Source organism: Sorghum bicolor, chromosome 2 (assembly GCF_000003195.3).
Source record: "Sorghum bicolor cultivar BTx623 chromosome 2, Sorghum_bicolor_NCBIv3, whole genome shotgun sequence".
In the NCBI taxonomy this organism is placed as follows: Eukaryota; Viridiplantae; Streptophyta; class Magnoliopsida; order Poales; family Poaceae; genus Sorghum; species Sorghum bicolor.
The window spans coordinates 62,247,115-62,375,368 of NC_012871.2; the positions used below are offsets into that span (position 1 = coordinate 62,247,115).

Sequence of the window (128,254 nt, forward strand, 5' to 3'; positions counted from 1 at the left end):
AACAGTTGCAACGGTATTTTAACCAACTCAAAAGACAGTTGATCAACATTGACATCGAAGAAGTAGGTTGTTCGAAGAATGCATGGTGCTCTCAATCAAAAAAGATTTCTTTCCTAGTGAAGTGTGCCCACTTTACTTTTCTGAAAAGTACATACTTTCAAAAAGCAAGCATGTTCACCGCAAGGTGAAGTGTGCCCACTTAGTCCCCGAGCCTGGTAGTAGGTGACGTAGGCACGTGGTGCCAGGGTCAAAAAAGTCTTCATAGAAATTCCAAAACTGAGATGCATCGCCACATGCATCGTACCGATGTAGTCCCCGAGATTGCTGGAAGGCGAAGTATGAGCCTTGTAGCAAGGTCTAAAAAATAAAATTACCCCTCAGTTGTATATGAGTCCAATTCATATGTAACTGAGAACAACAGTCCCCAAGCCGTGGTTGGAGAGTGATCGAAGTAAACCCCGAGCACAGTGAAGGGAGTGATTGACGAGTCCCCGAGCACGGTTGAGAATGTAGACATGCTCGGTGGTCGGTATAGTTCCCGAGCACGGCGTAGGGACCAGTGGACAAATCCCCGAGCGTGGTTGGGAACGTAAACGTGCTCGGTGGTCGGCACAGTCTTCGAGCATAGCATGGAGAGTAATCGACAAGTCCCCGAGCGTGGTTGGGAACGTAAACGTGCTCGGTGGTCGGAGCAGTCCCCGAACACAGCGTAGGGAATAGTCGACGAGTCCCCGAGGGTAGCTTGTCGACTGGGCCAAACTCCTGAAAAATAAATATAGAGAATAGGTCGTACATGATGTATAAATAAACTCTAGATAAAAAATCAGCACTGAGATAAGTTTTAGATTTTTTGTTATAAAATTTGCACGAGTAGTTAATTCATCCTAGAGCTTGTACCAGCTCTGGTCTAGCCAACAATCAACATGAGGTGCGGAACCTAAGCACGCGTAGGATTGTCAGCCACGTCAGAGAGCTACTGCCGACCACCCGGAACGCAGAGGGCGGATCTCGTGCACGTGTAGGGAGGAGTCGGAGATAGTACCGGCTCTAGAAAGCTCGTGTAGGAGAAAAAACTAGTCGGCTAAAAAAAGTTGTTTGGAAAGATAATAATATTAAAAATATTATGCCATAAATAAAAAAAATTATTAGAAGTATACTTATCTTTGGACAAAAGTCTAGTCGGTGACGACAAAATTGTCTAGACCTCGAGCTTTTGACTTGTTGTCATGACGGTGGTCGCGGTTGTCGTAGCGCCGTTCTTCGCGGCGATTATTATTGCGACAGGTGGTCAGAGCAAGTAGGCCAAAAAACATGGTCGATAGCCCGAGCAGGTCGTCGGTGTCGTCGATCTGCCTTCCTTTGTAGCAGGGAAGCAGATGACGCGTTGTCGGTGTGGTCGGAGACGTTGTTGGAGTAGTCGGAGTCGTAGCCAGGATGGTTGAAGCCGCGGCCGACGTCGATGAAGAAGTGATTGGCGCAGATCGGATCTACGCCTCCTTCGTGGTCGTGGCGGTGAAGCTGTTGAAGCTGACGGTGAACGTGAAGCTGCCCGCCATGGCCGTGAAGTCGGGGATGATGGCCATCTTGTTTGTCTAGGAGAGCTGTACGCACACCCCATACCTGGCGCGCCACTGTCGACGAAAGCTGGTCGCCAGTGTCGACTATGATATGTGTCCTCTAGGGGACCCCTACCCCTCCTTATATATCGCGAAGGGACAGAGTTATAAGTAAACTATCCTATTTGGTACAATATCTTGTAGCATTGCGGTGCACGTCGACCAGTCGTGCGCCGCACGTCTTCATCTTGTGGGCCGAGCCACCTCTGATGGTGCGGCCCATATTGGCCCATGAGGGTATAGGGGTTTATCCCCCCCACAGCCCTGCTGGAGTAATGTTTAGCTATTGAGGCTTGAGTAGGGGCCCTGCTGGAGTTGCTTGAGAGACCAACCATGCTGAGTATGGGGGCCTATAATTGCAAGGTGAAAGGGGGAGAAGAAAGAGAGAAAAAAGACAAGCAAGCTCTCCAACACTCACAAGTACAAGGTGAACAAGAAGGCTACCACACTATATACTTGAAGAAGGAGGAGGAGGAGGAGGAGAAGAAGAAGATGAAGATGAAGATGAAGATGATGAAGAAGAAGAATGACAAGGTGGTGGCATCAAGGTGAACAAGCAGGCCAATACAAGAGGGGTCAAACAAGTTTAGGTACCAAAAGAGACCATTGCAACTATGGAACTCCAAGAAGGTTTGGGGTAAAGTTTTCTTTGCCCTTGAGGGCATGTGCCCTCACTCTCCTACCCATTGGATTCGCTTTGAGAAGTGTGCAAACACACATCTCAATGTGAATCTGCTTTGAGACGTGTATTTGCACACTTCTCAATGCGAATCCAATGGATGAGAGAGTGAGGGCATATGCCCTTAAGGGAAAAAAAACCGCGTTCGAAGGTTTGGGTCCTGAAGGGGAGTGAGAAGTCAAGTTTTGTGATCAATTCCGATCCATTCCACATGTAAAATGTTGGTGGAGCAGTATTTTTTTGGTTTGGACTCCACGAGCAACTTCATTGATGAAGCCGAGCTGTTTTGATTTTTTATTTGATAAAACAGATTATCATAATAGATCTCGGAGAGGAAGCGAGGAGAAACTTTTGGCTCCATTCGGTTTCCACGCTGTGACATCATGTTCAAAGTAACCCGCTTGGTAGAAAAACAATTTCAAATAATCTGTAAAGCTCTCACCTATTAGATTCGTTTTGAGAAGTGTGTAAATATACATCTCGAAGCAGTTTTGTATTAAGGCCTTGTTCAGTTCGCAAAATTTTGAGTTTTTGGGCACTGTAGCACTTTCGTTTTTATTTGACAAATATTATTCAATCATAGACTAACTAACTTCAAAAGATTCATCTCATGATTTACAGGCAAACTGTGCAATTAGTTTTTATTTTTATCTATATTTAATGCTCCATGCATGTGCCGCAAGATTCGATGTGACGGAAAATCTTGAAATTTTTTGCAAAGTAAACAAGGCCTAAGATGTGTGTTTGTACATTTTTCAAAGCGAATCTAATAGGTAAAAGAGTGAGAGCACATATCCTTTAAGGGTAAAAAAAAACTTTACCCTATTACTAAAGGCTAGTCTGTTTGCAACTGGCCTTCAAGCTCCGTGCTAGCTCCCACTCTTTGCGAAGCGTGTGCGGGAGTGCTGTAGCGCCGATCCGCCATGCATGGCCACGCACGTACGTGCGTACTTTCTGCTGGCCACTCCTCAAGGTCCCATCCCAACAGTGTCTTGTATCCTCTTCGGCCTTGTCTAGTTCCAAAATATTTTGCAAAATCGACACTATAGCTTTTTCGTTTGTATTTGACAAATATTGTCCAATCATGTACTAACTAGGCTCAAAAGATTCGTCTCGTCAATTTCGACCAAACTGTGTAATTAGTTTTTATTTTTATCTATATTTAATACTTCATGCATGTATCTAAAGATTCGATGTGATGGGAAATCTGAAAAATTTTGCAAAATTTTCTGGGAACTAAACAAGGCCTTCCTCTCTCTCTGGTGCGCGCACAGGCGCTGGGATGCCCCGTCCGGACGTGTGCTGCGCAGTCCTTGAAACGAGCACGTAGGCGGTGGTGGTCATACTAATGTCACAGCAACACGGACTGTCGGGTCGGACCGTCGGACGACCGGGCCCGCCGGCAGCTGGCCGATCGATCTGGGCGTGTTCGTGCATGCATGCATATATGTAAGGATGCTCCCACGCACAATCCGGTCTGCTACTACACGTACTATGGAACAGTACTGTGGACACCTCGATCGCCTTGTGAAGAACACACACGTACATGTACGTCCGTGTTAAGGTTATTGTTCGTTCGAGATTTCGATGCTACTAACAGTGGCCCGAGTACCACGTACTCGACGTACACAGCCAGACCTGCTTGCATGTGATAAGAGTGGCCCATTCGCCTAGACATAATTCTAGTCATGTCAGGTACGTTTTGCTACGAACCTTTCGCTCTATGACATCAAATATTTAAACACATATATAAAACATTACATATAAATTAAAAAACTATTTATACAATTTATATGTATATTGCGAGACGAATTTTTTAAATCCAATTAGTCTATATATATTATTATAGTTACAAACGTTGCTATAGTACTCCAAAACTTTTTTTTTCCTGCGAATTAACAAGGTCTGACACATGAAACATCAACTACCATTCTAGATGAGGTAGCGAATTATGAGTTCGGTCCTCAAATTTGGCAAAATGACACAATTTCTTATACTCCTACTAATTATTAGCTTATAAAGATTTAATACCGTGGTAATGGATCAACCTTATTCCACTCCTCACGATAAGACAATAGACTAGAGTAACTCCAAGATATCTTTATATATCTTTTCCAATTGATAGGAACAAAGATTTGAATAAAAAATATCTTTCAACAACTTCTTTAATTATCTTTTAAAAATAGCAATCTTTTATTTTGGATTTCTAGCTAGCCAAAGATAAAGAACTTGTTTAATCTACATTTGTTCTATGAATTATGACGGGGAAGAACCAATGCAACACCATCACGCTTACAAGCTGAGGCCTTGTTTCTTTTTTTTTTTGCGAACGGAGCTGAGGCCTTGTTTAGTTGACCCTGAAAACCAAAAGCTTTTTAAAATTCTCCGTCACATCAAATCTTAAAGCATATGCATGAAGCATTAGATATAGACAAAAATAAAAACTAATTACACAGTTTGCCTGTAAATCACGAGATGAATCTTTTGAGTCTAGTTAGTCTATGATTTAATAATAATTGTCAAATAAAAACGAAAATGCTACAGTACCGAAATCCAAAAAAATTTCGGAACTAAACAAGGCCTGAGTGTTTGCCATGAGGAAAAATGTGGTGCTAATAATATATATATATATATATATATATATATATATATATATATATATATATATATGGGGGTATTGTGTTTATACCCTTCCTGAGATAGCTAATTGTAATTCTACCCTCGTTTTTCACGATCTTGTGTTTTTACCCTCGCTCTGTTACATCAAAGCCTCAGTTTACCCCTGCTTTCCATTCCGTTAGTTACTTTGATTTAAAATAAATGAGAAAATGAGGCTGCCACTATTGAAAAAGCCGAATGGACGGAAATGCCCTTGGCCCCTTGGACACACCAGAAATAATCCCGTCACGCGGTTTCAGTACGCTCAGTCCGTCACGCGGACGCGCTGAGTCCCGCACGGCGCCGCCGTAACCCTAGGCACCGTCGAGCGGCGAGAGGGAAGAGCAGGGCGCTAGCGGCGGTCAGCCGGCGGCGGGCGGACTCCCGACGCGAGCGGCGGACTCCCGGCGGGCGCGAGCGGCGGTCAGCCGGCGGCCGTGCGCGGGCGCAGCAGCAGGCGCGCGGCTCCAGGCGGGGTCGCGGCAGGGTCGGGGCAGGCGCGCGGCTCCTGGCGCGCGAGCAGGCAATCCAGCAGGCAGCGGCCTCCCCGCGGACGCGGCACCCCCACACGTGAAGCAGGCGGTGGCCATGGAGCCTCCTCCCGACGGTGGTTCAGGTGCCATGGAGCCTCCTACCGACGGTGGTTCAGCCAAGGCAAGCAGGTAGCCTCTTTGGACTTCTGAATCCGACGAATTGATGTTGGGCTTCAGGCAATGGCACTAATTTTGGTTTCAATTACTCTAATTCGTAGGCAAAGTCAGATGAATTTGGATCTGGTTGTTAGGGTTATGTCTTTTTTGAGTTTGCCTGATGAGGGACCAAAATCACACCAAATGGGCAGAACCTTGCCTACTGTATCTGTTGACATGCATAGCTTCAACCTTTTGCAACTAATTGATTTCATAGCTAAGCACTATCTGTGGGGTACAAGACAGCACATAACTTTGTGGCGTGCAATGGAGGATATTTTTAGTGCAGATTGTACTGAGATTAGAACTGATGAGCAGGTGCTTGAGTGGTTTATTTTCAGTGGAGGTTCTATCGAGATTAAAAGTGATGAGCAGTTGCTTGAGTGGTTTGAACTGAATAAAGAGAAGGGAAAGGTGTACATTACTGCCCAGATTAATGATTTTGAGGGTCCTTTGCAGTTTTCTCCTACAAAACGTAGATGCCATCCTTCTGTGAGGAATAGAGTGCCCACCTATGAGACACAAACTGCTAAACGACCCACATCCACCAAAAAGGGAGCCACCAAAAACAAGAAATCCACAAGTGTAGGAGTTGAGGAGGGTGTAGGAGTTGAGGAGGGAGTAGGAGTTGAGGAGGACATACATTCTGACACTGATTCACTTGTGGCAGCAAGTGATAGTAGCTATGACAGTGACTTGGCTGCATCCTCTGATTCTGATGATGATTGCTCTGACCCTGAGTTTAACCCCAAAGGTGAAGTTGTTGATGATGAAGATGAATATGACCCTCCACCACTTGGTTATGATGTTGATAACCCGAACATTGATGTAAATGTGGTGTTTCCAGACACGGATCAGTGCAAGGCTGCAGTTACACAATGGTGTGTTTTGAATGATCATGCTTTCAAGCTTAAGCAAAAGGACACGACCAGATTTAGAGCCATATGCAAGAGGGCAAAGCAGGGTTGTTTGTGGCAGTTTTTTGCATCTATAAGTAAAAAATACATTGGCTGCAAGGTAATTTCCTTGCTGTTTTTTCCTAATAATATGGTTTTTTCCTTGCTGTTTTGTGTAGCAATGTACTAATTAATACGATGGTTTATACCCTTCCAGGTTAAGACTAGTGGTCCAGCACATACTTGTGGTTCATTCAACAATTGTGGTCAAACTATGGCCTCCAATAAATGGGTGGCTGAAAGAATTGTTGATTTGTTACGGGAAGACCCTGACATAAAACCAAAGGAGTTGGAAAAGAGGCTCAATAAGAGGTACTCGATACAAATTCCATATGATAGAGTTTTCAGAGGAAAGGAAAGGGCAATGGACATCATATATGGGAAGTGGGATGATAGTTATAACTTGCTGCCAACTTACAAAGCTGAGCTTCTAAGAGTAGTACCTGACAGCATAGTTGACATTGACACTGAAAAAGATGAGAAAGACGATGTGTGTTTTAGGAGGTTCTTTGTTGCTCTTAAACCATGCATCGATGGGTTTTTGCTAGGATGTAGGCCTTACATTGCCATGGATGCCACACACTTGACTGGAAGGGCGAGGGGTCAGCTAGCAGCAGCTTTTGCAGTGGATGGTCAGAACAACCTATTTCCAGTGGCTTATGGTGTGATTGAGACTGAGTCTGTTGAAAGCTGGACTTGGTTTGTGAAAAAATTGAAGAAGGCTATTGGTACTCCTACAGGCTTGGTCATTAGTACCGATGCAGGCAAAGGAATTGAGACGGCTGTAGATGATGTGTATCCAGGAGTAGAACATAGAGAATGTATGAGGCACTTGTGGAAGAACATGAAAAAGAATGGGTATGGTGATGAGCTCTATGGTAAGAATATGTGGGCAGCAGCCAAGACCTTCATGGAAGACAAATTCAAGTACTTCATGAAGAACATAGAGGAGAAGGATCCTAGTGCAACATCCTGGTTGGATGAGCACCACCCATATATATGGAGTAGAAGCCTGTTTGGAGAAGAATGCAAGGTAGATTACATCAACAATAACCTCTCTGAAAGCTTTAATAGTTGGGTGTCCCACACCAAGGATTTTCAGATTGTGGATATGCATGACAAAATAAGACAAATGATCATTGAGAAATTTGTTTTGAGAGCCAAGATTGCTGCAAAAATGTCAGGCACAATCATTCCAAGTGTGATCCATGCTCTAAATGCTAAATCCAAGAGTATCAAGGGCCATGATGTATTGATATGTGGGGCTGGAAAAGCTGAAGTTACTGTGAACAGATTCAGGTACGCAGTCAACTTAGGCCAAAAAACATGTTCTTGTAAGGCTTGGCAAGTAAGTGGACAGCCATGCACCCATGCTTTAGCTTACATTTCTAAGATTAGTAGAGAGGTACGAATGGAGGACTTTGTGCATGAATACTTCTCTGTTGATCGGTTTAAAAAGGCATATGAATGTTCTTTCAATCCAATGACATCCAAAGACAATTGGCCACATGTTAATTTGCCTTATAAAATCAATAAGCCAAAACTAAGAAGGAAGCCAGGAAGACCAAGAACCTCTAGAGTCAAGTCCTTTGATGAGGCTGCCACTAGTAAGAAAAGGAAACCATGTCCTGAATGTGGAGAACTAGGCCATATAGCCAAGTACTGCCAAGGAGGCCTAACTGCTAGTCAAAAGAGGAACCGTGCATCTTCTCAGAATGAATCATCTTCACAAGCATCAATGTGAGTCATGCTGATTTCTGTTTCTTTTCTATTCATTATTCTTGTTTACTGAAGCTTTTTTCTCCATTCATGTGAAGTGCAAGGGGAAGGGGAAGGGGAAGGGGAAGGGGAAGGGGAAGAGGAAGAAGTGCAAGTGCAGCACCTGAGAGTGAGAGTGAAATAGAAGGGGCTGCAACAAGAGGAAGAGGAAGAGGAAGAAGTGCAAGTGCAGCACCTGAGAGTGAGAGTGGAATAGAAGGGGCTGCAACAAGAGGAAGAGGAAGAGGAAGAGGAAGAGGAAGAGGAAGAAGTGCAAGTGGACGACCTAGAAGTGGAGTACAAGGGGCTGGAACACGAGGAAGAGGAGGGAGGCTGGCTGCATTGTTAGGAATAGTGTGACAATTAACTTGTAATATCTCACTATTAGTGCTTTTGTTGGACTTATGATGATAGAAGCCTTTTGTTGGACTTATGTTGGATGATGGGTAGCTTTTGTTGGATTTATATTGGATGGTAGATGACTGTGTTATATGGATATATTTGGTACTCATATCTATCTATATTTGCTTGTTGTGTGGAATTATATATAACAAGTTGTGTAATGTTGCTGCCAAATTTTTTTTTTTAAAAAAAACAGGGGTAAAATCACAATGCATACAAGAAAAGTAGGGGTATTTTTGCAAGGGCAAAGTTGTCCTAAAAAGGCAAAGTTAACACCGTTACTGCCTGATAACAGAGTAGGGGTAAACTGGAGCTTCGTTTTTACAAAACAAGGGTAAAAACACAAGATCGCGAAAAACGAGGGTAGAATCACAATTAGCTATCTCAGGAAGGGTATAAACACAATAGCCCCTATATATATATATATAATCCTTCTGTCAAATAGAAAGCCTCGATAAGTCGCTATAGAATTCGTGCTAGTCTAGCAATATTTGTATCTCCAACTAATTTATTATGAAAATAAGTTCAACTATTTATATAAAGATACAACTTATTTAACATGAATACAGAATACTAATATTTTCTTATATATCCCGTCAAAGTTAAAATAATTAACCTCACTGGAGGTGAGAATGCTACTTGTCTAAGATAGAGAGTACTCCCTTCGTCCTTAAAGAAATAGAAGTTTTATTTTATTGGACTTTAAATAATTCTAAATTTATTATAAAAATATGTTCCATATTAATCTAGTGACATTTATTATGTACATAAAAATATTAATATTTTTTTTTGTAAATATTTGGTAAAACTAAGGATTGTACTGTATTCAATCCATCTCAAACTATAAGACGTTAACATTAAGTTTGACCAGTTATAGTTTGTGCAAAATATCACTTCTTTTATTTTGGCTTGGTTTATTAATAGAAGTTTATAAAAATGATTTAAAATTAATTATGTTCCGTATAAATATTTTTGGTAAGACAAGTGATGAAACTGAGGGGCAAAAAACTTGGGAGTATTTATTTACTATTTTATTTATTTAACTAATTGCACGGAGGGAGTATTAATCACACAGAACCCTCCGTCTACTTGCCTGCACAGATGCACAGACGTGTTGCAAACAACAGGATGAAGGATCGGTAAAATATCAGGTGACACAGACACAGTGGGCCCGTCCTTACCAACAAATACGGCCAAGACGGCATGGCGCGGCCTGGCCTCTTGTTCCTCCTCCTGGCAGTGGCAGGTGCATCATGTGACGAGCTGACGGCCGCCTGCTCTGCTCTGCGCTGCGCCCCCAGTGCACGCCCAGAGCCTGACAGAGGGCAGAGGCCAGAGCCGTGAATCTGCAGAAGCAGAACAGGGCACGGCACCACGCACGCACCGGCCGTTCGCCCGGCCCGGCACCCGTCCAAACCGCCAGCTTTTAATTTCCTTGCGTTCGTTCGTTCGTCCCCTGCTCGGCTGTTCCCCTGTTCGCTTCGCTCAGCAGCTCCGGCCTCCGGGTCCGGCGGCCGGGCCACCCCGCCCCGCCCCGGCCGATGGAGCTTTCCATGCATGAAGGCATGCCGGCGCAGGCGGCAGGCGAGGCGGCAGCGGCGAGCGAGCACACCGTCTGCGCGCAGTTCGAATATTACGAGAGTCCGCGCCAATGGTATGTGCCGCGCTTTTGTTCCCTTCCGCGCTTGTCCCCCCCTGCCCACCTGGGAGACTGACGCATGCATGCAATGCAATGCAAACGCATGGAAATGGCCGGGGCTCTGCATGCTCTGGTCTGCTGCGCGCTGCATGCTTGCCTCCGTCCGTCCGTCTCTCCATGCATGCATGCACCATTCCGTCCCTTGTCGCATGGCATGCAATGCAGAACGTGACCCGTCTTTTCAAGGCTCTGCATGGCCAGCGGTGCGGCTGCATGCACAAGCAGCTGGCCATGCATGCGTGGAGGAGTGTGCGTTTGTGATCCTGTTCGCGGCCGGCCCGGCCAGCCGTGCGTGGGAGGGGAGAGATAGTTCCTGTGGTCCTGAGTCCTGACCGGTCGATCTAGATTTCGTTTTGCGTACTACACAAGTGCTGTAGATATCGATGGATCATGGAGATCATGGCACACCAAATAAGGGGCCAAGGGGGCCGAGCTAGCAAAAACAATACGCGTACGTGACGACGGACGACATGCTGCTACACAGTACACACGCCGGCTGCAGGCCACCGCTACATACACACAGGCCCACGTACGTACGTATCGGACGGGATCCGATCCCCGGCGGTGCCGGATCCCGAACTCCCACGGAAAGCAACCGGCGGCTCCACGCCACGCACCACACCACCGCTCTCGGTCGATGGAGATTGGAGAGCTAGTGACCGACGGCAGCCGGATCGACCGGGCCGGGGAAGGATTAGCAGCCTGTGGCGCTTAAGCTCTGACCCGCTCCCTACTTATCACACCCAGATAAGGCCCCCCCTACGCCAATACAAGGCCGTAAGTAATTCCGCTCCGCCCGCGATCGCCCAGATGCCCATCGTCGCCTTTCTCCATCCATTCCCCCCCCCCCCCCCCCCTTTCGCCGGAATTAACGCGTTGTGCTGGACGTATCGTCTTTGATGCTTGCTGCCGTTTCCAGAAACGGTCGCACAGTGACGTTCGCCGGTTCATAAGTGGCGAGAGATGCCGCGCATGCAGGGCCCGAGCGCGCAGGCCTAAACACGTGTGTTCCGGCCGTGAACCACCTGGCCAAGGCCGCCGCTGGCCGCGAGACGGAGCCACCGAGGGCCCCCATAGCTAGGTAGCTATCCTTGGAGGTCGCCGAGCGTGACATGCGCCACCCAGGAGGCATGGGACAAACGGCCGGGCCGCTGGATTGTTAGACGACGACGGCCAGGCGATTAGCTAGGGCGGCGCGCGACGACGACGCAGCGGGGATTGTAGACCGTCCGTCCGATCCTCTGGCCTGGTTTCGCTTCGCCACGCCAACATGCATGGATGGTCCACCACGTAGTGTACATGTCACAAGACTTGGCTAGGCGGCTACGCAAGACGTTGTTCAGACGGGAACGGGAGCGGGACCGCATTGATGGCGTGCGTGGTAGCGGTTGTGATCCGAGAGGGTTTGCGTCACCCGGGCCGCCCCCGCCGCACGGGGGACCAGATGGATGGATCCGCGAATATGCACTGCACGTACTACTAGTAGTAGGGTGGTCGTGTGTGTAGCTGCTAGAGAGGAGTACTAGTAGCCCATCTGTTGCCATTTCCGATGCCCTCCGACGATCCCCTTGGCGCGACGGGGACCGTGAAAAAAAAAAACAATCTGAAAGAGGTTGCACGGTCGCGTGGTCGGTTTTATTTCTTCGTCATTTCCAGTCATTCCCCTTGCTGGAGAGTTGACCCTGACGTGGATCTTTTTGTTTCATTCATGTTACACCTAGGCCTTGTTTAGTTCAAACCAAAATTGAAAAAGTTTTAAAGATTCTCTGTCACATCAAATTTTACGGCGAATGCATAAAACACTAAATATAGACGAAAAAAAACTAATTATACAGTTTGTATATAAATCACGAGACGAATCTTTTGACCTTAGTTAAATATATGATTAAATAATATTTGTCACAAATAAACGAAAATACTATAATAGATCTATAATTTACGTCTAAACAAGGCCCTAATGAAAAACATGCATGACAGGCAGGTACCTCCGACTACTACTTCGTACTGTACTCCACGATCTAGTAGCTGGTAGAGCTTTAGCAAGTTCTGTCTTGCTCAGCTCCCTCCATCCTAAATAGATAATCATACAGTACTTTCTTACTTCAATATAACATTTGGAAGTAGGATTCAAAGCTTATATCCAAAAATATTTGACTTTCTCAATTACGAATTATAGCTTTTTACCGATATACTTTTCCCTTCTTTATCTCTATACCTTGAGGGGTATTTTAGTCTTTTGCCTTTTGCCTCCTACATTGGAGGTTTTGAAACATGATTAAATAATGGGACAGAGGAAATACACTGTAACTCTATTATATCAAAAATATTTTTTTATCTATTTTACCAAAAATAAACTAAAATTGACTAATGTGGCCAGTATTTTTAGCACCATCAACTATGGCTTCTTGTATTATATATAGCAAGAGAGTCGTAGCTGGACCCCAAGTCATAACAAAAAAAAGGCCCTCTAAATTAGCACGATATAGGGTGTAGGGTAAATGAAAAAGAGTATATATTTTTGCTAAGCTATAAAGACTTCTGTTGGCGACTATTCCATTTTAGTATCTGAAACTACTCGTTCAGTCCTAAAATTAATAAACATCTAGTATTTAAAAATTGTCCCATAATAGGTTCACTTTTAGACAAGCTAGTTTTAGTAGACTTTATCACTTTTTTATTTCCAAAGTGCAATCATTATATGCTTTAACACCTTTTCATATGGGGTATAGTATATATATAATTTATTTAGTAGCATTGACATTTCCACACAAGTCTAAAAGTGCATTTGTTTTTGCAAGAATGTGTGTCCAGCATATACATGCTAAACATGTACTCCGTACTATCTATACCGTTCAAATGTGCTTTGACATTCATGCTATTGCACACTTCCTAATGCTTCACCCTCTCTTCTCACTTTTTTTACTACTGATTTGGAATCGTATGTGTTGTTGAATGGTTTGGATAATGCCTGCCGAACATGTGCACACAATTTTTTTTATGGACCAGAGTAGGTTTGACTACTGTTTTTATACATGAATTTGATATTTATTTTCAAACTGAAGAAGTACCTTTGACTGTCGTTTTTTATGCATGAATTTTAATACTCGTACTAAACAAAAAACTTCTGACATGGTGTCACATGTCCCACAGTGCGATGCTGTGGAAAAGACTAAGGCATGCTGTTTACATCACTTCAACTGGCGATCAACGACCTGATGCTGTGTCTACAAGCAGCTAGATTTGATTTGATTTTATCATAGAGAGCACCAGCGCAATCATCATATCGCATGAATCGTAGATAATGAAAAGCGCTTAGCTATCTAGTTGGGAATCGATACCCACTTACCAAACGGAAAAGGCACTCCCAAATTTGTACTGTGATGACGCAATCTGAAAACAGCTCCGGTTTAACGTTGCCACACCTAGTACGTACATATATAGACGATTAATAGACAACAGCGTTCCATATGTAGTTTGCAGGTCAAGTATGTACATGATCAAGAGTTGAAGACACCGTACTAGAGCATGTGAATTTGACCACCGCAAATGTCTTTGTTAAGACAAAGAAGTTGCCACACACATATAGATTCGATCAAAAAAGGTGCGAGAAAAGAAAGACCGGGTGTCACGATCACATTATTCTAAACCGCAATTTAAAAGGCGTTGGAGGCTTGGAGCCAAAACCACTTGAAAAGAGCAGCCCGGAGAGCGACAGGCATAGCGCCCAAAGACATGAGCGTGAGCGCGACCGGCCGGCGGCGACGCGGAAGAACGAACGGGGATCCAAGCGGTGATCGAACGCCGGGGCCGCCCGGGTGAGAGAAACCCAGCAGTTACTGTTGTTAGCTACACTACACCGTCGCCAACGCCAAGGCGGCGGCAGCAGCAGCAGCAGCAGCAGCACTAGCAGCTACGGGCCGCAGCGGCTTTGCAGTTGCAGCCTTGCTGCTTGCGGCACAGCGGCGCGTCAAAACTGGCAGCCAGACGGTGTCCACACTCTCTCTTATCTCTTCATCCCGCTCTTAACCTTGCTAAGCCCCCTCTTAGCTTTGCCCTGCCATCCATAACTCCGAGAAGAGAATCACACTACACACAGGCCAGGCCGCCAGGCGAAAGATACACCTGCCGCCGCCCGGCCGGCTCGTGGTCGTGCGGCAAGCTGATCGACGGCGGCCGCATGGACTTCGACGACCACGACGATGGCGACGAGGAGATGGCGCCGATGCCGGTGAGCTCCAGCTACGAGGCCCCGCCTCTGGCAGTGGCAGCTGGCGGGTTTGCTGGCGGCGTGGCGGCGGCGCCCAAGCCGCCCGTCGGTGAGCCCGGCGGCGGCCGCGCCAGCAAGGCCCCGAGCGGCCTCGGCCTTGGCGGCCTCCACGGCGCCGGCGGCGGGAGGTACCGCGAGTGCCTCAAGAACCACGCGGTCGGCATCGGGGGCCACGCCGTGGACGGGTGCGGCGAGTTCATGCCCGCGGGCGAGGAAGGCACGCTGGACGCGCTCCGCTGCGCCGCGTGCAACTGCCACCGCAACTTCCACCGCAAGGAGTCCCCCGCCGCCGCCGAGGGCTCGCCCATCTCCTCCGCCGCGCTGGTCGCCTACGGCGGCACGCCGCACCAGCACCACCACTTCTCCCCGTACTACCGCACCCCGGCCGGCGCCGGATACTTCCACCACCACCACCACCAGCAGCCGCCGCCGCTCCATCACATGGCGCACACGCCACGGCCGCTGGCGCTGCCGTCCACGTCCCCACACAGCGGGCGCGACGACGGCGACGACCTGTCCGGGATGCCCATGTCGGCGATGGGGCCGCTGACGCTGAGCGGCATGTCCCTCGGCGGCAGCGGCGGCGCCGGGCCCTCCGGCGGCTCGGGCGGGTCCGGGTCTGGCAAGAAGCGGTTCCGCACCAAGTTCACCCAGGAGCAGAAGGACAAGATGCTGGCGTTCGCGGAGCGCGTCGGGTGGCGCATCCAGAAGCACGACGAGGCCGCCGTGCAGCAGTTCTGCGACGAGGTCGGCGTCAAGCGCCACGTGCTCAAGGTGTGGATGCACAACAACAAGCACACCCTCGGCAAGAAGCCGTAGCCCGTAGCTAGCAGCATCCACCGTCGAACGCATGTAGTACTACGTACCAGGACGGAAGAAAAGCCACACGATCGAGCGCGCGGTGGATCGATCGCAGATCGATCGACGGTGGCCGTGGCCATCCTCTCCGTCTCCGGTAGGTAGTAGTACCTGCATCAACTTCTTTGTTAGCAATAGCCAAGCATTCGGCTCCGGCGCCTTCTTCGTGGCGGCGTAGGTTAGTTGCAGTAACTCGATCGTAGCGAGCTGCTGCTCCATGGATCATCTTCTTGGCTTTATTAGGCGGTTCTTTTATTTCTCATTTTATTTAACCGTACTTGCTGGTGTTGTTTATTAGTTCCTGCGGCATGGCCATTTGCCGGTTTGGTTGCTTCTTGGAGTAGAGTATTCTTCTTCAATCAACGGGAAGGAAATGTACTTTTGCGATGCGCAGCCGATCGATCCATGGATGTTCTGCCGGCGAACAAGTGTATCGAGATTTGGGGATTGGGGTTGCATGGATTCTGTTATTCTACAACTGTGTGTGTATGTCGTGCTCGTGCTCCTGCTACTCCTATATTTTTTGTGGTTGGGGCCTGCTCGCCCGGATCAGCTATTCAGCTGATGATAATTTCGCTCATGGTTCGGTTCCTAGTTTGATGCTGCATGCCGCGCCTAAAGAAGGTAGGAGTACATAGGTCACTGTTCCATTCTCTATACTCTTTCCTTGCTTTGTCTTCTCCTCGAGCTCGTTGGCACGTACTAGTCCTCCATTGCTTGTTCTTGCTCAAGCCATGGAGCCATGGGTGTGCGTGTGTGATCTGCTCGCAACTTGCTCTATATATCACACTATAGAGGTGGAAGTTACTTTTACCATGGGCTGCAGTGGAGCGTAAATTAGGCCCGGTTTAGTTCGTAAAAATTTTTAAGATTCTTCGTCACATTGAATCTTTGTTCGCATGTATGAAGCATTAAATATAGATAAAAATAAAAACTAATTGTACAGTTTTACCTGTAATTTATGAGATGAATCTTTTGAGCCTAGTTACTTTATGATTGAACAATGTTTGTTAAATAAAAACGAAAGTGCTACAGTAGCCAAAAACCAAAGTTTTTGCCAACTAAACAAGTTTGGTTTGTCTTGTTATAATTTATCATTCAAATGTCTAGACATGTGTATAAAGTATTAAATATAAGTTATTTATAAAACTAAAAATACAGCGAGAGAGTAATTGGTGAGGTGAATATTTTGAGCCACTCATGATATCGAATGTTTAAACACATACATGAAGTACTAAATATAAACTATGATCTTGTTTAGATATGAAAAAATTTTGAATTTCGCTATCCAATTATAGACTAACTAGGGTCAAAAGATTCGTCTCGCGATTTACGGTTAAACCGTGTGATTAGTTTTTGTTTTCGTTTATATTTAATGCTTCGTGCATGTGCCGCAAGATTCGATTTCACAGGAAATTTTGAAAACTTTTTAGATTTCGAGGTAAACTAAACAAGGCCTATTTATAAAATTAAATAAACACATACATGAAGTACTAAATATAAACTATTTATAAAATTAAAAATATGAATAGAGTAATTTGTGAGATGAATTTTTTAAATCTAACTAGTTTATATAACATTGAGTATAATTTTAGTTTTATAAATAGTCTATATTTAATATTCTGTATATAAATCTATATATTTAATGTGATGACAGTTAAAATTTAACTCCCTAAACCAACCAGAGCCTACTGCCCATGGTAAAGTCTCTCATTTTTACTTTGATCGATGCATCATGCATGTACAAGATGCACTGTGTACTGTACGCATGATGATGTGTTCTTCGCTTGTCTTTTTGGCCTCTTCATCAATGCACTTGCAACGGGTGCGCGCGCGCGAGAGATGTAGAGAGGTCCATCCGCATTAATAACTCATCACCCCCGTTTCGCGAGGCTTGTTAAGGTTGTCTGTCGTGACACGAAGGCCGAAGGTGACGACGGCATGGGAGCGCAGCGCAGCTGCCGCAGCTGCTAGCGCATGCATGTCATCCCGCCAGCGCCCAGGCCGTGGCACTGCCTGCGCCATCTCCGTTCGTGGCGCTTGGTGACAATTGCCGTAGCACTCCACGCGCGACCACGCCACGCCAGGCTTCCTGTGGCCTTTCCTCGCCCGGGCCTTCAATTCTCCTACACGTACGCATTCATGGCGGCTCGTCGTCGTGGACTTGCACGGCCCGGGCGACCTCTCCCAGCTCACCGCATTTATGGCAGCTTCGCCGGAGTAGTGGACTCTGTCTGTCGCGCACCGAGCTTTTGGTTTTGGACGCTGCAAGAAAGGAAGACGACGACGACCGCCGTACCGAGAGAGAGAGAGAGAGAGAGAGAGAGAGAGAGAGAGAGAGAGAGAGAGAGAGAGAGAGGGGCAGCCTTGCCAGTCGAAGAAGCCGGCCGGGACCGAAAGGAGTGCCCCAAGACGCCGCCAATAGTTCGCGACCTTTGCTTTGCTTTTGGTTTTGGACGCTGCGCTGCGCAGCGTGCCATTGCTCGCATGCCCGTGAGCGAGGAAAGAAGAGTCGGAAATGCAGCGGCCTTTCTTCCTTCCTCGGGCCGGCCACCCTTCCTCTCCTGGGTCGAGTACTCGATTCCCTCTTCGTCTACCTCGCTCCGCCTTTGCTACCGCGCTTTCGGCACCTGCATGCATCTGCGTTCCAGCTGTGGCCGGTGGAAGCCAACTCCGACGGCTCGTCGGCCGTACGGTACGAGCACAGGTGGTAGCTAGTAGTAGGCTCCTGGGTTAGGCTAGGCTAGGCTAGGCGTGGGCGGTGGCAGGGAGAATCTGACGACGGGGTCGCAGTGTTTTTTGTTCAATCCACCGCAGAGGCGCAGCAGAACTGACGCCCACTTGGCAGGGGCTGACAGGTGGGGACCCGGACACCGCGTGTCCACCTGGCGCCACGAAAGCGTGCGGTGGCGCATGCATGCAGGATGGCAGGTGCAACGCGCAGGCCGGCCGGCACCCGGCAGGGAGAATGCAACCCACAGCATGCATGCATGCTCTCGCTCGGACATCCCTGGTCAGTCTAGCTGGGCGGGCTGCCGAGCGTAAATGGTTCTCGACTCGACCATTGTTGGTCAGTGGTCACTGCCCGCTAGTAGATCTGGTCCAACCGTGTCCGAGTTTGCAGCTTGTGGCGTGCATGGCTGCTTCAGCGTATGCGGTACAGTGTACAGTACGAGACGTTCACTGGTACTAGTATTTTTTGTGAACCCAAATGATGTGGTCCTTGAAACACCTTTGGTTTATGAGACTGATATGGCATTGTTCAGGTTTTCAAAAACGCAACGCCGCCGCAGGCTGCCTCGCGTTTTCTGAATCTACGTACGTCGTATGCTCCATGCATGTCCTCAGAGCAGACGACAAGCGGAGTTTTGGACATACACGTCCCGGCTTTCAGTAAACAATCGCAAGAATTTGCATGGACGATTTAAACTAGTGGGCCAGGTGTACGTACACTGCTAACACTGTGCGATACAGTAGATCATGCAAACTGATGTGCAAATTTGTCATGCAAACTCTCTCATTGACATCGCGCTCCCGCCTCCCTTTCGGTCTGTCCCCACCTCCATCTGCATGCACCTCTTTTATCCAATCCCTGCTTTGCCCTAGCTGGAGTAAAATGCACGGGCAGTCTCCTTACTTTATTCTAAAATGTTATTTAGGGCCTTGTTTAGTTCACCCTAAAAACCAAAAACTTTTCAAGATTCCCCGTCACATCGAATCTTGTGCCACATGCATGAAATATTAAATATAGACGAAAACAAAAACAATTTACACAGTTTAGCTGTAAATCACGAGACGAATCTTTTGATCCTAGTTAGTCTATAATTAGATAATATTTGTCACAAACAAACGAAAGTGCTATAGTACCGAAAACTTTTCACTTTTCGGAACTAAACAAGGCCTAGGTCTCGAAACTCTCAAAATATATCTTCAACTATTTGAACAAGTCTTAAGCTCTCAAAACATCATTATTTTAGGTTCACGATTTTGTCATACGATATGTCATCCAAATCTAAACAAACCCTCACCCGCTCTGCGTGTTGTGTCACGCCCAAGCCCCAAGCTACCGTGGATTCTCCATCTCTTAGAGGGTGTTTGGTTAGGGTTGGTAAAGTTTAATAGGTACTGTAGTATTTTCAATTTATTTGACAATTAGTGTCCAATCATGAACTAATTAGGCTCAAAAGATTTGTCTCTCAAATTACTCTCTAACTGTGTTTTTAGTTTTATAAATAGTCTATATTTAGTACTCCATACATGTGTCTAAATATTCGATGTGACGAACAGTAAACTTTAACAAACGTAACCAGACAGGGCCTTAGGTATTGATCTCGATTAGTGGGTCCCTGATGAGCATAGATCCCATATGTTGTCCTATGGCGCTCTATCTCTATGCCCCCTTCCTAGTTCTTCTCGTCGCCCACTTCTATCCAATGTAGTTGCGGATCACTACTATAATGTTTAGTTCCTACCCTAGTCAAGGATTAAGGTATAGATCTCACAACTTCTTATTCTAGGGATCTTGCCTCTGAGTGGAGGAGTGGCTTGTACCACCACCAGATTTATGGGGTATCATAGAAATCAATTGTAACCATGTTCATGATCAATGAATGAAGCTCCAGCTATTCTCAAAAAAAGAAAAGAAGATCTTGACACTAAGGCCAGTCTCAGTGGGGGTTTCAACAGGATGTCATGCACATTTATTAGAGCACTACGTCAGCAAAACTGCACTTTTTGCATGAAACGAAGAAGAGAGAGAAGGAAGTAGTTTCACCATGGTGAAACCCCGCGGGCGTTGTTTCCCACGCGGTGAAACGGGATGAAATCCCCACTGAGGGCTAAATCGTTTCACCATCTTGCATGTAATCCAATCATTTTGCAGTAATTAAATGTTTTGCCCAGCCTAGGAAACGTCAAGGTGAAACTTATGCATTGTAGAGGTTGTTTCATTATTCGTTTCATTGATGCCCTGTCAGCGAATTTGTTTTGGAAACAGTGCATTGAAACGGGCCACTGAGACTGTCCTAACTCCTAAGTGTGTTGTGTTGACAATGTATCGCGATGAGTTGATGGGGTTGGTCGCATGCACTCTTCCCTAGTGACCTCCTACCATAGCTCAACTAGGGTATTCACATCGTCGACTTGAGAGAAAGCATTGAGATGGAGTGCCAAAGACTAACATGTAGGCACTATCCTCTCGTGAGACCAACTGGTTAAGGTTTGAGCCATGTGTCAAGGCCATTTAGACCTGGATGACACCATACTGCAAGTTTGGGGACCTTATAAAACTCAAACAAATACGATGACCTAGAAATGGCATTATAAGAGTTGTTTGGACCTAAATGACACCCCATGACAAGCTCAATGATCTAAAAGCGCATTTTAAAACATAGGATTCAGGTATTGATGCATATGTAAAACCGAGGATAAGAGACATAGAAATTTTATTGAAGATGCTATTTGGATGAATGATAGGAAAAATTAACATAGGAAATGAACCTCAAACCTAAACAAAGAGAGCAACTATGAGCCTAGAGTGGATTCTTTTTTTTTTGGGGGGGGTGGGGGGTGGGGGTGGGGGTACTTTCATCAGAAAAATGATAGCCAAGAATAGTTCCCTATGTTAATAACTAATTCTATAGGAATTAATGGAATCCCCTATGATTTTCTTTTTTTTTTGCCGTTTCTCATGCGATTCAGATTCAAAGGTGGCCTTGTGTTGCGATGGTGCACCCAGGCCTTAGGGTAAACCTTTTATGGACGGGTTAATGGATCAGTAGTGCGTCCACTTTCAATGTAAACTTTTTGCAGGAGCTCGCGGCAACCAACAGAGCAATGCAGCAGGGCCCCAGCAACATCTCACGCCTCAGACCTGATCAGAAAGTAGAAACTGCGTGCAGGTCATTTCTTCCCCCAAATTACTGGTAAACCCCATGCATTGATCCCACACCTACACGGCTACACACACCCCCGCCAGTCGGCGCAACAGACCTAATGCAAGCCTGTGATCAGATCTCAGGGCATGCCATGTCGTCTGATCTGCTTGCAGCACTGATAGGTGATAGCCATGGCAGTCTCCATCCATGGGCTCACCGCACGCAGCGGCCAGCTACGTACCTCGTCCCATGAGGCATGAGACACGTAGGACCGATCTGCATGGAGATGGCAGTGGCTCGACGAATTGCAGCCGAGGCCGCATTGCTCGCTCGCTGTTCCGCCCGCGTGGCAACAAGCGTGTGCATGTGCATGTGCATGTGCATGTGCGTGTGTGTGCCCTGCCCACAAGGCTAACAAGACCGTTCCTCGCAAACGATCTAAAAAAGGTTAGCAGAGGCAGCGACCGCGCGTGACGTGACGTGACCAAGGAAGGATTAGCTAATAGTAGCTGTAAATCGCCACTGTTACGCCGTCGCCTCCCTCCCTGTGCTTGACACTGACTCGACAGGATTAGCTTGGGGGTCTGCCGGTCTGGTCAAAGACGCTGTTTCCGGCAGGGCCCACCAGCAGGGTCACAGTGCGGGAACAAACAGTAGGTCAGGCACGCACGCACTCGCTCGGACGTTGGCACTTTTGTGCATGCAGGTCGCCAGGCACTGCAACACAGCATGGACGCATGCACACTCATTCGACCGTGCTGTGGCACGAAAGCTCGGTTCGGACGAACTGTGGAACCTTTTGATTCGACGGCCGATCCGGTGCCGACTCTTTGAATCTTTGACCGTGGCCGACCACGGCTGTGCTGCGATGTATAATGTGGTCAATGTGGAAGGAAGAGGTATAATCAAGTCAACCCTTTTGAGAAAGATGGTCAACTGATGATGGTGCGGTTGGCTGGTGTCATGCTACTCCTATATTGCTAGGCCTTGTTTAGTTCCCAAAAATTTTGCAAAAATTTTTAGATTTCCCGTCACATCGAATCTTTAAACTTATGTATGGAGTATTAAATATAGATGAAAATAAAAACTAATTACACAATTTGGTCGAAATTGACGAGCCGAATCTTTTGAGCCTAGTTAGTCTATAATTGGACAATATTTGTCAAATATAAATGAAAGTGCTACTATTCTTATTTTACAAAATTTTTTGAAAGTAAACAAGTCCCTAGGGCATACTATATGCTGATGCGCGTGCACCTCTTCCCCTGATGCTCTGAGTTTGAGGTGTCTCGTCATAGGCCCTACAAACCAGTAGCAGGCGTGTCGTCAGGTGTTATGACTGAACCATTCCCCAGAAAGATGGATCGGGTCATCTCTGATTGCTGTTGGTGCGCTTCTGTGATGCGAGGTGGATTAGTGGCAGTAACATCGAGATGGTTTGCACTCTAATTTACCCTGATACTGTATAAATCAAAATTGATTCTGAAGTGCGGCTAAACAAACTCTAAGTGATATTTAGATTTCATCGTCTAGACTTGTTTACGGATAGATTTATAGTGTCTCTATTGATTGCCGTGGATTTTATTGGAAGGTGTTAATGGTTAATTTAGTTCTTCCTTCTCTAATCCACCCGTTTTTTCTTTTAATTAATCTTATCATCCAAGACACCAAATTGTTAAGACCAGTCTTAGTGATGAGTTTTATAATGTTATTTTTAAAACTGCTATGTCATAAATAAATAAATAAATAAATAAATAAATAAATATGGATAAAAGATCCACTCTCAATAGGATGTTTCATTCTATGGTTTTATAGATATTTAATTTCATGGCTCATAGAGAGTCGATAATCGTGACAATATAAAACTTGTTTGTTCCCTCTCTTAAAAATATTGCCACGTCATCGAAAATGCTTACGTGACAATATCTCGTTTATCGAGAAGTTAATTATTTTTAAGTTTGATCAAATATTCACGATGTGTGTAATGCTCATCATTATATTGATCATGGAATGTATTTTCACCATAAATTTATTTAGAGATACAACTATTGATACAATTTTCTATGTAACTAGTAAAATTTAAAGGAGTCTGTGTGTTTTTATTTTGGAAACGAGGAGGGTGTAGTATGTCTTTTGGAGGCGACAAGCGCAGAGCTGAGAACTGAAACACTGCCGGTGCAAAAGAATGTACTACGCATGCATGCATGCATGGGCATGGCCTTTTGCCCTCGTTCCTTTTGTTCTTTTGGTGGAAAGAGTACGTGCAAAAGTGAGAGCAGATCAGACGATGGTGCCATTGGCATGGCAATGGCGCGTGCGCGCGTGCCTTGGATAATGAGCGTCTTCTCCGTCTCCGTGCAGCCTCCTACCTGATGCTGCTGCTGCTGCCCATCGATGCCTCGAGCGAAACTAGTGGCCAGTGGAAAGCAAGCGCGAGCGACGGAAAGTGAGAGCAAGCACTAGCTAGATCAGAGGTAAGCAAGCTAGCTAGACATTGGCCGTAAAAGCTTGTGTTACCCTGTCTGTCTTGTTTGCAAGCTTCTCTGATGAGTTCTGATGGGAGCACTAGGCGAGGCTCGCTCCAAAAAGCACGCATATGCATATGCAGCTTTAGCGCCCTAGGAGACAAGGAGAGGTGTCGCGTTGCGAGAGCGTGCGCTGCCGACGATCATGCTCTAATGGCGTACGGCTACGACTCCGGTCCTTCTGTCGACATATATATGCAAGGCAGGCATCGCATGAAAACCAACTGTGTGTGATACAACCCAAAAAAAAATCGACGCACAGCCAGGCACGTAACGTACTCGTCGGTCATACTATACCATGCGTCAACTGCCCAATCCTGAGCGCGCTTGACCGTAGTCGGTAAGATCTGTCGGTGGCAGGCCAGCGAATCCATCTTTTCCCGGCCACTCATGATTGCCATCCGTCGTCGATCGGCCACGGCGCACCACCCCCCACCGCGCAGGGGGTCGCGGCCCGGCCGGCCATCAGCAACACAACACATGCATGCGAGCACACGCACATCAGGCTGGACCGGGCCGGCGCACCCACACCACACCTTCCCACTCCCAAAGGGGAAAGCCCCCGGCCAGGAAGAGGGAGGGAGCTAGCCGTGCCGAGAGAGAGATCGAGAGAGAGAGAAGAGACAGCCCCCGTCGCGCGACGTACGGGGACCGGTAGGCCGCCCGTAGCCGGGCGGGTACGATCGGGATCCGCCGTGCGGGGTTGTGACTGGGACGTATCGGCGGGGCTCGGGGCCGGGGCGCGGAAAGGCGCGCGTGAAAGGGACAAAACGAGGCGTCGCCCCCTGGACCTGGAGCTGGAGGTTTCCGGCTGGATGCGGGGGTGCGATGGCGGGCGCGGCCGCGGCCGCGGCCTGGGCGGGGAGAGACTGCCTGCATGCAGTGCAGACAGGCGTCACATGCCGCCAGCAGCAGCGGCCTTGCGACCCGGCTTTGCTTTGCGTCGCGCCGCTTTGCCGCGCCCGGCGTCGGCTTGCCGGTTGTTGGTTGCTTGCCTTTGCTTGTGTGCCAGTGCCATCGCCGGCCCAGGATCTCAGACGTGCGAGCCGGCGTGGGGCTGCGGCCATGATTGCCGCGGATTCGTGGTCCGCCTGCTACTCCGCTACATACTACAGTAGGACACGTAGTGGACTAGTGGTCGGTGGTCGCCGCAGTGAGTGAAATTAAAGTAAGGCCACTATAGAGATTTTGGTAGCATGCATGAGCATGACCTCGCCTGAACCACAATTCCAATCAGATATAACGTGGCTACCTACAGATTCTAGCGGTTGTACTCAGATTTCCAGTGGCCTTGTTTACCCAAAACAACTAAAAACTTTTTAGGATTCTCCGTCACATCGAATTTTACGGCATATGTATGAAGCATTAAATATAATTAAAAATAAAAACTAATTACACAGTTTACCTGTAAATCGCGAGATGAATCTTTTGAGTGTAGTTACTCTATATTTGGACAATATTTATCACAAACAAACGAAAGTGCTACAATGACCGAAAACTTTTCATTTCGGGAACTAAACAAGGCCTTAGTTGCTTTAGACCATTGTACTCGTATTTTATACATATATTTTTTTCTCTAAACCATGCAACTATAAAGGTTTTTAATTGAGAAAATTCACTATGGATCTGATTGGTTGCTCGCACTAACTTACATAGCATGTAGACCCTATGCAGCATTACAATAAAACAAATTGAGATCACCGAAGTCGAGAACGATGAGAGAGGAGAGCTCAGCTTCTCCACTGAGCGAGACAAGAGCGAGAGGCCGAGATGAGGGACACGAGAGCTGCAGGAAGGGTGGAGGAAATGAATTAGGGTTTGGGATCCTACCTCCACGGATCAAAGACCACACGACGACAAGGACTGTGGTTGTAGTCCTCTGTTCTGTCTTCCACTAGCAACAATCATCTGACGGTTATACTTAGATTTTCAGTTAGTTGTTTTGGGCAGTTGTAGTCATATTTTATAGATATATTTTTCCATAAACCATGCGACTATAAAGGTTTATAATTGAGAAAATTCACTCTAAGTCTGATTGACTTGCATAGTATGTAGACCTTATACAGTTATGCGGTATTATTATCAATTTAATAGAATCCCTTCCTCGTATCTAAATCCCATCATCCAAATGACGCCAGAGTACGTTCGCGTCCAGTCCAAATGGACGCCAGATTTGTCACGGATGAATGTACGTCCTTGGACAAGCACAATACCCAAGCAGTAAAAGAAAATCAAGACGTAACAAAGCAGTGGCCGTCAAACTAGTTCTTCCTCAATTGTTCGGGTACTCTTTGGGCCTAATGGGCTTAGGTTGGCCGAGTTGGCAAGGTTGAGCGAAATCTACACCTGCCATTTTTAAGGCTGTGAGCTCCTAAAAAGTTTCTCTGTTATCAAAAACTAGAAAACCAATCAAACAGGTGAAATCTAAAACTGATTTTTAAAAACTAGATGCTTCTAAGTAGTTCAATTTTGAAAGCACCTTGGATGTTGTTTTTGGCTATTGGTTTTCTAATTTTCGAAATAGGTGAAACAGAGAGCTGCTTCATAGCTATTTCAGGGGAGATAGCAAGAGGAGTAGGTTTTATTCTTGTTTTAGCCAAACGACTTAAAGTTTTTCTATAGCACAAAGCTCACATCTGCTTTTTCACAGCTCATAGTTAAACCAAATAGACCCTATGGCTTGCTGTTTCGGACATGAAGATAATCTCATTCCTGCGCTTCCAGAGCTGCCAACAACAAAAGGGCTACGAAGGCACTGAGGTGTTTTTGAGGGAAGGAAGCTGGATACTTGGCACTGTGAAATTTTAAAGTCACCCACCACGCCAGAGCTGACAAATGGTAAAGTGAAACCAATTTTCGCCCAAAATTCTTTTGCAAACTGGCACCCCATGATCACATGCTCCGCTGTCTCCTTGTCTTGCTGACAGATTTCGCAAATAGCAGTGTCGACCACCTTTTTTCTCAACAATTGGACCGGGTCTGAATCCTTCCCTGTATGAGCAAACATGTACAAAATTGGACTCTTTTTGGAGCAAAGCTGTCCCAAACAAAGCTTGCGGCTGGGATGGGTTTGCCATCACACGATTTCAAGAGTCTGTGTACCGCTCCCCCTCTGCTGTCGACCGCATCGCTAAACTGTGTAGCAATCATCAGTTATCTTGCTTCATCCAATTCGGCTATTGCTTGTTGTGATAGTCTGCAAACTAAGAAGTAAGGGTCATCCACCCCAAACTACCTGCCATTGAGATGGTTTTCTTGACACAATAGCTATGGAGCACAGGTAATCGATCCACCAGTGCCTCCTCATCAGTGCAGGCATCATGCAAGAACAAGGTTCGGTCGCCATTGCTGATGGTGATCGTGGTAACTCCCTGATAGAGCACATTTTCAAGGCCTCTTATGCTTGGTCAATGTATAGGGATCAAGAAGTCACTGCATAATCGGTCAGAACACCCAAGCATCAAAAATTTTAGGGACTTTTTTTTTGGGGTGGGAGGGGGTATCCAGCCATCCATGGGCAAGCCTTGTGTGCAGTCTTCTTTTCAGTTACTATTATAACACATATTTTGAGACTACTTGTGAAATTGTTTAACCGTTTGAAATGCTTGGCTCTGCAGGAAATTGCTTCTGAATCTCTTCTCTAGGCCTCGGATGTCATCGTCACCACTAAACTAATGGCCCCGCCCTGAAACCATCGCCCCCCGCACGATGGGCCATGATCCCCTACGCCTCGCTCCAGCGCAAAACAAAGAAAAATCCTCTTGGCTCCAAATCCCGTAGAATCTCCCTAGCGCCCACCCTCACCAGCCGACCTCCTGGACACTTGCTTCTTAATCTTAGTTTACCAAACTCACTCCAAAAATATGCTAAGCTGACAATAAAACAATCATTATCATTACAGAGCCAGTACCCTCAAGGTAGTAGCTGACGAATTCTTACCATGGCTGTCCGAGGGAAACACTGACAAGGATGGCTGGTAAGCCATCGCTATATGCAGTGAAAACAACTATGTGAGCTGAATTAATAAATCATAGAGACCAAGCCCCCCTTCTCTTGCTGCACAATCTACTCATTCTATGTATATGTTACTGTGCTGGTTATCATTGATCCAAATTACCTTCCTAGGCTGTACCACAAACAAAAAGGAGTGATTAAATAGGCTTCACGAGGGGATTGGATGAGGAGAACACGGGCTAGCAACATTCAAAGTGAAGTAGATCAAGGCACACAGACCACAGCCACGTATCCAGTAAAGACATTCGGTGTGCACATGTATGCCTCACACTATCAGATTCAATGTATAAAAAGCAACCCAGGCAACACTATCACATTATTAATTTTGATACAACAAATGTCCCAACGATTTGTTTAAACTAAGCATATTTAATTCAGTTGTATGGAAACATATGTCCTCTGCAATGTCTGCCTTTTTATCAATGTGTGATATGCTTATGAAGTCTATCATTTAGTCCGAGTTCATCACTCATGAGACAAGACATGTTCAGAACCACCAGACATACCTTTGTTGTGATGCTGGTTATATGTTGCATAACTTCTTTATTTGCAACAGTAAGTACACTTTACCTTTATCTAAACCTATTGTTTTGTTGTTTGATATGTAGCTCTTGACTGAAATCGGACGAGATTACATATGCTAGCTTCTTTCCTTGCATGACAGCGACAGGCTGGAGTCGGCACCAGTGCTCATGGTGAGACCCGTCCAATGTAGAACTCATGGTACCCAGACACTAGGGCGCGACGACCTCAAGCTGCAGCAACAGCCCTAGGCCCTATGTCATGTGGCCTACATGAATAGCTGGTCACGTTGATAGACCTGCTAATTAGATGAGTTGTAACTCGTGCTGCAATGAACCTCGAAGAAGAGCAGCTCATTGCCTCAAGTGAGTTGAACCTTCAAGTCTCCCATTGTTTCTTTATCTCAGCCATTTGTTTCTCAAAATGTCATATATGTATTTTAGCTTGTGAACTCAAACAAAAATAAAAAAAGATCTACTTTTTGTTTGGACAGAAAATTGCTACTCTTGAGTATCATTGCTATGCTGTTGAGTATTCTACAGATAAATGCATAAAATCAATAGTTAAACATAATAGTTATTGATGAAGGCAGGACAAGAACCCAAGGCAATTCTTATCAGGAACTCACAACTGCCTGTGTTTTGACTATGAAGGATTCACTCCTTACATTTTGTTTAGGGACTATCAGTACCATAGCTCCTATCAATTTACTACTATCTTTTACCCTCACATAATTGTATCCCACCTTGTATATAGTTGTACTCCCTTTGTCCCTAAAAACTTCAATTTCTATAGTTATCTTAAGTAAAATTTTTAAACTCTGACGAATTTCTAGAAAAAATGCTAAGATTTATAGTACCAAGTTAGTATTATTAAAATTATTATGGAATATATTTTTATGAGATACTCATTTTATACAATAGATATTGATGCTTTTTTCTATAAAGTTGATCAAACATAAAAAAAATTGACTGGCATGCATTCTAGGAATTAAAGCTTTTAGAGACAAAGAGAGTAAATATTAAATATGCAATTTTATTGCTACTGCGACCTTGCTATTTTTTTTTTTTGGTTAGAGCCTGTTTGGTTGGCGTACATTTTCTACCAACTAGCAGTATTTTTTTATCACAATAAATCAGCGAACAGTACTTTCGGCCATGACTTTTCAAACAAGCAAACATACTCTAAAACTGTATAATAATTTATGGTTGGCTATTGTCACTATTATGAGCCAATCATAATACTATTTTTTTATTAGTCAAGGCCAAGATGACTAAGGTATTTGCTGCTACTTCACAATAGGTCGCATTGTCGTAGTATGCTTTATCTCAACTGAATTCGCTCCTATCTCATCATTCTTATGCAGGTTGCAGCAATCTGATCACTATGTAGCTCGTTGCAACAATTTGATCATTCTTGGACAACTTATAAGGATGGCCCATACTATGAATAAGGAAGAAAATCTGTGCTGACTTTGAATTTTGATAGGTCACCATGGATAACCTATGAATTACTTTAGGTTAACTATAACTGTATATTTGAACATATTTTCTTTCATATTTGGCTACTAAAATAAGATGCTCATGTATTAGTCAAACAAAGTAGACAATTTGCTCCTTAATCATGTGCTTTTGTATTATGAAAGAAAATTAGTCATTCTGGTATGTGTACCATGAATTCATGATTGGAGCAGTCAAAAAAAATGGGGGAAAGTTTTGTGCTCATAGTAACATGAGTTTGAACAAAAAAAATGTATATTATCATGCTTTATTGTATTACCTTGGCTTAATGTTGTGCTCCCGTTGCAACGCACAGGTGCTCAACTAGTCATACAAAATGACCCAACTAGTCATATAAAATGACCCACATCATAGGCAGCAGATTTGGAACATCAAGATTTTTTTTAAGATACAGCCCAATGTGTACGTCTAATTAATAAATATATCCTCTACTAGAGAAAACCATTTTGAATGAGCTGATGCTCTGACTATAGAATCCACCATTCTTAAGCTGCTTCCTACAAAACTCGAGATGCAATAATTGAAATCGTTGTGATCTTTGTAGAAAGGACGTGTTTTTGATAGCCTTCAGTCTTTCGGATGGAAATTCTCCAACCTTCAGGACCTTGGCAGAAACTATACCACCGCAGCCTAATGCATTTGTTATCTGAAGAAAACTGGAACGTGACCGACCATTCATTGCACGTCCTTTACTTTCATCAAAACTTTGCAGCTTGTTATCGTCTTCTGATATTTGCACGTTGCAATTGTCATCTGAATCATCCAATTTGTCAATTGCATAAGGACCATTCGGGGAACCATTTGAGTTGTTGATGTTCTCGATCAAACCAACAGCTTTCCATGCATCAGCAATGAGACGGTGGGTGCTTTCCTTCGGCTTGACACCAGTCTCCCGCATCATCTGAAGGACTTCCTCAGCTTTCCAAGGCTGCTTCTGTTCACTGTAGCCCCAGATCAGAGTTTCAAATGTCCTGAGATTGGGATAGACGCCTGACTTGCACATCTTCTCATAGACTCTCATGGCACTCTCCATGTCGGCCACGCTGCACCAACCGCTAATGACAGTGGTGAAGGTGACAACATTTGGGCAAACACCAAGATGGCTCATTTGCAACAGAAGATCTTCTGCTTTCTCGGGCTGCTTAGCACGGACAAATCCTTTGGCAAGAATGCTGTATACCTGAGGATCTGGCTCGATTCCTGCCTCGATCATTTTATCAAACACCTTCATGCATTTAGCCATGTGGCCTAACGAGCTGAATGTGTTCAACTGGTGACTGTAGGTGACAATGTCAGGCTTGATGCCAAACTGCTCCATCAGACCCAGGATCTGCAACACATGAACACAAAATTAAACAATCCATTCTCCTAGCATGTACATGAACAAAAGTGAAACGTTTCTCCTGAACTCACATTATTGACTGCAGCCATGTCATTTACATCAAGGAAGCCCTTCAGCAGTGTGTTGAAGATTACGACGTTAGGAACAATTCCTGCATCCTTCATTTGCTGGACGCATCGTAATGCTTCCTCCAACCTGCTCTCCCTGCAATAACCACCTATAATTATGCCCCATGTTCGCTCGCTGGTGCGTACTCTAGTCTGAATCTCCACAATGAGCTCTTCTGCTCTCCATGTCTCGTCATTATTGGCATATGCACTGGCTATGGTATTGTAAGTGACGATATCAGGCTCAACACCACCTGCTCGCATCTTGCCCACAACGCCCCAGGCCTCCTCAAGATTTCTCCGATCACACCATGCCTTCACAAGAATGTTGTATGTTGTGAGGTTAGGCTTGATTGATCCTTCAATGCCCATCATGTCGAAGACACGCTGTGATTCTTCGGGTTTGCCTACAATGCCATATCCTTTTATCAGTGTGTTGAAGGTGCTTGTAGTTGGGTGGCAGCCAGAATGCTTCATTTTCCAGAATGTGTTTATTGCTTCACCCATCCGCTTCGCCTCAACAAACGCATTTATCAAGGCATTGAAGAAGATAGAGTCTGGCCTAATTCCAGCTAGTTCAACTTGAGCAAGCAGTGATGGGATCGACTCAAACATCCTCTGGTTTGTCAGGGCGGTCAGTAGAATTGTATATGTGACCAATGAAGGTTTGTGTCCCTCTTCCATTAAGTGCTTGAATACAGAGTGTGCTTGGTAGGGCTTGTTTGAGTCGATTAGAGCTCGCATTTGTCTTGTCCGGTTAATGACCGATTGACAAGTATGCCCTTTTGCACATGTTGTGCACAGCTGCGGCTTCTGGCCTTTTGATGGTTGTAAAGTGCCATTATATTCATGCTTCTCCTGAAACATAAGGAAATTTTTTTCTTTGGAATTGAGGTGGGAGAGAACAGTCGTAAAGAATAAAAGGACACCTCAAGTGATTCAAATTTTATATGTTGATCCTTTTCCCATATTTATTTATGCCACTTGACCAAGCCAGGAACCGAATTTCTGATGCCCTGCAAACCTGTTTTTAGTATATTATAAGTACAAAATACATGTGACATATGGAGTCCAATCCTTGCTTTGGAAAATGGTTTCTTTTTGTATATTAGGGAGAAGAGAGCAATGCAATGTGAAGACACGCTAGTGATGACTGAAAAAAAAAACTTTGCTACCACTCTGTCTCTATCTATATGCTTTCCGATGCTTACCTTGGTAGTTTGTGATCCATTTCCATTATTCAGCCCGTCTGCACTGATCCTTGTCTTGCCTGTGCTCTTCAAAGTGGAGGTCAGTGTCAGCTGAACTCCGTTCTCTACCATTATGACCATGCTTGTAGAGGACCAATCCTCAACCTGGTTCATGATGGTCAGATTTCAGATTCAATAACTTAAACGAAACGCAACCAGGAAGGAACTGTGAGTCTGTAACAAGAATCTATCTGTCCAACATAGTGTTGCTATAAGTGCACTAAAATGGACCACAATTACTGAACGCCTTAGAAGCCTATGCTCGGAATCGAAACCTTGGCTTGGTATAATTTTGCAATCCCAAGAACATGCGACTTATGTATGTAGAGAAGCACTGCACACTGCTCAGATTCATAGCTGAAAAGCATCTGATATAACCAAATGACTTTATTTAGTCATCGATTTACGATTAACGTATAAAAGCCATTGATAACATGGACATGATAACGCACTGTCCATCTCAAATGTCCAAAGTTCAGATATATACGATGGTGATATACTGATATATCTTTTTGTAAAAGACATGGGGCTACACATGGAAAGCCTTTCTTTTTGTAAAAGTCGAAGTTAGTGGTGGACAACTAGGCATAATACAAATAGCAAAATACGGGAACTCAGTTGCGCACAGCAGGAAGGGAAGAGAAGGGAGCGAGCATACAGTTGGTGCTCGTCGCCGGCGAAGAGCCCGCGACGATGGCCTGGCGAAATGACCGACGGAGGCCTGGGCACCCGTCGTAGTGCGGCGGCGCTCGCCCAGTGGTCGCCACGAGAGAGAGAGCACGCGGGATGAGTGCGAAAAGATAAGGCAGGGGGTGACGCAGACTCGCAGGGGCCAGACCGCCACACAGCCTAATCTTTTGTATTTTTACAAACAAAAAAGTATTATTTTATTTTACAAATTATGAATCTATGCTTCCCACTTTGCAAGCAGGGCGAAATCCCCTGATACTGTTTCGTGCTCCGTAAACTCTACCGTGGAGCAGCTCAAAAAAAATGGAGTTTGTAAAGTCACAACTCCACCCTTTTTACTCGAACTGAGTACGTGGAGCTAAAACTATTTGGCTAAAAAACGTGGAGTGAAGTTAAAAAAACATAGAGCAGAGGAGTTTCAAACACCCCCTAAATTTGGTTTCCGGGACTCTTTCCGTTTCATAAACACAATCTATTTTATCAAGAAGCTAATTTCATACATATGAAAAAAGAAAATTACCCACTCTAAATTTGGTATATATATAAAAAAAACCCTTAAACTAACATTTTATTTTAGAATTATTACACAGTACACAGACGCTAACACGCACGTACACCTACTCCTAGCAACACATTGCAAATCCTACCTTGTAAGCATCTTCGAAGGACACTTCTATAAATACAAGTATACTCTTATGATAAACCTGTTTGGAGATACATATATTGATATTATTTTCTATATTTTTAATCAAACTTAAAAAAGTTTGATTTCTTGAAAAATAAGATGTGCATTTATTTTGGGACGAAGAGAATTTCACTACACGTCACTTCTAGCCCATACTTCCTTTATCTTTTTTTTATGTGTCGTTCTTATTTTCCTAGAAGTCAAACATATTAATTGTAAACAAATAAGAAGTTAAACATATTTAACTTTGACTAAATATATAAAATAAAAATATTTATATTTATAGTACATAGTTAGTATCACTAGATATATTGTTAAATTTATTTTCATAATAAATTTATTTAGAGATATAAATGTTGTTAATACTTTGCACAAATTTAACTAAATTTTAAAAAGTTTGATTGACATGATTTCCACGACACTACTTAAATAGGAATAGAGGGTTGTTGATGTTGATTTGTTCTGAGAGAAAAACATTGTTACGTGACTAAAAAAGAGATATCCTAAGGCTAAAAATCATTGTAGATCTCATTTAGATCTGACAAAAGAGAAGAAACATGCATTTAGCAGTGTTTTTCTCTCATAATAAATCAGCCAACAATACTTTCTGTCATAACTTATCAGCCAAACGAACAAGACGAGATAGGTGACTACCGCAAATTCATTTATAATAAATAAAAAAACAGAAGTGATGGGAAGAGATAGGTCGTAGATCTCATTTAAATCTGATAAAAGATTAGAAACAAGGTAGGTTGAGACAGAAATTGCCGCAAATTTATTTACTAAAGTTAATAAAACAAAAGAGATGGGAGGACGTTTGCGAAGCCTTGCTGAAGTCAAGCTTTGTGAAATGTGTTTCGTAAACTATGATTTCAGTTTACCTTCGAGCTTTTAGTCAGAAGAGCTATGTTTACATTTGAATTGGATTTAGATCCATACTATACAAATTCAATTACTACACTCATTCCAAATTGTACGTCAGTATGACTTTTGTAGATTTTTTTTTGAAACAAAGCAATCATTTTATTGCCTTCTCACGGGTTCATTTGAATCCCAAGTTACCCAGAAGATTACAAACTCTGGAAGGGGATCCGTCCAGACATAGGATTGATCCGGGTCCCAACTCAAGCCAACACGAGCAAGTTCATAAGCACAACTGTTACAAGATCGTGGCGCATGGACCACATCTACATGTACAAAATTCATAGAAATAAGAAATTTTGTCTCTCTAATGAGAACGCCAGCAGCCGAGAAGTCATAGTCATTAGACTGAAGCGCCCGTACAAGAACTGTTGAGTCCGATTCTAGGATAAAATGAGACATCCTTTGATCAAACGCTACGGAAAGAGCTGCAAGGCAACCATGGATCTCTGCGCTAAGGGCATCATGCAGAAAATTTATTCTCCCTGCACCGGCTAATATTGCTAAACCATCATGATCCCTCACAATGAAACCCCATCCACCTTTCCTCTCTTCCTGTGAAAAAGCCCCATCAAAATTGATCTTCAGGATGTCACTAGGTGGTGGAATCCAAGCTGATATCAATTTGATTTCCTTATCCTGCATCTTCTGTGCATACAAGTTTATATCAGATCTCAAGGCTTTGGCTTTATAAATTATCTCCTCAGTGGAAAGCATCTTGTCCCCTGCATTCGCCTTATTTCCCGCATCCCACCATGCCCATAGAAGACTAACCACTAGAGATTTCCTATCATCATCCAAAGAAAGAATTTTAGAGGCAACCTGTTTGGCTGAGTTCAGATCAGCTAGGCACAAGCGAATTTCCTCCAAATTAATTATCCTCCAACATTTCTTGACAAACTTGCACTTGAGAAAGCAATGTCCCCCATCCTCATTCAAACGCCAACATACTGGACACCTTGTAGATACATGTGGACTACATACTAGAAAAGCCTGAAAGACTTGCAATTTACAACAGTACAAAGCTTAGCACATACACATCGGGGCACCTTCATGATGCGTGTGCCAAATATCATTTTGGAAGACGATCATGGGCATGGCAAATAAAGACAGGTCTTACACGTTACGTTCATGAATTATGAACATTGCGTGAAACGGTTCTGATGTAATAAATTAACAACCCATGCACAGCTTGGGAAATGATCATGCTATTTACAGAATTTACAGAAGCTACAACTGTGGGGTTCATCGACACTGAAAGAAACACTACACACCAACGGCTTGTTGCTTTGCCGGAAAACCTGAGTTATTATCCTCGGCTCTACAACACCTAAATCAGAACAACCATCTCAGCCAGAAAAATGGACACCATTCTGATCACAGGTGCTATACATTGGGTCAGGTCAGAAAGCCGTGCAAAGATTATTCTTCAAGTTTGAAGAGCATTCCTGCTGAATGGTAATTGCAGGGCTACAGAGCCGACTTCTCTTCGGCTCTGATATTCTAACACGTGTTATTGCTGCTGTCAGCGCGTCAACTAAGCCACATTCATCCTGATCTTCTGACCTTCGGCTCGAATCTGACAATGAGTCACATTCTGGCTTGTGTCTGTCCCATGGAATTTTGGGTGCTATAATCTTGTTAGTGAGACACAAATTAGCTGCTACCACCTTCAGGGGGCATTCTGTGTAAAACACGACCCATGGGTGACCTGAAATAGGCATCAGTAAGTAAAGAAATTCTTAAAAGAAAGACAACAATACTAAATGAGAAACTCTTTGAAGCTTGAACCAACCAAGAACTTCATCAGCAGTCATTCTAGAAGAGACATCTCGATTCAACATTCGGCCAATAAGATCCCGCCCAAGAACTGATATTGATTTCCATGGGCTGCTGCTAAAATCAAGTTCAACAGTCTTTATGGACTCAAAAACGGCATCCAGAGAGCCCCCTTGAAATGGAAGAGAACCAAGTAGTAGTACATGAAGTAGCACACCGGCACCCCAAATATCAACTTTCTCAGAATAGCTTCCAGAAAGAACTTCAGGTGCCACATATGCTGGGCTTCCTGCTACACCAAACAATTTCTGACCTGCTCAATGCATACAACACATATTAGCTAGTACAAAACATGTACACACAGTCATGTCTAGTGCAGCAGATACAAGCCATATACAGCCACGACCACAAGAAACGTGCATGTAAAACAATCCATAAATGTGGCATTTATGCCAATCACAAGATGAAGCATAAAAATAGAGATGCTACTGTATAACAGGAAAATGCTCAAATGTTTCTCATTAGAAATTCTTTTACATTACAAATAGATGTAGGTTTGGGGGTATATGAAACACCAATACAGTATGGTAAGTTCTGGCTATAAGTTCCCATTGCAGATTTGCAAAAATCCATTGGTACCATACGAAATAAGAGCAACTACTTAAAAAAAATACTGCCCCAGTTCCATACGACCCCAAAATTATACTCCATTCCAAAATGTAACTCATTTTGGTTTTTCTAGGTACATAGATTTTGCTATGCACAAGATATACGCTATGTCCAGATTCATAGGTAACATAGTACAAACCATGTATCTAGAAAAGCCAGAACAACTAGAACAGAGCAAGTAGATTCTATAGTTCCATTCAAAAGTCGCAACATTTTCTAATGCATAAAACTGACTCAACAGCATTCAGAACATGAAACACGACAGCTTATGGCATGCCAGAAAGGCCATAACACGTTAAAATTACCAAGGTTCAAGAAAATGCTAGGCGCTAGGCAGGCGCTAAGACAACAACGCCTAGGACACGTAAACATAGATTAAACGCGATCAAACGTTTACACATCTGCTGCATATTAGGAGATTTACTAGTATAAATGTGAAAGAATAAATAGAAAAGGATGAGCAATGTCGTCACAGCCCACTCAGCCCACTAGCCCATATAAACACTCATGATACCCTACCACCACTGATTCCAGCAGCCAATCGCCCAATACTCTATCACGCAGCCCCGCGCCACCACTCCACCAGTTCGCTCGCATGTTCCTGTCCGTCGCACCCCCTCTCGATGGTGCGCCCCTCTGCTCCTACTGCACTCGCCCCAGCACACCTCTACATCGCCCGTGCGCACCTTGTCCTCTCCCTCCCCATGGCACCTCTGCTTTGGCTGCGCACATGGAGAAATCGAGCAGAAGGGGCTAGTCCAGCAAGGGGTGAGCGAAATCGAGCAAGTGGACACCACCAGGTAGGCATAGAAGGAATAATAATCCAACGAACCATTTTGCCATCCTAATCTCGTCTCTTCTCTTCCTTTCTTTGCCATCCATGGGTTCTGGTAGTTCATGGTGCGTTTAATTGAACGCCTATGGCCTAGGCAAGACGCTGGGTCTCCTCCTAGCGTTTAAGCACGCCTAAACATACATTTAATGGCATTTTTTCAAACCTTGGACATTACTTAAGGATAACCTTGTCAACTGGTGCAAGTTAACATCAAATCCAATTTTCCATGCCAACATCCAGAAGTAGCTCTAGCACACCAAAACAAAAATCATTGACAAATATCAACTCGCACCAGGCTTTAATTCTCTTGCCTCTTAGCATGCTTAGCAAGACGGAAGACACAATGATACCTGCTTGCTACCAGTTCATGACTCCAAAAACACAGCACAATTACACAAAACATCAGTACAAAGTAGTGCCTGAACTTAAGCAGGATAGCAAGGAACCTAAACATCAATACCTAGCAAACTAAGAAAGCATTAGACGAATGTTAGACGTGATATCTTTTAGTAAATCTGAGTTATTCTAGACCAATAGTAGCAAAGTCCAGATAAGCTCTTAGCACATTGGGGGCGTCGTAAATCATTGTCTTGTGCATCAATGTAAGTTCTTAACTTTGAAATTCAAAGGAAGAAAACGAAAGGTCAATATGAAGAATATCCTAGCACCAGGTCTCAAATATCTTATCATACCTAGCAAGAGGAGATGAAATGTGAATGAGACACTTGCTATGAACTCATGACTCCAAAAAAACACAGCTTGCACTCATTCCTCTGAGCAAGCATTGAGAGCAGCATTTCTTCTTACAGACTAATGTACACCACACAAAAGATCATATCAATTGTCAGTTAGAACCCAGAAGGGTCACAAAAAATATATGACGAGACAGATATCAACTGTTGCCAACTTAAGGAGGACTCCAGAGATGAGGGAGCTCGTGCCTTGAAGAAAGGTTAAGTCCTTGAGTTAGCCTCATTTGTTTGGTTACACAACCAAGGCAGGAATACCAGAGCTACATGGCTCACTTAGGTTCTTAGACCATAGACGAATACAAATTAGTTTGACTCCCAACTCATTTACATCACACTAGCTGATACTCAAGTCAAGGTCATATATGGGCAACCTGCAAAAATGCTTAGCAGTCATGGTAAAACATAGATGAGTTTGTATGAAGTGGAATTCTAAGACCATGGCACCCACAACATGAAAATATAGCTGAAAGATTAGACGCAGTGCAGCTGAGTACAGCCATCAATTAGTCTCTGTAACACAACATTATTTAAAGATGGCAGAACCAATGTGGGACTGCCAGTTGATCTTCTAGACTTATATACTGATTTTTCAGTTCATGTTTTGCACTATAATATGTTAGGCTTCGCAATGTACTCTCAAGAAATTGATCCTATTCATCTTGAGCTTCAGACTGAAAGCTAGTAATACATAATAGTAGCAAAAGATTACCATTAGTGACCCGTGCAGCGAGTCCGAAATCAGCAAGCTTCACCTTCCCAGCCTTGGTAAGCAAGATATTCTCCGGCTTAATGTCCCTGTGCACAACACCCATCTCGTGGCAGTACTTGAGCACGGACATGAGATCCTTGATCACAATGGCAGCACGCTGCTCAGAGAACTTGCCCTCCCTGGCGATCTCGTCGAGCAGCCTGCCCCCGCCGCAGAGCTCCATGACGAGGTAGAACCTGTCGGCGTCCTCGAAGACGGCCCTGAGCGTGACGACGCCCGGGTGGCCCGAGAGGTGCTGCATGATCTCGACCTCGCGGTGCACCGTCTCCTCGCCGTTCTTGGGCAGCGCCTTGCAGGCGAACTCGTCGCCGCCGCCGCCGGCCCTGGCGCGGCAGATCCGGACGGAGCCGAACTTGCCCTGCCCGATCTCGGCGCCGAGCTCGTACTCGCTCTCGAGCCGCTTCTTCCGCCCCATCCGCGTGGCGGAGTCGATGCAGCCCAGCTTGCGCTTGAGCCCGCGCCCGGGGCTGTCGGGCGCCGCCCGCGACCCGCTCGCGGGCGGCGCCGTCATCACCACGCCGCCGCCCCGGGCGGAGGCGGAGGCGGAGGCGGAGGGCTTCTTCTTCTCGGGCCGCGGCTTGGGCTCGCGGCAGGTGCGCTTGCGGTTGCGGGCGGCGGCAGGCGCGTCGTGGCGGGATCCGGACAGGGAGCAGGCGGCGCGCGCGCCGCCCTTGCGCTTCCGCGGCAGCGAGTCCATGCGGAGGGGATCGGAACCCTAGGTGGCGGCGGCGGCGTGCTGCTTGCGCCTCTTGCGTGTCATGGGTGGTGTCGGGGACGGGCAGTGCGGAGGCGTGCGGCACTGGAATGGATCGGGAAGGTTGGTGGTGGTGCGAGATGGGATTTGGAGCGAGGGGCTCGAGGAGGGGAGGGGAGGGGAGGGGAGGGGACACGAGGAAAAGGGAGGAGGAGGAGGAGGACGGTGGGGTGGTGGTGGAGGTGGGGTTTGGCCATTGGCCTGCCTGGCTGACTCTCCTTTGGTTGGACTCGTGTCGTGGGGCCGTCGTCTGGTCGGCTCGGCGGGGCTGTGCCTGTGCTGATCGGCATCATGGGTGGGGACCGGAGAAGTGGAGAGAGACAGAGAGAGCATGGAGAAGACACTGTTTTTTTTTGGGGGGTATTGATGGGGCCGCGTGCGTTTGCAGTGTACGGGCGGAACCAGCCGGCGTGCATGGTCGTGATGGTGCCGGGCTTTGGCAAAATGAAAAGTTTTCGGGTAGTATTTTTATTTATTTATGACAAATATTATTCAGTTATATATTAACTAAGTTTAAAAAATTTATCTCACGATTTACATGTAAACTATGTAGTTTTTATTTTTAATTATATTTAATGATTCATACATGTGCCGTAAGATTTGAAGTGGCAGAAATTTTAATAAGTTTTAAGTTTTTTGCCGAACTAAACAATGCCTCACACGATTTGACGCGATGCGAGGCTTCCCTGCTGGGGCCTTTGGCCTCGTGTAGTTTCCTAAATATTTTGTAAATTTTTTTATATTTTTAATTATATCGAATCTTGTGGTATATACATAGAATATTAAATATATATAAAAGAAATAACTAATTACACCGTTTATTTATAATTGTAAGACGAATCTTTTGAGCCTAGTGGGTATATGATTGGAAAATATTTGTCAAATACAAATAAAAGTGCTACTATTCCTATTTTGTAAAATTTTTTAAAGTAAACAATCCCATCAAAATCTAAAAAAATTCAAGATTCTCGGTCACATTAAATCTTGCAGTACATACATAAAGCATTAAATATAGATAAAAAATAACTAATTATAAAATTTACCTGTAAATCGCGAGACGAATTTTTTAAATCTAATTAGCACATAATTGAATAATATTAGTCAAAAACAAACAAAAGTGGTATAGTAGCGAAATTCAAAAAGTTTTCGCAACTATAGTTCCAAAAGTTTTTTTTGCAAAATAGAAATAGTAGCATTTTTGTTTGTATTTGACAAATATTGTCTAATTATGAACTTATTACGCTCAAAAGATTCGTCTCGCAAATTACAGACAAACTGTATAATTAGTTATTTCTTTTATAAATATTTAGTGTTTCATACATGTGCCACAAGATTCGATATGGCGTAAAATCTGAAAAATTTTACAAAATATTTTGAAAACTAAAGAAGACCCAAAAAATTCAGAGAGCCTTGTTTACTTCCAAAAATTTTTGCAAAATATGAATAGTAACACTTTCGTTTGTATTTGACAAATATTGTCTAATTACAGACTAACTAGGCTCAAAAGATTCGTCTCGTCAATTCCGACCAAACTGTGTAATTAGTTTTTATTTTCATCTATATTTAATACTCCATGCATACGTCTAAAGATTCGATGTGACGGAGAATCTGAAAAGTTTTGCAAAATTTTTGGGAAACTAAACAAGGCAACAAGAATATTTCTGGCACACTGGAGGCCAGGATCGCCTACCTGCTACACGTGCTGAGGCTCACGGGCGGTGCGTGCTGTCAGGCCTCTGGGCTTGTCTTGGCAGATGTATGGGTGCGTGGGCGCACTGGCACGATCATCGGCAGTTTAGGAGTTGTTTATTCAGTGTAAGCTACGTAATTAGAATTAAATTATACAATAAGATTTTTTATATTTGTCTTTAGGACTCCTTCTCTATTTATTCTCCTCACAACATTTGTTATTTAGGCTCATCACTATCTATACACCCTGTCTACATTGGTGCTTGCATAAAAGCCAAGTTATCTCCTTCACATCAGCATTAGCTTGGCTATAAGCTCATTATTATATTTGCTCTTTATCTTATATTTGTCTCAAAGATACCTTCTCTTTTTTATTCCTCCTCACAACACTTGTTATTTGGATCTACCACTATCAATGCATCTGTGCGACTGTGCCCAACTTGATGCTTGCAAAAGCCAAGCTATCATCTCTCTTCTATCTTCTCTGCTCCACATCAGCATTAGCTTGACTATAAGCCATTACTGTACCTGCTTTTAGTTCAAGAAAATTTTAAAAAAACTCCATTACTCCCTCCATCCATTTATCTTTATCGTTTTAGCCTTCGGAGCAATGATCAAGAAGTAGAGCAAAAGTACTCACTTTGCATTTAATCAGCATAGGTTAAGTGCACACAAGGAGTCACATGCAACGAAACGTGAAACATTAAATATAGATAATAAAATAATTAATTATATAGTTTAAGTATAATTTACAAGGCAAATCGTTTGAGCCTATTTAGTCTATGATTGGACAATAATTACCAAATATAAACGAAAGTGCTACACTAGCCGGACCCAAAAAATTGTGAACTAAACAAGACATTGGTTCGCAAAAAGTTTTAGATTCGGACATTGTAGTATTTTTCGTTTATATTTGACAATTATTGTCCAACCATAGAGGCATAGACTAACTAGGCTTAAAGATTCGTCTCCCAAATTACAAGTAAATTGTACAATTAGTTATTTTTATCTATATTTAATACTTTATGGATGCGTCCAAAGATTCAGTGTGATGAGGGTTCTTAAAAAAAATTGGGAACTAAACATTAAGGTAGTACGGATTAGATGTAGATAGATAACATTGATAGTAAGGCCTTGTTTAGTTACATCTGAAAATTAAAATTTTTTCAAGATTTTTCATAATATCGAATCTTGCGGCACATGCATGAAGGCTTTGTTTAGTTCCAATTTTTTTTTGCAAAATAGACACTGTAGCATTTTAGTTTGTATTTGACAAATATTGTCCAATCATGGACTAACTAGACTCAAAAGATTTGTCTCATAAATTAGAGATAATGTGACAAGCACAACGTTGATGCACAAGACTGTAAGATCTATTAATAGGATCATCATCATCAGGTGCAGGGTCAGGACCAAGATAACCAGCAAACATGGGTGTCAAAGTTTCCATTGCCTTAGCATTGGAAGATGCATTATCTAAAGTGATAGAAAAGATCTTATCAATCAAGCCATATTCCTCAACCACAGATGCAATGGCAGCAGAAATGTTTTCACCATTATGCTTAACTTCAATCAACCTAAGACCTATAATCTTCTTTTGCAACTCCCAGTTAGAATTTACATAGTGAGCAACAACACATATGTAATCCTCCTTAGCATTACCAGACCATATGTCAGAAGTCAAAGCAACAGATGATGAAGCATGCACACAGCTCCTAATCATAGCACGACGTTCAGCAAATAACTTATCTAGATCTCTAGTGGTGGTTCTTCTAGATGATCTAACAAATCTTGGATTATGAGCACGAACAATGTATTCTTCAAATGCATCAGTGTCACCAAAACCAAGAGGAAGATCAAGCCTAGCAATCAATCTACACAGTTCAGTTCTAGCAACAGTAGGATCATAGTTCCAATTATGCAAAGCCCCATCAGAACTAAAAGCTAGTCGAGACTGAACCTTATTTTGCTGATCATGTTTAGCAAGGCAACCTTTAGCGTGCCTAAGAATATGACCAGTACCAGCAGCAGATCTACCACTCAAAACTTTTTTACAAATCTTACAGATAGCTTTAACACGCACACGATTACCATTTATCATCTCAAAAACCTCATCAAATGTTTCCCAACATTTAGACCGTCGCTTACCACATGTACCAGAGGAAGGAGTAGCATTACCATCACCATTACCATTAACACCAGTGCTCATGGTGTGGGTGTTGGAGTCCACCGCATCGACGGGATCGACGTCGTTCACGGGAGGCTGTGACCCGCCGCCACCGGATGCGTCGACAAACACATCAAAGGGGTCACGGCCGTCATCGTCCCTCTCCGGGGACAGCCCAGCAGCGATGAAGTCGTCATTCCCTGTCCACTCGTCGCACGTCGTCGCCAAGGGGCCCTCGGCCGCGGACGGCTGTACTCCTCCTCCTCCAGCACCATTCCTCAACGGTGCGTGGCCACGACTTGGCCGCGGTGCCATTGCCCTAGCCCGTCGTCCGTCTACGCCACCAAGGCTAGTTGACGACGAGGCATCGGCAACAGACCTGCAAAAAGAACAGATCTAGGGTTAGATTAGAATGGGGGAAAAGAAAAATGACGAAGAAGACGAGATCTAGGGTTAGATCTTACCTGCGCAACCGGAGCCCGGCGCCGGAGAAGACGAGATTAAGAAGGACGACGAGCGACTACGGAACGGAGACGGGGAGGCGGACTCACATGCTCATGGACAGGATAGAGGAAGAAGGGAGACAGATAGGGAGAGGGACTGAGGGAGGCAGGGAGCAGGGAACTCAGGGAGAGAGGCAGAGAGCCGACGGCGACGGCGATGTCACCAGATCGAAGGACGACGGCGGCGAAGTAGTCGAGAGGAGGAGCCGACCTCTCGGATCCGATCTGAGAGAGAGAGAGTGCGAGGCTGCGCCTGCGCTGCGACTGGTGACTGCGAGTGCGAGGGCGACGGCCGACGACCGACGGTCGATGAGCGACGGCGGCGCGGCTGCGGTGGTGAGTGAGGACGAGCGACGGCGGCGCGGCTGCGGTGGGGATTAGGGTTAGGGTTTCGGGTGGGGAGACTGAGTGAGGCGGGCGAGCGCCGCGGGGGCCGGCCGGGCGGAAATTTATATGGAGGGGGTTCGGGGGGAGTGGAAGCCAGGGAGGCGCGCGGCGCGCCCTACTGGGCTGGCGGCCTGGCTGCTGGCGCCGGCCGGCCTGGTGGGGGAGCGGGCCGGTACCGGGCCTGCCATTATTTGGCGGGCCGGGCCGTGCCGGCCTGCGGGCCTGAAGTGCGGCCCAAGCACGGCCTGCACCCCCGTGCCGTGCCAGCCCGGGCCCAATGAACTTCGGGCCGTGCCGTGCTTGGGCCGGGCCAAAGTGACGGGCTTTGGGCCGTGCTAACGGGCTCGGGCTGCATGCCCAGGTATAATGATTGGCGGTGTGGGCGTTCTCGTCCGAGGACGAGGAGACACACCTGAAAAGTAGTTTATATCAAATTTTGCTATTTACAAAATAAAAGTATGTTCACCTTGTCTTGGCACTATCCTTGTCCTTTTTTCCCCTTTTGGATATATCTTTAGTACAATCATTTGTGTAGTTCGTGCTTCATAAACTAATAAACCAAACTAATTATAACTAAGTAATTAATTAATTATCTAGCAAAATTAGTAAACAATTGAGATGTTGAGCCCATACCTGAACTGATCGGCGCCGTCGTGGCTGGTGTGTACTGCGTGGCGTCTTTGCATACGGTTGTCGTTGCTAACAATTGAGATGTTGAGCCCATACCTGAAGTCCTGAACTGATCGGCGCCGTCGGGGTGTGGCGTCGTGGCTGGTGTGTACTGCGTGGCGTCTTTGCATACGGTTGTCATTGCTGAGTTGCACTTCCGTCCAGGGACAAGAAGGCACCGAGGCAGTGACGGAGGATCACGGTGTTAAAAATATTTTACTAAAAAAAGACCCATGTAAATAGTGAAATTAATTATTATTATTATAAATGGTATATGTGTGATGGTTGCTAGACCAAAAGATTAAGAATCAATGGGCAGTAGCGGAGGACAGAACAAAAAATTAAGGTATGGCAAAATGTTAAAATTTTCTAATTACCTCCAATTTTAAGCCTCTTGGCATTGCCTTTTTCCTTTATTTCCATCTTCATTTAATGTTCTTCACAATTTCAATGTGCTTCAAAAATCAGCAACCAGATTAATTGATAACCAAAGACATATTACCTCGGCGTCGTATGCCACAACACCAGATGAGTTTTAAGATGCTCGGGGGTATAAATGTGAATTTTTAAGTAAAAAGAACTAACTTGAAAAAAAATCCTGGTATCCATGATCAGGTTAGAGACTTTCCACTAAAATCCCAATTGATTTGCACACTTTCTTAATGGAAAATTGATAGCCCTTAAATAAGTAGATATGCTAGCAGTTATTTTCTTAAGCTTAGTGAGTTGTTTGGAACTTGCATAAACAATGGTATATTCTTCTCCGTTAATTTGATGTATAAGTTTCTTGTCAATAATGGGATCAAATTTGTCACAAATAATTTGGGGACAATTAAAGATACATCTAAAGATAAAAATCTTCCTTTGGTTCTTTAATAAGGGGTTACTCCCACAAAAGATAATTTGTCAAAGAAAAATTGTGATGGAGATACAACTTGATGTTTCTGCAGTGAGACAAAAACCATCTAACACCTCTTCTTAGATTCATCGATTGCACCTATGCTAAGTTCTTGTGGAGGGAAGCTCATGTGATATTAGATATTAATCCACCCCAGAATGTCCATAACTTACTTCATACTCACTTTCATTCCAAGGTGTTATAATTTTTGGCTTTTCTAAATATGTTATCTTTACTATATATTTAGACATAGTATATATCTAAGCATCATAACAAAAGCTATGTATTAAAAAAATAAAATATCTTACAATTTAGAACGAGGAGCGTAACATCGTTCTTTTAGTCCACATGGCTAACAAGGGATGTCACAAATTGGATAAAGTGTACTATATGTGTTTCTCTGCATCTTTTGGGTGGCCAAAGTCCGTTCGTTTGTTTTATCAGCCGTATTTTTTCTGTCAGCCAGTAGTATTTTTTTCTCACAATAAATTAGCCAACGGTAATTTTAGCCATGACATTTTAGACGAACGAACATACTTCGGTCATTGTGAACTTGCAGTGGTTAACTTATAATAAATTAGTCTGATTTTGCTCTTTAGAGAATGACTAATCAAATGTTTCTTTTTATTATTTAAGAAACGAGACTGATTGAGCTCCTCGAAGCTAAAAAAAGTTTGTCAGAAGTCTCAATGCATAGTTTCGTAACACAGTTATCAAGACTATAAACTAGGTAACCGAGCCACATGAGTTTCATGGGGATGAAACTCCTCTCTCATCTGATGAAACTCCTTCATTGAATGACCCTGTCAAATCAGCAATTTTGCTTATGTGACACCCTATTTAATGTGCATGACACTCTCATGAAACATACATTGAGACTGGCCTAAAACCAGTTTTTGCTGGAGCAATAGAGGCACTACATACGGACTACTCCATCCGTTCTAAAATAACTGTCATTTTGAGTTTTCGTGTCACCAGTTTAAATAGATTTATAAGAAATACGTGCAACATTTATATCTTCAAATAAATTTATTAAAAAACTAGATTCAAAGACTAATTACATATCATAAGTATTAATATTTTTTAATATATATTTAATCAAAGTTGTTTTCCAAAAAACAAGAACGACAATTATTTTGAAACGGAAAAAGTATGGAGTAATTCTACATACTTTCACCGTTACTTAGGCCCTGTTTAGTTTCCCACCCAAAATTTTTTCATCCATCCCATCGAATCTTTGGACACATGCATAAAACATTAAATGTAGATAAAAAAATAAACTAATTACACAGTTTAGTTGAGAATCGCGAGACGAATCTTTTAAGCCTAGTTACTCCATGATTAGCCTTAAGTGCTACAGTAACCCACATATGTTAATGACAGATTAATTATGCTTAATAAATTTATCTTGAAGTTTCCTGACGAGCTATGTAATTTGTTTTTTTATTAGTTTCTAAAAAACCCTCCCGACATCCTTCCGACACATTCGATGTGACACCCAAAAAATTTTCATTGCCAATCTAAACAGGCCCTTACGGTACGTGAAACTTATCATAAAATAAGTGCACTTTATAAATACAATACATTTTTTAGGTGGTAGATTATTTTACCTTTTTTATTTTCAAAATGCAACATTACATGTTAGAATAGCTTTTAATATAATAAATATGTAATTTTCAAATAATATTGTAGTTTTAAGAATTCTAAAAGTATATTTATTATTATTATTTCAGTATACTGGGGAAGTAGCTCTAGCAACGATTTTACGACAGCAGAAACCCCGCCCAGCAGCCAGCCCAAAGCAGTCACACCCGGCCGCCAAAAAGAAAAGAAAAGAAAAGAAAAGGGGAACCCGCTTCTCTTGCCCGAAAGGTTCTTCGCCGCCCTTCCCATGTCCCCCTGCGCGCCGCCCGCCGCCGCCGCCGCGCGCGGAGTGAACCCGGCTAAACCACTCCGCCGGGCCCCGTCCTCCTCAACCCATGCTCGCTTCCCCCACCTCTTTATGTCCTCTTCTCCTCCCCGCACCTCGCCCCTCGCGGCGGCGGCCTGCGGAAGCGGGGCGGCGGCCCCTTCCTCCCTTCTCGCCGCCGACCCGGGCCACCGCGAGGCCGTGCTGCTCGCTGCACGCGCCGCCATGGGGAACTGCCTCGGAGAGACCCGCCTCGACCTCGCGGTGCCAGGGCTCCGCCTCGCTGCCAAGGGCAAGGTGAGCAAACCGCTGGCATGTCATCGTTCGGAATCTCTTCTAAATGGCTGTAGCAAGTGACCCTTGGTGCTCGGTGCGAAGGTGAGGGACGTGTACGAGAGCGGGGAGCACCTGGTGTTGGTGACCACCGACAGGCAGAGCGCTTTCGACCGCGTACTTGCTTCCATCCCGTTTAAAGGGCAGGTATGATCACCATCTTAGCGTTATCCAGAGCTAGTTTTGACAATCTTTTGACACTTTTACATGACAATGTCATAACGCTAAGGGGTTGTCAACTCACCGCTGTGAACTGTTTCTCCTCGTGTTGGTCTCCTGCTTTTATTGTTCATCGGACTCGAGGGAAGTCTGTTCTGTGCATTTTGTAAATAAATGTCAACGTTAGGTGCGCCAATCAGTGTACTCAAATTAATACTTTGACAGCATGGCTCAATGTCACAAGTGATTAATAACATAAGTGTGTGCTCACAGTATTATCCAGAATTTTGTCAATTGAGGATCTACCTCTTTATTTTTAATCTGTATAGATGTATTATACTAGCACATACTGAAGTCTGGAAGCAGAGTAAATTTAGGATGAGAAATTATTGTTTCAATAATCAGGTGTTTTGTTGTGATGTCATATACGGGTAATTCCAGGTTCTTAATGAGACAAGCCTTTGGTGGTTCAATCAGACCCGTCACATTACTCCAAATGCAGTAGTGTCTTCTCCTGATAAGAATGTAACAATCGCCAAAAGGTGCACAGTTTTTCCAGTTGAATTTGTTGGTGAGACCTAAGGCTTCTTGCATATATTGTTTTTTTTCCCCGCATACTCATTCGCTAGCACTTTACAGAATTTTCATGTTTTTGCTATCATTCTTACTAATCTTATATTTGTATGTTAATTTTCAGTGAGGGGCTTTGTTACAGGAAGCACTGATACATCTTTATGGACAGTTTATAATAAGGGTGTAAGGAACTATTGTGGAAATGCTCTTCCTGATGGTATTCTCTATGCTGACCAAGAATTATCCAATTTGATGTTTTGTTCTTTCTAGTGACTGGTAATTGGCCTCTCTGTTCCAGGCATGGTAAAGAATCAGAAGCTATCTGCAAATATACTGACACCAACAACTAAAGCTGCAGATCATGATGTCCCTGTCACTCCAGATGAGGTGTCTCTTGCTTTTAATATATATGTTTCCTATTGTAATCTTAGTGTTATAGCCTCATGTAAGTTGTTACTGACACTATATTACATTGGAAGAGGATAAACAGATGCTCTTAGATTAATCAAACATTGTAATTCCATATGTCAATAGGTGGCCCTATGATTTGGGAAGTTACACTATTTTTTGCTTGTCCAGATATTGATGTCTTTTCTGTTTGGTACTCTTAATATGATATTCTGGCAGGAACGAGTAATTTGGGAGTCTTTGAATGATTTCTGGATCGTATTCTAACATGTTTCTTGAGAATTGATAGTTTTATTTTATTTTGAGATTTTAATTGCTGCTGTTAGCCTGCATTACCCCATGTTATGACTCTGTTATTCATAGATGGCCTTATATTGCCCTTTTGTTCTGCCAGATAATCAAGTCAGGGTTGATGTCAAAGGAGGATTTTCATGAGGCTGGAAGCAAAGCCTTAAGCTTGTTTGCATATGGACAGGTAGTGAATTGTCACATTTTCTGTTTCTGTTGAGGTATTTTCAGGTCTATGTCCAGTAACATTACCATTACGATTTAATTTCAGTTGCAAACACTGCGAAAAAATGGTTCACCAATTTTGCTTTGATGTGCTTTAGTCTACATGCACTGCAGTTACTAGTTGTTTTGAGATAATGTGTTTGCTTGGTAATCTCCTGTGCTACAGCTATGTTAAAATTGTGTAACCCGCTGGTACTCATTTTGGTTTTCTATTTGCAGAAAGTGGCCTTAGAGAATGGATTAATTCTGGTTGACACAAAGTATGAGTTTGGAAAAACAGCTGATGGGACAATCGTGTTGATTGATGAGGTTATATTTCTGACATGATTCTGCAAATGTTTCTTAACCTTGTGCTCATTATACCCAGCAACTAGCGGAAGAATATGCATGATTTTACTTTTCACAACAGTGACAATGCATTCTGTGGAATCATATAATATAACTAGCTGTTATATGTATAAATATAAGCAGAGTTGTTATATCATTAACCAATCACTTCATGTGTTTTAAAACTTTCTGCTCTGAGAAGTATCTAATTTTTTTCCAATTATGTTCAGTACAATGGTATGATAACTTCTGAGATATTGAAATGCTGAATGGTTAGGTATATAAAATTCGTGGTATCCTCTTTTTGTCAAACAGGTTCATACTCCTGACTCCAGCAGATATTGGATTGCTAATTCATATGAAGATAGATTCAAATCTGGCCTCGAACCTGAAAATGTTGATAAGGTAAACTACCTTTTTGAGTCATACACATCATGTATGGGCCGATTACCTTGAATCCTTGATGCACTTTATGCCTTTAAAACCTTATGATTCATTTTTAATGAGGTTTCTGAATATGTCAATTATAACAGGAGTTTTTAAGGCTTTGGTTCAAGAACAACTGCAATCCATATGAAGATGCGGTATATTTTCTAAATACAGTTGTTAGAACCAGTTATGAAATTTGTTCCATAATGACCCAACTCAATTCTGTTGAGTGAAAACTTACATGTACCCTAAAACATTCAGGTTCTGCCAGAAGCTCCAGAAGAGTTGGTTTGTGAGCTAGCCTGGCGGTATGTATCTCTTTATAAGTGCCTGGCTTCCTGTTGTTGTTTCTCACTTCAAAGCTTCCCCCCTCCCCCCCCCCCCCCCCCCTAACTGTTGCAAGAATGATTTTTATTCTAGTTGAATATAATAATTTGCTTGAATATCCACTGCAGGTACATTTTCCTGTTTGAAACCATCACAAAGACAAAATTCGAGATCCTGGAAACACAGGTACGCTGAAGGCTTTGTCTATGCTTCTTGTTTAGCAGATAAACAAATACTTACAATCAATGTTTTTTTTTAAAAAAAATCAGGAACCAATTCATGAAAGGATATCAAGGAATGTCGCTCAAGCCTTACTGGACCTATGATTGCTGATAGGGGATCCTGGGGCAGAGTTTGCTGTGAGGCGCATTTCTGGTACCAATATTCCCGTGAGAATATTAGTATGCGCACATGCCATATATCCGTCATGTGAAGGTTGCCATTGCGGCTTGATGAAGCAGAACTATCCACATTTCTTCATGATCTGTGATTGATGAAGCAGAACTATCCACATTTCTTCATGATCTGTGATGTAATGTGGTAATAAACTCCAACTAGAGCTGGTTGTGTTTATGTGAGCAACCGCCATGCTCTGTTGGTGAGATTTGCCGTGTTTGGAGCATGAGGGGAGATAAATAGAGAAATTCAGACAGACAGATGCGGTATGCATACGGATCTTCCTCTAATTTCCTGGTGTCAGTGTAACGTTTGGCAAGTGGTTGAGCTGAGCAGCCATCACGCTCTAGAAACATATCTTTCTGAAATGAAAAGAATAAATTGCAAATAACCATTCGAACAGTTCATTAGTATGTTTGTACGTAATTGGGCTTTTCCTCAATAAAGTAAATTTTTTTTTCAAGTGGCTTGTCTTTTCTGGATTACGTTTACTCCTAGGCCTCGTTTCCAAATTTTTTTGTAAAGTAGATATTATAGTATTTTTGTTTGTATTTGATAAATATTGTCTTATTATGGACTAATTAGGCTCAAAAAAATTTGTCTCGCAAATTATATATAAATTGTACAATTAATTATTTCTTTTATTTATATTTAATACTTCACGTACCATAACACTGGTGTCCTTGTCTTCCAATTATAGTAGTAATAAATAATGCGAGTTTCAATGGACTCCGTAGAAGGCAACCATGACACGGAACCCTACTGTTGACTTCTGAAGGCATCCTGATCTGTGATCTATAATAAAGGTGGCAGGATGAGATCTCTTCATCTGTTGTAGTTGCAGCAAGAGCAGAGGCAGGGCTCCAGCCTCCAGCAATGGCCGAGAAGGGCGTGAAGGTGTTGGGGATGTGGGCGAGCCCTATGGTGATCAGAGTGGAGTGGGCGCTCCGGCTGAAGGGCGTCGAGTACGAGTACGTCGACGAGGACCTCGCCAACAAGAGCGCCGACCTGCTCCGCTACAACCCGGTGACCAAGAAGGTGCCCGTGCTCGTCCACGACGGCAACCCCATCGCGGAGTCCACCATCATCGTCGAGTACATCGACGAGGCCTGGAAGGGCGGCTACCCCATCATGCCGGCCGACCCCTACGAGCGTGCCCAGGCGAGGTTCTGGGCCAGGTTCGCAGAAGAGAAGGTACGCGCAACAAAATGCGGCCACATGTTAGTCTGTTCGATGCAGGGCAGGAGTAGGATCCGGTCAGTGACAGGATTATTGATGTGTGTCGTCTGCTCCAGTGCAACGCTGCTCTGTACCCGATCTTCACGGCGACCGGCGAGGCGCAGCGCAAGGCGGTGCAGGAGGCCCAGCAGTGCCTCAAGACCCTGGAGACGGCCTTGGAGGGGAAGAAGTTCTTCGGCGGCGACGCCGTGGGCTACCTCGACATCGTCGTCGGCTGGTACGCGCACTGGCTCCCCGTCATGGAGGAGGTGATCGGCGCCGGCGTCGTCACCGACAAGGAGCTGCCGCTGATGAAGGCCTGGTTCGACCGGTTCCTCGCCGTTGACGTGGTGAAGGCGGCGCTGCCCGACAGGGACAGGCTCCTCGCCGCCAACAAGGCCCGCCGTGACCAGCTCCTCTCCGCGTAGTAGATGGCTAATACTAATTCTGGAGCAGCTAGCTTCACCAATGCCAGCCGAGGTTTCGATGACCTCTGTCTCTGTTCCATTTCAGAATTCAGATTTCTTATCGACAAATAAACCCTCTCGGTGCTGTTAGTATTGCATCATACAATATGGTATGCCTACTTGCTCCCCACAAACCACAATATCTGGCGACTGAACACTTTGAAAAGGCGAAAGTTCTCAGTTGCCCGTACCCGTATATATATGACGGATGACGCCCGCATATCTAAGACAAAACTATTGTTTCTCTATTTTTGCTACAATTACTCTGCTCTATGAGTTTGTGTTCTCATGAAAAGATGATCAGTAGTTTGTTGTCAGATACTGGAGTGATAGCATAATGGTATTTCCACAGTTTATTGTGTAAATATTGCTACACAGTTTTATTAACGGGTAAGTTGGATAGGAATATATCTTTTTTTTTAAAAAAAAAGATTGGAAATTTTCAGTGCAAATGTTATCTTCTTTCGTAGTTTGCAACTAATCTAGTATTATTTCAGGTTTGATTTCTGATGTTCATACTTACTAGATTATCCATTAATTCTAGCACCTAACTGGTGAGTATGTATTTTACCATATTAACAATGTTTGGATCTTGTATGCACCAATTCACTAAGTCAATATACTTTGAGCAGTTTATAAGTTATTCCACCAATTTATACCCACCTATATTTGGCTGTTGCCCACCTAAAAACATGTAAAAGCAATTCAAGACAAATGAAGGCGAAAATGAGTATTGCCCAGTCAAAACCGTCGTAGTCAATTTCTTGCATGGAACAAAAATGTTGAAACCCAGCAAAACGACCTTAAAAAGTCGTGACTTTTTTCTTTGTCGAGGGCTTCACAACTTGGTTGGAAATTTCAAAATATTCTCTCAACAAAACTGACCATCCAATGTAAGGTGATCATGAATTCATATGGAAGGGGAAGGCTAGATGTGTTGTCAAGATGACATTGCACCAAGATCTCCTTATCTCCTACTCACTCCGTCCACGAAAGAGTCAATTTCTAGAGTTGTTCTAAGTAAAAATTTTTAAACTTTTACCAAATTTCTAGAAAAAATGCTAAGATTTATAATATCAAATTAGTATTATTAGATTTATCATAGAATATATTTTCATATGATGCCCATTTTATGTCATAGATGTTGTTACTCTTTTTTATAAAGTTAGTCAAACTTTTAAAAAGTTTGATTGACATGGATTCTAGGAATTGACTCTTTCATGGACGGAGTTAATATACTATATACTCCCTCTGTCCCTTTTTAATTGTCGCTTGCGCTTTCTAAAAAATAACTGCCGATAATTATATATTAAACAATATTAATATTTATAATACATAATTAATATCATTAGAAAGATATTTGAATCTAGTTTTTTAACAAATTTATTTGAAGATACAAATGTTGCATATATTTTTTATAAATCGAGTCAAACTTATAGCACATACACCAACGGCGTACAACTGCACGTCAATCACCTCCATTTATTCCCTGATCCTTCCTCCCTAAGCCCGGTGCTGTCAGGCCGTAGCAATCAAGGCCTTGTTTAGTTCCTAAATTTTTTTAAGATTCTTCATCACATTAAATCTTTTGGCACATGCATAAAAACTAAATATAGATAAAGAAAATAACTAAATGCTTGTCTGTAATTTGTGAGACGAATCATTTAAGTTTGGTTAGTCCATGATTGGACAATAATTATTAAATACAAACGAAGTGCTACAATACCAAAAAAAATCCAAATTTTTTTTGCCAACTAAACAGGGCCAAGTTACTCAAAGTTTTTGTGCGACCACGACTTCTCCCCTACCACCGCTCTGTCGCCCCCCTGCAACCAAGATCGTCTATCGCTCGCCCCACCTCCCCTGCGACCGCCAGCGATGGGAAGGCCCTGCAGCGGTGCAGCCCGCGATCTGGGAAGGAAGGATGACATCGCTGCTGGTGGTGGGGCGTCGTGTGACATCCTCCACCAGCCGCGTCTCCACGGTATCCCTCGCCAGGCCAGGATGTGGTGATCACAGCCAGGACGTGGTCATCATAGAGCCAATCCCTTCTCTCCCTATTGTGCTATGCAAAATGGAGCACCCTCGCGCTGCCAGGGAGCCCCAGGACATGGTGATCACGGCCAGGACGTGGTGGTCACGGAGAATGTACCACCAGGTGTGCGAATGCCTTCTCTTCCCTTCCTGCTATTTGTCTTCTGAACTGATCTAATTACATGTTCGTACATGTATTATGACTGCTTACTTCGATCTATTTAGTTTGAGGCGGCCAGGACATGGTCACGCAAGGGATTGTGTCATCTGATTGAGGTTGTTGATTCAGGTGTTGCATAGTATCATTCTGATCAGTTTAGTTTGTGGTTGTGGTGCTCATGTGAAACTCACTGATTTTTTTTTAAAAGTCTAACATAGCTTTCGCTTGGTTGTATGCTCACCCTTTAGGCTTTCTAAACATGAAATAGCAGTTTTTTCATTGCCATCATTAATCATCTCATGGTGTTAGTTGATTAATAGAACATGGCCAGGCTAATCCCTACTACTAGACAAGCACTGCAGTTTTCACATCTAAACAAACACCTGGAAATATTCATAAGTATTTTCAGAACTAGACTAAAGAATCTTATTCATAGCACGGTATTAATTAGAACCTAACAATATTTAACCCAGTTTATTTAGAACTAGGCTTGGCTAACCTACATGTATTTTCATAACTTTTCTGAACTGAAGACTGATTTCAGTTTCAGTATGAATTCTTTAGAGGTGCCTAAGTTATCACATATGTGGCTGAACGAAATCTAACAGTAGGTTCACATAGCTTCAGAGTTCAGAGGTGCCTTAAGTCATCACATACTCTTAGTATCAGGCCAACCATATCCAATACTTTTGCATACTATGACACTAATATTTTTTTGTCGCTGAAGATATTTTGAGAACAATCAGACTGATAATTATATGCACTAAAAAATCAGATATGAGGATGTGGACTAATATATGTAAATTAACATGTAGTAGAAACCAAATAACTCATATCTTCAGAGATAGGAATCTTACCTAATAAAGCTTAGCAACTATTTTGGCTGTTCAGAGTGAGAAAATAGTTAGCTTCTCATGGACCATTTGACATAGCCAATGAACCCATCAAAGATTTTCAAGTTTATTTGTCTGATGGAGTGAATGAGGCACGCCCAGCATGGCAGCACTAGAATGAAGGGTATCTATGACCTGTATGGTCCAAAATACACGAGTAAAAAAGGAAAACTAGTTGCCACTATGATAGTTCAAGACTTCAAAAAACAAGAAGCAAATTCTAGCTCAAATGCTGACAAAATAACACTAGAAAATTGTGTCATTTCTTGTTCTTGGGAAAAAAACTGGACACTGATCACTTCAACAATACTAGCATCATTAGAACTCTGCAACTATATACTGTAAGATGTGCAAGCAGAGCTCAAGCACCAGTATAGAAAGTTTAATGGATGCAGTTGTTTTTAATTAGTGGAGACTGGCCGATACAACCGCCTCCAATAAAAGGCCTTGGTTAATCGACGGTAACCGAGGTGGTTTCTCTTTCCGCCTCTATTAATCATATAAATAGACGATTAATAGAGGTGGGCACAACAAAGCTACCGCCTCCGTTAACATAATTAATGGAGACGGACCTTAATAACCGCCTGTCTTCACTAATGTTTTAACGGAGACGGCCATTTTATAATGCTTGCCTCTATTAATTGTTCTTGTTGTCGGGGCGGGCCAGGACATGATCTTAGACTTGTTGGAGCCTGAAGGTGAATTCACGTCGGTTGATATTTCAGAAATCAATCCTGAAGGATTAGGCGTTCAAGAAATGCCCTGCCTGTCAGGCTCAGTTTCGCTTCAGACAGTATTTATATACTATTTTATTTGAATAACTGCATTGGCTGTCCGTTGCTACTGTGTTGATGCCTTTTTCTTCAACCCGAAATCCTGTCATATAAAATGGTGTTGTATTATATGATTGGAATGATATGATGGCCTACTTATTCCTCAACTAAAATATGGGGTAAATTAAAACTTACTACTGGCCTATGGGTCCAAATGCTCAGCGTTTGGTGTCTTGTCTGCAGACTGGTGGTGGTGCCGGTGCGCCTTGGATGTTTGGACCTCGCCGTAGAAGTAGGAGACGAAGCCCCAGAGCGAGAGCGCGAGGGCGACGCCCTTGGTGCCGTTGAACGGCTCGTGGAAGAACATGACGGCGAGCACCTCGGTGACCGGGATGAGCACCGTCATGACCACCCCGGCGAGCAGCGCCGAGCCGAAGAAGACGGCGCCGATGGTGCCGAGGAAGAAGCACTGGTACGTGGCGGCTGACCCGGCCAGCAGTAGGTAGTAGCCTGCTGACCCACCGAGATCGAACTCCCGCGCCTCTCCCGGGATTGCCTGCGTTTTTCAGCGTCAGCGAGCAGAACCATTTCAAACGTTCTGGGTACTCGTAGCTATCACCTCCTGAAACACCATGGCAAGTGACAACTGGAGTTGTGGATTAATGGCAAGAACCTTAGCTTTTTTTTTAGCTCCACACTTCTAGGGACTCCCGGCCCGGTTCGAGAAAGAATACAAACATATCCATGCATGATTGTGTAACAATCCTAGCCTATGCATACAACTTGTTGAATCCAGAGAGAATTGCAGATATTGTTTTGTCTTTCTCTATTTAAGTATTTAATTATCCTTTGCTGTTAGGAATTGATTTTACTGTTTGAGTGTCAATATCTTTCAAAAACGTGTTCTGATCTCCACAACTTTCTTCTTGTTTTTTTTTAACAAAAGGCGTTCAATGTTGCACACATGCTCAACAAGCATAGGGCTTTATGGATAGCGTATAAGGTTAAATTCCTAAGTGGACGAGTAGTTTACAATATCTGTGTAGCTAGTTTTGTGGACTACCTTTTTAGTACGAGTAGTCTACTGATGAGATCAGATCACTAAGAATGACAAAAGGAACTCCACTGATCAATTTACTTCATTGAAAACGCGGAAACTATCTTGATGACAGTTACTAGCTGCTGCCTGCTAACAAGGGGCAAGGGCCGAGGCCCCATCCCTTCACGTTATCCTACAATAATATTCAAGAGTTCCTGCGCAATGGGCATTATCACGTTATTCAGGAGTTATTTTTTTGATTGTACTAGTTGATTGCCTAGGATTGTTGCTTGAAATTTTTTAAAGATTCAGACACCTGAAACATACTGACTCTCTTTCTAACAACTTGTGTCACTAGAGAGATTTTTGCAATGCCAAGATCAAATTGGCACAGTGGAGTTTGGTTTGGCCACACAGCAACGCTAGTTTTGTAAATTTCCACTGACTATCTCGGTTCCTGATATTTGCAATTACTACTAGTATACTAGAAATAATAGTTCTAGTCCCGCTTTCGTGTTACATATGACTATATACGAGGAAATCAAACTAATACCATGTTTACTTTTAGCGTTCTCCAACGCATGATTATTTGCCCACTCGAGGAATATAATTGCACGTCGGATTTTCAGTGTATGTCCATATCGACACCAAATATTTGTAACACACACACAAAAAAAGAATTTTTTCATGATTTTTTTGGCACTTTTCTTATATCTCAGATGTCTTGTGTCATTATTTGGCTATAGAAAATTATGAATTGTCCCTTATGAGTGGTTCTTTTAATAGTTGATTGTGAAAGATTATTGCTTTAAAATTTTTAAAATTCAAACATCTGAAATATGATGATTCCCCCCCTTTTTAAACAACTTTTGGGCATTGCCGACCGTGGGATATTCAAAATACTAGGTGGGGGCTCATGAGCGGCAAAAGGAACCGAGCAAAACAGCGCATTCAGGCGCTACATGCAGTACTGCTGTGATATTCGCTTGACATTATCTACCGAATTTTTCAGTTATTCAGTAGTTTTCTCTCGTAACAAATCACTGAAGAGTATTTTCAATCGTGACTTTCTCTCAAAGATATGTACTAGTATCTTTGTCTCAGAAAAACTCTCGGCAGCTGCAGCTGCTGCAAAAATTTTCAGCCGAACAGGAGTGCAACTGAAAAGTTGGCAGCGAAAATGAACTTACGTGCAAATCATTGTTGGCAAGCATGCCAACGGCGCTGAAGACGGTGGCGGTGAGCCCGATGACGAGCTGCATCTCGATGACGAGCGTGTAGGTGACGGCGCCGGCGCCGGCGCGCGCGGCGTGGCGCGCCTGGCTGAGCTCCACGACGGGGAGCACGAGGCCGTAGAGCGCGGCGGCGCCGAGCGTCATGGCGAACCCGGCGCCGTACTGCGCCCGGGACACGCCCGCGGGGCGGTCCCCGCCGGCGTTCATCCCGAGCATGGCGGCGCCGACGGTGAGCAGCGCCACGGCGTTCACCGAGAACGCCGTGAACCGCTGCCGCACCAGCAGCAGCGCGAAGGCTGCCGTGAAGGCGAGCTGCGTGGAGATGAGGATGGAGGACGTGGACACCGGCAGGTAGGCAAGGCCGTAGGCGTACAGGAGGTCGTCGACGCCCGTCATGAGTCCGATGGCCGCGGACGCCGCCAGGAGGCGGGGCGTCATGAGGAAGAACGGCGTGCGGGTGGCCGCCTTATTCGCCGGCGCGTCGGCGTCGGCGTCGGCGTCGTCGCGATCGCGCTGGCGGCGACGGGAGAAGAAGGAGACGCAGAGCGGCACGAGCAGGAGCGGGAAGCCGGCGGTCTGGAGGAAAGCCGAGAGCCACTTGCGGGCGCCGCCGTGGAGGAAGTAGGCGCGGAGGAACAGCGGGCCGCCCGCTGAGCCGACGACCATGAGGGCGAAGTTGACGACGAGGAGCGGGTTGCGGATGAGTGTCCTTGTGGTGCCGGCGCTCTGGGCAACATTCCTGCATGGCTGCGCCGGTGTTTCCACCTCCATGAGACGCGCTGGCTCTGGCTGGCGTATGGACTAGGGGGTGTGGTCTGGTCTCGAGTTGCAGGGATGGACACGGACGGATGTGCGAGTTTCGAGCGTGTGTCATCATATATCATCGGCGGCGAGATGAACGAAAGGATAATGCCTTTTCAGCTTTTGACGTTTTGGGCACCGGGGATTTAGCGTGTCCTAGCCTTTGCGATGGTCCAGAAGACTAGAACCCAATCAACTGGCTGATACCACAAAGAAAAAATATGACTTGTGGCTAGTGGCTAGCTCCTGTAGTCCTGTGCCTTGCAATATCTGCCTGCCGTGGATGGTTGGGCCGGCATTTTGTTCTTGGGGTTTAGGTCTTGTTTAGTTCAAAAAAATTTGCAAAATAAACAATGTAGCATTTTCATTTGTATTTGATAAATATTATCTAATTATGGACTAACTAGGCTTAAAAGATTCGTCTCGCAAATTACAGGTAAACTGTATAATTAGTTATTTCTTTTATCTATATTTAATGCTCCGTACATGTACCGCAAAATTCGATGTGATGAAAAATCTGGAAAATTTTGCAAAATTTGTTGGGAACTAAACAAGGCCCAGCGGCAACATGTCTGGGAGCGGTCAGCTCCAGATGACGTTACGCATATGAGGTCTTGTTTAATTGGTAAAATTTTGATTTTGGGTATTGTAACACTTTTGTTTGTATTTGTTAATTATTGTCCAATCATGGACTAAGTAGGATCAAAATATTTATCTTGTAAATTATAAGTAAACTGTGTAATTAGTTTTTATTTATATTTATATTTAATGCTCCATGCATACGTCTAAAAATTTGATGTGATGAAAAATTTTGATTTTTTTTTAAGAAAAACTAAACAAGGCTTAGAACTCGAAGCAGGAGGTCTCTGCGCCAGGGGCCATTTGAATTTTGAACCCATCCCAGCATGCCGTACCCAGTGCCCTGTCGCTCGCCAAACGCGGCCCAATTAAGGCCTTACTGTAATTTGGACGCACTATGTATGGAGTCCAGGCAACACGCTCTGGGTGTGCCTGTTTCTGTGCTGAGCAGTCCGGCGGCCCGGAGCAGTCCCTCCCTAGTAGCTTTAAGTCACACACTGACGGCTGACCTTGACCTCACTGGATCACGACGATCGGAGATACTACTCCGTAGATCCGATGTGGCGTCACGTCCGTGCACGCCGTGCGCAGCTGACCAACGAGAGCCGGTTGCAGCCTTCAGACTCGGCGGCGCGCGGAGCAGAAGTCCATCGTGCCACTCCCACAAGATCACTGCCTGCCTTATCCAATTATTATCCTTTGATCTTTTCTATTATCCAATTACTATATCCTTAGCCCTTGGGCTGAATACGCACTGCCCAGCCCACATCCCAGAGGCCATGGTGCGTCAACTGTTGGCCGGCTTGTTGCCGAGATAACGTACGATAACCAGTACTAGCTGATTTTCTTCCGGCGACAATCATTGACGACGCACAGTGTGTAAGTGTAGCAACACAAATAGTATTGAAATATACACAGAAACAAGCATTTGTTTTTTTTTATATTCGTTCAGATCAGAATCAGATCAGATCATTCCCTGGGATCGATTTGCCACGAACTCCAAACGTAGCTAATTAATAACTATTCAAACGTGGTTGTACTGCCACGGTACCTCCATGCACCATGCAGTACGCTACTGCCCAAATGCCTACTGAACAGAAGAGCACGACTGACGACTCATCAGGACGTACGGACGCCATATATCCACACGGCCGCCGCCATAAAATCACAACCTACACATACAGACAGTACAACGAGGGAGAAGGAAGATCGACGACGTACGTCACGTCCACAGCAGCGAGCACAGATGCATGCATGCATGATCACGGTGCCGCCGGCTGCTGGGCCTCCACCGCGGCGGCGTGCTCCCGCTTCTTCTTGGCCTTCCTGGCTTGGCTCCACTCGCCGTAGGAGTAGGAGGCGAGGCCCCAGAGCGAGAGCACCAGCGCCACGCCTTTCTCGCTGCTGAACTTCTCGTGCAGGAAGATGACGGCGGCCACCTCCGTGACCGGGATGAACACGGCGATGAGGATCCCCGCCAGCAGCGTGTGCACGCAGAAGATGACCCCCACCGCGCCCAGGAAGAAGCACTGCCACAGCACCGCCGACCACACCAGCACCGTGTAGTACCGGGCCTCACCCAGCTCGTACTGCCTCGCCTCCCGAGGGATCGCCTGCATGAAAAGTCAGAACTAAAAATACTGTTCGCTATCGCTAAATAGTACAGCTCATAAAACAAACAAACAAACAGTGCCAGAATGGATAGATATGCAGAGGTTTCAGTAATCTGTTACTACTGTGTGCATCATGCAGCCAGCAGCCGTGCGTGTAAAAGATAAACATATAAAGGGGGAAGTGTTTGGACAAAAGTATGGTCATCTTTATGAGAAATCCTTGAAAAATATGTCATGTGCCGACTAAGAGAGGTATGCAATTCACCTCATCTTTTCCAAAAAGAGGTAAAAAAAAAGAAGAAGTGTTGATCGTGAACTGCCGTACATTGCATTCTTGTTACTATCCCTATCAGACTATCAGCGTGCGTATCCGCGCAAGTACATAAATAAATCAACTTTATCCCATGAAGACGCAAAGTTTGAACTGCGAAGTGCGATGCTTGGTGAAACGCTTGCATCTGTGGTGCGCCGCCGCCAAGGATACAATGCTAGGTAGGTGTGACCAAAGCACAGTGAGTCACTCCTCACTGTTGATGCTTTCTTCAATAATCATCGTCGTCACCTTTCGCTGATGGAATGGAAGTATCCATGGCACTACAAAACCCAACCCTTGATGAAGGGCAAGAAGGGTCCCTCCTCAGTCCTAGTGCGTGCTGGTGATCCGTCCTTTTGTATGCTCTATTGATATACGCCATTGTTAGTGGAGAGGAGCATAGGCTCACCTACCGCATCGACTATGCCGACCGGAGACATATATCGCGCATTCGGATTCATATCTCGCGCATTCTGATCGGCTAATGAGCTAGCAAATGATTCGCTAGCTATTTCAGTTTTCTTTTTCTATTATATTTCCACTAATGAGCTACCAAATGATTCGCTGAAAATGCCTTTTTTTTTTTGAAGTGCTCGGCGTGCACCTCAGATGATTGGCCATCTCGGGAGAGGGGGGCAGGACATAGGAACAATGGCGCTAGTCATGGGCAACTCATATGGTCGTCACCAACTACAGCTAATCCACTACACTATCGTTTTCCCCTGGTGCAGCACAAGTACATAGGAGTACTACCTTGAAGTGCACAGTCCCAAGTTCCGTCAGAATATATTTAGGCAAAAGCTTATCTAAGTTTCTACACTCTCTATGATGAAGAATTGAAGAGCATCCAGACGAAAAGGCAGTGAGGAGACACCACACTATGGCATGACCATCAAAGGTGGAAGGAAGGATTCAACGGACGAGCTTATTTGCCTTTCCAGCCATGATCTTTGTCACGGTCTCATCTCGCACAGCAGGAAACCTCAATAATTTTGATTCCTTTGCAACGAAATGGACAGCTTTAATCTGCGCCCTTTTTTCTCTCTAGCTGTTCCTCTCTACGTACGTGAAGAATTTTACCACTGATAACTGTGTGGAGATCCGCGCAAAGACGAAGTCTACAGCGACAGGCTCTCAAACGGACGCCACAGGCAGGCACGCACGAGTGAGTGCCACGCGCCTGACGAGTCGCTGGCCCTTTCCACTCATCCGCTGTGGGTGTGGGCGATTTGCGGCATCAAGACTGGGCCAGGCCTCATCGGCTGACAGTGGCCACTGTTGCGAATCCTGTGCCGGCAAAATCTGGCGTCTGGTGGATCGGTGCCGTTGCGAACCGGCTGATTGAGGCCGTGCACTGGCTGGTCTTGTCAGTTTCATGATCCAAATTGGTCGAGCAAACCATGCAGACGGTCAAACAAGACGTCGAATTCTAGTGCATGCTCATCAGATGGTACAAAATCTCTATTTTAAACACCGGAAAACCAGGGGGGAAATGGTGCCGTTCCTGTGTTCCCACAGCAATCTTTGCCACCAAGATTGGAGGACTTGAATCATTGCAAACGGCCGGACATCTACTACGTCAGCACAGTTTGGTTGTTTCTTGTTATCGTTTCGTTGGGACTTGGAGCTAGATACCAAAGACGTAGAACTAGCGAAACTACCCGATGACAGGTGGTTACCATACGAGTAGCTAGCGCGAGGCCACACGTGGGGAACTCACTCACCTGGAAATCCTTGTTGACGATCATGCCCACAGTGCAGAACGCGGTGGCGAAGAACCCCATCACCAGCTGCATCTCCACCACCAGCGCGTACGACACGGCGCGGCCCCCGCCAGCGGCGGCGCGCTTGTACGCGAGCTCCACCAGCGGCAGGACGAGGCCGTAGAGCGCGGCGGCGCCGAGCGTGAGGGTGAACCCCAGCCAGTACTGGCCCCTGGTGACCCCGGGGGGCCGGTCCGACGAGACGTGCAGGCCCAGCACCACGGCGCCCACCGTCAGCAGCGCCACGGCGTTCACGGACGCCGCCGTCAGGCGCTGCCGCACCACGAGGAACGCGAAGAACACCGTGAACGCCAGCTGCGTCGAGATGAGGATCGCGGAGGTGGACACGGGGAGGTACGCGAGCCCGTAGGCGTAGATGAAGTCGTCCACGCCCGTGGCCACGCCGAGCGCCACGGCGGCCAGCAGGATCCGCGGCGGCGTCAGCAGGACCGGGGCAGCCCGGTCGCGCGCGCGGCGGGCGACGAACGACAGCGCCACGGGGACCAGCAGCAGCGGCCACCCGCCGGTCTCCAGCCACGCGGAGAGCCACTGCCGGTGGCCGCCCTTGCTGAAGTAGAGGCGGCTCAGGAGGGGACCGCCGATGGCACCCAGCGCGAGCATCCCACAGTTGAGCGCCACCAGAAAGCGGTGCATCGCCTTGTTGCCGCGCGCGGGCGGCGGCGCGTCCTTGCGCGCTTCTACGTCCATGGCGCTGCGGCTGGGCTCTGGCTCTTGGCTCTGCCTGCGCACGTCTGCGTCTGCGTCTGACCGCGCGAGACGCAATCACGCACACGAGAGTTGGCTGGCGTGTGAGGCCTGCCTTAGGTGTGGAATCTAGCACGGCGCCTTGTATACAACGATGTCGACGCCGGCAGGCGGCTGCGGATTAATTTCACTCCTTGTAGACGCGAGCCGTGTGCACCGGATCCTATTTACGTGCAAAGCACCCAGGGGCGTGCGATTTCCATCCGTCGTGCGGTTGTTTTTGGGAGAAGGCAGCAACCGGATTTTTAGCCGTTCATGGCCTGCGATGGCGTGCCATATGGCCGTCCGATGGCGCTGGATGTCGATCATCTGTCCGGTCCCACATCCCAATCACCGCAGCCCAGCATCAAGGTAGCATGCATGCGGAGGTAGCTAGTGGGTGCGAATATGGTAAAAATTTAACTATAATCACTGTTTTTTTGATATTTTTGTGGGTGCGGCCGCACCCAGTACGGTATATATAGATCCGCCCATGGTCTCGTCGGTGGCTAACGGGAGTTGAGATCTATCGTTTTTAAAAAAATATTTTAGTAGATTGAGTCCTTAGTGTTAGAATTTATCTATGTCAGATTTCTTGGTACTGGGGGGTTATTTTCTTTTCCTCTACGGTAACCACAAAGGAGAAGGGTGGAACCATTTTCTCCATGACGATAACTACAACGTCGGCAACTTTACTGACTAGAGTGGGGTGCGTGAACTGCTGAGGACGTGGCCAATGCTCCACCGTGGATGTATGCCCCGGCCTCCATATTTGCATGCAGCCACCAGGTCAACTCGGTGTATGCTTCACAACATGTCAGAAGCGCTTGCGGAATATCCTAATGTTTGGTGTGACAAAAGCTTGGAGCCACCGTTTTATACGCACGTTGTGTGCCTGTGTCTAAGAAACAACTCTAGCGTTCGCGGTTGAATGTTACTGTGCATATGCTAAAGCAGCCTATATCGGTCCTCCACGTAGGTAATTTGATGTATGTGCCTGCATTGTGGCATTTGATGCTCTGCTGTTTGATCTATGTGGATCATTCTTTTACATGGGACTACTAGCTGAGTCCATGCAGTCGCCGGAATGGAAGGCCGTGTGGTCGTGTGGACTGTAGACATTGGTCGATGGCTGATCAGATCACTCTGTTTGCTTAGCTGATAAGCTATAGTTGAAAGTATTGTTCGCTGATTTGTTGTGAGAGAAAACACTGCTGAATGCGTGACAGATTCAACAGATAAGCTCAAAACGAACATAGAACCGACGACTATTGTTTGACGAGTGACGAGTGTGGCCACTGTGACAATACAGTACTATTTACGGTGTGGCCAAGTGGCGTGCGTCGGAACGCTAGGCCATACGGGCCTTGTTTACTTCCAAAAAAAATCCAAAATTTTTTAAGATTCTCCGTCACATCGAATCTTTAGACGCATGCATAAAGTATTAAATATAAACGAAAATAAAAACTAATTGCACAGTTTGGTCGAAATTGACGAGACGAATATTTTGAGCCTAGTTAGTTTATGGTTAGACAATAATTACCACAAACAAACAAAAGTGTTACAGTGTCGCGAAATTTTTTCCCCGGAGAACTAAACAAGGCCCTAACGTTAGAAAAGGGCACTTTGGAATCGTAGTCAGAGTCCCCATCTTTATCCATTACCATGGAAACCCAACAGGCCATCCTTTCGGCCTCTTAGAGCCCATCCGCAAAGATCTAGCGAATGTCCTAGTATTAAAAGAACAAGGAATTCCAAAAGGCAATAGTATCAAAAATCTGTAATTTTAAAATCACCGGTATATGTAAAATCATGGTTTAGAAAAAATGGTCTAGAGTGAGGTTTTCGAAACTTAAAAAAGACTACAATTTAAACAAACCACTCTAAAATCAAAGTGTTTCATAAAACTATTATATCTTTTTAAAACTTCAAAAATACTTTGTATACAAACAGCCGCAAGAGCCCACTGCCCACGACAACGAGTTGCCGAGGGAGACGGACGACGGGGCACGAGGTGTATTACGCGATCAAGAACGTGAACGCGCGCGATAGTGCGGAGCCCCTGAGGCCCTGACCAGCCGGGCTGTGGTTATTCTGCTGGCACGCCGCCAGCCAATCCCCTGTACCTATCGCTTTGGAACGTATGGTATGCGACACGCGTGGGGCATCAGCATCACGCACCTGGAAGTCCTTGTTGACGATCATGCCGACGGTGCAGAACGCGGTGGCGACGAACCCAATCACCAGCTGTATCTCCACCACCAGCGCGTACGTCGTCGTCGTCACGGCGCCGCAGCCACCCGCAGCATCCCACAGCTTGTAAGTGAGCTCGACCAGCGGCAGGAAGAGCCCGTACAGCAAGGCGGCGCCGAGGGTGAGCGCGAATCCCAGCCAGTACTGGCTCCTGGTGACGCCCGCCGGACGGTCGGAGGAGACGTGCAGCGCCAGCACGGCGGCGCCGACCGTCAGCAGCGCCACGGCGTTCGCCGCCGCCGCCGTCAGCCGCAGCCGCACGACGAGGAACGCGAAGAGCACCGTGAACGCGAGCTGCGTCGACACGAGGATCGCGGAGGTGGAGACGGGCAGGAACTCGAGCCCCCAGCAGTAGAGCAGGTTGCTCACGCCCGTGATGAGCCCGATCCCCGCGGCGGACAGCAGTATGCGCGGCTGGGTCTGGGTGAGCAGGAGGGCAGCTGGGGTGGTGCTGATCCGGTCGCGCCTTTGCTGACGGCGGCGGCGGACGTAGGAAGCCACCACTGGTGGGAGCAGCAGCGGCCAGGCGCCGGTCTGGAGCCATGCGGAGAGCCATTGCCGGTGTCCACCTTTGCTGAAGTAGAGGCGGCTGAGGATCTGTCCGCCGGTGACGCCAAGCCCGAGCATCACGCAGTTGATCGCCACCAAGAGGCGCTGCATCGTCTTGCTGCTTGTGGTTGTGGGCGGAGACCCATGCTGGCTCGCTTCCACGTCCATATGCCTAGCTAGGGTCGTGCTACGGCGAGTCGATCGTAGTATGCCTCTGTCTATGCACAAGATCAAGAGATGGTAAATGTGGTGCCACTGCCTCGTGGTAGGTTTGGAGCTAGCAGTATACCGCTACATTTTGAATGCAACAATGACGCCGGCCGGGTCTCCAGAGAGTCTGCTCAATGCACATGTGCTTAGAATTTTTTTGAAAAGCACAGGTTGGATAAGTCTCTTCTGGAAGTGTTGCAAATCAGGACTAACTATATAGAGTACTTTTCCTTTTTGAGAGTCAGTATATTTGATTCGAGGAATCACATGTAGTGGTGTATGGTAATAGGTTTATTCTTCAAATTTTAATAGAAATCACCCTATTAGTTTTCATCGATGCACATATAGTCGTCCACGGTAGTTTTCATCGATCATTATTTCAATGTAAAGAGAGAAAATCAGATTTTTTTTTCTAGAATGAAGAGAGAAAATCAGATTACGTATGTAATCAAGCAAGGGAAGGAACTCTCTGCCTCAGGTGAACATGGCCGACCGAGACTTTTTTTTTTTTTGGTTGTGACTTACTGCGATCATCATATCATGTCTTCACACGAGCTTATGAACGTCGATCTGGAGAAGAAGAACCAGGAGGGGAGCGGGGACACTACTCCCGCGGCAGTTTATCAAGCTCGGCACCGCCATGTCGTCGCCCGACGAGACCCGCTGCGCTCCGTCGGCTCGGACGCAGACGCAGCCCGCGGCGGCGACTGCACGGGCGCCGCACGGCGTCGACCAGGAACGTGGAACCGCCGCCCACCCATGGACTACTGCCCTAAGCAAGTGCAACGGATTCTTGGCCAGTAGCAGCGACATATGTTGCCGCCTGGCACTTCCTCTCTCGTCGAGTTCTCTTCTCGCAGACAACGAGGGAGAGGCGGCGTGGATGAGGGAACGCGGAAGGGAATAGCGACTGACAAAAAGAGGACTTTTGTCGGAAGAAAATTATGGCCTTTCAAGACATGCGGCGACCAACTCGCATGGTGAGTCTAGAAGTGACACGTAGGCGACAAGCAAATGTACATAAGGCACACACACCTGGAAGTCCTTGTCGATGGTCATGCCGACGGTGCAGAACGCGGTGGCGAAGAACCCCATCACCAGCTGCATCTCCATCACCAGCGCGTACGTGACCGCGCGGCCGCCGCCTGCTGCCGCCGCGCGCCTGTACGCGAGCTCGACCAGCGGCAGGATGAGGCCGTAGAGCGCCGCGGCGCCGAGCGCCAGCGCGAAGCCCAGCAGGTACTTGGCTCTGGCGACGCCCCTGGGGCGGTCGGACGAGACGTGCAGGCCCAGCACGGCGGCGCCCACGGTCAGCAGCGCGACGGCGTTCACCGTGGCGGGCGTCAGCCGCTGCCGCACGATGAGGAACGCGAAGAGCACCGTGAAGGCGAGCTGCGTCGAGATGAGGATCGCGGAGGTGGAGACGGGGAGGTACCGGAGGCTGTAGGCGTAGATGTAGTTGTCGGCGCCCGTGGCGACGCCGAGGCCCGCGGCGGCCAGCAGCACGCGCGGCGGCGTGAGCAGGACGGGGACGGGGCCGCCCCGCTTGTCGCGGGCGCGGCGCGCGGCGTAGGAAGCCGCCACGGGGATCAGAAGGAGTGGCCAGCCGACGGACTGGAGGCACGCGGACAGCCACTCCCGTTGGCCGCCCTTGTCGTAGTAGAGGCGGACGAGGAGCGGCCCCGCCGTGGTGCCCAATGCCAGCATCCCGCAGTTGAGCGCCACCAGGAGGCGGTGCATCACCTTGCCCTTGCCGCGGCGTGGTGTTGGCGGCGTTGGCGGCGTCAAGTCGTCCTTGCGCGCTGCTTCCACGTCCATGACTAGTGTCGCCTGTGGGCTGCGCTAGCTGCGGCGAGCCGTGAAGGCAGTGTCGCACACGAGACGGTACCGGTGGCTGGCCTGAACGAAATCGAGACACGGCTAACGAAAACAGTGCATCACAAACGGTGAACGGCTGAAGTGGCACTCCAATCCAAGGTCCACGCCGGCTCGCTTATTATCAGCGAGGCGTGCTGCTCTCTGCCGCCAATACTCCAAGGTCCACGCCGGCTCGCTTGTTAATTCACAAAGCAGCTAGCATTAGTTTGATGTTTGGAATCGAAGCAAAAAAGAACGTCGTTTTCCCGTCAAACTGTCCTCTGTCCAGGTAAAGAATGAAGTACTCCGTAGGACAGTTAACCCGACAGACGAGGCTTTGCTGCGGATGCAGCGAGGCGGCCGACTTTGGGGGCGTCGCGTGCCTTCGTGGATGCTGGTACCAAGTACTTGAATGGCACACACAACCGCACAATTTGTTTTAGCCGTCTTTGCTAAAAAAAAAACCGTTTTAGCCGTCTGAATAGAACGAGGCGTCATCGTCTATCACTAATGATGGTCATCGTCCGTCACTTATGATGCGTTAAATAGATATGCATTGAACTTTTCAACGAACATTACTCGGTTCAATACATAACTTTTCATTTCAAGTCAGATAATAAATACAAAATTTATTTAAAAGTCATAGAGCTTGATGTAATCTACACTTTATAAGGCCAGTCTCAATGAGGGTTTCAGTAGAGTTTCATGCACATTAAATATGCTGATGTGGCGCTACATTAATGAAGAGAGAGATGATAAGAGTTTCATGGGAGTAGAGAGAGTTTCATCTCCATGAAACTCCTATGCACTGTTTCCAAAATATGAATGTGTTGGAAACTGTGTTATGAAATTCCCATTGAGGATGCCTAACTAATACTTTTTTATTTGAGATCTTTTAGAGTCTCCAAGATATTCATTTTAAGTTATTAGATATTCAAATTCAAAATTTGAAGTTTTAAAATGACTCTGAATACTGACATGGTATATACTAAAGTTATACTCTCTCCATCCCAAATTATAAATCACTCCAAAAAACTTGGAGAGTTAAATATTTTAAGTTTGACTAAATTTATATGACAATATAATATTATTTATGATACCAACTAAGTATCATTAGGTTTTTTATTAATTATATTTTCACGGTATACATATTTGATTTTATACTCCTTCAGTCATGAAATAGAGTGCATTCTGACTTCTAAAATTTGTATAGAAATACAATGCGTTCTACATAATGACTATATTTCGATTTGTCAAGGTTTGTTAAAAAAGCCATGATTTAAGGAGAAACTCTATAATTGAAATAATCTATAAGTACATGCGTCATTTGAGTGTTTTCTTAAGTTATTTTAAAATTTTTAGAACACGCTATATTACAAGATAGATAGAGTAGATCTTTGTAATTCTTTCTATAATTATAGTCAAAATTTAGATGTTTTGACTCTCCAAGATTGTTGGAATGACTTATAATTTAGGATGAAGGGAGTACTCCCCCTGTCCCAAAATATTTTTCGTTCTCGCTTCTCAAGAGATAACTTTGATTAAATATGTATTAAAAAAATAATATTTATGTTATATAACGAGTATTATTGAAAAGATCTTTGAATCTAGTTTTTCAACAAATTTATTTAAAAATATAAATATTATATGTATTTTTTATAAATCAAATCAAATTCGTGACACATAAACCGAAAACGACGCTTAATTTGAAACAGAGCGAGTAGTTCTCGATTGGCTCTAGATCTATAAGCTATGTTGTTGACAAATATTTTATGCAATAATTCATGTTCGTTGATACCTTGGCCTGAAAAGAAATATTGTGCCAGCTTTCTAATCCGCACAAAAGACAGGCAAGCAAGACTTGGGCTTCCGCTTCCATCTATGGGCATTGAAGTCATTGATGAGAACACCGGCCCGCTCTCTTGGGCCTGATGTCGGGCTTTGGGAGGGCTTGAGCGGTTCGTTTTTCTCACTGGAATCCCTGGCTCGGGTTGGCCCAAAAATTAAATAGGCCTAAACAGTAAGCACGATCGGTCACGAGCACGGAAGGGCACTGTTCGTTTGAGCTTGCATAGTTAATAGTGTTTTTTTTATAATAAATAAGCGAATAATATTTTATGACAATTTATCAGTCAATCAAATAAATAAGTCGACGGACGACTTCCCCAATCTCCCTAAAAAAAAAAATCAGAGTATCGGACGACTCACAGAACGTGACCGACCGGGCAGTGACGGTGACTGTAGCTAATGCTGTCAGGGCACCGATCCGATCCGCACGCACGGGGCACGGCTCACGTTGCCGCTCACGAGGAGCGCCGAAACGCGGACGCCGCCGCACACTGGGGAGGCGCCGGTTGCTGCCAGTGCCAGGCCGCAGGAACCACGCGTGCGTGCGTGCGTGCTTCTCGTGCCCCGTACCATACTCGGCGCGGCGAGCATGGCAGTGACATGTGGCAACGTGCATCTGCCTGCACCCACGCTACGTGAATTAATTGCTCAACGTGCTGCACCTGCACCTCGCCGTCTAGTCCACGGTATCTCCGTATATACTACTCCGTATGGCTCAACCGCGCGTCACGCGTGTTGACAAAAACAAACGCGTTGTACATCGACCATTACGGCACGTAACGTAACGCCGTTGTTTTGCCGTCTATTTAGGTTAAACTAACCACAGTTTATCTTCTTGCTAAACGAGAAGAAATTAAAGAACGCCTGCCGTCCGATCCTCTCAGGAGCGGACGAGCCCGACTCGTGATTCCAGAGCACACAACGGCTTGCACAACCGTTGTATATAGGCAAAATAACTATTTTTGTTCCTAAATTATTGCTCGAGTCTTGATTTGGTCTTTGAACTTTTAAATTATCTATTTTAGTCCTTAAACAAGTGATTTGCAGCTCAATCTCGCTCGTCCATCCCCCTTCATGTCTTGCCACATGACCAACACTATATGCAAAATATAACTCTTGCCCACACTCCCTACTTTACCCGTTGGCCATGTTCATGGTGTTTCCCTCTCCCCCGTTTACTCCCTCATGTCCCTGTTTACTCTCTCTCCTCACTCATCATCTTCAGCAATGAGGAAGAGCCATTGGGCGCCGGGTCTTCCGGTCTCTCTATCCTTTGTGCTTCATTCGGTTTATCTCCATTATCTTCCCCATCTAGTCACTCCTTTGTGGAGGTTGCTGTCACCATGCCTGTGTCCCCATGGCACATGGATCAAGTGAGGGGGGGGAGAGAGGGAAAAGGTAGACCCCAAGAAGACCAACAGCGCCAGATCCCAAAGCTCAGGGTTCTAGCACTCAAGAAGCAGCATGCACGTTGGGGGTGAGTATAGAGCTATTGGGCCTAGGGTTGATTTGAATTAGGGATTGATTTGATTTTTGACTAAAATATATCGATTAGGTGCAACTTGAGGATAGTGCTAACATGCTGGCATGGATTCTCCCTAATTTTGTGTTATTGTTTGTCAGGAAGAAGGTTCCTAACATGCTCCAAAGTTGTGCAGCCCTATAATTTCAAGTATTGGATAGTTTCCATGAGGCACATCATGTTAGAGTTGTACCAACATTTAAGTAGACAATGGTATGATACAATCAGCGACGAAGCTACTGGCCGGGCAAGCCAGGCTTCAGCCTGACCTTCCGATGCAGGTAACGTGAAGCCCCCCTTAGCCCTGCCTTGATTTTTTATGCACAATTATGTAGATTAGGAGGGGCTAACTGGTTTAGATTTATTAGAGATGGCCTTTTTAATTGTTGGGCCTTGAACATCACAAGCACAAGGCAAAGCCCAGCTGTCCAAGCCCAATCGTGAAACAAACAAACCCTATTGCTTGCTTGCTCCTGCCTCCTCGCTTGCTGCATCCCGTAACACACTAGCAGAAGTTCTAGTGGCGGCGAAGGCGGCTTCCTGTTAGCGGCGACCGGACGACGGCCAGCGGGCAGCGCCGCAGCGGCTCCCTGTTCGCGGCGGCAGTTGGCAGCGGGCGGGCGCCGGAGGCCAGGGCGCTCACCACAGCGGCGTGCACGGCTGCTGGACGGGGGCGGCGCCGCGTAGCTGCTGGAATGCGAGTTGGGCGAGCAGCCGGGCAGGCACGGACGGCCGCAACCTGCAGCGCAGCGAAGTAGGCAGGACGCAGGCGAGCATCAGCCATCATGGCATCGCCATCAGCCATCAGGCAAGCAGAGGAGCAGGCAGGTAATTTTTTAATTTTAAAGATCATTTTTTAGGCAGCCGGTGATGTGTGATTCAATGCTTGATTTATGATAGATTTTAGTTTTTGGATTTTCACATTCAGTATGTCGAAAAGAACTTTGATGAACTACTATTCAAGTTCAAGTGGCGGTAGCAGTGGCTCAACTCCAGTTGCTGCTCCACATACCAATGAGAGCACAATTCAACCAAAGAAACCAAGGGAAGAGTTTAGTCATTCAAACTTAATTGCTGACCCTGGACAGCGCAAACTTTGCTTCTTACGAACCAATAATTAGAGATCAATTAAAGAGAGCATATGTTTTGAGTGGTCCAAACCAACCTCATGGATTTCGATTTCCTTCTAAATGTATGGTTGGTCAATGGAGATCATTTCAGAATACTTGGTTTGATGAATTTGATTGGCTAGACTATAATGAGTCCAAGGATGCTGCTTATTGCTTATATTGCTATCTTTTCTTTAATTCGGGGAAGACTGAAAAATTTGGGAGTGCTGTCTTTGCTCATCAAGGTTATCAGAATTGGAAAAATGCTAAGGATACTTTTCATAAGCATAGTGCTTCCAAGACTCATACAGATATGGATAAGGAAATAAATGTTAGAGGGACACCTAGAAGAAGGAAGCAAAAGGTAACAAACTTGCATTACTATCATGTTGAGCTTTTTGTGGTTGCCATTGATGCCCTCTTGGCTGAGATGAATCACCGGTTTAGTGAAACTAGTTCAGAGTTATTAGTATGTATGGTTGCTTTTAATCCAAGGAAAATTTTGATGTGGTGAAAGGTCCAAATGGCTATAGGGGGGGGGGTGAATAGCCTATTTAAAAATTCTACAAACTTTACTAAGCAAGTGAGTTAGTAACACAAATGGCGAAGCAATTCTAGCACTAGCTCAACTAAGCTATGCAAGCCACCTATACAAACTAGTTCAAAGCTAAACACTAAAGCACAACAACAAGAGAAGGCTAGTTACACTCCTAAACAAGAAGACTAAACTAAACAAGCTAAATAACTAGCTAGGTATACAAGTAAGTAAAGGAGTGGAGAGTGATTGTTATACCAACGTTGTAGAGTAGAGATATATCCAACCAATCACTCACAATCACAAGAGAATCCTCGGCAAGAGATGACACAAGATTTTTTACCGAGGTTCACTTGCTTCCCAGCAAGCTACTCCTCGTTGTGGCGATACACCCACTTGATGGATCACGAGCTAATTGGCAATCCAAAGCCAAACCCTCAGCGGGTGCCGCACATCCACTCACAAGATGGGGATCCTCCAAGCCACGAGCAATCCACTAGAGTAGCCAATTGCGATCTCCCGCGGGGAAGGCTCAAGAACCCCTCACAAATCACTTGGCGAGGCTCGAAACAATCTCCAATCACGAGCTCAACACCACAGCTGCTCCAAGCCGTCTAGGGCGTCGGGAAACACCCAAGAGTAACAAGAAATCCGCAGCAAACTCAAGAATCAAGTGCCACTAAATGCAACTCTCAAAGCAATGCACTTGAATCTCACTCAATCTCACTAGGATTAGCAATCAAGCAAGGAGATGAGTGGAGGGAGTGTTCTCTAGCTCAAAGTATCCCTCAAGTATTCAAAAGTGCGAGAGAGAACCCCCCAAAGCCGGCCACCAACTATTTATAAGCCCCTCAAAGAAACTAGCCGTTGGCCACTTTCACTGGACAGAAATCGGGGGCACCGGACGCTACTAAGTGATCACCGGACGCTCGACCCCCAGCGTCCGGTGATCACTTAGTAGCGTCCGGTGCCCCCGATTTCTGTCCAGTGAAAGTGGCCAACGGCTAGTTTCTTTGAGGGGGCTCGGCGGGAGGGAGAGAGGAGCCCACACTCCTCACAACCCTAGGAAAACCACCTCCTTCGTAAATGTGCTAACACCAACGAGTGTCCACCACCAAAGTGCACGTGTGTTAGCTTTTCACAAACATTTTTAACCAAAGGAGTTAAGTTAGCACTTTACTAGATCCTAATGCATATGCTCAAGATGTAGACCTAGTAGCACTTGATTCGAGAGATGACCGTGATTTCCCCTCTTGATAGTCGGCTATCTATCCTAAACCCGGTCAATCACTTCTCTACTCATCTTAGACCGGCAAAAGTAAAACCCTATGTTTATACCTTTGCCTTGATAACTTTGTCCCTTGTCCGTCATCATGATCTCCACATCATGCTTCATCTCTTTGTCATGTGGCCACCATTCCATGCCACCATGTACCTTCATCACATGTGTTGCTATGCCTATCTCAAATCACTCAAACACAAGGCATTAGCAATTTGTTGTCATTAATTACCAAAACCAAACTTGGGCTTTCATGTGGGCAAACTTGTGAAGCTTGCTGAAATTTATGCCGATGATTTTGATATTGGCGAACTTGCTGTTTTGCCAAATCATCTTACACAGTTTGTCAACCGTGCTAGAAGAACTCCAGACTTTCTTGGATGTACTGAGCTTGGAAAAGTTGCTGAAATTATGGTCAAGACTAAAATGCACACATCTTTTATATTGGTTTATCGTCTCATTGAGCTAATCTTGATACTACCAGTGGCAACAGCTTCAGTTGAGAGGATATTTTCAGCCTTGAACATTATAAAGACAGATTTACGCAATAAAATGGTTGATGAATGGCTCAATGACTTGATGATATGTTATACTGAGAAGGAGATATTTAGAAAGATTGATAATGAAAAGATTAAAAAGCGGTTTCAAGAGATGAAAAAGCGACGTATGTTATTGCCTAAGAAAGTAGTGGTATACTCTATTCTCTTCTAAATTTATAATTTGGAGGTCCATAAATGTATGACTAATAAATTATGTATATTTGTGCAGGTTGCTACTTCGGACAAATAATATGGAGCAACGTGGGATTGTTTATTAGTTTCGCAATTGGTCAGTATGAATGAACTTCATTTTTTTCATGATGTATTTTGTGAATTTCGTCGTTGGTCGACATTTTTAATATAGATTGACTTAAGCTATTATATATATATGGCTATTATGACATTGTGAGGGGCCATAGTAGAGATAAATCACTATCAACTTTTGTTCAGCCCGACCTAAAATTTTTTCTGCCTTCGTCGCTGGATACAATCAATAGAGAATGAAACAAGAAATACGTGAGCTCAAACATACTATTAGAGAATAATGGGACTGCATTGTAATCTTAATTTGTTTTAGCATTATAATTGCTTGTGGCTTATGGCTCATTGTGCAATGTCTAGCTGGAATGAATGGAAAGACAAATCATTCAAGTCTGCCATGTCTCATTTCCAGAAACAAAACATGTCCCAGGATCATTGTTTTAACATAACAAATGTAAGCGTTCACAACATCACGACATAACAGAGGGAGCGAGGAGTAGGAGTGACATTTCGCATGCACTGCTAGCCACATGTCATGACATGAAGGGGGGAGGTGGACGAGATTGAGCTGCAAATCAATTGTTTAAAGACTAGCATGAACAATTTGAACGTTTAGGGATCAAACTGAGCCTCAAGCAATAGTTTAGGGACAAAAATAACTATTTTTCCTTGTATATCTAAGTGAATCATCGTTGTTTGTGCAAGATAGAGTGTGAGTGCAAGTTCGTTTAAACTTATGAGTACTACTTTTTAATTATAAAATATTTTTTTTTTCATAACAAATCAGCATCGGTATCAAGAATAGTTGAATTTTCAGCTAGCGATAACGGTGAATCATTTTGCATCGCCTGTACATCTGGCCGTGGATATGGGAGCCGTAGCAGCCCGCCACTCATCGATGTGTAGTGGGCGGAGGTTTCGATCTCACATCGAATCTTGTAGCATATGTATAAAGCATTAAATATAGATAAAAAATAACTAATTGTACAGTTTATCTATAATTTGCAAGACGAATCTTTTGAGCCTAGTTAGTCCATAGTTAGACAATAGTTGTCAAATAAAAACAAATGTGTTACACTACAAAGGCCTCAACTATCTGACATCTCAACCACACTTCTGTCAATTGTGGGTACCAACTCCGAGCGACCACTCAGATTTTGACAAGTCACAAACAACATTTCTTTTCTTGACACTTCTGTCAATGAGGCCTCGTTTATTAGATGTGAAAAGTTTTTGGATTTTGATATTGTAGCCTTTCGTTTGTATTTGATAATTATTATTTAACTATAGACTAACGAGACTCAAAAGATTCGTCTCATATATATTTAGTGCTTCATGCATGTACCACAAGATTTGATGTGACGAGAAATTTTGAAAAGTTTTTGAATTCTGGAGTGATCTTATTTTCTTTTCGTTGGGGTCTGTGGGTGACCTGCCACCAGAGCACGTCGGCGTCCAACCTGGGCTGGGGCTGAAGAAGATAGGGTACGACATCACACGCTGTCGTGTTTTGTTTTGGCGTGGACGGACTCAGATCACCAGGGACATTCATGTTCCGGCGGGCTGATCTGATGAACACTACGGAGAGGTACTCGTAGGCTGGTTCTGTGGAAGAAGATGCGCGTCCAAATCTTTGAAGAGACAGAGAGGGGATAAACATACGACTATACGAGTGGATCTGAAAGAGAAGCAGTGATAAAGACAAAACTAGGGATAAAAAAACGAGTGGATGAACAGGATAGACATGTCAGTTTTTTCTCCAGGTGACCGTACAAAAATCACACTAAACTATATGCAATTGTATTATATTTATTTAATAATTTATGAAAATGCTATCATATTTAATTATATTAATGTCTTATTGTATTGATCGTTTTAGAAATTGTTGTAGCTAAATTTATCTATGATTAATCTCATTAGTATCGTAGAAGAAACAAAATGATATATATAAAGATTGGGACCTCCTATACTTCAGGTGCCTGAAATTAGGCTTGCACAGCTCTCTGATCAACGACACTTAGCCTTGTTTAATTCCAATTTTTTTAAAATAAGCATTGAAGCATTTTCGTTTGTATGTGACAAATATTGTCTAATCATAAACTAACTAGGTTCAAAAAATTTATCTCACAAATTACAGGTAAACTGTATAATTAGTTTTTATTTTCGTCTATATTTAATGCTTCATGCATGTGTTCAGATATTCGATGTGATAGAGAATCTTAAAAAGTTTTAGGTTTTGGTGAGGAACTAAACAAGGCCTTAGAACGGGTCGACAGAATCTTGAAGCAATAAGCTTGTTCGCTTGAGTTTATTAACTGAATCTATCAGTCATTCATCGGTGTATTTCTCTCACAACAAATCAGCTAACATGTGCCTGAATAGATCAAAAAATTTAGGCAACTGACAAATAGGAAAAGTGATAAAGATTTTATTTATGTTTGACCATGATTGCATTTATGCATTAAACAGCTCTTAAACAGTCAAATATACAATTCATACTATAAGCTATTTGTGTGTGATTTTTCTTTTTTAAAAACTTACAAACAATAATAACCTGTCGTATGTACATGCCCTTTGGTTACACGCATGTCACGGCGTCACGCCGTCGCCTAGGTAGCTGGGCGCTGGCTGCTTCAAATCAATTGCGTCCAGAAGACTCGCCGATCGAGCATGGAGAGTCAGAGCGATGTCCCGCTCCTCCCGACGCTCCCGCGGCCGCCGCCGGAGAAGAGGGGAGGAGGCAAGATCCAGTTCCAGGGACGCCTGGGGAGGGAGGTGTGGGAGGAGTCCAAGAAGCTGGGGGCAGTCGTCGGCCCGGCCGTCTTCATGAACCTGGTCTTCTCCTCCATGAACCTCGTCAGCCAGTCCTTCGCCGGCCACCTCGGCGACCTCGACCTCGCCGCCTTCTCCATCGCCAACACCGTAGTAGACGGCTTCAACTTCGCCATGCTGGTACGTGCATACAGACGCTTCTCTTGCTGCTTAACTATCATGTCTGCTCTCTTGGGGTAAATGATGCGTTTTTCTTTGAAACATTGGTAAAATGATGTGTGAGATCCAAATCTATCCACCATTGACCTCCACTCGTCCAGTAGTTCAGTATCCAGTGAAGGCATCGGCTTCTCGTGGCAGAGAGTGTGCCATATAATTTTTTTTAGTAAAATACAATGGCGGCCCTTTAACTTGTCAGCCTGTGCCACTTTGGTCCATAAACTTGCAAAGCCGAAAAAGTGACTCCTAAACTTGTCGGCCTGTGCCACTTTGGTCCATGAACTTGCAAACGCAAGACAGTGGCCCCTGAACTTGTCGGCCTGTGCCACTTTGATCCATAAACGTGTAAAGACTCTTTCAACGCGTCAACAAATATTTATTTATTTCATAACTAATTATTAATGAAATGCTAAATTCATGAAATGTTTTGTGTAGCCTCTTCATGTGTACTCTGTCTAGGAAAAATATGAAACCTAGAAAACGAATAATTTTTGTTAGTTTTAAAATTATCTCTTTTAATTAATAAATACAACGAATTAATATATTGTTTGATATATTTGATGCTACGAATAAAAATATATCAATTTCGTAAATTAAAAAAGAAGTGTTGGCATCATCGCTGACGTCAGCACCATAAACGGTGCCATGCATGGCCTACCAGAGGCAGCCACGTGGCAGAACAGTGCCATGCAGCCGGTGTTATTTTCATATTTGCATGTCATGGACTAAAGTGGCACACGTTGACAAGTTCAGGGGGCACTTTTTCGCGTTTGCAAGTTCATGGACCAAAGTGGCACATCCTGACAAGTTTAGGGGCCTCTTTTTCGAGTTTGCAAGTTCATAGACCAAAATGACACAGGGCAACAAGTTAAAGGACCGCCGGTGTATTTTACTCTATTTTTTTTACATCGTGGCCTAGAAAGGAGAACTGTACATATATACATTTTTTTTGCGAGACTGTACATATATACATTTGACTCACTATTCCATAGGATTCAGAGTATTATTTATCGTCATCGACGACGCAGTTCTGCAAACACCCTGTAGTTTCTGCAAGTAGGATGCATTTTATGGTTGCACGTTAAAAACGTAGGAGCCAGTAGAAAAAGAAAGAAAAACAGGAATAGTCGAACATCTTGGCCATTGAATTCCAATAGTGTATTGAAAGATGCAAAAAATACACCACCCATTATTTATATTCCGTAATATTCCCTTTGCGGTAAAAAAATTTCACATTTAACTTTGCACGGTCTTCAATAGAAACCTTTTTATCACTAATTTACTATTATTAGTTGGAGGCGCCTACAAAGTCTTCATGCACGTCAATCCTCACTATACTTGCTAAAAAAACATAGAAATTCTCATAAAAATTGGATATCTGCACATCAATTCAGTAGACTCTAATCACCATGATACCTGTTTCAAAAAAAAAAAAAAAACCACATCTGCCATTGCGACAAACAAGATATAGTAACACAACATATCTATATAAAAGTACTCACCTCTGCCATTATGAAACATAATCTAAATAACCATGTAAATTACATATTCAATTGTTATGATAAATAATAAAAAAAAACTCTTTAATTTGCATCTAAATTGCATGCTTATGCTATTTTAAAAAATTGAACTAAAATATCCCCTCAAATCTAAGTCTAAATTACTAGACAGTATGAATTGTTTTAAATAAACATAAATCATAGTATATATGTTTCAAATTATCCACTTCCACCATTATTAAATACTCTATATCCATTCCAAAATATAAGACATTTTGGGCCATTTTATATTTATAGGTTTTGCTATGTACTTAGATATACACGATGGTGCATTTTTTCAATCTCCTAAATTAGATGTTAAGGAAAAAAAGAGATGTCGTAGAGATGCTCTAAGGTTATGCTCATGCAGGAGTATGAGCATTTTAAATCCTTCAAATTTATGAGACTTTAGAAGTACTTAATTTTTATTATAATTGTACACATAGCTTATTCCCTCCGTCCCAAGAGCACATGACATTTTTATTTTTAGACATCTTGTTTGATTGATCATCTTATTATTTTTATAAATATTATTTATTTTTTTATGATTTATTTAATCATTATAGATACGTTGGCTTATTAATAAGAACATGCCTAAAAGTCAAAACGTCGTCTATTTTTAGATGGAGCGACAACATGTTTTCAAACTAGATATTAAGGCCTTGTTTAGTACATCCCGAAATTCAAAAAAATTTCAAGATTTCCCATCATATTGAATCTTACGGCATATGCATGGAGCAAGCATTAAATATAGATAAAAATAACAAAATTATACAATTTGCCTGCGCGAGACGAATCTTTTGAGTCTAGTTACTAGTTAGTATATAGTTGGATAATAATTAACAAATACAAACGAAAGCAATGTGCTACAGTGTCAAAATCCAAAAAGTTTTTGAATTTAGTTTATCCCAAAATTCAAAAACTTTTCAAGATTTCTCATCACATCGAGTCTTGCGTCACATGTATGGAGCATTAAATATAGATAAAAAAGTAACTAATTGCACACTGTAATTTGTGAGATGAATCTTTCGAGTCTATTAGTTTACGATTAGACAATAATTGTGACATACGAACGAAAGTGCTACAATGTCAAAATTTTAAAAAAAATTGGATCTAAACAAGACCATTTTTTTTAGATTTTGACACTGTATATTTTTATTTGTATTTGACAATTATTGTCTAACCATAAATAAGATTCATCTTGCAAATTACAAACAAACTGTGTAATTAATTATTTTTTATCTATATTTAATACTCCATGTGCCGTAAAATTCGATGTGATAATAATCATGAAAAGTTTTTGGATTTTGAAACGAAGTAAAGAAGGCCTAAGTTAAAGATTCCACTACGTACACAACTGTACAAGTGATCCCACTAACTGCAGTGCTCTGTCAGCTTGGCATGGCGAGTGCAACGGAGACGCTGTGCGGCCAGGCGTACGGGGCAAAGCAGTACCACATGCTGGGCATCTACCTGCAGCGCTCGTGGCTCGTTCTCCTGGCCTTCGCCGTCCTGCTCGCTCCGGTCTACGTCTTCAGCGGGCAGCTGCTCGCCGCGTTCGGCCAGCCCGCCGAGCTCGCGCGCGCGGCGGGCTCGGTCAGCGTGTACTTCCTGCCGTCGCACTTCATGTACGCCATTCACCTGCCGGTCATGACGTTCCTGCAGTGCCAGCGCAAGAACTGGGTGCCCACGGTCGCCACGGCGGCGGTCTTCGCCGTGCACGTCGCCGCCACCTGGCTACTGGTGAATTGTCTCGGGCTCGGCGTCTTTGGTGTGGCCATGGCGTTCAACATTTCCTGGGCGGTCCTGGCGGCGCTGCTGCTCTCGTACGCCCTCGGCGGCGGGTGCCCGGAGACGTGGAGTGGGTTCTCGACGTCGGCGTTCGTGGACTTGAAGGAGTTTGTTATGTTGTCTGCGTCGTCGGGTGTCATGGTGTGCTTGGAGAATTGGTACTACCGGATATTGATTTTCCTCACTGCTTACATGAAGAGTGCAGAGCTAGCTGTGGATGCACTGTCTATCTGGTAGGTTCGACAATCCTTTTATTTACCCAGAAATCTCAAATCGGTTGATCTCACAGAGTGCATTTGACTGTTTCTTCATCTTTTCCTTCGCTTGAACAGTATGAGTTTGACCGGATGGGAGATGATGATTCATATGGGATTCTTAGAAGGCACTGGGTAAGCAACTAAATGACATATATAACTGCAATACTATCTAACAGCACTTCTTGCAAAGAGTTAAATTAAACACGGTTCCTTCCTTATCGTGTACAAAGTGTGAGAGTAGCCAATGAACTCGGGGCCGCCAATGCACATGGTGCAAGATTTGCGACAATCGTGTCAACAGCAATGTCCTTTCTGATCAGCCTCTTCGCTAGTTTACTGGCACTGATTTTCCACAACAAGCTGGCCATGATCTTCTCATCAAGTGAGGCTGTGATAGATGCAGTGGATAACATTTCCGTTCTGCTGGCCCTCACCATCCTTCTGAATGGGATCCAACCTGTGCTCTCTGGTATGCACTCCGAAATACTAAGACATATATAATCATGGTGGTGTAACACATGATTTAGAGTGATTTATTTAGGGTCTTCCCTTGGCATTAATTTTCCTTAGGAAGATTACCATAATTTCTTGATTCTTGTTACATTTGCAGGAGTTGCTATTGGTTCAGGGTGGCAAGCTCTAGTTGCTTATGTGAATGTTGGAAGTTACTACTTTATTGGTGTTCCTCTTGGTGTTCTGCTAGGATGGCGTTTCAACTATGGCGTCCCTGTATGCATCTGTACAAGTATACAAATATTGAACAACATGGGTTTTATGTGTTCTATACTTACTTAATCTGCAATTTGTGTAGGGCATCTGGGCCGGGATGATCAGTGGCACAACAATGCAGACACTAATTCTGGCAGTGATCACCCTTCGATGCGATTGGAATAAGGAGGTTCTGTTTTTTTTCTTCTCTTTAATTATTGCCATAAACCCATTTCGCACTACATGATTGATCTTGGTTCTTGGGTTTCGGACGACTCCCTGGCCTGGCCATTTATCACTTCTCAGGGGTTTGCCACATGTGCTAAAGTATTTCGGTTTTGCAGGCACTGAAAGCTGGTAACAGAGTGCGGCAATGGAGTAGCACCAAGTGAGCTTGGAGCCTTTATGCCATGACACAGAAGTAACCACATTTATTCGCTGAAGTCTATCTTACTTCCAATGGTCACGCCAACCCTGTAAGGCGTAGGTAATTTTAGTGTAAGGTGTACGTAGGTAATTTTAGTTTGTACTATGCCAAAATTTTCTAATTGAAAATTGACATTCCAGAGCTTCCTAAAGTTTAGATAATAGACGTATCTTAAATTTATGGGGTGAGAAATAGAAATAGATTCAATTGATCCCCATGTGCATTGTTTCTGCTCTGAACTTATACCACGCTCTTTGGCTCGCTCACCAGCAGCAGTGTGGCACATGGGGATACTCTGCTTGTGAGATATACAAGTATGTTACATATTCATCTTACGAGATCCGTGACTAAATTGTAATTACTGAATGGATTTCAATTCCAAGGATCGAAATGGGCTTAGGAGGTATAAAGCTAAATGTTGTCTAAAGTTTAGTCAACCTCATAAAGATCACAAAAAATAAGTTTAAGTGTTCTAAAATTTGTCCTTAATTTTAAACTAGAGATCCAAGTAGATCCTAAGAGAATTCTAATTACAAAATACTTGAGGCGTGTTCAAGTTGATGCACCGAGAAGCGGGAATGGGACATTGGGGCATTTTTGTGACGAAAAAAGTTTGAAAATGAAGTTCTCTCCAAGACTTTGTTACAACAATAGAACATTATATAGAAGTACAAATATATGTAAAAAACTCTATTAAACAACACTTACGCGCCCTATCACATGTCTTCATCTCTTCTTCCTATAATAACCAAATCAAACTTGCGGTAGACTTACGTCGCATTAATTAGCATACCCGTCCAAGTCCAACTAGCTAGAATACGTGAAGCCGATGTAACCAAAAATAATGAAGAATCTAGCTATGTCGTTTCTCCCAGCAACTAATTAACCTCGTACATGCAGATTTATGTACTAGCAACCTTGTACTTGCGTGCCATGTTAACCACATGGTGAAAGCGTTCCGCGTCACAGGGGACCTTGAGCACCCCTTGCTGCCCGTACCCAAACTGTTGCTCGGCCATCTCCAGCAACGCCGCCATGCAGGGCTCCTTGAGGTCTCTCACGCGCACCAGGACCCTCGTCTCCGAGCCTGCACCTTGGTCGTCGTCGTCGCCGCCGCCGCCGCCGCCGCGAACCAGCAATAGGGGGAGGTACCCTTTCGGGACGACGATCCTCTGCTTGTCATCGTCGTCACGAAGAATAGCACCGGGCACGCAGCTCGCCAAGGCCTTGGCGGTGGCGGTGGCCTTTCTTGTCCAAGCGGCCATTGTTGTTTCTTGTGATACGTAGTGCTGTGGGATTTGCAAGGTGGATACTGGATAGGCTATATCTATATGGCGCCGGCCTGTTTCTTAATTATATACGATGACTTGATGCTCAAACTCGATGATGAACAAGAGATGCAGCGCAATGCAGGGGTTTTTATACAGGAGTGCTGGTGGTGGAGGTTCAAAGCCGATTAGGACCTTTTCCACAGTTCAGTCGAAAAACGTGACTTGTGTGATTGGGCGTAGTGACACTGATCTGTACGTACGTGCTAGGTTCGTACGTAATGTATATTGACGAGTCAAGGTCTGTGTTATATATTTTCTGTCCCTGTCAACCGCCATTAATCAAATTCAGTAATAAAAGGCTCCTATTTATTGTACTCCTGATCTGTCAGGGCGAGAGTTTCATTCGAGTTTTATAGGTACTTCACCCCGAAAACCAAAAAGTTTTTAAGATTCCTCGTCATATCGAATCTTGTAGCACATGCATGAAACATTAAATATAGACGAAAACAAAAACTAATTACACACTGTAAATCACGAGACGAATCTTTTGATTCTAGTTAGTCTATGATTGGATAATATTTGTCACAAACAAACGAACGTGCTACAATACCGAAAACTTTTCACTTTTCGCAACTAAACAAGGCCCTAGATAAGTCATAGAATTAAATAAAACATTGAAGAAGGTTGTTTCATCTCTATTTTATTGCATTCTATTTAACTTGATTTTTTTTAAAACGATGCTACAAACCACTAAGAATAGCATGTGGTCCTATTTGGCATGGCTCTAAACGACTTTGGCTCCTTTCTATAGTGTGTGAAGGAATCGGAGCTGGTGAAACTAAAAATAATTGTTTCACCGACTCCGAGTTCATTTTGAGAGTGACAAAATTAGTTCCTCGCTATGGTGCACACAGGAGTCAGAGCCGAAGGTATTGGAGCATTATCAAACAGGACCTAAAGGGCAGTTCCAACCAAGAAACTAAGATAGTTTCAATGGCTATTAAGTAGGTTGTCACCTAAACAAAATAGTAATGTAACATTAAAATTAAGAAAGAGAAAATTATGCGATAGGTGGATGATAAGAGAGAGAAGATAGGTGATTGGACAAAAAAAACTATTTTGAAGAAACCCTCCATTGAAATTATGATTCATTTGTATAGTGTTTATATGACTTAGTAAGTGTGGAAACTATTCATAGTTTCAAGGTTGAGACTGCCCTAAAAGAACACAATTTTCACCTTTTAGGAGTCAAATAGTTCTAATTTGGCAAAAGAAATATATTACTCCCTCCGTCCTAGGTTGTAAGATGTTTTATCATTTCTAGATACACTTCTTTTACTATATATATCTAGACATAGTGTATACTTTTGAACAAAGGGAGTAAAAAGTACTAATATTATTTATGATACCAAATAAATATTGTTAATTTGGTTAAATTTAACAAAGTTTGGTTCGGTATCTATTTTCAAATGGAGGTAGTAATGAAAATTATGATTTATTTTTTCATGAAGGTTATTTGTGTTTAGACTCAGTACATATGGGCTATAGCAATAACTGATAGTCATTCAAGGGAGTAAGCATCTCCACCAATTGAGGATAACAAATTCCCTATATGTAGCTAGAGGGGTTTGAGAAAACAGAATTTTGAAATATAGGAGAACTTAGCATACTAAAAGAAGAAAGGGGAACAAGGAAAAATATTAGGTCCTATTTGGATCCTTTGGACTAACAACTAGTTGGCTAAACTTTTCTTTTTAGAACACTCATTGGCTAAACTTTAGCCCTTGAGGATCCAAGAAGGTAGGTGGGCTAAAGTTTAGTCAATGTCCCTAACTTGTTAGATCACTAGTCCATAGAACCTAACTATGAGGGGTTAACAACTAGTTCTAATCTATAGAATCCAACAATTAGTTTGGGATCCAAATAAGTATGGACCCGACAATTAGTTCAAGATCCAAACAGGTATGGAATAACAACTAGTTAGTTAATTTTTAGCTAGTTATTTTTTAGTCATGGCTAACAATTAGTCTTAGTCCGTCTAAACAAGGCCTTGCTCCCCTTTATTTGAGGAATTGAGGGAAGGTTTTAAGGGATTGACAAAAAAAAAGGAAAAAAGGATCGAGAAAGAGGACCCAGAGTAGTTCTTTCACTTTTATTTCTCTATGACAGTTTTTTTTATGCAATCTACGACAGTTTTTAGAGAAGAGAATTGTTTTTTTTCAATCCGATAGAGTTGTTCTAGAGGACATTGTCCTGTTGTACGAGTGACTACCAATTGAGGTTAAAAATTAAACACTCCAAATCTCCAATAGTCTGCTGGTCTGATACGTCTGCATGAGTTTATTGTAGAGCAAGGAACCTCAACAATCTGTATTCTATTTTTGTTTTTGATTTTAAAAAAGCTGGCGTCTAAGGTCAAGCAGGCCTTCTGCCGTGTCGTTGGTTTGATTTGATCGACGTGTACTTGCGTGTACGGCGACCGAACAACATGTTGTGTAGCTGTCACTGAAGAGACGCGCTGCCTACTAGTGATTGAGTACTGTATGTTCATTTGTTTTGTCATGGCTTATCAGTGCGTCTTGTTAGACTTATCAGGCGAATCTGCCAGCCATTCAGTCGTGTTTTTTTTATAATAAATCAGTCAACAGTACTTTCTGCCATCACAATAAAGCAGTGTTTTCCTATATACAAACTTTATTTTGTCTTCTCCAAAAAAAATGATGTAATAGGTTAAGGCCTTGTTTAGATGCACCAAAAAACCCAAAACTTTACAAGATTTCTCATCACATCGAATCTTGCAACACATGCATGTAATATTAAATATAGATAAAAAAGATAACTAATTACACAGTTTACCCGTAAATCACAATACAAATCTTTTAAGCCTAGTTACTCCATAATTGGACAATGTTTGTCAAATAAAAACGAAAATACTACAGTATCAAAATCCAAAAAGTTTTTGCATCTAAACAAGGCCTAACTTCGCCAACATATATATCACAAAAGTAATGTTGAAATGTCTAGCATATCTCGTGTTAACACTTGAGAGAAACTTTTGAGTCCTTATCCACCGTAAAGATATAGCAAAAATAATGTTTTGTAAACCACAATATATAAATGTCGAAACTATAATTTTGTTCTTTAAAAAAAATCAAATTGTATGGGGGTGTTTTTTATTTATTTTGCGTTGGATAGAATAGAATGGTCAATCTTGTTTCATTTCTACTCTCTGCTGCATTCTAAATTATATTCTAGATACATATTGCCTTTACTATTTATAGATATAAATATATCTATGTACATAATAAAAACTATGTATATAGGAAAGTTAAAATGTCTTACAATTAAAATAGACAGAGTATAAAACAAACGAGGGATTTTACACACTACAGGTTCTTCCTAGTGGAACGTTCGGCCGTGGGGCCATCCAGTAAGCAGAACCTCGGTACAAGATCGAGCCAACTTGGGGAACTGACTTGATGTAGGGCTAAATCTAAAAGAAAACTAATACTAAAATGAGGATTGTTTTGATTCGATTAGGAGGAAGAGCAAAGCCTCCATTCCTTTTCAATGGCAGAGGATCCAATCTTCCTCTTTATCTGGAGGGAGAATCATTTGATAGATAATGCTGAACCTTTTTCCATGGTTTGATAGTTGAGATGATTTTTTTTGTGTATAATGAAAATTATATTACACCCAATTACAACTCTTTATTTATGTTTTATCTGAAATATGACAGCTACAAAATCACTGGTTCAAAAAAATTAAATCATAGAGCATTGCATGCGACCAACTCTCGGTACAACTAGGCTACTGTCAAGGCAGCACTTTACACTATGAATAACGACTACACAGGCCCTCAACATTCAGTAGCCCAACCTTTAACACACATATAGGTCATATAATACGTCATCAAGTATTGCTGATTGTTCATTTCAGTAGAGATCTTGCAAGGTGCTCCCTAGCTGTGGCTAGCGCCTGAGATATCGTCTGCACAGATCAGGTCACAGCAATCATGAGACATATGCAACATGTTAAGTAATCTGATAGGGTGTTTAAAGTAAATTACCTGCTCAGAAAAGGGCACAGAACCATCAACAGCATTGGTTGCGACCTTCCCAGCAATGGTATTTGCATCTGTTTCCAGGATGATTCTGCAAAAGTACATAAAACTCAAATTGTTTCAGTACATTCTCAAAAAATAACTAAGTTTGTGGCTGGGTAACTACTAAGTGCAACTTCTACTCCATGGAGCAATCTGTAACACGGAATTAAAAGTAATCATGCTTTTTTTCCAAACTCCACAGGGTAGCTACTATAGTATGTTTACATCAAGAATATAGCAAATATTATCAATGACAACCATTTTAATTCCATCATGATTGCACTTCTCGTGGAAATCTATCATAATTACGCCAAAGAATAAGCAAATGTCACAGACGATCATATATGTGCGCACTGGAAGAGGCATTTCAAATAGCTTTCTTCTCCATGTGTTAAGTAATATGATAATTCATAAAAACAGATGCCATAAACCAGGCAGCAGTGAGACCATGCCAGAATCTGTTTTTAATGCAGTTACATGGAAGGTAAAAAAGTAATGCAGAGCTAATAGGAATAGCAAAGTCACAGAACCATCTAACATAGCACAGCCACACATTTGAAATAGCACAATGTAGAACATAGCTCAGGTCAAGATTGTTACCCCCCATCTACGATTTCATCAATGCAGAGAAGTATTAAATCCAAGTTCTCAAGCGCAGTCCGCTTCTCAACATCACCCCTAAAGCACAGTAAGCAGCACGTCAAAACAACGACATACAAAGGCAACTGCAACATACAGAAATAACAGAAAATAGACAACCTTAGTAGAAGACCAACAGAATCAGAAAAACCATGTAGTACACTTGCTAAGATTAGTTCATTCTCATCATCTCCAGCGGTGACAAAAAAGTGAAGATCATGTACAAACTTGTAGACGACAATATAACCATCAAACAATGTTATCTCAGCTGCAAAGAACAAAAAATATGCATCAGGTAGAATTTACATCTGGACAGTAGATACCCCCTGGTGCCCAAGTATATCAAAGGAGAATCAAACAAATTCAACCTATTCATCAACCTAGTGCGCGAAGTTTGATTCAATAAGTACGTGTAAAGGTGCATGGACAACAAAAGCTGCCTCAGGCCCTCAATGCAATTGATAACATGGTTACCAACAATATGATAGCATGTATTTATGCCGCGCACACTGCCTACCTATTGTTCAAATTCAGTAAAGTGATTGGATAGCCCAAACCAGTAAAGTGATTGAGTAATTGTTAAATCAAATACAAGAAAATTTGGAAGGGATTGAAAGTGCAACTGTAGTTAATTGAACACTAGAGGACCTAACAACTAGTGTGAAACAGAGTACATGAAACTAAGTGAGCATAACTTAGGACTGGTCAGGCATTTGCATGATTACAATTGATGACAAAGATTAGTGAATACATAATATTAGAAATTTTTGGGGGCAAAATCTACACCAAGTTGTTGAAAAACTTGAAATTGGTAAAATCAACAACATATCGTAAGATTTTAACGATGATAGTGATGCTTGATTCTGCATGGAATAACAAAGAATGAAAAATACCTTCTGCCCGTGCATTGGTCTTCAGAGTTTTAGTAAAAACAGATTTTTCATAGGCTAACTTTGATGCATTAGTCGGCCAATCATCTGAGAAATACTTTACAGCAACACGCTTTCCTTCAGAATCCAGAAGCAAAATGTTCTTCACAGAAGGGCAAGATTCCTGTGAAACAGACAAATCACTGAACTAGCTACCTGATAAGACTAAGTCATCCAGGACAACTGATAGCATAAGTTTCACAAAAATGGAGTTGATGTTTAGAAAAGGGAAAGGATAAAGAATTCCAATAATTATATGCAAGTGGAAGAAATAAAGGATCAGGGCAACTTACAGCATAAGTTTCACAATAAATGCAATTGATGTTCAGAAAAGGAAAATGGTAAAGAATCCCAATAATTTATGTAAGTGGAAGAAATAACACCAATGTCAGGACTATGCTCTCTTGCAGACTAACAAAATAAAGGCATGTTTGGACATAGTTTTTCAGAAATTGTTATCATAAAATTGTGGCCTTAAAAGCCAAAGAGATAAAAAAAAAGTGGTTTAGGGGGAAAAAGGTCATGAGTGGAGTCCCCAAAACTCCAAAAAGACTACATTTTTTACAAAGACAGTGTTTTAGGAACAAGGTTTGTTGTATCCAAACACCACAGCAGATTTTGAAAACCAAAGTATTTTGCAAAATTGTAGTATTTCTCCAGTACTCCAAACATATTTTGCATTCAAAGAGAACCTAAGCTCTGATTTTACCCCCAGTCCCCCACAACTGAGCAGCTATTCTAACAAATTAAAGACTTGGTTCCAGTTTCAAGTTCTAATGAGTAAATGTCATGACAAATGAACCGAGACAAGTTACTACCCTGCCCTATCATAGGGAGTGCCAAGACAGTGCAGAACAGAGAATTCAATAAAGAAACATCATATACTATACTAACATATATATAACCTTTGATTTCCTTACTAAATGGTACCACTCTTTCGGTGCAAACAATATAGTAATAAACTACTCATATGCCATAACATTGTTAAAAACTTTGCATTGCAGGTTGATGGTACTTTTAAAGAAAATCCTCAAATGGCAATGTTTTTAGAAGGCACTGACATCCGATTCACACTATCTAGGTAAGTCATGATTACGCGACAATCAAATAACTTAACTGGATTACTACGGCATTCAAAATAATAAATTTCAAGGTCCCTGGGCAAAGGTGCAGATCCTGTGCTAGAAAAGTTCACTACTACAACTCCTATATCTGAAGCTTCTATTCTCATGTTCTTCATTTATTTTCCATTAACACAGAACTGAATTCACATTTCTATTTGAGAAAATAGTAATGATCCAGTTTGGGGGGGGTTCCCAAATAAATTCAGTTACAGCTAACCGATCAGATCTAAAATAGGTATCAGCTTAAATTCCACATCGCCCACCCGTCCGTACATAAAAAATATAATTCTCAGTAAAAGCAGAAACAACAGGCATGTACATTGCCTGCAAATGCAACTCTCAGGCAAAGCAATAATCGCAAAACAAAAAAAAAAATGGGTAGTTCAAAACAATAACAGAAAGTAGAAGACGAATCTTCTTCGCACCTTGGAGAAATCCGCCATGGTGTATCGCCGTTCCCTATTCCACCCTTCACACAAGAGGAAGATAGTAAGATCATCAGCTAAGGCTCACGATGAGCAGCGGAGCACCATGCAGCAGGCAGATCCGCAACGAAACGGACTTATAGAACACAAAGGCCGTGTGGATCTCCACTCCATACCGTATCCTAATCAATAGAAGATGGGCGCGGATCTCCACTCCTTACCGGCAAGAGGGAACGAGAGGAAGAGGAGAGAGGGAGAGTCGCTCCTCAGCCGCGGCAGAAGGTAGCTGGATCTGGATCGGGGGCGGGAGGAAAGGCTCGGAACAGAGAGTCGGGTTACTGCCCCTATTTTTTATTTGATACTCCTCCTACTATTTTCTCGGTGTCCAAAATTTACTTTTATTTCAACAGTACCGTCCAAATTAAAGTCTCCAAATCCAAACTAGCAAACAATAACATATGAGACCTATTGATTATTGAGTTAAATCTTTCTTCCTCATATCCTTCACACATAGGCAAGGACGTAAAGAAGATAAGAGGTCTCAGCACATCGGGGCAGCGCCCGTGTGACGGGAAAGGAGCCGCACTGGAGTTGTGCACCGGAAGATCCACCCAGCAGTGGAGGGAGGGAGTGGAGAGAGGGAGCACGGTAGTAGACATCGACGTTGGAGGGAGGTAGGCGAGGCTGTGTTTGTACGGTGTGGGGAGGTAATGACCACACCATATAGGATGGGGGCTGAGTTGTTGGGCCAATAAGAATGGGTCTGCAAAGGAGATTTGGATACCCACCCCAAATTGAGGGCTCTAATAGAGACCCTGTTAAAGTGTTGTTTTTAGTTTGACCACTCATATTTAACTATGGGGATTCAAGTAAGGGCCATGTTGGAGTTGCTATTAGCTAGTAGATAGTATAAGGTCACATCGCCCCAGCTATGCTTCAGGCAGGGGCAGGCCATTTAGGCCTTGTTTAGTTCATCCAAAAATCAAAAACTTTTTAAGATTTTTCATCACATCGAATCTTGCGACATATACATGAAACATTAAATATAGATGAAAACAAAAACTAATTACACAGTTTGCCTTTAAATCGCGAGACGAATCTTTAAAGCCTAGTTATTTTATAATTGAACAATATTTGTCAAATAAGGCCTTGTTTAGTTCCAAAAAATTTTGCAAAATAGGAATAGTAACACTTTCGTTTGTATTTGATAAATATTGTCCAATTATAGACTAACTAGGCTCAAAAGATTTGTCTCATCAATTCCGAACAAACTGTGCAATTAGTTTTTATTTTATCTATATTTAATACTCCATGCATACGTCTAAAGATTCGATGTGATGGGGAATCTGAAAAATTTTGCAAAATTTTTGAGAAACTAAACAAGGCCTAAAAACAAAAGTGTGTCAAAATCCAAAAAAAATAGACCTAAACAAGGCCTTATTAAACAAATGATTTTGTAGTGGCTATCATTGCTTGTGCGTGCTCTTGCATCCGGTCTATTCTTTTTGTGAGGGAACCATCCGGTCTATTCTGATTTTCCGATCCAGCAGGTTGTCTGGATCACTGCTCTACTACAGTGCCATTTGTGAAGCATGGAGGAGAATCGGAGCGATATCCCGCTCATCTCCGGCTCCGAGCTGCCGGACAGGAGGGGAGGAGGCAAGATCTCCGAGCTTGCGAAGGAGGTATGGGGAGAGTCCAAGAAGCTGTGGGTGGTCGCCGGCCCGGCCGCGTTCACGAGGCTGACATTCTATGGCATGACCGTGGTCAGCCAGGCCTTTGCCGGGCACATCGGTGACCTCGAGCTCGCCGCCTTCTCCATAGCCACCACCGTCATTTCTGGTCTCAGCTTTGGCTTCTTTGTAAGTACACTTCTTATCTGCTATCCAATTTTGATTCGTTTACACAAAGTTGAGTTTAAATCGAGCTGAATAAAGAAAGTTGGGGAGGAATGGGGCTTGCCGGTATAATATTTTTTTTTTCGACCAGATGAATAACTCACCCGTATTTCATTAAGAGGAATGGAGTTTTAAAAACAACACAGCGTGCCTGACAGGCAGCGGCGAGTAGCCACTTAAAACCAGGCACGAACAGGAAAGCAAAGAAGGAACTGAAAAAACAAAGAGTAACGATTACAGAGCAGCACTCAGATGCGACCAGCGCGCAAGAGCCTCTCCAAGCGGTAGAAACCCAGCGGAGACCCAATAGCTATATAGTGGATGATTTCGGATAGTTTTCTCGGAAATGATTAGAAAACGGCTGAATTTTGTGGCAGTAATTAATAGGCCTAGTTTAGATCTATTTTTTTTAGATTTTGATACTGTAACACTTTCATCTATATTGGGTAGTTATTGTCCAACTATGGACTAACTATAGACTCAAAAGATTTGTCTCGTCAATTACAGACAAACTATGCAATTAGTTATTATTTATCTATATTTAAGGTTTCATATATGTGCCGTAAAATTTGATGTGATGGGAAATTTTGAAAAGTTTTTGGATTTTGTTTGTAACTAAACAAGGCCGAGCTAACTTCAGCTCAGCTTAGCTGTCACCTCAGGTAACAAATTAAATTTGATGCATCAGAAAGGTGCTGTACTTTTTTGCAACTGTTTTTCATGTATAGATACAAATCGACATAGGGAAAACAGATACATTTCGCATGCAGGTTGGCATGGCGAGTGCAATGGAGACGCTGTGCGGCCAAGCCTACGGTGCAAAGCAGTACCACATGATGGGCATCTACCTGCAGCGCTCGTGGCTCATCCTCCTCAGCTTCGCCGTGCTTCTTACTCCGACCTACATCTTCAGCGAGCAGCTGCTCACCGCGCTGGGCCAGCCCGCCGAGCTGTCGCGCCAGGCGGGCTTGGTCAGCCTGTACATGCTCCCGCTGCACTTCGTCTACGCCATCGTCCTGCCGCTCAACAAGTTCCTGCAGTGCCAGCGCAAGAACTGGGTCGCCGCGGTCACCACGGCCGCGGCGTTCCCCGTTCACGTCGTCGCCACCTGGCTGCTGGTGCGTTGCTTCCGGCTCGGGGTCTTTGGAGCAGCGATGGCGCTCACCCTGTCCTGGGCACTCGCCACGGTGGGTCTCCTCTCGTATGCCTTGGGCGGCGGGTGCCCGGAGACGTGGAGGGGATTCTCAGCTTCTGCCTTCGTGGACTTGAAGGACTTCATCAAGTTGTCCGCGGCGTCTGGTGTCATGCTCTGGTATGTGCACCCTGTTTCGTGGATGATGCCCACGTTTTACTTACCTTACTTATGGATGATGTCCACATTTTACTTAGCTTATTACATGCATCCCTCATGACTACGTACATGTACATGAAGTGGAGGAAGATCATCCAGCTTCAAAAACGAAAAAAGTTACTTGCACAAAAAGCTCTATATCATCTTTGTATGGCATTTTTGCTTCTGTTTTTCAGCTTGGAGAATTGGTACTACCGGATCTTGGTTTTCCTGACGGGCTATGTGAAGAACGCTGAACTGGCTGTCGATGCACTGTCCATCTGGTAGAACCACCATTTCCGGGATTCTTTTTTACCGTACAGGAAATCTCACATTGGAAAATAAGCCAAGGAATATAATCTCATGAAGTCACACTATTCTATTTTTTCTTTCTCCTTAATGAACAGTATAAGTTATGCTGGATGGGAGATGATGATTCATTTGGGATTCTTAGCAGGCACTGGGTAAGCAACCAAACTGAGTAATTATTCTTCTACTACTTACTCTTTAGTAGTATTGTCCAGAAAGACATAACAGAGTGTCCTCCTAATGTTGCAAGGGTGAGGGTGGCTAATGAGCTCGGTGCAGCCAACGGAGCACGAGCGAGATTTGCGACAATTGTGTCGATGACGACATCATTTCTGATCAGCCTATTCATTAGTTTGCTCATCCTGATTTTCCATGACAAACTCGGAATGATCTTCTCGTCGAGTCAGGCTGTGATTGATGCAGTAGACAACATTTCCTTTCTGCTGGCCCTCACCATCCTCCTCAACGGAATCCAACCTGTGCTCTCTGGTATGCCTGTCCTCTAAAATGCCATATATGTTGATGTTGTAACCTTGTAACGCAATATGTTGGTGGCTAATTTCTCCACTACTAGGTCTGCTCATTGTCAAATTTCTTTTCCTGGACAAATAAAACAATAGTGACATCTTTGGTTACTGTAATCGCAGGAGTTGCTGTTGGCTCAGGGTGGCAGGCATTGGTTGCTTATGTCAACATTGGGAGCTATTACTTGATTGGTGTTCCTTTCGGTTTTCTGCTAGGATGGGGCTTGCATTATGGGGTTCAAGTATAAGTCGTCATAATGCACTTCTAGCTTGACATTTATATGCATTCCGTAGTTACTTAGCTTGTTGTTTTTGTAGGGAATTTGGGTCGGAATGATCGTTGGCACAATGGTGCAAACTCTAATACTGGCATATATCACTCTACGGTGTGATTGGAATGAAGAGGTTCGATATTATTCATATAACATTGAGCTACAAAATCTCTTTCCTTTTTGCAAAATGAAAATCATAGCTGATTCCATGCTTTTTGTCGGTTTTCTAGACTATATATGACACACGTATTGAGTTCTCTTTTTTTTCAGGCATTGAAAGCTAGTACCCGAATGCGGAGATGGAGCAACTCCAAGTGAGTTTTAGCCTTCATCCATATGTGGAAGGAGCAGCAAGAAGTGCGGACATAGCTATAAGAGTATCTTTAAAGTATTTCTTAGCTGACACTCTAAATCATTATCTAGAGAGCTATTAAATAAAAATCACTCCATGTGTATCTTTCCACCCTCTGACAGTTTTTCTATCTTATGTGTATTTTAGAGAGTTAGATCCAACTTTTCATCTTTGGCTAGTGAAAAACTGAAATAAAGGATGACAATATTTAGAGATCCAATTAAAGAAAGTTGTTTGGCTATCAATAAGTAAGGATACAAATAGGCTCCTGAAGTTGCTCTATGATTGTAGATATAATCAAAGGGGTTCTCAGGACCTAGTCATGTCAGCTAGATTACCATAAACATCAAGAGAATCAAAACCTGCATTGCTGAATTCTACATTTTCTAGGTTCTGTTGTCGTCTACTCCTTTCGTCAATAAATAACTGCCATTTTTTGTTTTTGTGTCGCAAGTTTGGCTAGATTTATTAAAAATACGAGAACGACAGTTATCTAGGATGGAGGGAGTATAGGATAGTCCATGAATGTCAGTTTCAGTCTTTGTTCAGTCTCACAACATGGCACCTATCAGACAATGCGACGAACGAATGATCCAATTGATCACAGCTATGCAGTATGGTGAGTCGACATACTTGCTTAGCCTAGGTGGCTGCCTCTCATGAAACTGAAGCATCATAACCTCTCGATCCACCCGGCCCCACCACGCGCCGCCTTTCACTCTCACACTCCCCTTCCCGCTCTGAGTTCTTGCCTTCTCCCACTCTCTAGGAGCCAGCAAAGCAAGAAAAGGAAGGAGCAGCAGCAGCAGCAAAGATCCACCATTGAGCTCACCATTTCGCGAAGGACAACCAGCACTTGCTGCTGCTAGGGATTGAGGGGAGGAGATCCCTCTCCCTTCATGTGCTCACTGGAGCTGCCTAAAGCCATAATTAAATAGATTGACAGGTTCAGAAAACACTGTCTGTGGAGAGGGTCGGACATCAATGGAAGAACACTTCCAAAGGCTGCTTGGGAAATGGTAACTAAGCCAAAAAGTGAAGGAGGACTTGGAGTAATCAACATCGAAATCCAAAACAGGGCACTACTCCTGAAGAATTTGGATAAGTTCTACAACAAGAAAGATATTCCCTGGGTAAACTTGGTATGGGAAAAGCAATACAAAAATGGAAAGTTACCTGACCATACAAGAAAAGGCTCTTTCTGGTGGAGAGACATCCTAAAACTAGTAAACCAGTTCAAAGAAATGACTAAGATTCAGTTAAAAGATGGAAACTCTTGTCTGTTTTGGAAAGATGACTGGTACAATGGAAATCTGAAGACTCAGTGCCCTGAAGGCTTTTCTTTTGCCAAAAATGGATCCATTTCGGTAAACAAGGCACATAACTCAGAATCAATCTTTGATCTGTTCAATCTCCCATTATCAGAAGCTGCTTATAATAAAGTCCTAAACATCCAGCAAACATTACAAGCAATGGTTTTAAACGATGAATCGGATGTCTGGACCCTAAACAGGGGAGCCAAATTCTCTTCAGCCGCAGCCTACAAGAGGTTAATTGGACATCATGACACTGATCAAGTTTACAAGTGGGTATGGAGAAGTTCATGCCAACCAAAGCACAAAGTCTTTGCATGGCTGCTCCTAAAGGACAGATTGAGCACGAGAAACATCTTAAGAAGAAAAAGCATGAATCTGGATAACTACAACTGTGAATGCTACAACACGAATGTCGAAGAAACAGTAGAACACTTATTTCTGCATTGTCCCTTTGCCCAAGCTTGTTGGGGTATTCTACAACTGGAAGTTTCACCTTCGGCAGGGATATTTGAGAACTTCAATATGTTCAAGATCCAGTTAAACTCAAGATTCTTCATGGAAGCAATCGTACTAATCAGTTGGATCATTTGGCTAGCCAGAAATGAACTGGTATTCAATGCATACAGAGTGCAACTGACGGACTGTAAAAGTCATTTCCTGAAAGAGGCTAGGCTTCTAAAATTCAGAATCAAGGAAGGATTATCACTCATTTTGATCAATGGACTCAAGCCTTACAAATAAGCTAGTTTTTGATCTTAGTTTGATCTTTTTTGTTTCTTAAGGTAGTTGTTTGATCTTCTTTCAAAAGTTTTTGTACATAACTGTATTCTTTTTTCTTTAATATATCTTTGCTGTAGGGGCCAAGGCCCCTCCAGTCTCTTTTCAAAAAAAAAAGGTTAAGAACGGATTTGGAGCAACCCCCAACATGTCCATGTCTCTTCATACACATGTCAAAGCATACCATGTAACGCACAAGTATTTCCTTTTACTGATCCATGTGATGCATCATATAGGAGAGGAAGTGGTTGAGGAGACCCCAAACGTCGACGTGAACCCCAAACCCAAGTGTGCGACATCATCCTCTGAGATTCTTTTGTATTTAAATGGGGAAAAATTCATTACATCTCTCAACTTTTATAAAAGTTTGTTTTTTCCTCCCTAAACCTTGAAACCGGGTAAACCACCTCTTTGAACTTTTAAAACCATTCGTTTTACCACCCTAACCGGTTATAAGCGGTTTTCAAAGATGGTTTTATGTTTTTCTTTTTATTTATTTTGGCAGAATCTTTGAAAAATCATAGTAAATTATAGAAAAATTATAAAATAAAAAATCTATTTTTTTAATTTCATATAAGTAGATCTACACAATAAATATATAATATGGTATGTTTTACTACATTTTTTTGCTATAGTTTAACTGTAGTTTCTATGGTCTAATTGTGTTGAAATTTTGATGGTAGACTAACTATTGTATATTTAAAATATAGTAAAAGTTTTATACTTGGATCATGTATAATTTAGTTATAGATTTAGAAATACTTTCTAATAAACATACTGCTAAATAAATCTATAAACTAAATCACGCTACATATCAAAATAATTACAGCAGACCCAAGGATCGAATTTGGAGCATTAACATTTCAAAAACACGTTACGATTCAGGGAGTTGAGAAGGCAATGGAGAGGAAAAACCACACGGGGGAGAACAAGAAACAACGCCACAAAGAAGAGCAAGAAATTTTCAAGGAAGAAATGGTAGAGAGATAAAATACAGATCTAGAACTGGGGAACATGCACGGTGGGAGAAGAAGAGCCGGCGCGGAGTATAAAAACTCGTTCGGATATGGATTTTGTGCACATATCCGATCCGTTAAACAATTTGTGTTCAACTCAGTCCCGTAATCCCGTTAAAGCAAGAGCTGCAGCACAAATCTGAGAGCACGATCTAACGTACATAAATTTGACAAATACAACATAAAAAAACTGAAGATGGATAAATAGCAAAATTATTAAAATTAGATAGTCAGCTAGCGAATGTCCTGGATTCACTGTACGATAATAGTTAGCTAGCTAATACTTTATTATCTAATTTGGTTAGATAGTGAGACAGTTGCTATCTAAAGTTCCAGCTAACAACTATAGTCTATTGTATCTATATATGTTTGGATTCAAAAGAGATAATTGTTAGTAAGTAGTTACTATTTATAGAAAACCAAACAGGACCAGCTAACTATTACTCCCTCTGTCTTTAAATATTTGTTGGTTTTGCTTCTCGAGAAATAACTTTGACTAAATATATATTAAAAAATTAATATTTATGGTACATAATTAGGATTATTGCAAAGGTATTTGAATCTAGTCTTTTTAATAAATTTATTTGATATAAATATTACGTCAAATTTATTGTACGTACAACAACGGCGACAGTTATTTAGAAACGGGGTGAGTACCAATGGCGACAAGTTGGGAAGCAAGGGTGGGTCTCACTGTTAGGTGTTATTAGCAGTTTTTATTCAGCTAGTGGGACAGTTACTATTTGAGCATTTAGCTAACAATTATCTAACCTTTTATCTATACCTGTTTAGATCTAAAACAAATAATTGTTAGCAGATAGTTGCTATATATATAGGAAACCAAACGGGCCTTAGTTGTATTCCGATTACGGCCTTGTTTAGTTCACTCCAAAAAGCAAAAAGTTTTCAAGATTCCCCGTCACATCGAATCTTACGGCACATGCATGAAGCATTAAATATAAATGAAAACAAAAACTAATTGCACAGTTTAGCTGGAAATCACGAGACGAATCTTTTGATCCTAGTTAGTCCATAATTGGATAATATTTGTCACAAACAAACGAAAGTGCTACAGTACCGAAATCCGAAATCTTTTCGGAAGTAAACAAGGCCTACATATATGCCCAACGTGCTGCACTGCAGGCACGCTGCAAACTGATGTGTAAAGGTCAGCATTACTCTAGCTGGCTGGCTAGCAGCTCGATCTATTCCGTCGCCACTTGTGAAGAATAATGGAGAGTCAGAGCGCCGTCGTCCCGCTCATTGCCGAGCTCCCGGAGAAGCGGGGAGGCAAAACCCTGGTGGAGGAGGTATGGGAGGAGTCCAAGAAGCTGTGGGAAGTCACCGGCCCGGCCGCCTTTACGGGGATGGTACTCTACAGCATGACCATCGTCAGCCAGGCCTTCGCCGGCCACCTTGGTGACCGCCATCTCGCCGCTTTCTCCATCGCCAACACCGTCATATCTGGCCTTAACTTTGGCATTTTGGTGCGTAATAAGCTTCTTTTTCTACATTTCCGTGATCGATGTCGCAACCTCGCAGAGTTTATTTTGTTCGGCACATAACGTAAGCAAGTGTTTTGGAATATACGCGGAAAATATGTTATATTTGTTCTCCTTACATTAATTTGTAATTTCGCAGCTTGGCATGGCGAGTGCGCTGGAGACATTATGCGGCCAAGCCTACGGTGCAAAGCAGTACTCGATGATGGGCACCTATCTCCAGCGCTCATGGCTCGTCCTCCTCGCCTTCGCGGTGCTCCTTGCTCCGACGTACATCTTCAGCGGGCAGCTGCTCATGGTCCTGGGCCAGCCCGCCGAGCTGTCTCGCGAGGCGGGCTTGCTCGGCATGTACCTGCTCCCGCTGCACCTCATGTTTGCCATCCAGCTGCCGCTCAACAAGTTCTTGCAGTGCCAGCGCAAGAACTGGGTCATCGCGCTGTCCTCGGTGCTGGGTTTCCCGGTGCACGTCGTGGCGACCTGGCTGCTGGCGCAGCGCTTTCAGCTTGGCGTCCTGGGCGCAGCGATGTCACTCAACCTGTCCTGGGCGCTCATCACGGGCCTGCAGCTCGCGTACGCTGTTGGCGGTGGGTGCCCAGAGACGTGGAGAGGGTTCTCGTCGTCGGCATTCATGGGCTTGAAGGACTTCGTCAGCTTGTCCGTCGCGTCGGGAGTCATGACGTGGTATGTCGTCCTACTAGTCGTCTTGTTCGTTTGAGTTTATCAGCCGAATCTGCTAACCATTCAGCAGTATTTTTCTCTCACAATAAATCAGCCAACAATACTTTATTGCCATAGCTAGCTTTCGTAGTACATGAGAACGAACAAGCCAACAATTGGTTAATTTTTCCACCATCTGCAGCTTGGAGAGTTGGTACTACCGGTTATTGATTTTCCTAACGGCGTACGCGAAGAACGCAGAATTGGCTGTGGATGCACTGTCTATCTGGTATATAAACCCACCCACCTTTAGCAACCTTGAAGAAATCTGACATTGCTCGAAGAATTCAGGGATACTAAATCTGTGTCGATCTTGTTTTTCCATCTCTTATATATCCTCATTATTGGACAGCTTGAGTTGGGCTGGATGGGAGATGATGATTCATTTCGGGTTCTTAGCAGGCACTGGGTAAGCCACTGAATTACATAGATCCATCCACTCTTCACAGCAACATTCAGAAAGAGTTCATTCAGTTGACTAACTGAGTGCTCTTGTATCGTTACAAGGGTGAGGGTTGCCAATGAGCTAGGCGCCAATAATGGACGAGCTGCAAAGTTTGCGACGATCGTGTCCACGACGACATCATTCCTGATCTGCCTCTTAATTAGTTCACTCGCACTCATTTTCCATGACAAACTCGCAATACTGTTCACGTCTAGTGAGGCTGTGATCGATGCAGTTGACGGTATTTCTGTTCTGCTAGCCCTCACCATCCTCCTCAATGGCATCCAACCTGTGCTATCCGGTAGTAATGCAAGACTGAGCTTAATGAAGTTCCTTCAACAGGTCCTTCCCTATCAATTTTCCTGAAGAGAACAAATAAATAATATGATTTCTTGGTTTCGATTTTTTGCATGCATGCAGGAGTTGCCGTTGGTTCAGGGTGGCAAGCGCTAGTTGCGTATGTGAACATTGGGAGCTACTACATTATCGGTGTTCCTTTCGGTGTTCTGCTAGCATGGGGTTTCCACTACGGGGTCCTTGTATGGATGTTCAAAATGGATGACTGATGATAGCACATTATTTATCTATATATGCTTTCCACACTTATTCAGGTTGTAACAATGCGATTCTGCAGGGCATTTGGGTTGGAATGATCGGTGGCACGATGGTGCAAACTCTGATTCTTTCATTTATCACCTTACGATGCGACTGGAATGAAGAGGTTTGGTTTTCTTCTGTTACATTAAATCGTCTATCAAATCGTTTCGCAAAATATGATCTCAGAATCTTGGTATGATGCCCTGATTTCTCCTCACTTTCCTATATATAAATGTGCTGAAGTCTTTCATACTTGTGTTGCAGGCACTGAAAGCTTCTAGCAGAATGCGGACATGGAGCAGCTCCAAGTGAAGCATCAGCCGCTATGGATGAATATATATCAGGGAGGCGCGTTGAGTAGTAATAATTCAGAGGATTTCAGAATTTATTATTGTGGCCGTCATTTGTTAGTTATCATCAATCCCATTGCCACAAGTCTGCTAATTTGCTACTCCTGATACAGCTGTTGCTATGGTTCCTAATTTCTACATTCTGGTACATCTGTTGATGATAGTATCGTTCTTATGCTTCTTAGTCTAATCTGTCAGTCATTTAACAGTGTTTTATCTCACAATAAATCAATGAAAAATATTTTCAATTATGACTTTTCAGCCATTCCAAGTTTCGGAGCAGATTTTAAGCCTATTCTCTTGTCTGAAAAGTCATAGATGAAAGTAGTGTTCGCTCATTTATTGTGAGAAAAAATAGCACTGAATGGCTGGCAGATTCGGTGAGAGGACTTTTGATGATAAGGCACTACTATGTTTGAATTTAAAAACTTTAGTATCTCTTTTCCAGAAAAGAATTGGAAATGTTGTCTTATAGTTTCCTTTCGGTTGCACATTGGTCGCAGCTGTCTAATTATTTACCGGCATTTCGTTCCAGAACGTTTAACATTATGCCTACGAAAATCTCCGAGTCGTGTGGTTTGCCATGTTGGGCCTGGGAACATGGACTGCAGAAACGGGCCTGATTTATTTACTCGTAGGCCCTGTTTAGATTGCTGATGAAAATTTTTTGGTGTCACATCGGATGTGTCGGAAGGATGTCGGCACGAGTTTTTAGAAACTAATAAAAAAACAAATTACATAGCTCGTCAGGAAACTGCAAGACAAATCTATTGAGTATAATTAATCTGTCATTAGCACTGTAGCACTTAAAGCTAATCATGGAGTAACTAGGTTTAAAAGATTCGTCTCGCGATTTTCAACCAAACTGTGTAATTAGTTTATTTTTTTATGTAAATTTAATGTTCCATGCATATGTCCAAAAATTCGATTGGATGGATGAAAAAATTTTGGGTGGCAAACTAAACATGGCCTAACGCATCAAGCCTGGGTAGTCGAAGACCTTCGTCACGTCATACGTGACGTCACCTTAGGTCTCGCCTCTCGTCACGTGCAGGTGGCACTCAGCCGTGGGCTCATGCTTTCACTGATCATTTTTTTTCCCCTCCTTACTCTGAAGCTTGAGCTTTGGCCTGTCGCTGTTTTGCTTAAGGATTCAGTCTCTCCTTTTAGAGGGTCGTCAATGGTTTGCCTCTACGCAACTGGTGTTCAACGAGAAAATCGATCGATTAGAAGCCGGTGATCCGTCAGCAAAAAATAGTATTTAGGAAACGACATGCGCGGTAGTTAGTGGTAGGAGCAGAATGCAGATCATGAAGGGTATACCACCCTGTGCATCTACAAGTGCATACTTAACTCTATCCAAAGGACATAAGACCTGCACATGTTTAGGCCTTGTTTAGTTTAGGCCTTGTTTAGTTCCAAAAAATTTTGCAAAACAGGTACTGTAGCACTTTCGTTTGTTTGTGATAAATATTGTCCAATCATGGACTAACTAGGCTCAAAAGATTCATCTCATCAATTCCGACCAAACTATACAATTAGTTTTTATTTTCGTCTATATTTAATACTCCATGCATACGTCTAAAGATTCGATGTGATGGGGAATCTGAAAAATTCTGTAAAATTTTTTGGGAACTAAACAAGGCCTTACTCTGAAAATCAAAAAGTTTTCAAGATTCTCCGTCACATCGAATCTTGTAGCACATGCATGAAACATTAAATATAGACGAAAACAAAAACTAATTACACAGTTTAGCTGTAAATCACGAGACGAATCTTTTGATCGTAGTTAGTCTATGATTGGATAATATTTGTCGCAAATAAACAAAAGTGTTACAATACCGAAAATTTTTCACTTTTCGGAACTAAACAAGGCCTTAAGCTTTAAACTAGAAAAATAGTTGTATCGATATCTGGAGAGCAAACAGTCCGTCTGTAGAGGATGCGAGGATGGAGGGCACTGCGCACCGGAAGTACACAGTAGTAGTATATGGAAGACTGCAAGATAAACTAGCAAGTCCAAGCCAATAACTGGCTAAGCACACATGTCTGTCAGGATCAGAAGATTAAAGTGCACAAGCTCGCTGTAACCTAATACTAGTAATCTACTGATGTCGACACTCGACACTCAGCTATACCAAATTTGCGCAGCAAAGTCAAAGTTAGTACATGGATATGCAGATATACCACTAGATTACAACTAAAGAACTAATTATGATCAGTATGGCAGGTCGACATCAGGAATTGAGAATATTACTTATTGCAAGTTTGCAACGCGAGTCCACTGGAAGATGTAGACACCCGGAGTAGCAGTTACATTTGCATCTTTATTTTGCACATCCATCACGCCACCAAAAGCATCGTTTTCTACTGCGTAAGCTGATCGATTAACCGCAAAAGCAGCAAAGTACTACACGCCGAGTCTTTAATGCATGGTTCCGTCTTGCAGACCTTCACCTGCACAAATTGTCGCGTTTAGTCTCCTTTCATCCTAAAAATTCTTTTACTACTCCCTCCGTCCCTTTTTAATTGTCACTTGCGTTTTTAAAAAATAACAATCGACAATTATATATTAAAAAATATTAATATTTATAATACATAATTAGATATTAATTGCAGTATCACCTAAGCATTTTGCTGATATGATAAGATAGTTATTAAAGACAGGGAGAAAAATCATAGAAACCGGATTTAAGTTAGAAATCATGTCTACACGAGATCCAAGACATGAAGTGATATAATTGGTTGAGGATGAAGAGAAAATAAATGTGATTGGATAAAAAAATACTCTATTGAAACTATCCATTTGGACCATAGTGTCTATAGAAATTAATAAGTTTATAAACTACATGTACTTTCTAGCATTAGGAGTGCCTTTAGAAAGATCTTTGAATCTAGTTTTTAACAAATTTATTTGGAGATACAAATCGAATCAAATTTTTGCACGCACACCAACAACGATAATTAAAAAGGGACAGAGGAATTATCATTTTACATAATAAAAACTAAGGGGTGTTTGACACAGCTCCTTACGAGAGGTTCTTCTTGAGGAGCCAGAGTCGTTTTGGAGAAGCCATTAATTGTGGCTTCGTCAAAACGGCTCTGGCTCCCTGCTTTTAACTTAAAACGGCTTTTTCAGAAAAATATTTGGCAGAGCTTCTCTAAAGAAGCCAGAGCTAGAACCAGAAAGAATCTCTACCCAACACATATATTTTTTTGGCAAAAAAATAATTATTATCTATTTTGAATTTTGGCCTCAAGATGCCAATAAAAGCCCAAAAGCGCTTGGGAGCCTGTACCCACCTCCCACCAGCACCTGGTATATTAGATGAAACTAAACATACCATGAAAATTTTAGCATTTTATATTTCAATCATTCTAAAGTATTTGGTATTTTATATTTTGTATTCAACACACCCTCAGCAAAGAACTAATTTAAAAAAAAAGAAGTCGAGCAATCATCTCATAGCAAGCACTTCATTCACGTTGCACCCGATATTTACAGTACGGCATTTTTTATAAAACAAATAACAAGCAATTCAACAAAAAAAATTACAAAAACATGACTACATAGATTGAAACACGTGTTGAGTGAACTACGAGAAAAACTCGAAAAAAAAAACATACACTGTACACATTGTCCATGTCCTACCGTCTACAGGCAGAAACTGTGTCAGCCCACCTTGTGGACCCAAACCGGCGGAAGGCGCCGTCGCCAGCGGCGGCGGCACCGATCGGCAGGACGACGCGCGCGGACACGCTGCCGCCCCGTGCGTCCCTCCGCACTAGGCGCCTTTCCTCCACCGTCCTCCGCAGCACCACGTCATCCGCGCGCTCGCGGAGCTTCCGGGCCGCGCACACGACGCCCTCGTCCAGCCCCGCCCACTTCCTCCACTCCGGGGCCGGCGGGGCCGACGCGGCGCCCTCCTCCACGCGCCGCAGCACGCACACCAGCTCCACGGCGTCGGCCAGGGAGAGCGTGTCGAGGCGCTCTGCCATCTCCTGGACGCGCGCGGCGATGTTCAGCTCCGCCGCGACGCGGTCCTCGTCGGCGAGCCGGACGGCCTCCCAGATGAGCGCGTTGGGCTTCTGTGGGCCCGCCGAGGACGGAGGCGGCGGGGCCTGGCGGACGGCGTCCGCGACGGACACGAAGGCGGCGAGCTCGGCGATGAGGTGCGGGTTGGGGAGCGCGGTGAGATACTCGGCAGCGTCGGCGGAGGCGGAGGCGTCCGGGAGCAGGAGGAGGAGCTCGAGGAGCCGCGCGGAGAAGCGGACCCACGACGCGGCGGCGAAGGAGGAGCGGCCGAGCGGGAACGAGGACAGCGCCAGCGGGTTGCGCCCGGAGGCCGGGTGCCGGGCGAGCGCGGCGAGGAGCTGGTCGCGGAGGATGAACGCGCCCCGCGCGAGGAGCGTCCTGAGCGCGACGAGGCACTTGAGGGCCACGGCGGCGTCGCCCTGCCCCGACGCCGCGGCGCGCAGGCGGTCGACGAGCGCCGCGGCGAGCGACGCGGCGGAGAGGCGCGAGCCCCGGCCGAAGGCGAGGAGCGCGTCCATGTGGTGCGCGGACGGCGGGGCCGTGGAAGGGTGGTGCGCCGTCGCGCGCGCCACCGCGTGGTGCGCGTCTTTGGCTGCGGAGCCCGGGGACGCGGGGCCTGGGGAGAGGAAGGTGGATGCGAGCCGCCGGAGCTTGAGGCCACCCATGGCGGACGCCGATCGAGGAGACGGGGAGGGTGTGAACTGCCCAAGAGGTTGGGAATTTGAAGGCAGCTTGCCTTGCCTTGGCTTTCTTTCTCGCGCCGGGCCACGAGAGCCGAGTAAAACTGAGGGATGATCTCGGTCGTCGGATTGGTTTGACGGGATTGACTTGGTCCTCCATAGTACTACTGGACTAGCAGAAAAGATTTGAGCGCATGGTTCCTTTACCCGACACGAAGAAAAGTCAACCTGCCCTCGTGCACCGCCTTCCAGTAAAGATTGGTTGTCCTTTCCTATAGAGGCAGCAGAGGTCAACAGCAGAAAAATTGTTGTTTTGCTGTATCTAAAGTCATCCGCAATAGTTATTAAATAGCTAGCTAGAAAGAATTTTATTGGCTTTCAATAAAACTTTATAAATAGCTAGCGAGATAATATATGAAAATAATAAAAAATAACACACTCATTGACTATCGAGGAGAGAGATCAAATAGTTAGTGACTTTGTAATAACTAGCGACTCATAAATAGCTAATCTAGCACGATCTTCTAGAAATAACTTTCTCACAATACTCTCCACAATAGCTAGCGACTTTCTAAGAGCAAGTTCAATAATAAAGCTAAGTGTTTGACTATAAGCCAAGTGATTAGAGAAGTTATACAATAACTTGTCTCATACTTGTCTCTAAATATCTTCTTTTTCCTATTCCTTCTCACATCACATGCTATTTGTGTCCACCACTACCTATGCATCCGTGTCCAACTTGGTGCTTACATGAGAGCCAATCTATCATCTCTCTCCTCTCTTCTCTCCTCCACATCAGCATTAGCTTGACTATAAACTCATTATTGTACCTACTCTAAGCTAGCTATTTGCAAATTGCCATTGAAAGCCAATAAAATTCTTCCTAGAGATCAAATAGCTAGCGATTTGAATACCATTGTGGACACCCTAACAGCCCAGAACAAGAATATGACCTAAATTTTCGTTCAAATATTCCACATTCCGGAAACCTCTATATTTTAAAAATGTGAATAATTTTATTCTCATGCTACAAAGTGGTAGTTTAAGTTTCTGTTTCCGTTCCTATTCCTGTTCTGGAAACATGGCTGCTACGTTCATGCTCCACATCAACGACTAACTGTCCCAAAGAATGTTACTCACATTCAAGAACTCAAACAATTTTAAAAAGTACTAGTAACAATTAAAATGCATAATAAATATTATTGAATTAATCATAAAATATATAATATACTTATTAAATATGTAAGTATTGATATTGTTTTTTTATAAACCTAGTTAAATTTAAAATTATTTGGTTTTCGAGAAGCGAGATTCATATTGACACAAAAAGAAAGGAAAAATACAAATCATAAGACACCCGATTGTATTCATGGAATGTTACTATTCTGTCCCTATGTTCATAGTTATTTCTTCGGGTGTACAAGGGCTGATGATAGTCATTTAGGACTCCTTTACAATAGAGGAATTAAAAAAATATATGAATAAAAAACATAAAAATAGGATAGAAATGTAAGTGTGAAACATAGAAATTTTGCATGTCCAAGCGTTTGGATAGGTAAAGTTAAAACTTAAAACACATGAACATTAAAAGGAATTTCAGGAGCAAAAATATATTGGTTTCTTAATCAACCTATTTATTCCATTCTACCTTGATTAGACACTAGCGGCTCCTATTGATCCATTGTGTACCTAGGTCCTCGTGGAATTTTTTTCCTATAATTTCCCTATGGAATTGAATGGAAATGAAACTTTCCTTTAGATTTGCTATGACCTTTTCCTACAATCCAAAGGCTGATATAAGAACTTAATCTATAGGAATTTGAATCCTATGTTTTCCTTTGTTTTTCCCCATTGTAGAGGATGCCGTGGTGCCTGAGTACCCATGTGATGCTTGGTGGCATATCAAAGCGTTATGGCCTCGAGGTTCACCATTAATTCTAACATGTTCTCTCCCACGATCTTCGTCTACAGAATCGTATCTAAGGAATAGTCCAAGAGTCTAACTGGAACTACTCTAACCTGTAAAATCTGGCTTGTGGCCAACTAGTGGCGTGCTATACAATATGATCTTAGCAATGGGCTTGATAGTTGTTAGCTTGGCTGAAAAGTTATGGCTAAAAGTATTGTTCGTTGATTTATTGTGAGAGAAAAACACTACTAAATGTCTGACAGATTCGGCAAATTAGTTTAAGCAAACAGACTCAGGCCAATTGTGAATCCATTTGCGGACCACTAGTAAATCTAAGGGATAACACATGGTCACATATTTCTACTGGTTTGGACAAGGGGTGTCCTCCTACCGGTGTATGTGGAGGTTGCTTGTGCGCTATATATATGGTTGCAAGCACATTGATCTAATGTGTTCATGCCTATTGGGTTTGTTATGGGCTCTATCCAATGTAGCGATTATGAGATCCTTAACCCTCCTTATATAGTGTGGCGTAAGATCACATATAGAGTCATAGACAAATCGGTTTATATATTGGTTTTCTAGTCAGTTACAACAAATAAAGTCAATTTCTATTTATGTTTTGTTCTGCCAAGTCGATGAACAACCCCTAGATTTGAGTGGTCCTCAGCCAGTCTTGTCTATGTCGTTGGAGTCATCGTTGGTTGGTCTAGCCCAGGTCCTCCTAGGGGGGCGGTTTTAGCCTCGGTGAGGGTACTTGTGGTTTTGTAGTCAATGGATATATGGTCACATTTGACATTACATCGGCAATTCTACTATTAAACTAACAGTTATACTAAATCGTTAGGGTGGAAAAGAGAGTAAGGCCTCGTTTAGTTCCTAAAATTTTTCAAGATTTCTCATCACATCGAATCTTGTGGCACATGCATGAAGTATTAAATATAGACGAAAATAAAAACTAATTACACAGTTTGTCTGTAAATCACGAGACGAATCTTTTGACCCTAGTTAATCTATGATTGGACAATATTTGCCACAAACAAACGAAAGTGCTACACAGTAGCGAAATCCAAAAATTTTCGCGAACTGAACCAGGCCTATGTTGCCTTTCTCTGTATACGTCTCCTAATCCCCTTCCCTTGCTTGACTATGCTGGCCTGTTCTGCCATTTCTACTTTGCAAAGCATCTCCAACGGTTTTGCAATTGAGGTTTGCATTTGAGTAATTTGCTAGAAAGCTCCAAAAGAGGTATCCAATGGTTTTGCATTTGGAATTTGCAATTTGGGCAACTTGGCAAATGAGGGAGCAAACTTGGCAAAAATGCCAAGTTGTGGATGGCTTTGCAAACCCAATCGCGCGAGCAAAGTCACGAGCGAGGAAAGCGCGCGCGCCTGGAGACCTTCTATTTTTATCATTTGCCAAGTTCAAATGCCAATTCCCTTGGAGATGACCTATTTGTATCCTTTGCATTTTGTTATGGGAGTTTACAAATAACAACAAATGCCAAGTCAATTTGCCAAAGCCTTTGGAGATACTCTAACTTGTAGTTCTGCTTCAGCTTTGTTGCTCTTATCTTTGTTTTAAATAAAGCTTGTGTTAGGGGCCTCGTCCTCTCCAGTTTATAATAAAAAAGTATGTTGCCTTTTCTTTTCATTTGTGGCTCTTGTATTTTTTACATGTAAATATGTTGGTCATTCTCTTATTGCAAGTGCCATATTTTTTCCTAGTTTTTTAAACTCTTGAACTAAGCTTTGTTTTTATTGTATTTGACATAGAAGACAATTGAATGTAGACATGTAGTGTTGAATCTCCTTTTATTCCACGATGATGAATTAATCGTTTAATCAATGCTAAGATGCTATTTTCCATATTTATTTTAAATTCTTATATAAAATCAAATTTATTTTTTAATACTAGATTGGCATAATTTTTAAATTGTAATAGAACTTCTTAAATGCATGAGGGTGCAACAATCACAGTTTGGTTCATTTCTTCTAACAATAGCATTGATAGTTAATTCATGAACATGTCAAGCATGTTTTTGTATTAGTTAACTTTTATGTAACAACAATGACATGTAAGTCTGTGTAAGTACATAAACTTATATAAGGCCAGTCTCAATGGTGTTTTATCAAAGTTTCATAGGCATTAAATATGCTGATGTGACACTATATTAAGAAAGAGAGATGATAAAAGTTTCATAGGAGCAAAGAGAGTTTCATAGGGTTGAAACTGTTCTACACTGTTTCTAAGTATGGATTTGTTGGAAACTGGATCATGAAACAAGATGACCTAAGGTTATTTTTGGGGGTAGTGGTGGTAATAATTTATCCACATGTAGAGGTGTCACACCCGGTTTCAAGGAACAAAACCAGGCTAGCTATATGTGTGCCCAGGAAGTCCACACATACAACAACAGAAAGGAACAGTATCAGAAAACAATGTTATATAGTGAAAACATACATATAATAGACACTTACATCAGAGTATCGCGGAATGATAACTAATCTTTAGGCTCAATCTTCACAGGGACGGTTGACTGGGGTAACATATGCCTAGCACTTCTTGTATCCTGAGAACATCCTTCATGACTCCATCCTTCTAATCAACTCTTTCTAGTGGACTGGAGTGGTGGGAAATAGCAAGAGTGAGCACATATCGTACTCAACAAGTATAACCAGGGGTTCATGAGGCTCAAGTAGCTGACACTGGTTTGACTGCATTTAGCTTTTAATAGTGGATAGCATGTTCATAATTAAATAGCAATTGTCAAGGAAGCATGAATAATCCATTAATCCCATGATCATGTGTAAGCATAATTAATCTCATAGCATAAACGATAATCAAATGAACATAACAACTTAACAAGCTCATCGTCGGCGCAGCAAGAACCCCCAAGGCCGCTCATAACCGTGAGCACGGCTAGTATACCAGTTTTACACTCTGCAGAGGTTGTACATCTTTACCCATGAGTCATGATTTACCCTTTCGCCCGAGGTAGCTAATCTCTTAACCCCCTTCCTAGGGAGGTCGGCAGGGATCACTATGAAGCCTTTCAAAAGTTCGTCTAACATGTTAGGGCCGCAAGGTTTCCTTTGCGAGCAGATATAGATACCCCCCTTCCGAATGGCACAATGACGCGCAGCCTATACACATAGGGACAGGGGCTCGCACTATACCCGTGTCGGTTCAGCCCCTCCGCCCTTTCGGGTAACCTCTAACAAGCTAGAAAAGTTCTTCATACTGAGCTAAAGCCAGAGCCATTATAGCCCTCATGGTTGCACTGTTGTCCCGGTGATCACTTACAGACAAGATCTCATATCGTTATTTGTCATTCCTTTATGTTCATTGCATAGCTATTAATCATCTTACAAGATCATGGATTATATCAAGCACTAGCACATCTACACCAAATGCATATCAAGTAGGTAACAAGGAATCCATGTAACAATCATCTATGATTTTGCTAAGGTCGACAAGGTGATAGCATGCATATGATATATATGTGTAATTATAAGTAAATAGGTAACAAGGATAATCCCAAGTTATACTTGCCTTGCTCAAAGCTCTCCTGAGCTTGCTGGTCCTCAAAAGCTTGGGCTTGGTCACCAACGTACGGCTCACCGTCTAATCCCAATCATCAAACAACAACGCGCAATCCAATGTAGACAATCATACACGAAGCAAACAAACTATAATTAGAACAGTACACCAAACAGTGGTAAAACAATTATAAAGGTTCACCAAAATATTCTACGCAGCGCTACGATCACCTAAACGTAAAGTTCACGAAAATCGGAATTAAAACGCGGAAGATATGAATTTTCTAAGATTTCCTATAGCGAAATAATTAATTAAATAGTACCAGAAAATTAAAAAGTTTCAAAACTATAAACTAATGTTTCTAACATGTAGAGCATATAATTACGAACCCAACGCAATTTGAATGGATAAAAACGGAGTTGAAATGAGTATTTTATAAGCTAAACAAGATCAATGGCATTTCTGTAATTAACTGAAAACGTAAACTGAGAGCTACGAGCTAAAATACGCTTTTAAAACAGGAAAACGTATTCCTTCCAGGACGCCAGGGACCGCGGCTTAAATTCCCCAGAATCCCAGGGACTCTTTAGCAAGATGGCGGCCGAAACGGTATGATCTATTCTGGGCCCTTGATTTCCGATCGGAGGGTCCTGGTTTGCCCCAGGGGCAACGGCGGTTCGGCCGGCCGGCTGCTCACTCCGGCGCGGTGGCGCCATGGCCCGAGGCCTTGAGCTCGCCGGCGTCGTACCCCTTCTCAAATCCGTGCACCAAAACTCGAACCGAGGACACCGGGAGATGGAGAAACGCGCCACGAGCTCACCGAGAAGGTTCGTTTAGGCCGAAAAGGAGCAGGAGAGGCGCGTCGCGGCGGCAGCTTCGCTCCCAACTCGGCGAGATCTAAAACTCGATGAACGTGGCGGATAGGGACCCCGGGACGCGGAAAACTGCAAAGGGAAGTCGCGGGGAGGTCCTTGAGCTTTTATAGGCGCTTGGTGCACAAGATAGCAAGGAGATCCCGGTGTTTTCGGGATCGGCTCGGCGTCGGAGGGGAAAGTCCCGGTCGGATACGCGGGGAAGAAGAAGAGCAGGGCGCTGCCATGTGGGGCCTGGTTGCCAGCGGCAGAAAGGAGGGGAATCAGGGCGCGCGCGCGTGTGGCGTGGCCACTGGGCCGCAAGCTGGGCCGAGCTGAGCGCGACTGGGCCGAACGCAAAGAGGGAGGAGGGGAAAGCTGGGCCAGATTCCAGAGAGGCTTTCCCCCTTTTTTTTTTTCTGGTTTCTTTTCCAAAACATTCTCCAAATAGAATTTTGAAAGCACAATTTATTTCTAACCAAAAACAACCAACACAAAATAAAATATGTCTCAGCATGAATGCACAAAATCATATTACTAAACTTATGATAAATTTTAATTTTCACAAAAATTATTTATTTGCTACATTAAATGCTCACGAAAACTCTTAAATAAAACCAATTAATTCCTATTAATTGAAATTCACATTTTGGGTGTTACAAACTCTACCCCCCTTAAAAGAATCTCGTCCTCGAGAGTGAACGGTGCTTACTCGAACAGATATGAGTATGATTTCCTCAGATCATCCTCCCTTTCCCAAGTTGCCTCTGCTTCCGAATGCCGATTCCACTGTACTTTGCACATTCTGATGACCCGACTTCTAGTGACTCTCTCCGCTGTCTCCAATATTTTGACCGGATATTCTTCATAAGTGAGGTCACCTTTAACAGAGAGTTCTTCCAATGGTAGTTGCTCCTCAGGTACACGCAAACACTTCTTAAGTTGAGACACATGGAACACATCGTGCACACCAGACAAACTTTCCGGCAATTCTAACCGATATGCTACTTCTCCACGCCTTTCTAATACTTTAAACGGACCAACATACCTTGGAGCTAGCTTTCCCTTCATATTAAACCTCTTCACACTCCGCATCGGTGACACTTTCAGATAGACATAATCACCCACTTCAAAAACCAGCTCTCTCCTACGCGTATCTGCATAGCTTTTCTGACGAGATTGAGCAATTCTCAAGTTATCCCGAATAGTCCGCACTTGTTGTTCTGCATGTCTAAGCACATCTGTCCCAAACACCTGAGTTTCTCCTGTCTGATTCCAAAACAAGGGTGTTCTGCACTTCCGACCATACAGTGCCTCGAACGGTGCCATCTTAAGACTTTGCTGATAGCTGTTGTTGTAGGAGAATTCTGCATATGGCAAACTCTTGTCCCAACTAGTCCCATACTGCAAGGCACAAGCTCTCAACATATCCTCCAATATCTGATTTATCCTCTCGGTCTGCCCATCTGTCTGTGGATGATACGCTGTACTGAAATTCAACTTTGTTCCCAAGGAATCATGCACTGCTTTCCAAAAGTGAGATGTGAATTGAGTACCCCTATCTGACACAATCTTCTTAGGTACTCCATGCAAACAAACAATTCTTTCCATGTACAACTCTGCCAACCGGTCTCCACTATATGAAGTTTTGACAGGTATGAAATGAGCAACCTTGGTTAAACGATCTACTACCACCCATATTGAGTCATACCCTCTTTGTGTACGTGGTAACCCCACTATAAAATCCATACCCACTTCTTCCCACTTCCATTCCGGAATCTTCATTGGTTGCAACAGTCCAGCTGGCCTCTGATGTTCAGCTTTCACTCGCTGACAAGTATCACACAAAGCAACATACTCAGCTACATCTCTCTTTAAACCATACCACCAGTACTTCTGCCTCAGATCTAGATACATCTTGGTGCTACCAGGGTGAATGGAATAGGCTGACTCATGAGCCTCTCTCAGAATCGTATCACGAATAGCCTTCACTTCCGGAACACATATCCTTTTTCCAAACCACAATACACCATTGTCATCTATTCTGAATCCTGGTGCTCTGATACCACTCTGTCACACCCGGTTTCAAGGAACAAAACCAGGCTAGCTATATGTGTGCCCAGGAAGTCCACACATACAACAACAGAAAGGAACAGTATCAGAAAACAATGTTATATAGTGAAAACATACATATAATAGACACTTACATCAGAGTATCGCGGAATGATAACTAATCTTTAGGCTCAATCTTCACAGGGACGGTTGACTGGGGTAACATATGCCTAGCACTTCTTGTATCCTGAGAACATCCTTCATGACTCCATCCTTCTAATCAACTCTTTCTAGTGGACTGGAGTGGTGGGAAATAGCAAGAGTGAGCACATATCGTACTCAACAAGTATAACCAGGGGTTCATGAGGCTCAAGTAGCTGACACTGGTTTGACTGCATTTAGCTTTTAATAGTGGATAGCATGTTCATAATTAAATAGCAATTGTCAAGGAAGCATGAATAATCCATTAATCCCATGATCATGTGTAAGCATAATTAATCTCATAGCATAAACGATAATCAAATGAACATAACAACTTAACAAGCTCATCGTCGGCGCAGCAAGAACCCCCAAGGCCGCTCATAACCGTGAGCACGGCTAGTATACCAGTTTTACACTCTGCAGAGGTTGTACATCTTTACCCATGAGTCATGATTTACCCTTTCGCCCGAGGTAGCTAATCTCTTAACCCCCTTCCTAGGGAGGTCGGCAGGGATCACTATGAAGCCTTTCAAAAGTTCGTCTAACATGTTAGGGCCGCAAGGTTTCCTTTGCGAGCAGATATAGATACCCCCCTTCCGAATGGCACAATGACGCGCAGCCTATACACATAGGGACAGGGGCTCGCACTATACCCGTGTCGGTTCAGCCCCTCCGCCCTTTCGGGTAACCTCTAACAAGCTAGAAAAGTTCTTCATACTGAGCTAAAGCCAGAGCCATTATAGCCCTCATGGTTGCACTGTTGTCCCGGTGATCACTTACAGACAAGATCTCATATCGTTATTTGTCATTCCTTTATGTTCATTGCATAGCTATTAATCATCTTACAAGATCATGGATTATATCAAGCACTAGCACATCTACACCAAATGCATATCAAGTAGGTAACAAGGAATCCATGTAACAATCATCTATGATTTTGCTAAGGTCGACAAGGTGATAGCATGCATATGATATATATGTGTAATTATAAGTAAATAGGTAACAAGGATAATCCCAAGTTATACTTGCCTTGCTCAAAGCTCTCCTGAGCTTGCTGGTCCTCAAAAGCTTGGGCTTGGTCACCAACGTACGGCTCACCGTCTAATCCCAATCATCAAACAACAACGCGCAATCCAATGTAGACAATCATACACGAAGCAAACAAACTATAATTAGAACAGTACACCAAACAGTGGTAAAACAATTATAAAGGTTCACCAAAATATTCTACGCAGCGCTACGATCACCTAAACGTAAAGTTCACGAAAATCGGAATTAAAACGCGGAAGATATGAATTTTCTAAGATTTCCTATAGCGAAATAATTAATTAAATAGTACCAGAAAATTAAAAAGTTTCAAAACTGTAAACTAATGTTTCTAACATGTAGAGCATATAATTACGAACCCAACGCAATTTGAATGGATAAAAACGGAGTTGAAATGAGTATTTTATAAGCTAAACAAGATCAATGGCATTTCTGTAATTAACTGAAAACGTAAACTGAGAGCTACGAGCTAAAATACGCTTTTAAAACAGGAAAACGTATTCCTTCCAGGACGCCAGGGACCGCGGCTTAAATTCCCCAGAATCCCAGGGACTCTTTAGCAAGATGGCGGCCGAAACGGTATGATCTATTCTGGGCCCTTGATTTCCGATCGGAGGGTCCTGGTTTGCCCCAGGGGCAACGGCGGTTCGGCCGGCCGGCTGCTCACTCCGGCGCGGTGGCGCCATGGCCCGAGGCCTTGAGCTCGCCGGCGTCGTACCCCTTCTCAAATCCGTGCACCAAAACTCGAACCGAGGACACCGGGAGATGGAGAAACGCGCCACGAGCTCACCGAGAAGGTTCGTTTAGGCCGAAAAGGAGCAGGAGAGGCGCGTCGCGGCGGCAGCTTCGCTCCCAACTCGGCGAGATCTAAAACTCGATGAACGTGGCGGATAGGGACCCCGGGACGCGGAAAACTGCAAAGGGAAGTCGCGGGGAGGTCCTTGAGCTTTTATAGGCGCTTGGTGCACAAGATAGCAAGGAGATCCCGGTGTTTTCGGGATCGGCTCGGCGTCGGAGGGGAAAGTCCCGGTCGGATACGCGGGGAAGAAGAAGAGCAGGGCGCTGCCATGTGGGGCCTGGTTGCCAGCGGCAGAAAGGAGGGGAATCAGGGCGCGCGCGCGTGTGGCGTGGCCACTGGGCCGCAAGCTGGGCCGAGCTGAGCGCGACTGGGCCGAACGCAAAGAGGGAGGAGGGGAAAGCTGGGCCAGATTCCAGAGAGGCTTTCCCCCTTTTTTTTTTTTCTGGTTTCTTTTCCAAAACATTCTCCAAATAGAATTTTGAAAGCACAATTTATTTCTAACCAAAAACAACCAACACAAAATAAAATATGTCTCAGCATGAATGCACAAAATCATATTACTAAACTTATGATAAATTTTAATTTTCACAAAAATTATTTATTTGCTACATTAAATGCTCACGAAAACTCTTAAATAAAACCAATTAATTCCTATTAATTGAAATTCACATTTTGGGTGTTACAAACTCTACCCCCCTTAAAAGAATCTCGTCCTCGAGAGTGAACGGTGCTTACTCGAACAGATATGAGTATGATTTCCTCAGATCATCCTCCCTTTCCCAAGTTGCCTCTGCTTCCGAATGCCGATTCCACTGTACTTTGCACATTCTGATGACCCGACTTCTAGTGACTCTCTCCGCTGTCTCCAATATTTTGACCGGATATTCTTCATAAGTGAGGTCACCTTTAACAGAGAGTTCTTCCAATGGTAGTTGCTCCTCAGGTACACGCAAACACTTCTTAAGTTGAGACACATGGAACACATCGTGCACACCAGACAAACTTTCCGGCAATTCTAACCGATATGCTACTTCTCCACGCCTTTCTAATACTTTAAACGGACCAACATACCTTGGAGCTAGCTTTCCCTTCATATTAAACCTCTTCACACTCCGCATCGGTGACACTTTCAGATAGACATAATCACCCACTTCAAAAACCAGCTCTCTCCTACGCGTATCTGCATAGCTTTTCTGACGAGATTGAGCAATTCTCAAGTTATCCCGAATAGTCCGCACTTGTTGTTCTGCATGTCTAAGCACATCTGTCCCAAACACCTGAGTTTCTCCTGTCTGATTCCAAAACAAGGGTGTTCTGCACTTCCGACCATACAGTGCCTCGAACGGTGCCATCTTAAGACTTTGCTGATAGCTGTTGTTGTAGGAGAATTCTGCATATGGCAAACTCTTGTCCCAACTAGTCCCATACTGCAAGGCACAAGCTCTCAACATATCCTCCAATATCTGATTTATCCTCTCGGTCTGCCCATCTGTCTGTGGATGATACGCTGTACTGAAATTCAACTTTGTTCCCAAGGAATCATGCACTGCTTTCCAAAAGTGAGATGTGAATTGAGTACCCCTATCTGACACAATCTTCTTAGGTACTCCATGCAAACAAACAATTCTTTCCATGTACAACTCTGCCAACCGGTCTCCACTATATGAAGTTTTGACAGGTATGAAATGAGCAACCTTGGTTAAACGATCTACTACCACCCATATTGAGTCATACCCTCTTTGTGTACGTGGTAACCCCACTATAAAATCCATACCCACTTCTTCCCACTTCCATTCCGGAATCTTCATTGGTTGCAACAGTCCAGCTGGCCTCTGATGTTCAGCTTTCACTCGCTGACAAGTATCACACAAAGCAACATACTCAGCTACATCTCTCTTTAAACCATACCACCAGTACTTCTGCCTCAGATCTAGATACATCTTGGTGCTACCAGGGTGAATGGAATAGGCTGACTCATGAGCCTCTCTCAGAATCGTATCACGAATAGCCTTCACTTCCGGAACACATATCCTTTTTCCAAACCACAATACACCATTGTCATCTATTCTGAATCCTGGTGCTCTGATACCACTCTGTCACACCCGGTTTCAAGGAACAAAACCAGGCTAGCTATATGTGTGCCCAGGAAGTCCACACATACAACAACAGAAAGGAACAGTATCAGAAAACAATGTTATATAGTGAAAACATACATATAATAGACACTTACATCAGAGTATCGCGGAATGATAACTAATCTTTAGGCTCAATCTTCACAGGGACGGTTGACTGGGGTAACATATGCCTAGCACTTCTTGTATCCTGAGAACATCCTTCATGACTCCATCCTTCTAATCAACTCTTTCTAGTGGACTGGAGTGGTGGGAAATAGCAAGAGTGAGCACATATCGTACTCAACAAGTATAACCAGGGGTTCATGAGGCTCAAGTAGCTGACACTGGTTTGACTGCATTTAGCTTTTAATAGTGGATAGCATGTTCATAATTAAATAGCAATTGTCAAGGAAGCATGAATAATCCATTAATCCCATGATCATGTGTAAGCATAATTAATCTCATAGCATAAACGATAATCAAATGAACATAACAACTTAACAAGCTCATCGTCGGCGCAGCAAGAACCCCCAAGGCCGCTCATAACCGTGAGCACGGCTAGTATACCAGTTTTACACTCTGCAGAGGTTGTACATCTTTACCCATGAGTCATGATTTACCCTTTCGCCCGAGGTAGCTAATCTCTTAACCCCCTTCCTAGGGAGGTCGGCAGGGATCACTATGAAGCCTTTCAAAAGTTCGTCTAACATGTTAGGGCCGCAAGGTTTCCTTTGCGAGCAGATATAGATACCCCCCTTCCGAATGGCACAATGACGCGCAGCCTATACACATAGGGACAGGGGCTCGCACTATACCCGTGTCGGTTCAGCCCCTCCGCCCTTTCGGGTAACCTCTAACAAGCTAGAAAAGTTCTTCATACTGAGCTAAAGCCAGAGCCATTATAGCCCTCATGGTTGCACTGTTGTCCCGGTGATCACTTACAGACAAGATCTCATATCGTTATTTGTCATTCCTTTATGTTCATTGCATAGCTATTAATCATCTTACAAGATCATGGATTATATCAAGCACTAGCACATCTACACCAAATGCATATCAAGTAGGTAACAAGGAATCCATGTAACAATCATCTATGATTTTGCTAAGGTCGACAAGGTGATAGCATGCATATGATATATATGTGTAATTATAAGTAAATAGGTAACAAGGATAATCCCAAGTTATACTTGCCTTGCTCAAAGCTCTCCTGAGCTTGCTGGTCCTCAAAAGCTTGGGCTTGGTCACCAACGTACGGCTCACCGTCTAATCCCAATCATCAAACAACAACGCGCAATCCAATGTAGACAATCATACACGAAGCAAACAAACTATAATTAGAACAGTACACCAAACAGTGGTAAAACAATTATAAAGGTTCACCAAAATATTCTACGCAGCGCTACGATCACCTAAACGTAAAGTTCACGAAAATCGGAATTAAAACGCGGAAGATATGAATTTTCTAAGATTTCCTATAGCGAAATAATTAATTAAATAGTACCAGAAAATTAAAAAGTTTCAAAACTGTAAACTAATGTTTCTAACATGTAGAGCATATAATTACGAACCCAACGCAATTTGAATGGATAAAAACGGAGTTGAAATGAGTATTTTATAAGCTAAACAAGATCAATGGCATTTCTGTAATTAACTGAAAACGTAAACTGAGAGCTACGAGCTAAAATACGCTTTTAAAACAGGAAAACGTATTCCTTCCAGGACGCCAGGGACCGCGGCTTAAATTCCCCAGAATCCCAGGGACTCTTTAGCAAGATGGCGGCCGAAACGGTATGATCTATTCTGGGCCCTTGATTTCCGATCGGAGGGTCCTGGTTTGCCCCAGGGGCAACGGCGGTTCGGCCGGCCGGCTGCTCACTCCGGCGCGGTGGCGCCATGGCCCGAGGCCTTGAGCTCGCCGGCGTCGTACCCCTTCTCAAATCCGTGCACCAAAACTCGAACCGAGGACACCGGGAGATGGAGAAACGCGCCACGAGCTCACCGAGAAGGTTCGTTTAGGCCGAAAAGGAGCAGGAGAGGCGCGTCGCGGCGGCAGCTTCGCTCCCAACTCGGCGAGATCTAAAACTCGATGAACGTGGCGGATAGGGACCCCGGGACGCGGAAAACTGCAAAGGGAAGTCGCGGGGAGGTCCTTGAGCTTTTATAGGCGCTTGGTGCACAAGATAGCAAGGAGATCCCGGTGTTTTCGGGATCGGCTCGGCGTCGGAGGGGAAAGTCCCGGTCGGATACGCGGGGAAGAAGAAGAGCAGGGCGCTGCCATGTGGGGCCTGGTTGCCAGCGGCAGAAAGGAGGGGAATCAGGGCGCGCGCGCGTGTGGCGTGGCCACTGGGCCGCAAGCTGGGCCGAGCTGAGCGCGACTGGGCCGAACGCAAAGAGGGAGGAGGGGAAAGCTGGGCCAGATTCCAGAGAGGCTTTCCCCCTTTTTTTTTTTTCTGGTTTCTTTTCCAAAACATTCTCCAAATAGAATTTTGAAAGCACAATTTATTTCTAACCAAAAACAACCAACACAAAATAAAATATGTCTCAGCATGAATGCACAAAATCATATTACTAAACTTATGATAAATTTTAATTTTCACAAAAATTATTTATTTGCTACATTAAATGCTCACGAAAACTCTTAAATAAAACCAATTAATTCCTATTAATTGAAATTCACATTTTGGGTGTTACAAGAGGGATACTTAATTTAGGGTTTAGGGTTTGAGAATTAATGTAAATGCATCATACTAAAACAATAATAGATGCACGACTCAAAATAAAAAACAAGTCACTGAAATAGCATCACTTCCTTTTTCCAGACAAGGCTGATTTAGTCCTTGTTTAGTTCTGAAAACTTTTTAGTTTTCGGTACAGTAGCATTTTCGTTTTTATTTGATAAACATTGTCTAATTATGAAGTAACTAGGCTTAAAAGATTCGTCTCGTGATTTATAGATAAACTATGCAATTAGTTTTTATTTTTATGTATATTTAATACACCATATATGTGTCGAAAGATTCGATGTGATCGAGAATCTTGAAATTTTTGGGAACTAAACAAGGCGGACTAAAGAAGGCCTCATTGCGAGAGAGAAATACTGCTGAATGTCTGGCAAATTGAGCAGATAAGTTCAAGTGAACAAATTGAGCAGATAAGTTCAAGTGAACAGGATAATTTTGGCGTAATTTGTTGTGTAGGAACAACCCCTAATAACATAATTTAAACGCGATTCAAGCTAGTGCACAAGATTGTGATATTGCAACCTCACATTCGCAGGTGACCAGTATAAGTGTGACACGTTTGTCGGCTACATGGAACCTCCTCTCTACTCCTAGAAAAACAAATAGTAGTAGATAAAACAAACAAATCAACTGGTTGACGTGAGTGCGAAGCTGAGAATCGCACGAGATGACACATAGGAGGGAATTGGGTGGGCATCGATGTCAGCGAATCAATATGCCGGATTGCTCTATGAAATGTTGGTGAGATATTAACCAACACAAGGTTTACCCGGTCTCCTGGCTCAACAGATCGAGGCGTACCGGGTTACCACTTGGGCACTTGATCATCTGGCAGCTCAGCTGATGGAACAGGCTTCACTTAGGCCTTGTTTAGTTTTTTTATGAAAACTTTTCAAGCTAGTGTAACACTCTTGTTTGTATGTGACAATTATTGTTTAATTATAGGCTAGCTAGGCTCAAAAGATTCATCTCGCAAATTACATGTAAACTGTATAATTAGTTTTTCTAATCTATATTTAATACTTTATTTATGTGCCGTAAGATTTGATGTGACGAGAAATTTTGGAAAGCTTTTAGTTTTCATGAGGAACTAAACAAGGCCTTTGTACTATTTGCAATAGAAGAGAATTAGATAAATACCTTCAAATAACCTTCAGATAATCATGTTTGGGCCTTGTTTAGATTCAGAAAGTTTTTAAATTTTGACATTGTAGTATTTTTATTTTTATTTGATAAATATTGTCTAATCATGGAGTAACTAGGCTTAAAAGATTTGTCTCGTGATTTATAGGTAAACGTGTAATTTATTTTTGTTTTCATCTATATTTAATGCTCTATGCATGTGTCACAAGATTCTATGTAACGAAGAATCTTGAAAAGTTTTTGATGTTTTTAGGTGAACTAAACAAGGTCTTAGTTGATCGAGAGATTGAGCAGATGTGTAGGATTGGAAAAGGAAAGGATTAGCTTGCTCGTCGGTTATCTATCACTCGTCGACATCTTGCCTCGCCATGGCGCCAGCACATCACATCACTTCCTTTCAGTTTTCACTAGAGCATCTCTAATTGTTTGTAAAAACCGATTTGAAAAAAATTATTATTTGGCAATTTGCTAAACCTTTTGGCAAGTTAATTTTTCTTATATCTCCAATAGTTTGATAAATTGAGTTTGGTAAATATAGAAAAATAGGCCCACATATACCGGTCCAACAGAATTTTGTATGATCTACGTCCTCTGCCCCCCTCGCACTCGCGGTGACCCTTCGTGTGGTCGCGTACCGCAGCCGAGCTTTCAGCAGCAGCACACCATGCAGCAGCAACAGCAGCGCCTTGCTTCCTCCATCCAGCATAAAGTACGCAGCAGCTTTCAGTACGCCATGCAGCAGCAGCTTTCGTCGTCATGCTTCCTCCAGCCACCACCAGTATGCCATGCAGCAGCAGCAGCTTTCACACATGGATTAGCAGCAGCAGCTTTCAGCAGAGTTTCACACTACGCGGAGGAGAAGTGGAGGCGCGGGGGAGGGATAGCAAGCGAGGATGACTGCGGAAAGATCCGCGCGCGGCTCCTCTTTTTTCCAACTTGGAAAATTTTAGCAAGTCTTATTCCAAACTGTTGGAGAATCATTTTTCTTCTTTTTTCAAAAAAACAAAGATAGTAAGTCATTTTTCCAAACAATTGGAGATGCTCTAACTGTAGTTTTCACCTCGCAGTTGGGTCTTGTTTAGGCCCTGTTTAGATTGGAGATAAAAATTTTTTAGGTGTCACATCGGATGTGTCGGAAGGATGTCGGGAGGGATTTTTAAAAACTAATAAAAAAAACAAATTACATAGCTCGTCAGGAAACTGCAAGACAAATCTATTAACCATAATTAATTTGTCATTAGCACATGTGGGTTACTGTAGCACTTAAGGCTAATCATAGAGTAACTAGGCTTAAAAGATTCGTCTCGCGATTTTCAACCAAACTGTGTAATTAGTTTATTCTTTTATGTACATTTAATGTTTCATGTATGTGTCCAAAGATTCGATGGGATGGATGAAAAAATTTTAGGTGGGAAACTAAACAGGGCCTAGTTCCAAATTTTTTGGCAAAATGAGCATTGTAGCATCTTTATTTGTATTTGATAAATATTATTTAATTATGGACTAACTAAGTTTAAAAGATTTATCTTGCAAATTACAGGCAAATTGTATAATAGTTATTGTTTTTATCTATACTTAATACTCTATATATGTGTCGCAATATTCGATGCGACGGAGAATCTGAAAAATTTTGTAAAACTTTTTTAAACTAAACA

At 43.6% G+C, this 128,254-nt stretch overlaps 15 protein-coding genes across 17 annotated transcripts; 7 read left to right on the plus strand and 8 right to left on the minus strand.

Annotated features, from left to right (window-relative positions):
• Positions 5,910-8,484, plus strand: LOC110432752. The gene is made up of 3 exons (XM_021453555.1): positions 5,910-6,659; positions 6,756-7,946; positions 8,416-8,484. Exons 1-3 carry the CDS (start codon positions 5,910-5,912, stop codon positions 8,482-8,484), a joined length of 2,010 nt encoding a protein of 669 aa, XP_021309230.1.
• On the plus strand, positions 14,106-16,060 carry LOC8083250 (zinc-finger homeodomain protein 1). The gene has a single exon (XM_002460322.2). The coding sequence runs from the start codon at positions 14,635-14,637 to the stop codon at positions 15,541-15,543; it is 909 nt and encodes a 302-aa protein (XP_002460367.1). The 5' UTR covers positions 14,106-14,634; the 3' UTR covers positions 15,544-16,060.
• On the minus strand, positions 30,256-33,554 carry LOC8083251 (pentatricopeptide repeat-containing protein At5g25630). Its single transcript, XM_002462466.2, has 4 exons — positions 33,397-33,554; positions 32,700-32,843; positions 31,453-32,346; positions 30,256-31,369 (listed from the first exon to the last, which is right to left on the minus strand). The coding sequence occupies exons 2-4, from the start codon at positions 32,817-32,819 to the stop codon at positions 30,452-30,454; spliced, it is 1,932 nt and encodes a 643-aa protein (XP_002462511.1). The 5' UTR covers positions 32,820-32,843; positions 33,397-33,554; the 3' UTR covers positions 30,256-30,451.
• Positions 36,023-40,742, minus strand: LOC8063726 (serine/threonine-protein kinase PEPKR2). The gene is given in 4 exon segments (XM_002462467.2): positions 36,023-36,497; positions 36,499-36,745; positions 36,830-37,126; positions 39,779-40,742. Coding segments are annotated over 4 exon segments (1,335 nt in total). The 5' UTR covers positions 40,536-40,742; the 3' UTR covers positions 36,023-36,463.
• On the plus strand, positions 48,700-52,742 carry LOC8063728 (phosphoribosylaminoimidazole-succinocarboxamide synthase, chloroplastic). Its single transcript, XM_002460323.2, has 12 exons — positions 48,700-49,111; positions 49,193-49,294; positions 49,748-49,877; positions 50,004-50,096; positions 50,178-50,266; positions 50,682-50,762; positions 51,020-51,109; positions 51,443-51,532; positions 51,661-51,711; positions 51,818-51,864; positions 52,012-52,069; positions 52,153-52,742. The coding sequence occupies exons 1-12, from the start codon at positions 48,797-48,799 to the stop codon at positions 52,207-52,209; spliced, it is 1,203 nt and encodes a 400-aa protein (XP_002460368.1). The 5' UTR covers positions 48,700-48,796; the 3' UTR covers positions 52,210-52,742.
• On the plus strand, positions 53,057-54,281 carry LOC8083252 (glutathione transferase GST 23). The gene is made up of 2 exons (XM_002460324.2): positions 53,057-53,473; positions 53,575-54,281. The coding sequence occupies exons 1-2, from the start codon at positions 53,156-53,158 to the stop codon at positions 53,923-53,925; spliced, it is 669 nt and encodes a 222-aa protein (XP_002460369.1). The 5' UTR covers positions 53,057-53,155; the 3' UTR covers positions 53,926-54,281.
• LOC8083253 (purine permease 1) lies at positions 56,685-60,967 on the minus strand. Its single transcript, XM_021452943.1, has 3 exons — positions 60,054-60,967; positions 58,020-58,380; positions 56,685-57,927 (listed from the first exon to the last, which is right to left on the minus strand). Exons 1-2 carry the CDS (start codon positions 60,867-60,869, stop codon positions 58,027-58,029), a joined length of 1,170 nt encoding a protein of 389 aa, XP_021308618.1. The 5' UTR covers positions 60,870-60,967; the 3' UTR covers positions 56,685-57,927; positions 58,020-58,026.
• On the minus strand, positions 62,363-69,216 carry LOC8063729 (purine permease 3). 2 transcript variants are annotated; one of them, XM_021454742.1, is made up of 2 exons: positions 68,093-69,216; positions 62,363-63,091 (listed from the first exon to the last, which is right to left on the minus strand). In XM_021454742.1, the coding sequence occupies exons 1-2, from the start codon at positions 68,879-68,881 to the stop codon at positions 62,741-62,743; spliced, it is 1,140 nt and encodes a 379-aa protein (XP_021310417.1). In that variant the 5' UTR covers positions 68,882-69,216; the 3' UTR covers positions 62,363-62,740. The 2 variants fall into 2 exon arrangements, with proteins under 2 accessions (XP_021310417.1, XP_002462515.1); XM_002462470.2 differs by lacking the exon at positions 68,093-69,216 and adding an exon at positions 65,129-66,070 and having other exon boundaries at positions 62,382-63,091.
• On the minus strand, positions 69,866-70,968 carry LOC8063731 (purine permease 3). Its single transcript, XM_002462472.2, has one exon. It carries the CDS (start codon positions 70,739-70,741, stop codon positions 69,866-69,868), a length of 876 nt encoding a protein of 291 aa, XP_002462517.1. The 5' UTR covers positions 70,742-70,968.
• Positions 80,320-85,959, plus strand: LOC8063732 (protein DETOXIFICATION 27). The gene is made up of 7 exons (XM_002460325.2): positions 80,320-80,825; positions 83,798-84,426; positions 84,526-84,582; positions 84,681-84,919; positions 85,061-85,179; positions 85,262-85,348; positions 85,503-85,959. Exons 1-7 carry the CDS (start codon positions 80,544-80,546, stop codon positions 85,548-85,550), a joined length of 1,461 nt encoding a protein of 486 aa, XP_002460370.1. The 5' UTR covers positions 80,320-80,543; the 3' UTR covers positions 85,551-85,959.
• On the minus strand, positions 86,312-86,977 carry LOC8083254 (auxin-responsive protein SAUR71). Its single transcript, XM_002462473.2, has one exon. It carries the CDS (start codon positions 86,848-86,850, stop codon positions 86,488-86,490), a length of 363 nt encoding a protein of 120 aa, XP_002462518.1. The 5' UTR covers positions 86,851-86,977; the 3' UTR covers positions 86,312-86,487.
• Positions 90,476-94,459, minus strand: LOC110433135 (coatomer subunit zeta-2). Of its 2 annotated transcripts, none has more exons than XM_021454826.1 (7): positions 94,300-94,459; positions 94,079-94,122; positions 92,494-92,653; positions 91,721-91,868; positions 91,562-91,639; positions 90,926-91,010; positions 90,476-90,846 (listed from the first exon to the last, which is right to left on the minus strand). In XM_021454826.1, the coding sequence occupies exons 2-7, from the start codon at positions 94,094-94,096 to the stop codon at positions 90,787-90,789; spliced, it is 549 nt and encodes a 182-aa protein (XP_021310501.1). In that variant the 5' UTR covers positions 94,097-94,122; positions 94,300-94,459; the 3' UTR covers positions 90,476-90,786. The 2 variants fall into 2 exon arrangements, with proteins under 2 accessions (XP_021310501.1, XP_021310500.1); XM_021454825.1 differs by having other exon boundaries at positions 94,255-94,457.
• Positions 95,558-98,983, plus strand: LOC8063733 (protein DETOXIFICATION 27). Its single transcript, XM_021452484.1, has 8 exons — positions 95,558-95,940; positions 96,747-97,288; positions 97,504-97,590; positions 97,714-97,770; positions 97,866-98,104; positions 98,263-98,381; positions 98,458-98,544; positions 98,682-98,983. The coding sequence occupies exons 1-8, from the start codon at positions 95,671-95,673 to the stop codon at positions 98,727-98,729; spliced, it is 1,449 nt and encodes a 482-aa protein (XP_021308159.1). The 5' UTR covers positions 95,558-95,670; the 3' UTR covers positions 98,730-98,983.
• LOC8083255 (protein DETOXIFICATION 27) lies at positions 103,514-105,558 on the plus strand. The gene is made up of 7 exons (XM_021454861.1): positions 103,514-104,055; positions 104,234-104,320; positions 104,444-104,500; positions 104,599-104,837; positions 104,957-105,075; positions 105,171-105,257; positions 105,398-105,558. Exons 1-7 carry the CDS (start codon positions 103,520-103,522, stop codon positions 105,443-105,445), a joined length of 1,173 nt encoding a protein of 390 aa, XP_021310536.1. The 5' UTR covers positions 103,514-103,519; the 3' UTR covers positions 105,446-105,558.
• LOC8083256 (putative clathrin assembly protein At4g40080) lies at positions 108,934-110,278 on the minus strand. The gene has a single exon (XM_002462474.2). The coding sequence runs from the start codon at positions 110,182-110,184 to the stop codon at positions 109,132-109,134; it is 1,053 nt and encodes a 350-aa protein (XP_002462519.1). The 5' UTR covers positions 110,185-110,278; the 3' UTR covers positions 108,934-109,131.

What these genes read in the sequence shown, in the direction of transcription:
- LOC110432752 (XM_021453555.1), top strand. Translation starts at nt 5,910, where the DNA reads ATGGAGGATATTTTTAGTGCAGATTGTACTGAGATTAGAACTGATGAG. An exon ending in AAAAATACATTGGCTGCAAG is followed by an intron (nt 6,660 to 6,755) that starts GTAATTTCCTTG and finishes ATACCCTTCCAG; the next exon opens with GTTAAGACTAGTGGTCCAGC. An exon ending in GTTCTTGTAAGGCTTGGCAA is followed by an intron (nt 7,947 to 8,415) that starts GTAAGTGGACAG and finishes ATTCATGTGAAG; the next exon opens with TGCAAGGGGAAGGGGAAGGG.
- LOC8083250 (XM_002460322.2), top strand. Translation starts at nt 14,635, where the DNA reads ATGGACTTCGACGACCACGACGATGGCGACGAGGAGATGGCGCCGATG.
- LOC8083251 (XM_002462466.2), bottom strand. Translation starts at nt 32,819, where the DNA reads ATGGTCATAATGGTAGAGAACGGAGTTCAGCTGACACTGACCTCCACT. An exon ending in ATGGATCACAAACTACCAAG is followed by an intron (nt 32,347 to 32,699) that starts GTAAGCATCGGA and finishes CTTATGTTTCAG; the next exon opens with GAGAAGCATGAATATAATGG. An exon ending in ACATGGCTGCAGTCAATAAT is followed by an intron (nt 31,370 to 31,452) that starts GTGAGTTCAGGA and finishes CATGTGTTGCAG; the next exon opens with ATCCTGGGTCTGATGGAGCA.
- LOC8063728 (XM_002460323.2), top strand. Translation starts at nt 48,797, where the DNA reads ATGTCCCCCTGCGCGCCGCCCGCCGCCGCCGCCGCGCGCGGAGTGAAC. An exon ending in TTTTCCAGTTGAATTTGTTG is followed by an intron (nt 49,878 to 50,003) that starts GTGAGACCTAAG and finishes GTTAATTTTCAG; the next exon opens with TGAGGGGCTTTGTTACAGGA. An exon ending in TGGAAATGCTCTTCCTGATG is followed by an intron (nt 50,097 to 50,177) that starts GTATTCTCTATG and finishes TCTCTGTTCCAG; the next exon opens with GCATGGTAAAGAATCAGAAG.
- LOC8083252 (XM_002460324.2), top strand. Translation starts at nt 53,156, where the DNA reads ATGGCCGAGAAGGGCGTGAAGGTGTTGGGGATGTGGGCGAGCCCTATG. An exon ending in CCAGGTTCGCAGAAGAGAAG is followed by an intron (nt 53,474 to 53,574) that starts GTACGCGCAACA and finishes CGTCTGCTCCAG; the next exon opens with TGCAACGCTGCTCTGTACCC.
- LOC8083253 (XM_021452943.1), bottom strand. Translation starts at nt 60,869, where the DNA reads ATGGAGGTGGAAACACCGGCGCAGCCATGCAGGAATGTTGCCCAGAGC. An exon ending in TTGCCAACAATGATTTGCAC is followed by an intron (nt 58,381 to 60,053) that starts GTAAGTTCATTT and finishes TGAAAAACGCAG; the next exon opens with GCAATCCCGGGAGAGGCGCG.
- LOC8063729 (XM_021454742.1), bottom strand. Translation starts at nt 68,881, where the DNA reads ATGGACGTGGAAGCGAGCCAGCATGGGTCTCCGCCCACAACCACAAGC. An exon ending in TCGTCAACAAGGACTTCCAG is followed by an intron (nt 63,092 to 68,092) that starts GTGCGTGATGCT and finishes CTTTTCATGCAG; the next exon opens with GCGATCCCTCGGGAGGCGAG.
- LOC8063731 (XM_002462472.2), bottom strand. Translation starts at nt 70,741, where the DNA reads ATGGACGTGGAAGCAGCGCGCAAGGACGACTTGACGCCGCCAACGCCG.
- LOC8063732 (XM_002460325.2), top strand. Translation starts at nt 80,544, where the DNA reads ATGGAGAGTCAGAGCGATGTCCCGCTCCTCCCGACGCTCCCGCGGCCG. An exon ending in GCTTCAACTTCGCCATGCTG is followed by an intron (nt 80,826 to 83,797) that starts GTACGTGCATAC and finishes GTGCTCTGTCAG; the next exon opens with CTTGGCATGGCGAGTGCAAC. An exon ending in GATCCAACCTGTGCTCTCTG is followed by an intron (nt 84,920 to 85,060) that starts GTATGCACTCCG and finishes TTACATTTGCAG; the next exon opens with GAGTTGCTATTGGTTCAGGG.
- LOC8083254 (XM_002462473.2), bottom strand. Translation starts at nt 86,850, where the DNA reads ATGGCCGCTTGGACAAGAAAGGCCACCGCCACCGCCAAGGCCTTGGCG.
- LOC110433135 (XM_021454826.1), bottom strand. An exon ending in GACCAATGCACGGGCAGAAG is followed by an intron (nt 91,869 to 92,493) that starts GTATTTTTCATT and finishes TGTTCTTTGCAG; the next exon opens with CTGAGATAACATTGTTTGAT. An exon ending in GATGAAATCGTAGATGGGGG is followed by an intron (nt 91,011 to 91,561) that starts GTAACAATCTTG and finishes GTACTTTTGCAG; the next exon opens with AATCATCCTGGAAACAGATG.
- LOC8063733 (XM_021452484.1), top strand. Translation starts at nt 95,671, where the DNA reads ATGGAGGAGAATCGGAGCGATATCCCGCTCATCTCCGGCTCCGAGCTG. An exon ending in GTCTCAGCTTTGGCTTCTTT is followed by an intron (nt 95,941 to 96,746) that starts GTAAGTACACTT and finishes TTTCGCATGCAG; the next exon opens with GTTGGCATGGCGAGTGCAAT. An exon ending in GCGTCTGGTGTCATGCTCTG is followed by an intron (nt 97,289 to 97,503) that starts GTATGTGCACCC and finishes TCTGTTTTTCAG; the next exon opens with CTTGGAGAATTGGTACTACC.
- LOC8083255 (XM_021454861.1), top strand. Translation starts at nt 103,520, where the DNA reads ATGGCGAGTGCGCTGGAGACATTATGCGGCCAAGCCTACGGTGCAAAG. An exon ending in GCGTCGGGAGTCATGACGTG is followed by an intron (nt 104,056 to 104,233) that starts GTATGTCGTCCT and finishes CACCATCTGCAG; the next exon opens with CTTGGAGAGTTGGTACTACC. An exon ending in GGGTTCTTAGCAGGCACTGG is followed by an intron (nt 104,501 to 104,598) that starts GTAAGCCACTGA and finishes TATCGTTACAAG; the next exon opens with GGTGAGGGTTGCCAATGAGC.
- LOC8083256 (XM_002462474.2), bottom strand. Translation starts at nt 110,184, where the DNA reads ATGGGTGGCCTCAAGCTCCGGCGGCTCGCATCCACCTTCCTCTCCCCA.